The 105,836-nt window shown below is 40.1% G+C and overlaps 3 protein-coding genes across 18 annotated transcripts; 2 read left to right on the top strand and 1 right to left on the bottom strand.

The window, feature by feature from the left end:
• The first annotated feature begins 11,889 nt into the window (after positions 1-11,889).
• On the top strand, positions 11,890-20,242 carry HPF1 (histone PARylation factor 1). Its single transcript, XM_081926179.1, has 8 exons — positions 11,890-12,047; positions 12,819-12,978; positions 13,738-13,927; positions 15,387-15,485; positions 17,649-17,799; positions 19,044-19,131; positions 19,642-19,814; positions 19,999-20,242. The coding sequence occupies exons 1-8, from the start codon at positions 11,922-11,924 to the stop codon at positions 20,128-20,130; spliced, it is 1,119 nt and encodes a 372-aa protein (XP_081782305.1). The 5' UTR covers positions 11,890-11,921; the 3' UTR covers positions 20,131-20,242.
• Positions 20,243-21,583: 1,341 nt separating this feature from the next.
• CLCN3 (chloride voltage-gated channel 3) lies at positions 21,584-66,258 on the bottom strand. Of its 9 annotated transcripts, none has more exons than XM_081925997.1 (14): positions 66,120-66,258; positions 60,872-61,048; positions 43,092-43,252; positions 42,390-42,489; positions 40,222-40,409; positions 39,345-39,467; positions 38,423-38,629; positions 37,416-37,496; positions 35,852-36,397; positions 33,971-34,157; positions 32,428-32,826; positions 30,092-30,308; positions 26,805-26,880; positions 21,584-25,401 (listed from the first exon to the last, which is right to left on the bottom strand). In XM_081925997.1, exons 2-14 carry the CDS (start codon positions 61,029-61,031, stop codon positions 25,243-25,245), a joined length of 2,604 nt encoding a protein of 867 aa, XP_081782123.1. In that variant the 5' UTR covers positions 61,032-61,048; positions 66,120-66,258; the 3' UTR covers positions 21,584-25,242. The 9 variants fall into 9 exon arrangements, with proteins under 9 accessions (XP_081782123.1, XP_081782125.1, XP_081782124.1 ...); XM_081925999.1 differs by having other exon boundaries at positions 43,092-43,249; XM_081925998.1 differs by lacking the exon at positions 66,120-66,258 and adding an exon at positions 63,469-63,563.
• Positions 66,259-66,624: 366 nt separating this feature from the next.
• On the top strand, positions 66,625-105,530 carry NEK1 (NIMA related kinase 1). Of its 8 annotated transcripts, none has more exons than XM_081925920.1 (35): positions 66,625-66,643; positions 70,380-70,527; positions 70,609-70,705; positions 71,729-71,826; positions 71,999-72,082; positions 72,733-72,800; positions 72,878-72,964; positions 74,185-74,239; positions 75,095-75,295; positions 77,195-77,255; positions 77,973-78,127; positions 79,657-79,716; positions 79,967-80,026; positions 80,145-80,192; positions 80,297-80,371; positions 81,962-82,137; positions 82,220-82,348; positions 83,801-83,903; positions 86,738-86,821; positions 87,264-87,347; positions 88,245-88,322; positions 88,956-89,051; positions 90,707-90,859; positions 91,247-91,309; positions 91,402-91,633; positions 93,006-93,158; positions 94,844-95,011; positions 95,423-95,543; positions 95,660-95,757; positions 97,143-97,354; positions 98,113-98,267; positions 99,768-99,967; positions 101,108-101,241; positions 102,194-102,326; positions 104,204-105,530. In XM_081925920.1, exons 2-35 carry the CDS (start codon positions 70,411-70,413, stop codon positions 104,215-104,217), a joined length of 3,852 nt encoding a protein of 1,283 aa, XP_081782046.1. In that variant the 5' UTR covers positions 66,625-66,643; positions 70,380-70,410; the 3' UTR covers positions 104,218-105,530. The 8 variants fall into 8 exon arrangements, with proteins under 8 accessions (XP_081782046.1, XP_081782045.1, XP_081782044.1 ...); XM_081925919.1 differs by lacking the exon at positions 66,625-66,643 and adding an exon at positions 67,456-67,637; XM_081925918.1 differs by lacking the exon at positions 66,625-66,643 and adding an exon at positions 67,662-67,829.
• Positions 105,531-105,836: the final 306 nt, after the last annotated feature.

Raw genomic sequence — 105,836 nt, 5'->3', positions numbered from 1 at the left:
ATCCCTGACATCTCCAGGTAGGACTGGGAATGCCCACTGTCTGAAACCCTGGAGAGTCACAGAAACTGAGCTAGATCGGCCAATGGTCAGACTCCGTAGGAGGCAGCTTCCTGTGTCCTATATTGTGGTGGGGAGACTGTAAGACCATTAGGTTCAGAACCCCGCCAGCTGCCCTGGCAACTCTACAGGTTAAGAGCGTGTCCAGGTTGCCAGTCTGGCCCCCCAACTTGTAAAACCTGTTTGATCACAGGATGGAAGAAACAGGTGTGGACACAGTGGAAAGCATTGCCTCTCTCAAGCCACTTTCAGTTCTCTTAGAAATGCCTTATTAAATTTATACACTGTCCTCCTTCTGAAGATCACTGGGCAGTTTACAACATAAAAGCACAAAATGCATAACAATATAGAACAATAACCCCAGCCCAAGTCAGATCTCCCTGCTGACAAGCAAGATGGAAAGGAAAAGGTTAATGCACTCCCATTTGCCAAACAACAGACTTGGACTGCTGCCACCCTCAGCTGTGCTTATGCAACCATCAGACAACTAAATATACCACACCACAAATCAGATCTGGCCCATCCCTTTAATGTGCATTGTTGATTTTCTTATGCTGGACATGGTTATTGACTGGGTGGATTTAGAGAGCAAAAGTGCACCCTAGGTCTGTACAGATAAGTGTTTTTATAAGGATTTGATTTTATGACCTTTAGATCTTTTCAAGACCACTGATTTTTTATAGGACATCTGTCAATGGTTCAGACTTGTAAATTGCCAGCCACCTATAATGCCTGGCTAAAAGGATTCAGAGTGAAATCATATAGCCAGTTACCCGGGAGTAAGCCCCATTAAACTCAACAGGACTTATCTCTCAGAAGATAAAATGCTGTAATCCTATGCGTACTTGCTTTGGATTAAGATAAAAGGCTGTAATCCTATGCATACTTGCTTTGGATTAAGCTCCACTGAAGAGAGCGAAGTTTACTTGTGAGTAAATATGCATAGGCTTGTACCGCACTCATATGAGTCTGAAGATTTAGTCATGGTTCTTTTGTACTGTGTGTCAATGCCTTCTGCTACTGCTTATGCTGTTTTCCAAGAATTTCTCCAAGGGATTAAAGGTGGCTCTGAAAAATGAATAATTTAATTGCAAAGCAGCATTCTCTTTCTAGAACAGGGTTTTTATAGCTTTGGTCCTCCAGATTTTGTTGGACTGCAACACCCATCAATCAGAGCCAGCATAGCAATGGCTGGAGAACCACAGGTTAGCTATGCCTGCTCTAGAAGATAAAGTTCAAATTCATATAGAAAAATCAAGATTTAAAGAAACAATGAGCTCTGTTACTATAAATACTGATCCTAATTCTTCACTGTGGGTGATCAAACTTTATGCACGTCAACCATGCACGAGACCTATGTTCTGTTCCAGATCTTGTGCATCATGAACAATGTGCATCAATAAGCCATCTCTTTATTTCTTTACATTTATAATTTAACCAAAGGCTTCAGTAGGTAACGGAGCATTAGAAATTTATTGAAATGAAATAATAGTATTTTTAATCATGTACCTTGCCAGTTTGGCACTAAGCCCTCAAAGGCAGGCCAAGCTGGATTGCTATGTGAAAGCAGAGGGAGTGGCCTCAGTTAAGTGGGAATGCTGTATGCCTGGTAGATGTAGCTGTGTGCACTGAACAGGTGTTGATTACATCTGCTAGTATAACATCAGGGATAATGCACACAAAATGTTAGTACTGGTGTTATGGTTGCCAAGTCCTGCACTGGACACAGGACAGTTGTGAGTTTAAATAGCTGTGAAAAAAAGTTTCAAGCAAGTGCAGTTTCTCCTGCAATGGTCAGACAATCTTCTGTGCACTATAATGCACAAGAAAAATCCAAGAGAATAGAGACTTCATTACATTCTCTCACAACACTTGCTATAATTCATTGCTATACCAATTATTTCAATGCAACTGAGATCTTATTCTGGAATCAAAGGTCCTTTTCAGTGGAATGCTCATTAAAGCGCCACCAGCTCATTAACAAATATTGAATCATATAGAATCATAGAATCATAGAGTTGGAAGAGACCACAAGGGCCATCGAGTCCAACCCCCTGCCAAGCAGGAAACAACATAAATTGATTCCAGCAACTTGCTAATGTACTGTCAGAAATTCTTGTTTTTAAAGTCTGATATCCCCCTGTTATTTTATTTCGCAAAACGTGCAGGCCACTGAATATATATATATATATATATATATATATATATGCTTTCGTAGATTTTCACGGGTACAGGAATGCAGGTTTTGGTGTCCTCGGGTGTCTTCCCGTGTAAAAGTTGGGGTGTCTAGGCGACGTTTCGACGAGGTCTCACTCGTCATCTTCAGGCTGGTGCTTTCGGCTTCTTGTTACTGGAACAGAGCAGGATCTCAGTGTTTGAGTTCCTATAAATACTGTTGAGGGGGTGTGGTGTATAGCCTCCAATGTTCTGGGCAGAGAGGAAGTTCCCAGGCTAGTGTGCCTTTTCTTCTTTTGTTCCTTAATTACTTGAGGGATATCCTGAGTGATTTCTTGAGTGATATCCTGAGTACCACTTAGGTGGGTCATTAGGTGTGGATTAGTTGCTAAAGTCTTTGTGTCTTGACCTCTTGAACTTTGTGAAGAGTTTTTCTGAGAAGATGGCTGTACTGCACTTAGTTGTGCTCTGGCTTGGCTTCGTGTATAGGGGCGAGCTGTGGTTTTGTGGCTTGTGTCAGCCAGATCTGTGTAGGGATTGCAGGGGGGTGCAGCACCCAAACCCAGACCCTCTCCACAGATAAATTACAGATACCATCCAGTAGCCAAACCATGGAGGCACCTCCGGATGCTGCACCCCCCTGCAATCCCTACACAGATCTGGCTGACACAAGCCACAAAACCACAGCTCGCCCCTATACACGAAGCCAAGCCAGAGCACAACTAAGTGCAGTACAGCCATCTTCTCAGAAAAACTCTTCACAAAGTTCAAGAGGTCAAGACACAAAGACTTTAGCAACTAATCCACACCTAATGACCCACCTAAGTGGTACTCAGGATATCACTCAAGAAATCACTCAGGATATCCCTCAAGTAATTAAGGAACAAAAGAAGAAAAGGCACACTAGCCTGGGAACTTCCTCTCTGCCCAGAACATTGGAGGCTATACACCACACCCCCTCAACAGTATTTATAGGAACTCAAACACTGAGATCCTGCTCTGTTCCAGTAACAAGAAGCCGAAAGCACCAGCCTGAAGATGACGAGTGAGACCTCGTCGAAACGTCGCCTAGACACCCCAACTTTTACACGGGAAGACACCCGAGGACACCAAAACCTGCATATATATATATATATATATATATATATATATATATATATATATCAGTTAAGTGGTTTGCATAAATTAGCATAAAGTGTTTATCAAAGTTGTGATCAAGAAAGAAAACTGTTAGGCATCAATTCCTGGCCTGGGTGTAATCCAAAATCACAGCAAATATCAGCATCCCAGGCACTGCAAAACAGAACCGCAGTCCAATGTTTTGCAAAAATCAGCTCAATGTATTATCTGAACTTTTAAAAGAGAAAATAGGAAAAGGCTATTCAGCACATAGTTAAAATGTTATAAACTACACTGACTGTTGTTCTCTATTAAGCATCTATGAAACTTTGCCAGCCTCTTTTCTCACCAAAATATAGGTTGGTGATATTTGATGGCTTTTAGACCAAGCTGGCCCTAGTTCAAACTCCCATTCAGCTACAAAGCTTACTGGGTGACCATACTAGCTTTCAGTCTAACCTAGCACACAAGGCTATTGTGGGAATAAAATAGGGTGGGCTAGGTAACCCTCTGATTACTTTGGAAAGATGGTCTAAATGTTTAAATTAAAAAACATAGCAAACTACAGAACAAAATTACTATCCTGTGTGCACCAGTTTTGTCTCAATGATGTTTTAAAACAAATGACAAAGGTGCTGAACAAAAAGTCTGCAGTTCAGTGGCAGTTGCATGGGCTGCATCTTAAGCTTCCTGCAAACAAAGCATGGTTCCACCCCTTGCCTTTGGATGAAACAGCACTGAGAAAAGTTGCCTTATTTGCCAATATGCAAGCAGAGCATAGTGAAGGTGACCTGATGCAAAAATGGGCAAACTGACGGGAAAAATGAGAAAGAGGCAGATATCCTCATTCCTATCAATAAAGCATCCAAAATAAGCATATGTATGCAAATTTGTATAAGTGGCAGATTAAAACTTCTTGGAGAAGGCTTTGAATTAGCTTCACACATTTTTTTAAATAAAGCACATAGTGTACGCTGTCCATATTGCAACTGCCTCTGTTGATGGGAGCGTCACTTTGCTCGCTTTTCTTGGCTCCTCTAAAACTCCATACAGTACTGTTAAATACACAATGTCTGTTCCCTCATTATATAAGGGATGCAGGCAGCGGTTTTTTTTCCACTTTCCAATAAATCTAAAATCTGGTAACCTATTCATGTGTAGGATGGCAGATTTCTGATGCAGGATTAGCGAAACATTTAGGTCTAATGGAATGGTGGGATTAGCGAAAGAATGTCAAGCCTTTTGTGTGATGGTCTCTGCAGGCTCATATTAAAGATCAAGTCTCTGCTGACAGAAATATTAACGTGAAACCTGGCTTTAAACTAAATCACTACAGAAATATAAATTTTCCTATCAACTTCCCAGACCTGGTGCTTTCTTTTCAGACAACTATTTTCCAAGTAGCATGCCTATTTCAAGAGCAACAGGTAAAGCAATTGTATGATTTGTAACAACCAAGACTGGGTAGTAGTAGAGCATTACAGTTTATTTACTTCTCTTATTAAACCTTGGTGGGGAGAGATTGAGGTTAACAAACCATCCGCTAATATTAATGCTGCAGGCTGCAGCTGGATCTTAGTATATTAATGCTCTCCTGTGGCATATAATTGCTTTCATTACTTGTTAAAAATGCCTCTTTCGCATTTGTATCAACCGCCAGCACTAGGACTGAAAGCATTATTATTGCCACTCAAAATCTAGATTTTATCAGAATTGTATTCATTGCAAAATAAAAGAACTCCTGATGCTAGACTGACAATTGAAATAGATGCAAACAGAAGAAATCCAAACATTGTGGCTAGCACAATATCGCTGTCAACTGATGGCTGTTTGATTCAAATAGGAAAGTGAAATGGACAGCTGAAATCTGATCCTAGCCTAAAACCTACTGTTGTAAGCGAAATCCAAATTACTTCTGTTTGGGGACCCCACTGCTAACTCATTTCCTTTCTATGCCCACGTTCCTTTGCCATTGTGGCAAAGCCCACAATTGTGAATTCGTAAAATCATGACGATATGTTTGTTGAAAACAACTTTCCCCATATAGAGTTCAACATGTTAAGCATTGTGTACAAACCATATTTGTGCAACAATATTTATTTCTGCATTTATATTCTGCTATTCCTCCAAGTAGTTCAGGGTAGGGACAAAGAGAGAGAGAGGAGGCAAGGTAATCAGGCTAACGTTATCGCTGAGGGAGGATTTGAACCCGTGTCTCCTCTCAGTTTCTTATTTTTCCAATATTACCTTCAATTCTACATATATCCACAACAGTTTGCATTTTTTTATGAAGCCCACATGAGAATTTGTTAGCATATATGCATGTTCTCTTAATATACACATTTTTGTAAGCAATTTTGCCTAATGCACACATCGTTGCAAGCAATTCTCCGTAATATTACATTTCTGCATACTATTTTAAATAATACAATTTATGCATAGCAAAATTAAGAGAAATTGACATTTTGAAGGATAGCTGTTTTGGTTGCTGTATTCTTTCAGGAAGTGCAAATTATGTAAGCATTAAAATGCAACCCAAAAAAGTTTCTCTCTCATCCCTAGAAAACTATGAGCACCAAGCCATCTTTTCAGATTTCCCTACTGTCAGATGTACACTTTTGTGCTTACTTAGTTATTTGCTTAAAGCATATTTACCCCATTTTTAAGCTAAAATTCCTCCCAGAGCAGCTTACAAATATCAGTTGTAAGACAGTCCCTAGCCACACGAAAGGGTAAAAAGGATGCCAAAGACAGCTGGTCTCTCAGCAGTGATGGAATAACCCTGGTTCACTTCTCCATCTCTCTGCTAGATGGAATAGCTGCTGTCATTGGGTGAGAGTTTGTGGGAGCCGTGGGGCAGCTGATCTCTTGGAAAAATGAGGATATTTTAAATTCAATTGAGGATCTTAGCAGGAGGAAGCTCTCTTCATATATATGAGCTATTTCACCTCCAAAGCTCCTGATGTAATCGTGACAACATTCTAACCCCTAAAGCAAAGTCTGGGTGCGAGAAGGGAGAGAGAGCATGCTGTTAATAAGATTGCTATTTAGAAGAAAGCTTTTGTGACATTTTCTTTTTGGCCTCTTAACAAGGCTTCAGGAAAACCGGCAGTTTCTACAACCCAATGACCCACCGTCTAATGCCAACTGCTTCAGCAGAGAAGAGGGAAGACATTTTCGTCTCATCATAATTTCACCCCAGGATAGATGTCCTCAAATCAAATAATTCTGCATCACAAAGGAATCCAAGTAGTCCTTATCCTAAAAGTGCCTCTGAGTCATCGGAATGTGTTATTGCTCACACTGGGTGCCAGTTATCTGAGGTTTCCATGACAACTTTTTCAAGGCAGGGTTGACTTTAAATCCATCCAAAGTACAGTTCCTTTTAAGCGATAGGTGCACACTGTAGCTCAACTTTAAAACTGGTAATAGTATTGTTTGCTAATGCTACTAGATAATTATAGCATCTGTTGGAACTGTTCCTGTAGTTCAGGAAGGGCAACCTGCAACCTCTTCCTAATTTCATGTGGCAGCAAGGAGGAGGAAAAGGGTGGTGGGAGAGAGAGACTGAGACTCAGGACCTGCTGGCATCCAGTCCCTGGCAGATTATCTGAGGGACTATGGCCTTTGACATAAAATGTTCCTCACCCCTGTTGTAGTTTGAAGGGTCTGGGAGTCTCCACACACCCACCTATACACACATAGGTTTAGTTCTGGCCTAACAGGATGCAACAGTTTCTTGCTATGTGAATAAGGCTTAACAAAGCATACTCAAGGCCATACATTCCTCCCTCCCCTCTATTTGACACACCAGAAACTGAAGGTTTTCACTTTTGCTTTCAAACTAATCAGTTTCCCTGTTTGACCTATGGCTATTGAGAACAAGCCAGGATAAAACCTTGGTTTCAGAACCCGGTTTGCTCTCAAACCAGTAGCATGCTCCTCTATGTCACGTGCTCCTGCACATCACAGCAACACACTGCACACAACAAGCACTGAAGCACAGCACATGCAATCATGTGTGGGAGCGCACCACGAATATGCACAGGAGCATGTGCTGCTGCATATCTGTACACATTTGAACACATTGTTATCACTCACTGCTTATCTGCATACAGCATGATGCTGTGTGTGCCCACACACATGCCTGAGAGAAGAGCTGCCACAACTTCTCGTGATTTGCAGTCTCTGGTTTGGCTCACTTCCTCTAATGACTTGCTCCACATCTCTTTCGATATTTCTGCCACGTTCATTGATTGGTCTGCGATACCAGCACTGGGCTGCATTCTAGTCCCTCTCCCACAGCTTTATACTATTATTCAGCTCGTTCATGAATCAGTTCCTATTATGCTTCTCAGACAGATTTCACAATAAGGCTCAAAGACAATAAAAACACCCACTATAAAACATGCAAAAGTATCTCATATGTAAAAACAAGCTGTAGCCGCTCTCTCCAAACTAAGCACCGTTGTTTGCTTAGTTGTTTGCCCTTTCTGAGCTATTGGACAAATGACAGTAACAACAAACTAGAAATAATATGAAATGTGTGGCTGCACGGGAGCCGAGTTGTGAGTCCAGTATGCAAGACTATAGAATGTGTTTGCTGCTTACATGAAGAAGAAGAAGAGTTTGGATTTGATATCCCGCTTTATCACTACCTGAAGGAGTCTCAAAGCGGCTAACATTCTCCTTTCCCTTCCTCCCCCACAACAAACACTCTGTGAGGTGAGTAGGGCTGCGAGACTTCAGAGAAGTGTGACTAGCCCAAGGTCACCCAGCAGCTGCATGTGGAGGAGTAGAGACACGAACCCGGTTCTCCAGATAACGAGTCTACCGCTCTTAACCACTACACCACATGACATAGCTGTTGAGCGCTTTGGCTCACATTTTCCATGCTTTTTCTGTATGCATGAAGGTTTAAGCCTCTAAACTCTTCTCTTAAACAAGTGGTTTTCAACCAGTGTACCATGGCACCCTGGGGTGCCTTGAATGGTGGTCAGGGGAGCCACGGACAACACTGGCCTCTGTCCCTCTTTCCTTCCCTCCCTCCTCTGATGCCCCCTCACATTTCTGCCTCCCAAAGGATTCCACAGCTGTTTGTTGCAGCAGCCCTGGCTACAAGCTCCTCAGGCGAATGGTGCCTCTAGGGTTGGCCAGGGGGTGCTTCCCAAGCCCTAGTGGGGCAGTGTGAGGAGGCACCTCTCTTTGGGGCTAGTAGGGCAGCTCAGAGACTAGGGGTGGTGGCTGCAGCTGCTCAGAGGACTCCCAAGGAGACAGGACAGCAGAGGAGGGTGTTCAAAAAAGGGTAAGGGGCTGCCAGCACTGCAGGCAAGGGGTGACATAACTGGGCTGCTGAGACCCACAGGGGTGCCACAAAAAGAAGGTAGTTGGTCAAGGGATCCATGGACTCAAAAAGGTTGAAAACCTCTGTCTTAAACTTAAGGTCTTTTAATCCCTGAACCAGTGTAATGCGTGAATAGTTTTCTGACTGACCTATGAACTTTAAGACTTAAGAATCCTGTTGGCAGTTCATTGTTCTGTCAAGGGAGTAGTAGCTGCACATTAGCATAGGAGGGTTAATGCTCAAATGCGAGACTGTCACATGGGAGACTTCCCAGCAGGGGCAAAACTAGGCTTTATTTCATGTGGGTCAAAGAGTCAGTTTGGCACACAGACCCCACATACATTTGCAGACACAGGTTGGGAGCACCCCTCTGGAGGCAAAAAACCCAGCTAGTTGTCGTCGTCCCCCCACTGCTATGGCTCTGCTTTCCAGCTATGCTAGAAGTAATATGAGAAATATTTGCCAGTCGATAACATTCCACACAACTGCTACAGCAAACAACCTGTCTTCTTAAAGCCTCAGAAGTCCATATTACACACTAGGAGTTAATGCCTTGGAGGGTATTAGCCCACAATGTTTAAGCTACTTAACTCCTATTATCATTAATAGGAGTCATGCGGCTGATAATGTGCCTCATGCTAATTAAAAGCCTTATTCCTACACCCTGTCTCATCTGAGTTATTTGGTTTCACATGGATGATTCTTTATACAATTAACTATTTCTTAATGCTTCTCTCCACAGCGAAGTAAAAAAGGAGCCTATTCTTGAGGTCCACACCTTGGCACAGAGTCCCTGTTAATACCACAAGTCTGTATTGAGCTGTCCTGAATTTTAGTGCTGAATATGTATGAACCTTGATGATAAAATACTGATTCAGAAGACTTTAGATTTGACAGGAGAGGCTTTGGCTTAATTCAACAAGTTTTGGATTCCCCAACCCACATGCCTTAGGGTTGCTGCATAAAGAACCTAAAACACAGAAGTGTGAACCTTTCTCCAACCTCCTCCTCTCCATTAACAGCTTTCCCCCACAATAAATAATAATGTGAAGAATTTCCACTTTTCAAAAGGAAAAGGACTGCAAACATTTTCCTCTCAAGACAGTATAAGAACATAGCTTCTCATCCCTCACTAGTATTTCTTCTTCCTTCATCGACCCCTAACACACTGTCTACCTTGCAGAACTGCAGAGAAAAGTCCTGGGCAGAATGCCAAAATGACCGGGCAGCATAGCGGTGTGACTCAGCAAATGTATAGTATGCCTTTGCAGGTCTGTTGCAGCACTCTCCATTTACCAGCTTCCTGGAAACAGTTATTTTCCATAACAATAGCCTTTCTTGCTTTCATTTCATTTTGCTGGAATACAAGCACTGTACGGAATTAAATCAATGCTGTGAACATATATTGATGATTCTCTCTGCGTGTTTTGTATTAGGTATATATAAAAAAATCCTCTCTGCAAAATAGCAGTGGTAGCCACATGGAATGTAAATGTAAAAAATAAATGGCATTTGCTAAGTGGTAGCCACATGGAATGTAAATGTAAAAAATAAATGGCATTTGCTTGTTCTATAGATGCCCGGTGACCAGACAGATATTCATTAAAAAACAAAAGATGTGAGAATTACAACAGAGCACTTTTCAGGCCCTTATACAATGAAACAATGACTATATAAATGCATGAAATTCTCACCCCCACCTCAGTTTAGATTTGCGGTGTAATCCTACATGTCAACTCAGAAGTAAATCCTATTGAGTTCACTGGGCTGACTTACAGGAAAGCAGATGCAGGATTACAAATAAAACTGAACAGACATAAATGAGCTAAGTTTAATGCTTACATCTAACAGCACATCTTTAAGGTCATCACTATCTCAAACCACGGTGCAGTATCATCAATACTAGAGCCGCTGAGTTTGGTCAGCTTGTCTACATCAAGACGTTTCCCTACAATAATTACAATGCTTCCCTCTTGTGGCAAAGAGAAGTACTAGCACTATTTTAAGTACGTATAGATATTGATGAACACACAGGCAACAGCATAATCTTATCTACAGGGGGTAAAATGTGGACACCACACACTCCAAAATTCAGGGGAGTTAAACATATTTACTCCTAAACATAAACATATTTACTAGGGAAATAGCCTCCATTCTTTCAATCAAAGCATCAATTCTTCAGCGATCAGCCTTCTTGATGGTCCAGCTCTCACTTCCATACATCACTACTGGCTTTAACCATGGCTTTAACTATACGGACCTTTGTTGGCAAGGTGTATATATGTATACAAATATGTATAGCATATATTCAACACAAAAAACAGTGACAATTTGTTGTTGACAAAGAACAGCAGGACATATAAAGGGCCCCATTACCTCCAGTAACATCTTAAATAGTAGAGACATCACCTTGCCAACAAAGGTCGGACAGTGTTCTCGAAGCTACAACCATGAGTCTGAGCAAACTGCGGGAGGCAGTGGAAGACAGGAGGGCCTGGCGTGCTCTGGTCCATGGGGTCACGAAGACTCGGACACGACTAAACGACAATAATATGCCATATGGTAATTTATGGACCTAATAGGTATCTAAAGCCATTTGCCACCGTTGCTGTATCTAGGTTTTATTTTATTTGTTTTTTTATCTTATATTTTGGAAATGTACATCCAGGTGTGTTTTTTCTTTAATTTTTTGGGGGGTCTCCAAGAGAGTGGTGCCCTAAGCTATAGCTTGTTTAGCTTATACAGTACATAAATCCGGCACTGGCAGGACTGCACAATTAACAGTTCAACGGTTCTTCAGGGTGATTTGACACGTGCTAACACATGCTCTGAGATTCCAGCCCGGTCGTGCATTTCCTCTGAAGCAAGTCCCCTTCAGTTCAGGGCTGCTCACTCCCGAGTAAAAAGCAAGCGCCGAACTGCAGCCCCCGTTCCTCATTGCCGTATCCGAGAGTTGTCGGGGCTCGCGCGCCTCTAGCAAAAAACAAGCAATCCAACCCAAGCTCGCCTTGCGGCTGCTTATGCTGCAATGGACGTGTGTGTATACCAAAAAAAGAAAGAAAGAAATGCAGGAGCCACGCGGGGGGTGGGGACCCAAACCCCTCCAAAATGCAGGTGGATTTACACTTAGACGCGCGCAGCAAAGAATAAAAAAACAACCCCGGCGCGCGCGGCGCTTAAATTCGCCTCCCGCGCGCCCTTCGGCCGACCCAGAGGCCTTTGCGCGATGACGTCACGGGGCCGGGGCCTCGGGAAGCCTCACGGCGGCAAACGGCGGGATGTTGCGGCGTCGGGCGGCGAAATGACTGGAGGCGGGAAGAGGAGGCCCGGAGCGGCGGCTGCGCAGGAGCAGGTCAGTCGGCAGGCCCGATAGACGCGCACATTACGCAGGAGAACCGGGTGGCGGCGGTGGGGACCGGCCTCCTTTGTGCCGCCCGGCTGCTCTTCCAGGCGAGGCGGGGGGTGGTTTGGGCTCCGCGACGAGGAGCGCGTCTCCCTCCCTGAGGCGCCTCAGGAGGCGACGGGGGCGGGAGGTGTTGCCGGGCGCCCCCCTCAACGCCTTCCGCTGGGCCTGGCAGAGATGGGGTTGCCCCTAGAAGAGCCTCCTCCGAGCTCAGTGGGCGGCGCTGATCACACCCAAGGTCTCAGGTGCGGTCCCTGTATGGGACAGCTGCTTGTTCCTGCACTGCAGGGGGTTGGACTACATGATCCTCCTCAAGGTCCCTTCCAACTCCACAATTCTATGCATAGCTGTCAACGTTTCCCTTTCTTAAAAAGAAAATTTCCTTATTCCGAATAGGATTCCTCGCAAGAAATGGGAAAAGTTGACAGCTATGATTCTATGGGAGGTCAAAGCACCAAGCTCTGGATTCAAATCCCCTTCCTCTTAGGCCCCTTCCTTCCCAATCCTCCAGCGCGCTACTACTACTAATAATAATATTTATACCCTGCTCATCTGGCTGAGTTTCCCCAGCCACTCCGTGAAGCTCCCAACAAAATAATTAAAATATCAAATAGTTAAAATAAAACATCAAACATAAAAAACTTCCTAAAGCATGAGTGTGTGAGCTTGCTTCTTCCCAGGCTGTGGGATTAAAATTGATCTGCTGTCCACTGGTACTAGTGTGAAAAGGGGACGGTCAAGAAGAGGCGGTGCTCCGGTGAAGCTGATGTCCCCAGCCATGTACGCCAAGAGGTGGAAAGCTGCTATCGGCTCCAGATGCCTGAAGACTTCTATTGTTTCTGGAAGTTTTGTGAGGAGCTGGATCCTGACAAGCCATGTGGTGGGTTCCGGAAACCCGGTTTTTCCGTGTTGTTGTTTTTTTAAATATCATCTTTGGTGATAAGACGTTTTGGCAACAAAGGCAAAAAGAGAAGTTCTCACATTTCCTCTTTGCTTGGATTTAAAAGTCAAATCCAGTGCCCCAACTGCAGTGAACCTTTTTTTTTTTACCCTAGTCTACAAACTCTTTCCCCAGACATACACCTATGTAAAATGTCACACTTTCCCATGAACCTTCCAGTGTCGGTGCAGGTCATGGACATTGTTATTGTCCTCACTTTAGTGTTCTGATCCTAAAAGCATAAGATGGAACTGTTGATTTTAGTGGGACATTTCTGTGTTATTTGTTTAGGATTGGACTGTGATGAGAAGATATTATAGCAACCAACAGTTGTACACATAGGCAAAGCATTAAAAGTTTTTGTCTCCGCCTAGAGTTTGAGCTAGAAAGTCTTTATTCCTCTCCCTTCCCCTTCATTTTACTTATTTATTTATGAAACATTATTTAGGATTAGAAATGTGTACTGTGCATGCAGCTCTTCTCTAGGTAGATGGAACATCATTTTATTAACCTGAGAAGGGAGAAATGCACCTCAATTAGAGTTGCATTAATATGGGGCAAAGAAGAGCTTCTTTAAATAAAGTCATTTAAAAAGTTAAATAGGGCTTTTCTGGCTTAGATCTTTCTCCAGGAGCATAAAATAACATATTTTATGCTTTTGTGCTATTTTTAAAATGAATTTTTAAATACATTTCTTAGATGCACTTAAATCAAGCATTGGACTTCAGCTAGTTGGACCATATGACATTCTTGCTGGAAAACATAAAAAGACAAATAGATCAGCAGATGTGAACTTCAATCTTCACTGGAGGTTTTTTTATGATCCTCCTGAATTCCAGACTATCCTTACTGGAGACAGCAAAATGCAGTATCATATGGGATATTTTAGGTAAGTAATGTATCTACCTTGGAAAAAGATTTTACTTATTCTAGCACTTCTATTCCTGTCATTGCCTTAAAACATACATTAGGCACTGCTGATTATTACTTTCAAGTAGCTCTACCCAGAATAGGATATGAGGCCAAGGACCAATTCCAGCACAGTGTGTGGCCATTTTAATTATAATCTTTCACCCGTATGTGTCTACAGGTGGAAAAGTGATATCAGAATGTGTTGTCCATATAATTGGGCAGGGGAGGCAGTTCCCAATAAATATTGCATCTAGCAATATTGTCTGCATAGGCTGTTTCCATATACATACATTTTCTATGCAAAGTTTCACTGAATGTTTTCAGAAGCTCTCATGTCCATGCCAAATTTTGTAATCAGCTGTAGTCTCATGTTGGCATACAAAAGCATCCCATAGGACAAGAAAGGGAAGTCTTATAATTTCTTTATTTCCATCTGAGGAAACTGATTAGTTCAGTGAAGCGAGTTTTGTAGCCGGCATCTCGTAAAGTCTTTGTTTAATTCTAGTTTTTTAAAAAATTGTTATTCTATAGTCGATTACTTCTCGTTTCAGGGATTTTCGCGGTATTTTTTAATTGTTTTTTGTAGTCTCATGTTGGCATACAAAAATATCCCATAGGACAAGGAAGGGAAGTCTTTAATGTTTGATGTTTTATTGTGTTTTTAATATTCTGTTGGGAGCCACCCAGAGTGTCTGGGGAGGCCCAGGCAGATGGGCGGAGTAACAATAAATTATTATTATCTGCGAACTGTTTATATGGAACTTTGGGAACTTACTCATTCATAATAAAGAAATAAATTTATCCAGCAGGTGGCTCCATACATTAATTTAGGCAAATGAAAACCACCTGAGAAATCTTGCTTACTTGTTGATTAATTCTTATGGCAAGCATAGGCAGGAAGGCCATTTTCAACCTGTAAGTTTGAATTCTTGATTTACTGTTTAAATTGGATAAGTGTGTTTAACCCAATAAAAGTGTGTTTAGGGTCCCTAGGTGTAATCTATATACAGTTTAAATTCAGTATACAGATTTAAGGCTAGGATCCTAAACACACTTATTGGGGAGTAAGAACCATTGAACACAGTAGGATTTACAAGTATAGGGTTGCAGCATGAACATGCTAAAAAATATTGTCAATTTTTTGAAGTTTTAAAAAAATTCAGTACACTTTTAAAGCCTATTCTAATATGTTTCTGCCTTGACTGGGTCACAGCAGTCTAAAATCTTAAGTATAAGTTATGAAGAAATTAAATTTCCTACTCACAGAGTGAAAATTTGAGATGCTATTGAACAATCCTCAGAGAAACATAAGAACTCATGCTATCACTTTTATAAATACTATTTTTGGTTGGGAACAATCTGGATTCTCTTTGTAACACCACAGAGAATACTGATGTAATATGTTTAACTTCAGAACATTGTATGTGAATTTTTAGGGATATGCCGGATGAACTGCCTGTGTGGGTTGGTGAAAATGAAGCCAAGAAGGGCTGCACAATTTCTCAAGTTGGTGACAATGTCTTTGCTGCTGTAAAGTAAGATTTAATACTTTCAACTCCTGGATTAAAAGCAAACATGAATCTGGACCAAATTAGATGAGACAGGAGAGCAATTTCTATGTTTATGCTGGTTGTTTTTTAAAAACTGAAATGTAGTTGCAGGGCAAGTGCAAATTTGACTAGAGCAGTGTTTGTATATGTTCAGATATTTACCCACAAGCCATTTTCCAATAAAACTTGCACCACAGCTTTGTTTCGTCATGGAACGGAAAAGGTACCTATTTACTTGGATCCGTCTAAAGTGCCTCTTGCCCTCCTGAACAAATTATCCTGCATTTGCCACAAGACTAGTGTGGGGTGCAATATATCCTAGCTGCTGTATCTTAAGCTTTGGTATACCTACTTGTCCTCTGGAAGCTCCATTTCAGTTTTTGTAAAAAAATGGTGGGAGACCAATCATATGGCTTACCTAGTTTGGTTCATAGAATTTCTAATCTGGGCACTCCAATGACATTTAGTGTGCAATCCTACACATTCTTACCTAGGAAATGAGTCACAATTATACAATGAGGCTTACTTGTGACTAGATACAGTATCTTGTATCTGTTAGTTTCTTGCCATTTGCTCTTGTATAGCTGTGTGTTTCAGCTTTTGTGAACACTACACTTGATTTTTTTCTGATTATTGTAAGCTAGCAAAATTTCCTAAACACTTTAAAAAGCAAGAAGGTAATCACTTTCCTATCAAAGTTTTCTATATACCCTGTATATATTGATCATATTATGATTCTTAGCAGTCTAGGACAGGTGGTGGAGGGAAATAACATAGCCGTCATTTATAGCCAAGTTTCTGCTTCAACAGCAATATTGGAGGCTGCCTTTGAGTTATCATTTTCAAGTCATTACTCTTCGTAAACACCTTATGCATTTTCCAATTGTTAACTCAGAAATACTTTCAGCCATCCAGTTCAGCAGTTTTATTGAAAATTATGCATAATAAAGGGGTTGATTAATGTACTATGACCTGTTCAGTTTGCACATATTGAATGTGTTTTTCCTTTTTGACTAAAATAAAACGGAAGCAAAATTGTAAACTTAGTTTAAAAAGCCAGTAGCTAAATCAAGACTGAAATCAAGATTCCCCATGCAGCTGTTGTTTTTGTCTGTTTCTTGAGTTGAGACAACTTGCTTGTTGAAACTTCTACCTTGTGTGACAGTACAAAACAACACCTAGTCTACTGAATAATCCATATTCTGGCACATCGATTGAAAGGGCTGATTGTGGGACTATTTTGATGTGATCTTTGTACATTGATACTACTTTTAAAAGTGATGTGAGCATTTCCACATGAAGTAATTACGTGGTGGCTAGTAATCCATAAATACAGAGGTGCCCCGCAAGACGAACGCCTCGCAAGACGGAAAACCCGCTAGACGAAAGGGTTTTCCGTTTTGGAGGCGCTTCGCAAAACGAATTTCCCTATGGGCTTGCTTCGCAAGACGAAAAAGTCTTGCGAGTTCCTGCAGGTTTTTTTCCCTCCCTCCCCTTTTCCTAAGCCGCTAAGCCGCTTATCAGCTGATCCGCTGATAAACCGCTTAACAGCTGATCGCTAAAAGCCGCTAAACAGCTAATAGCGCTAATCCGCTGTCAATGGGCTTGCTTCGCAAGATGAAAAAACCGCAAGACGAAGAGCCTCACGGAACGGATTAATTTTGTCTTGCGAGGCACCACTGTACAGCTGTTTAATCAGTGAGCAAGACTTAATAAAATCCTTTGGGAGAGGTTGTAGTCTCACTTAATTGCTGCTTCCCCTTGGAGGCACTTGTGATCATTTCAAAAGCCTGTCTCTCAGCACCAAGCCTGACTCCAAAGTAGTCCTTTGGAATATTTACAGCTAAAGTTAGTTAAAAGTCAAAGTTAAACATTCATTCATTCATTTATTAATTACTATGTTTTGCTTTGCTGATTAAATCCATGCTAGATTCTTTGGAAGACTTAAGAAAACTTTCCATGCTTTTATCATTCTAGGGCAGGGCTGGGGAACCTGAGGCTCTCCAGATGTTGTTGGACTCCAACTCCCTTCATCCCTCATAATCAACCTAAGCTAATGGAGTCCCAATGACATGTCCCAGGTTCCTCATTCCTGTTACAAAGAAAAGCGGATGATGCATGTAACACGAAGTTTTCTTTTTGTTTCAGATTATTTTTGTACAAAAGGCTTAAGGAATTGACGGACAAAAAGAAAATCAGCATTCTGAAAGATATAGATGAAAAACTAACCAAAACAGCAAAAGAACTTGGTTACTTGCTTGAGCAAAAAACCATGAAGATGAAACAGAGAGACAAGAAAGTATGGCTTGATTTCTTTCTAGATTAATAAAGAACTCTAATGTATAGGCCCGTTCCTTTTTTTTCCTGCTCAAGGCCAGCTTGTATTAATTTTCTATAAGTTTACAAGGTAACTTATCCCAGGAAATAAATTCTCAATATTTTAATTACCTTTTTACTATGAGAAAATGTTGAGTTGCTTTACATATGCTTAAAGTTTGATCGTTGTTGAAAGGTATAAAATATGAAGCATTGCTTGGCTGTAGGTATTTTTAAAGTTTTAGGAGCCATAATAAATTATGTTCAGAGCACAGAAACATATTCTTAATGGCATCTGACAGCAATGCCTTTTATATAAATTACAGCATCAACACTCTCTTCATGGCAAAACATGAGATCACCACTAATAATAATTATTATTATTAATGTATACTTTAAAGATCCAAAGAACTTAAATAACAGAACAAGCAGAAACAATATGGTGGCCATAGAAGGAAGTATCTCAAGCTCAACCCAGAAACCAAACAAATCGGGAATGACATAGATTAAGACTTAATTCTAAAACATGGATTTAGAATAATATCAGATATGTTAACTGTAACTAAACTATGTTCACCAGCTATAGGCTATAGATGGAAAAGTGTTACCTTAAGCAGCCAGAATACCAGTTACTTGTGCAACAGTCTATGTTTTGCAATGACAGGTGCAAATTCTGTTCATATTGAACTATTAATTTTCAGAACATTTCTATCTTTAAAAATCTTAAATTTAATTTGGGAAAGACAGGAGCAAGTTATAAATTCCCCTTCCCCCCAGTTAATCAGGAAACAGCTGAACAGCCTCAAAGAGGGGATTCCTTGAGAAACAGCCAATTCAAAACATTGTAGGTGCCTTGTGGTGGTAACCTCCAATGGAACTGGCTTCTCTGTCTTTTCCCAATGGAATCACCACTTCAAGAGGAAGGAGGTGGAACACTGTTTTCAATGGATTGTCTTAGTGCTCCAGAAGATTACATGGATGAGCAGCAAGGAACACTGAGCAATGCTCTACGTATAGTCATTGCTGTCACACAAAAAGGTAGGGAGCTGTCTACTTGGTACAAAAGGTTTTAAAGGCTGGTTAATAATTCAGTTAAATGTAAATACTTCTAGAAAAATAGCAAGTCTTTGAATAGATGCAGAATTAATATTTTAATTCAGATGTGGTTCCATGTAGTTTGACAGGCCTAGGCTTAATTGTATTTGTTTCTTTCTCTTTTCAATACAGGTAGTAACCAAGACATTTCATGGAGCTGGTTTGGTTGTCCCCATAGATAAGAATGATGTTGGGTACAGAGAGCTTCCTGAAACAAATGGTAAATTAATTCTAGTGTTTCTGTTATTAGAAAAAGAAAATTGAATTTTGCTATTAGTAAGAGTGCATTTAGATACTGAAGTCTTGGGGGGAAAATGAATATTTATATGTTAGGTTGAATCCAGACTTTTGCTCCTAGTAGCAGGAGTATTCCCTGACTGTAATTCCACCCATGAGATGCTCCCACTTGAAGTAGGGAAAGGTCAATTTTGCTGGTTCTCCTCTCCTTGGGTGACCTTATAGAACAATGTGAGAGGTCATGACAAGGGCTGCAGGGAGGGGGAACTGGCAAAAATTTGCTTAACAACCCCTTTCACCAGTGGGAGTGTCAGAGTCTAATTCCATAGCTGTGGTGATCACTAATGAGCAACCTGTCTGCCATTACTGATAGCCTTATTGGGAAATCTCTGTTATTCTGAGGAATCCTAGTCAACATACAGCAAAACAGATAAAACTGAATGATAAAGGAAACTTGTTCCAATTTAGTTCTCATGTGAACTTTCCTCTGCAGCTAGTCTCAAAAGAATCTGTAAAGCCGTTGTAGATGCTCCCAATGATGACCAGAGACTGAAAGCCTTTGCCCCTATTCAGGAAATGCTAACTTTTGTTCAGTTTGCTAATGATGAATGTGACTATGGAATGGGATATGAACTGGGAATAGACCTCTTCTGCTATGGGTCACATGTAAGTAAAATAATTTTCTCTGCAGAAACTCATTCATTTTGTGAATGAACAGAAAGAACAAATGAGCTCAACCAAGCAGCTCGTGAAACTATACAGGAAACTGAGGAAATGTTTGATATGAAAAACAGTATGAGTGTGTAATATCAATTTAAGTGAGATAATGCGTTCTTTTAATCTTTTCTAGTATTTTCACAAGATTGTTGGCCAGTTGCTGCCTCTTGCTTACAACTTGCTGAAGAGGAATCTGTTTGCAGAAATCATTGAAGCTCATTTAGCTAATAGGAAAGAAGAGAACGTAGACCAGCTTGTAGCATGAAATAGTGTCATTAAGTGAAGTATTGAGTTGCCTTGTTTCGGGGTATTTTCTTGCTTTTTGGTACTGAACTGGTGTAGTTTCTATGTGAGATAAATAAACTTGTTTTGATAAAGATTAGCAGCTTATTGACCGGGGTGGGGATCCAAATTATATTTCCACTTTCATTTTGCACTCTGTGTTGCCATACACTGTAATATTATAAGATAATGGGTTGCAAACCATAAGGTGGCCTTCTAATGGCAGAAAAGCTGTTTTAAAAAATACAGTGGACTATGAGGAAAGTTCTGGGGTGGTGGGAGGTGAAAAACCTACTTTCCATGTTTCCTGAGCAGCTGAGTTTCTACTACCTTCACAGTTACTCCTACCCAATCTTCAGCAAGTGCAGGTGGGCATAGACCTGCCTTCTGAATAACTTGGTCAGAAGCTATATATGCAATACTAGGCTACTACAGAGGTGACAGCAAACATGCCGTAAAGGCGAGGGATCAATCAAGCCAGTCTTTCAGGAGGAAGAAAACTTACAACAAACCAGGAGTTAGAAATATGTTAAACTTGCTTGCTACAGACAACAAAACCAATTCTATACACAAAATTCCTGCATTTTCACATTTGATGATTTACTTAATATGGTTATCCTACTTTTTTAGACAATTACTATCTCGAAGCAGCTCTATTAAAAAAGAAACTCACTGCCATCAGACTTTGGAAAACACAGAGGAAGCAAAAAAGGTAGAGAGAAAAATTGCTCTTTAATGCCAGAACAAAGTTGGTGGTTCTTTTTTCTTTGGTCACTTTATTTACGTTTTACACTCTGCTCTCTTATCCCAAGTGGTTCACAAAATGTTAAATTTAAAATCAAGTCTCTGTTGAGGCCCAAATGAAGAAGCCGAGAAGCTTACACCTTCAAAATTTGGGGAAGCCAGGTGGAGGGAGAGATCCAATAACAAAACCTCTTCTTCAACAGATGGCAAATGCTACTAAAAGCCATTTTTGGAAGAGCAGCAAGTAAATAATTGTTTAGCATACCTTTCCAACAAACAAGTTACTGGTGGCAGATTGTGTTAACGTAACAATACTCTACTGAATTTCTGTGACATTGTGCTGACTTTGCTTTTGGTCACAGTCAAGGTTTTGCCTCATGGTTTTTGTTTTCACCTAAACCTTGTTTATGTGGAAGAAAATGGAGGACCGGAATCTAATACAAAAGGGTAGTTTACAATTGATTATTATAGAGCTAGATCAATCTGCAGTTTAGTTCTTCCACTTAAAAAACGGTGTTTGTGCTCTTTCTGCTCATTCACTAAGCAAATGCAAGAAAGGAAAAAGCTGTGTTTTAACATTCTTCCATTCTGGTATGTTTGACAGTACCTCCCAAATCTTCAGATAAAAGAAATGCATATGTACTTTGTATAGCCAATGATTAATTTAGTAATGAAAAAAGTCAAAACCAAAATGGTCATACAGAAAAATTTAATACATTTTTATAATGAAATCATCACAGTAATAGGTTTTTTATTTTACTGTAATGATATGCAACTATATCACACTAGTATAAATAAAAACATTAGGATTAATGTTTAATACAGGTCTAGGAAATATCACAGATTAACAAACTATGCATTCATGAACCAACTGAACTGCTATAAACAAAACAAAGATGGCGATACCCTCAAACACCACATCCTGTTCAACTTGAATAAGGCCCTGCAAATTTTTACATTAGTATATACCCTCTGCTTTTTTGCGCAATGCACAGGCACACTTAGTTCAGTTCCAGAGTCTCTTAATGCACCATGACAAACAAACTTGTCATGCGCTAGTGAGGAAAACTGAGCAGGTAAGAACAGCAAACAGTGCATTAGATCGGCACAGTATAGATGTGAAGGTCTTAACATTTAAGTAAGTGATCTGGGGCATGAATTAGTATCTTTTCACTTCATGCTGCAACAGCTAGTCTGAGGGCACTGAATTTATACCCAAAAAAACCTCGTGTTAAAGCAAGTAGCTATATGAAAGTTTCATACTGAACAGGACAGGAGGATTTCAAATTAAAGCATGTTACTTAGAGAAAGTGAGTTTATTTTAGATACACGTGATAAGAACCAGGGCAAAAGAGTTTTTACTTTTAAAGAAAGTGTTAGAAGCATCATAAGTAGTCTCCTGAACTTTGTCTATACATTAGACAAATTCTGTTCTGTTAACACTGATTTACACAATAAAAGGCTCCAAGGGAACAAGTGTTCCAGTTTAATACCCAGGCAAGTAAATAAAGAAGGTCTCATTACTATCAATTTTAAAAAACAATAGCTTGGACCCAAAGTTTCCCCTTCTCTGACGGGGCTCCCATCAAAGGCTGGGAATCTTTGGATTCAGCCCAATGTACTGTGCCAAAAAGTATAGCTTTGGCAAAGGTTCAGCTCAGAGTTCAAAGCAAAGCTTCAAAGAATTACTAAATCACATTGGCCAATTAGGCACTGCAAGGAAATATTAATCTATAGATTTAAAAAGCTACGCCTAAACAATTATTAGTATTTGGACCACTTAGCAAAGCACTTGTTTACAGTTCTTAGTTGCATTCCTACCGACTTCACCAAATTTACTCTGGTATTCCTTTGGAACATGTTTTCCTCAGATACTCTAGTGTCAAATGATTTGCAAATAAAAAAGAGCTTACTCAGGCAACAGGCCTGAGATATACAAACACACCTGGTGTTACACAAACATATATGCAGTATGTAGGGCACCTGGTTCTTTTTATGAAAAGATGCTTCCCTGGCTACCTTACACACACCTGTGAATTTCAGTGTTTCCAAATGGGCTTATCAAGTGAGGTAGGGGATTACTGGGCAAAGTCAGGCGCTACACTGTGCAAACAGTTTCATGTTCACCCATAATGCTTGAAAAGCCAATGTAAATGCCCTCGCAATCAGGAGATGTGATGCTCTGGAATGTTCACCTGCCAGTCACATCTCTAACTGTCCCATTTATGTTTCAGTTTTTTTATGGTCAAAACCCTCAAAGTAACACCTCCCAGACTTTGGCCTGATTCACACATGATAAACCAAAGTTTGGCTTAACTAGACTGTGCTCCCAGAGCAGCTCACAGCCTGCAGCCTCTTTGATCCTTTCCCAGTCCTTTTTGCTGCTGTGAGCTAAGCCAAATTTTGGCTAAACATCTTGTGCAACTGGGACTCATGGTTAAGCTCTCTTCTCACTGACCATGAGCTGCTCCCAAGGCCAACATACTAAGCCAAACATTGACTTGGCTCACTGAAGCAGCAAAAAGGACCAGGGAGAAAGAGGATGTTGTGCGAACCAGGCTACTGTGGTAGTGATGTTTTGTGTAGAATACAGTGTAGACATTCCAGATACAAAGGATTGTATCTTATTGGTGTCCCGCTGCTGAAAGAAGGCTCTTTGATCCAGCGGGTGCTTCCATCAACAGAACAGAGATTGGGGCAAACTTCAGTGATTTCCCTTTCCTCCTACAACCTGCCTCCAGTCGGCTCTGGAGGACAGAAGACCATTAGAACAATGTGGAGAGTGGTGCAGGGGGCTGCAAGATAATGGCCAAGTCATCAAAGATCGCTTTGATCCCCCTTCCACTCAGGCAAGACTCTGCTGTATCCAAGAGCTTTTTCTCAATTGAGGGACACCAAGCGGATACAACCCAGAAATTGAGACAAAAAATGTTCCAGTAAATTATATCTATTGTGGATAGGATTTAAACCCGACATAGTTGCAGTAGGAATCAATTGTTACTTGAAAAACTGAATTATCACTTCAGCAGTTATGTTCTAAAGCTATTGAAAATCAAAATCAAAACGATAACAGGTTTATAATTAAAATAATTGTTTTTAAATCCTGCATTATTTACAAATGTTGGGTCCATTATTTCTGCTTTGTTTAAAAACAAACAGTAATTTAAGATTATGGCCATCAATCAAGTGGCAGACTGCATTATAAAGAAATATTAAACACTTCCCCCATTGATAAGCTTTTGCCTAACCCATCTTTGCACATGGAGGTTTCTGAATTACTGTATAAAAAATACATTATAAAGGTAAAATTAACTGTGTCACTGTTAACTAATTTTATTTAGTATATTTTAATTCATAAAAATATAAATAAAATAATGCTCAAATATCAGTGTATATCTAGTGCAAAATATGATTACATTTTTGTAGGAACAGGGAACAAAAAGTGATGGGTTGTAATTCTGAGGCAGGGGAAGAAATCTCCAGTGTTTGAGCATGCAGTTGTTACCAGACACATTTATATAGAATTGTTCTTAATAGAGTAGCAGTATTTTCCTTACACTGCACAACATTGGTATATACCTTAGTGTTTTTAATACAAAAAAATTGCATAAGCCCAGGTCATGTTATCATCTTGCAACAACATTCTTTTTGAGACAGGTTTTGGCTGTTTAAGCTGCAGCTCAAAAGCTACAGGATTTCAAACATGCTTCATACAAGTTATTTTACCTGCTCAATCTGCTTCTGTTGCAGTAGATCAAAACTGCCATAATAATTTCATGATATACAATCTCTTAAGTTTAAATGGCACAAGAAATACTTCCTTCTTGTGAACAAACTCAGCAGGTCACAGTACATCTCAATATGAGAAACTACCATTTCAGAAGGGCACATCAATTGTAAAGAGGCTCTGTTAGGGCTCAGGAGAGAGAAATAAAAGCTCTTTTGGAATGTAAAGAGGTGATATAAATAACTATGCACTTAATGAGTTAACACAACAATTGTCTGTGGTAAAAAGGGCAAAATCTTCCAGTATTCAAAAGATGGCTCAATTCAAAATGATCCCTCCAGAAACAGGGACTAGTAATCAGTTTCTTCAATGCTAAAGCAGCAGGGTACAGAATGGAGCCTTCCATCTTCTGACACAACTTTGTTACTGCACTATCATGGCTGATCTAGCAACTTAGAACGCATCCAGTGCAAGATTGCAGAACTTCGCTCCTACCCTCTTTGTTACTGTGAGGACCATCCTTTTTCCAACTCTGCGCTTTTTCCTAAATCAACTCCTGAATTCCAGCGGCATGCTTCCCCAAAAATCCAGCTTTCCTCCTGCATTGCAAAACAATGCCTCATGCTAAAGTGTTGTGCTATTCAACAAATGAACCTCCTCTTCACTTTCCTCTCTCTCCTCTGTTACTGAATTCAGTTGAACATTATTGATGCGGGGTCTTGGTTTGCCGTCTGGGCCATATGACGGAGGATATCTTTTTTTGTTATGATGCCAAGGAGGCGCCTGGAAAGAGACACATAGAAGATGGCTAATTAAATACACGAGCCAGAAGAAATAGCCAAGCTAATTTTATAGCCAAATCCTTTTTGTTGACAGGAACAGAGTGCAGTAAAGCCTGATTTTCTTATTCCAAGAAACACATTTTGTTGCCATCAAGCAACCATCATTTTCTTTAAAACAACAGCAGTACTAAGATACTAAAGAGGGTGGTCACTAAACTGTAACCCGTTTTCAACTTCCAAGTAAAGAAAAGCCAAGCCTGTGCCCGCTAATAGTTATTTTTTTGTTGCTGATTATTATATGCCAACAAAAAAGTAACAAAGGAGGACAAAGAAAAAACAAACGTGTGAATAAGTGATACTGATCCCATTACCAAAAGAAATTATGGTTGAATATAGCTGGACTCAAAATTGCTTGACAGTTCAATTTTGAGGCTCTGTCCAGCATAACCTATTGGTTTGGGTGTCTTCATAAGAGCACTTGCACATATGTTTGAAGAAGAGATGATCACAGATTAATTTATTTCAGGTTCAAATTGAAAAAAAAAAAGAAGAAAACATTTAGACCCCCTTTTTTCTTATTAGAAACAGTGCTCTTATGATCCAGGTTTTACTACTTATATACCAAGGAGTGAAGCTGTCCTTAAAAGGTTTATCACAGGAGAGGCAGAAAAAAAGAATGAGCTTCTAACCTTGTCATTCTGGTTAGTAGTTTTTTGCTGTAACTTTTTTTTTTTAAATAGGATGCATGAAACACTTGTGAAGTATTAGAATAAAATGCAAGTTCAATTAGCATGTAAGCAGCCAAACTTGGAATACAGGTTTTAATAGCAACTACTGCAGAGCAGCAACTAGAATCTAAATAGCACAAAATACAGCAAGAAGGACAAATGACAAATTCTATCACTGCTGATGTTAATCAGGAAATAAAGTGCCTTCTAGTAGTCGCTCCACAAAGTGACTGCAACTGGGCAGGAAATAGTTCTAATGCTGAAATATGTCCTAGTTCAGATGTCAAAGACTACAATGAAGTTTGCAGGCTGATTGGCAGCTCTTGTTAAAAATGAAACCCCCATGCTTATTTTACACAGGTCAACAAAACTTGTCAGAAAACAGATGTACCCTGGAACCTTTGGGAATTGCAGAATTTTTATCATTGAAATCGCTAATCCACTTTCTTGCATAACGTTCACTTTTAATTAACAGTGAATGTTGAGCTCATGTCTTCATTTAGCATATTTTCCCACAAACAGATTTTGCTCACATTTCAAATTCATAAGGCCTATATACTTGTTTATGGAGGTTTGTTGTTGTTCAGCTGTTATAAGAGAACACTGAACAATTCACAAGTTTCATGCTTCCTGATGTCTAAAGTGTCTAATGAGGAGATCTGATATATCTAATCACCAAGGGTTCGACGTGCTGCTTTAGTTGCTCGAGATGCTCTAATATGTTCTTCTTTGTGATGATCCCCAAGACAATCCTGAAACAGATCATGTTATGCTAATAACTGTGTGTGAAATCAAACAAAAGAGCTCCAGTCATAATGAAAGAAGTTTAGGGGGGAAAGTAAAACGAAAACATGGACTGCAGAAATGCTAATAATGGGAAGGTTAACTGAAAAAGGGTTTGAAGGCCACTGCATCTTCTCTCAATGCATATTAAACTTAAGATATAGACACATGTTGCGCACTGACATCTAGATGTTTTACCATTATTACAACCAATCTTTCCACATTTCCTGCCATTACAAATATGAAATGCAAGAACAAGCTTAACTTTTACTCCTACAGATGCACATTTTACCTTCTTAAAAACATCTGATGGTCAAAATATTAAGCCTGCCTCTGTCTCTATTTTAATCACATTAACAGTCCTTAAGGCAGGCACCTAAATGCTACTCCATACTCCCTATCCCTGAATTCTGCATCTAGAATAAATTAGATCAATATGTTCACATATACTTAGTTTGGGTCTGTTTGTTTAAGCATGAATGGTAGAATGAAAACAGGCAAGAAGGGGAAGACGGGATAAATGTCTTATAAGAATAAAACCAGGGAGTAGCTGAAAACAGCAGATGGACAAGATGTTAAACAGGATGCCAAAAACCCACATTCTGACTCCTCATAGTCCTACTTAGTTTCTTTCCATTACTTTAGATTTCATCTTTACATTTTTCTTACAGGCCATCAGAACTGGAAGCTTTTTAAAAATAATATTAATAATAATAATAAGATTCTTAGCATGCCACACACTGGACCAATACTAAATTCTGCACATGTACAACAATTCCCTGGAATATACACAGCCACGATAAAAAGCAACAGAACAATTAAGATACAAGTGGTATCACCAAAATGCAAAACAAAAACCCCAGAGCTATTCTTTTCCAAACCGCAAATAATTTTAGAGAAACATCCTAGCAAGCTGCTTTTCAAGGTCATGAAAATTAACAAATCTTTTGTAAACCAGCTTCTTAAAAATTAAAGGGTCATATCGTAGTAGACCAACTGAAATCAATGGACTTGCTTAATGGGCCCAATCTGAATATGACTAACACTGGCTATCATCTAAAATGCTTAGAATTGTGTTGGGGGTATTAAAACTGTTTTACTGTTCCAGCTGCTGTGACCTCTTTCCTAGGAAAGGAGATCGAAATTTCCAGTCTGCATACACGTTTCCTTGCCTGATGCAGTCACATGCAGCAAATATACAAGTCTGCTTAGTGATCTGAATGATTTGGGGGTCTGCCCCAAACTGACAAGTGGAATGAGATCTGGCCACTGTTAAAATTATCAAACGCAAAGTAACATTAACAAGCTGAAGCAAGAAAACAAATACGGACATTACACAGCTGCAGATTAAGCGCAAGTAACTTTTTGCTATCGTGTTCACTTAATAATTCATTAAGAAATATAATAGAGCAATTTCTACATAGTTAATAATCGCATTGGAAAATGAGGTACTTCCAGTTGTAGCAGCATATTTTGCTACACTTCTACAGAGGGGGCTTCAGGCCTCATCAATGGTTTTAAGTGTTATAAAAACATTTTCTAGGAATGCTATAGTGTACTCAACCCCATACATACATAGCAGTTTAGCTTTCAGGATGCAATCCTACTTACCTGGGTGTAAGTCTCACTTAGCCTAAGGAGACTTACTTTTGAGCATAGTGTTGTTAGTTTAATTTGGGCTGAAGGCAAGTATAAATACTCTCCCCTTAAACTCTATTTAAGGCAGCAAATTTAAGTAGTTTATTGCAAGATCACATAGTGATGTCCAGTCTCTGGAGTCGAATATACATTAATAATCTAAAAATATCAGGCGGTATCCAGCATTGGTCATATTCTGGGTAACCTCATTGCCACTGATTTTAATGAGCTTCTCCAAAATATGGATATCACTCATGATGTATATAGTTTTAAAGTGGAAATTGTTAGTTATTTACAGCTTATTAGCATGTGCTTTGCATGCAAAAAGATCAAATTCTATACTCAGCATCTCCATATAGAACTGGGAGAGGGCAATGTCTGAAATCCTGGAGAGCCACAATATTGCAAAATAAACCACACTGAGTTATATCATTAGTCTGATTCAGTATAAGGCCGCTTCCTAGTCATGCACTTGGCATAAGTAATGTCGTATCAGAGGGAAGACATGTAAATACAACAGAATGGCACCTGTGCTGTAAGCAAGGATTTTCTGTTTCAGAGTGTTGGGAGGTTCATGGAAGCTGATGTGCAAAGTTTCATAACCCTCCAGCACTGATCTCATGCTGCTCACTTGAGTAGGCCACTCCCATTAGCAGTTCCATGTGAAAAGTTACATGTGAACCAGCTCTGAGACCCAGTAGTTTCATGGATCATTCTGAGAAGGCAAGTATGATTAGGCTATGAGATCTAGTCTTATGATATAAAGCAGAAAGGGGGGAATGAGCTCATCATGGGGCTTCAGCTGTTGGGGGCAGACTCATGTTGCTTGCAATATGCAGCCCCCTGCTCATTTGTTTGAAGGGTATACAATCAATTGAAAAGGAGGGAAATCACAACAAGAAGAGTTGCAGAACTAGTGGCAATGTAGCTTTCATTAGCATAACTTAACTGCACAGAGACAATGCAAACTATGATAAAGTTACTAGGGCCATTTTGTGACATGAGGGCTCTTGCAAAATGCAAGAGGGGAGGAGGCACCACCTCCTGGAAAAAACACAAATATGCTGAAGAACTGGGAGTAGTGTTCAGCGTTGTCTTAACTGGAGGCAGAAGTATATACATCCATTCCATATTATGGTTTTAGAAAAAAGCAATATGGAAGCATTCCCATATCTTAAGAACAAAATATAACCCCCCAAAATCATGAATTTCTGTATGTCCCTCTTCTCATGGTAAACCAGTGAGAACAAGAAACCTTCTAGTGTTATGAATTATCCTCAGATGATTCTCAGGACTTATTTTGGGCTGCTAGGAGAAGATAGTGGGAAATTTGCAAATGGCTGTGTTTGCTTTGAAAAAATAAAATAAAATTAGGAGAAAATAACTTATAATTCAACACCCTGCTATGCGGTTGCCTCATGTTTAATACTTGAACAAGTGTTAGGGTGTTAAGACTTCTGAAGGAGCAACAGAACAAAGATAGAAAAATAAGTAATCCCAAACCTTTGTGATACAAATAGCAGTTCCCATCATTGGACTCACCCATTGTGTGTTACAAGGCACTGCCTCAGGCCCAGTTTGCGGAAAATATCAACCACTATCTCCATTGGTGTGTGATCCGTCACAGTAAAAGGGCTCATATCAAGAATGCTTCTCAGCTTCAAAGGTCGAGGGCTTTCTGCTGGAAGTGATGGGGTATGCTGGGCAAAACAGACTCTGGAACTGCCAACAATGCCTTCTTGCTTCTTCCTGGCACTTTCTTTAATCGGGACAATAGAAGACAAATATGTGAAGGAGAATGAATTATTCCCTATGTCTAAAACAGTGGAAACTATATCTAAAAAGAAAAAGAAAGGACTATACATAGTGGTGTTCCTCACGCCCCACCCAACCTAACTACAAAAGATTATTTTCTCTTTTAGTAATCCACGTCATGTTAATTTAATTCAATAATCCTAAATAAGAATAAAGATATTTAATCCTACAAATTGTTCAATTCAGGAAACACACTGTAGCATTTCAAAACACTAAAAAATGATAGAAGGGGGGGGGGTGCAATGTTTCGTTATTAAAATATTTTTAACCTGCCTTTTGACTAAAAGTATCCAAAGCAGCTACCACTAGAAACACTTGAGCACAGTTCAAAGTTGTACCAAATTTTAAAGTTAGCAGGACAGTAATCCTTAATGCAGAAAAAAGAAAGGAAGCTAATTGGGGCAAGCACAAAAGCCTTCCAGAAGAGGGTTGTCTTAGTCCAGAATCTAGAAGGAAGTACAGACAACTCGCAATTTGTGCAAGGGTGAGAAGCCAAGGATTGTGTGTAAAGCTGAAATCGCATATAGCCAGAACAACCCCTGTGCAACCATCCCCACCTTTCTGAAACCAGTGTGCAAAGTGGCGCTTGTGCCCCAGGCAAGGTGGAGAGCTTAAAAGCTCTTTCCATGGTGGGAAAACCTGGAAAACTGTCTACAAGTTGCAAGTCAACAGTAGTGAGCTCCACAGCTTCTGTGCCACAGCACAGCCCATTACTCTTCAGTCAGTGGGGGGTATACAAGGAAAATCATAGAACACAAGTAGGTTCAAAAGAGAGTAATCAGTCCTTGAACTATCTTGGGCCCAGACATTTCAGAATTTAAAAGGTCAAAACTTTAAATTAGTCTTGGGAATAAAGAGGAAGCAAAGTTATATGTGTCCTGCACCACTCAACACTTTAGCATCTGCATTTTGAACCAGCTTCTGTTTCCTAGAAGTGTGGGTGTGTATTCATTCTTGATTTATTCTCCAAACAAACAAGGGGGGGGGGAGGGAAATCCAGCACACACATAGTAATGTTAGAGATAAGAAACAGTGCACAGGTCAAAGTCAAGTGACATGAGAAATGTGGTGGTTCATGTGGCCATAAATTAGTCCAAAATGTTATTTATAACCTTAAAGGTTTAAAATCAGAGTGTAGCTTATCTACATATATTGAGTGTATTAGAGGTCCAATCTAGATGTAACTAAGGCATGAATAATCATGGCTAGGCCTATGTAAACTCCTGGGTACTGCTTCACCTGAATATCCAGGGGTAACAGCAGATGCAGGAGTTCCTCCAAGCTGCAAGCCTGAGTCTTCAAGTTATCCTATCCTTACACTGGATATACTCCTAATCAACAGTGCTTTCATCTTGCCCGGATTAAGTTTCAACTTGTCTGCTCACATTCACTGAAGCATTTCAATGTTTAAATCCACAAAAGTAATGCAAGCAATGCTGCTTCTCCACACAACTATACTGCAAAATTATATTCTTGGTCTTCAAAACTGCCCCCGAGCCATATCTGTGTGACAATCTCTTTGATGGTGGAGTGGGGACACAAAGACATTCATTTTCAATCACAAAGATTCATGTAGCACACCCCTGTTGCAAGAATTAAGTTGTGCATGTCATAAACGTCTAGATATCTAGACTTAAAAGTGGCAGTCTGTAGTAATAAGGTACAAAATAAAATTCACTTGAATATTACTAAGTAATTAATGCTGTGGCATAATTTTGTATCAAATCAGTTCTGGAATTTTATGCCTTTCAAATCTCGGTATGGCAAAAGCTGCAGTAGGTATTTCATTTGGTCTGATTCCCAGTCTCACTGCTCCCAAAGCTACTATGCAGTGCTAGAGCTTCCATATTTGGCTACATGGGACTGTTAAGAAGAAGAGACAGTTCACTGTAGGGTTCTCTTCGTGTGAAAATGGAGAGCCTGGTGCTTCTCTTCAAGGATTACGCCATTTCCACCTCCAAATTCATGTAACCCTCCGATTTCTCCTATGACTGCTCTTGAGCTAATGCTTTCTGGGGGGTATAGGGGAGGACAACACACTCAGAATACAAAAATTCAATTACCTATTGCAATAGTCAAATCTCTCCTTAGAGCAAATCCCACTAGCCTCTGGGACTCTTTGGACATTATAACAGGAAAACCGTTATAGCTGGTTTCATTGATCATATTTTCTATATCATCCACTGTCATATTATCTTGTGTCAACACTGCCAGGGGTGCATCGTTTCTTCGAGGTCTCATGACATCAGCTGCCAATGTTGTGTGGGTAAATTCTTCCTTGGCATCCAAGAAAGGATATCCATTCAGACGAATGTGTGCTTCATAGATACCTTCCCTGCCAAAAGCGTCTCCTACCCACTTGCTTGTCATTACTGCAGCCATGAGGGGCACAATGTATTCTAGCCCACCTGTCAACTCAAATACAATAACCACTAGAGATACAGTCATCCTTGTCACACCACCTGAAAGGGGGGAAAAAGAAAGTTATTGATCAGTATGTCCTTGTGGAATAATGTATCAATGTGGTGTTCCCTGGCCACCTAGATAACATCAGGTGCCCGCCAGGTATTAAGTCAATCACCACAAGACTTCAACATGGAATTAGCAGCACATAAGTTTGAATGTATATTAATGCTACACAAAAATAATAATAATAATAAAATTCACCCAAAGGTATAGTTATCTTAAAGAAGGGGAAATGACAGACTGGGTTTATGATAAAAAAATAATTTAATCCCCAAACTGCAAACTAACATTAGCTGGGAGTAAGTCCCATTGAGCACAACTACTCTTACTTCTGAGAAGATGTGCCCAGAATTTCACTATATTTAAGTTTCAAGATTTAATAATGTGCTTATGTGGTACTGATAATTTCAACAAACAATTTAAATAATAATAATATGCAATCAGATGGTTTACAAAATCAAATTGGAATACAAAAAATGCTGACTTAGCACTGGGAAGGAAAATCGAAACTGACTGATCCTCCTTGTCCACAGCTTCCTCCACCAGAAGGAAGACTTCCGTTACTAGTTTAACATTTTTCCAAAGATGAACTGACTAAAGCCTGTCTGATCATTTACTCAAAATTTAATCTGCCAAAACCAGAAGTGGCAGCACCAGTTGCCAGGAGTCATCTGGTAGTATAGCCAATTTGCAACTCTAAGTTTGTATTCTTAAGGGGCTTTATTATCTTCCACATCATGATTCCCAATGCACAAATGGCTAAATCTATGTTCATATATCAAAGTCAGGGCTGGGAAGCAGCACAAGGATGTTTGTGAATAAGTATTTCAAGGATTACCATACTTTTAATCAATACCAATTCCAATTCACATTCAAACTTTTAGAGATGAGGGCTGGTTTTTAAAAAGTTGTGATTAAATACAGCATTGCATGCCCATAAAATGGGCTTATGGAAACATAGTCATTGTGGTTTTAATTACTGTATCTTTTCAGTACTGTACATGTTTCCAGTTCAAAGCAACATGCTCTTCAAACCCTGGGCATGTCCATTTGTTCTGCTTTATCCCTTTATAACTTGCCTATTTAAGCAGTCGAAAAAGGGACTAATCCCTTTCATTTACTGTGTTCTGATTTAGTTACCTAAGCATGCAGCAGCACCAACCATAGCATAGAGGCCGGGGGTTATACAGTCTGCTCCAACTTCACACCACTCCTTGAAGATAAACCAGTCATGGTGATAATATGCAAGTTGCTCCACAGCGATTCCCACGATTCTCCCAGCTATTGCGCCAATGGCCATACTAGGTATGAACAAACCTGATGGCACCTAAGAGAAAGAGAAAGCCAAGGAAGACTATGACCTTGTAAAGGAAATGTTTCCGCCTTTTAAGCACAGGAATAGGGAACCTATTGCTTATCAGATCTGGACAGCAACAGGTTCCCGATCACTGTTACAGTACATAGACCACCGGGTTGTGTGAAAGATTCCAGAGCCAGAAGCTCCCACAAAGTTTGGATTCAGCTGCCTCTTTCCTCCTCAATAATAATAATAAATTTTATTTATACCCCGCCCTCCCCAGCCAAGGCCGGGCTCAGGGCGGCTAACAAGCAATAATAAAAACAAGTTGAATGAATACAATTTAAAAACAAGATTAAGATACATTAAAACATTATTATGATGGGATGGGAAGTTTACTGAAGAAGTGTGAAAGCCTCCATCTTCCCCACCCTCCATCTTCTAAGCTAACTAAGGCTCTACTGATGTCTGGGAATAATCACTAAACTGTTGAGGTTTCAGGGTAGATACAACATGAGGTGCAGCTGATCCAAGGGCAGTACATTTGGAATGCCATTTTCCGGAAGCAGAACCCAATAGATACAATACAGCTCTATGTAGCCATGCAGACACCTTTAGCAGACTGTAGCATCATCGTTAGCTCTTGGTGGGAAACACTGTCAAAATCCACTTCCTTAATTACACAGATTCTCTTCCCATCCCCTACATGGGGGCAGTCAGTGCTCCAGTATGTTAACCTCCTCCTCACCCCCTGCCCCAGTTCCTCTTTTCACTGCAGTATATCAGAGCCAGTGCATTACTGAAGCATACTTTCCCACGGAGGCTACCACAGCTGGCAACAATCTTTCTACTGAATAGCCAATTGTTTCAAAGACAAAAAAACCCCATGCATTCGAAATATTCTTAAAGTCATATCTAACATTACATCAAGTCTGCACTGCTTGTTATTTCTTCAAGTTCCTAGAAACCAGCACACACATCTAAATCTGGTTTCCTTCTAGATGATGCAGCCTACAATCCAAAATAGTACATGAACCCTATAGCATACTGTAATTTGACTTTAGCGCAATGCTTGTCCATGCATCTAACTAGGCCTTCCAAAACCTGGAATATACTGTATTTAGTTTTAATCTTATTAGCCAATGAACGAACTAATGCAAACATGGAAGATATGTGCAATGTCTTCTGAACATCAACAACCATTCTTGCTGGAGTTCAACATTTATAAGCAATAAAGAACTTAGCTTCTGAAAATAGGCCTTTCATCCCACACAATTGTGCAAGAGAACACATCAGTGTTTGTCCTCCTTATTTGGAATCTCCAATTTCAAATTTCAACATGTTTGTATTCCTCACTGAACAAGATATCATTTGTCCTTCATACTAAATTAAACTTTGCTGCCTATCTTACTAAAAGGCACATGCAATACATTAAGATAGGCTTTCTCAATAATGTACCAGCTAAGAATAGGGGGGAATGCAATAGAAACCCAATCTTTAATGAAACTTTATTTATATAGTGCTCTTTTCTTCTAATTTGTATCTAACTATATATATATATTAACAGCACAATCCTATGCTTGTCTACTCAGAAGTAAATCCTATTGAGTTCAGTGGGGACTAACTGTCAGGTGTGTATAGGATTGGAGTGTAAGAAAGAGAGAGCTTTGAACATGAAAACAAAAAGGGCAAGGGCCAGAGAAATATTGCTTGTTATATCTTACCTTGATACCGAAGGTGAAGACTGTCATTATAATCTTAAATATAAGGGCTAAACACAGCTGCCATATAGCTGAATACACTCCTGTGCCTGCTGGACGATCAGGAATATCATCTACTATTTTACTGACATTCATGTCATTTCTGTAATCACAAAGGGAGGAAGATTCCAAGGGGCCACAGTCTGTGAAGAGTTCTTTAATAAGCTCACTGGTGTTGACTCTGGTGTATGGATTTGGAAAAGCAATGACAGCGGTTATTGCTGCTACAATAATGACCTCCAGAACTGGGTATTTTCCAAATTTTGTTGATTTGCGTCGACGGCACCAAGCGATGTTTGCACGGATGAAAAATGCTCCCCACAGCCCACCAAATACCCCCAGAAGAATGAATGGCAACAGTTCAAACAGGTACCATGGAGTATGGTATTCAACATAGAAAAGAACTAGGCGACTGTTACCAAAAGGATTGATTGATCTCAACACAAATGCAGCCACCAAAGCAGCAAAAAAAGATCTCCATAAAGTTTTCAGTGGAAAATAATAACTGACCTACAAGAGACAAAAAGAGAATAAATAATACAAATGGATCTATTGTGCAAATCTGCTCATTTCACTAAGCTTATAACAGGTAAGGGAAACTGTGTATTATCAACACCAGCAGCTAATGCTGAATGCTACTTTGTGCTTTGTAATAATACAGACATCACTTCAAGCATTGAGAGAAATGACTGACATTAAAATATTTTAAACTAGAGCAATGTTTTGGAAGTCAGGATAATGGGTTAGTCATGCACAGATTCTGCACCAATTTCTGCAGACAAATATGGCAGATACAGGATAAGCCTGACCTGAAGCAGTTTCACTATTGCTTAACTGTATGGCAAGCCCAAGAACTGTCCACAAAGCAGCCCATATTACCAAAGTTACAGAAAACAGCTTAGTGGTGTCACAGTAAAGATATTGCAAGCTAAGGTGCATGAAAAACCACATAACTGCTACATCATGAGCTGGATTCTGTCAACCCATGCATGTCTGCACCACTTCGACGCATCTGGAATGCGCTATCAAGTTCACACCAAGCACTGCCAGCAATGAGTAGAGCTTCAGTGAAGACAGGAAGAATGGAAACATTACATGCAGAGAATTTCTGAGGAGCTTCTGGCTGTTTAGGAATAACAGCAATAAATAGCTACTTGCCTAGTACTCTTTGACAAGTAGAATTTGGCTCAGGTGACTAGGCAAAGGAAATTTTATAAATCAGAAAGGTTATTCTTTCTTTTTGTGGAAATGCCATAAATGGCGAACATCAGGTTTAGGCAGTGAATCTAATAGTATCTTTTGTTGGCTAGTAGTAACTTCTGGTCACCTTATTTGCAAGGGTTGTACTACAAAGTTAAATTTATCTCTATTTACCACCAAATAGCCCTGCAATGAGTACACACTGAGTGAAACTGTGCTAAGCTTAAACCTGCATTGTTATGTACGTAGAGAGACTAAGTTTGAGTGGGTCATGTAAGATTACAGTAATAACGGAATACACTTTTTTTTCAGAGATTTTTATACATACTTCTTCTAGGCTGAAAAGGACTCCACCAATGGGGGCACCAAAGGCTACTGATACGCCCGCTGCTGAAGCAGCTGATAATACCTGTAAAAAGGATTACATAGCTTTAGACTGTTTGAAATAAAATCTCAAATGTAAATAGTTCACTGTTATGACTTATCCACAAACACTGGGCATATATAAACACCATAGCAGCAAAAACCATATTTCATAACTGATTGGGATCATGTGGCTTCTTCTTAACTTAAGATTGGGGGGTGTTGCTTTCTCTAAGCTAGTCACAACTGGCCATGTGTTCAAAAGCCACTTTCCCCAAGACCAATTCTAGAATTCAGAGAATATAATTTAGGAAGAGCTCTATTATCTGACCAAATGTGTTTTTAAGAATGTGCTCCCGAGGAAGGGAAGACTGTGGCACTGGAATCCGAGAGCCTGATCTTATGCACTCACATAGTTATGATATATATGTGCCAAAAAATGTGGCATACTTGTCAAATTGTGTTCCAATTTTTTTTTGGGGGGGGGATCTATTTAAGGCCCCTTGCTGCACACTTTTGCAAGAGCAAATTTATACCAGCAGCACTGAAGGCACAGGTTGCTGAACCCTCTTTGCATCAATGAAAGGCCCTTGTGCCACATGCAGGCCTTTCCTTAGAACCAGATTACACCATTGGGATGAGGCAGCCATTGGGACCCAATCCTATGCTCTTGCCACTGCAGAACAGCAGACAGCACTGGGCCCTGGGGTTCATACTGCCAATTTATTACAAATATGAGAGCAGCGCAAAATTATACATGAGGTAAGACCCTGAACAATTTCAAAACATCAGTATTTCTAGAATTAACCTCATTTTTCTCTGTAGCTTACTACTTTATTCAATTAAGAAAAACAGCAATTATTTTAGCCGCAATTATTTAACTGCAATAGGATTAATAAACATGTTTATTCACTACTTCCTTTTCATAAGAATGAATTATTATAAATGTATAATTTTATAAGAAAGACACACCTCCCTTTTTTTTGCTTCATTTGTGCTATACTTCGGAAAGAGGTAGGAAAAGATATTTCCACAGCAACAGGCAACATGTACTAGAGGACCCTCTTTTCCTAAACTCAAACCTGAGGCTACAGCCAAGACTAAAGTGATTGTTTTTATCATCAAGGTCCACTTGCCCAGGTATCCTCTAATGATGAAGCCACTCAATATAGTTTTGATCTAGAATAGAAAAGAAATAGACATTAAAATAATAATTTAGGCTTTTCATGAAAATTTTGAACACATATCTCAGAAAACATAACTTGTTCAAAACTTAAATTACACAGCTGCTGGAACAAAAATAACCACTCTAAATTCTCAAATCCATTTTTTTTAAAAGTCTTTTAAAAGACTGAAATATATTAGTCTGTGATCCTGCACAACTACCACAAATACACAGGTATTTATATATTCAGATGCTTATATTATATTAAACTTTCTGCATGGAATTTATTCACTCAAAATATAATTAAGTGTGCAAGTTTGACAAAATAAAATTAATTTCCACAGCTCTTTTAACTTCTTTTCTATATATAGTCCTAGATTTATTTCCCCCCTGTTTTGGCTGTTTCACTTTGTGCTATCACCTGTATCAGCTATATAACCTAATATAAATGTTATAGGTGGCATAGGCAAAATATTAGCTGTCATAAGTGGTCATCGTATTTCTTCCACTCTGTTTCAGATCTATCTCCAACATCCAAAAGGAACTCCCAGGGGTCATAGAACTGCAGCCTTAAATACACAAATTAAGTCCTGAACCACAATCAGAGTCCCAATACTTTATTTTGTACATTATTATTTATAAACATGTAGTAAGTTCTATGTGACAGCATTCCTCTCTTTACCAGCTTTCCTTAAACACTTTTAAGGATAATTGTAATGGAAAGCCTACCTCTGGAATCCCAGAGCCACATGCATAAGGTGCAAACACCTTCACCAAAGAAACGGCTAGGAAAGCAAAGCTCAAGGCCCAGAAAATATACATGATGTAGTTCATAATGTAGGAGCCTGGGCCCTGAAAGAAAGCAAACAGAACAGTTAACAAATTTGAGTTAGCTACCACATAGTAACTTAATTTGCAGTGAGTTTTGACACAAAATGTATTTTCTTTTTAAGCCAAGCAACTACTGTACAGCAAACAGGATAGGGTGAGGTGGTCATTGGCTATAGTACAAGCCTACATGTCAGCACTCTTCTCCCATAATGCCAACAAGTGATTAAAGCAGAGGTGGAGAACCTGTGCCCCCCCCACCCCAAACTTGCTGGGCTGCAGCTCTCATCATTCGTGGTCCTGGCTGGCTGGTCCTGGTGGAAGTTGTCACAGGTTCCCGCCCCCTGCATTATGGGCTCACCCTGAAGCTCAAGGTCTTTTTCAAACACATATAATAGATTGTGCAAAAAAAGAGCATCAGCAGCAGTTAAATGGCAGCCAAACATTTAGGATATTTTCATACTGTCAGGAGTTTCTGCACCTACAGCTTTCACTAAGTCAGTTTTGTAATTTCATCGAAATATTCTCATGCATACATGTTTCGGACTGCTGAATTTCTGAAAAATGTCAAAAACCCCCCACTCCCACTCTCCATACCCATCAGCATACGCACAAGGCATTGAAATGTTCTCTGGACATAGGATGCTCCTTAATCTTCAGTTATATGTTAAATTATTACCATTTCTGTTTTTGCATAAAATACCATCTGCCGGCATTCACAGACAGGTTAAGTCAGTGAACAAAGGACAGTGAAGAAAAGTTGAGGAGCTATACTTGCCTCTGCTTGACCAATTATTAGTTCTGCCCATGTTTTCCATAGAGGACATTTGTCTCGCTCTTCAAATGTTGTTTCATTTGAGGCCCAGCAACACTGTTCATGGTTGAACCACAGGGCACTAAGACAAATGCCTTCCTTTAAATCAGTCATCCAGTCTGCAGCAATATCTATCAACCCAGCCAATGCACCTATTTCAGTAAGAGAGATAGCAGAGAAGTTTCAGAGCGCATAAGTAGACAAAATCACCATCAATTCACGCAGGATGTAATAAAAACTCAATGTGTTCAAAAACAGCCCTAGCTGAGATTACTCTTCTTCAAAATGTAGAAGATTAATGTTAACAAAATCAATCACTTCACCCGGAATGCCAACATAACATAAATGGTGTCATTAATTTTGAAATGTCCCATAGAGTTTTACATTACTGACTTGGGGATATTTTTTCTTCACACTTTTCAAGATTAAATCTGTAGGGTGAAGTCACTGATAACCTGATCTTGACAAGATAGGCATGCACAGCCCTCAGGAGCTCATCTTGAAATGCTTAACAGTGTCTAGGGAGTTGGATATTAATCACATTTCTTCTTTAATAATAATAAATAATAATGTGTATCTGAAGAAGTGTGCATGCACACGAAAGCTCATACCAAGAACTGACTTAGTTGGTCTTTAAGGTGCTACTGGAAGGAATTTTTTTTGTTTTAATAAATAATAAGAATGTTATTTCTACCCCACCCATCTGGCTGAGTTTCCCCAGCCACTCCGGGCAGCTTACAACTTATCTAAAAACATAATAAAAACATCAATCCTTAAAAACTTCTCTAAACAGGGCTGCCTTCAGTTGTATTATACATAGCTGTCAATGTTTCCCAATTTTTAAGGGAAATTCCCTTATGCTGAATAGGATTCCTTGCAAGAAAAGGGAAAAGTTGACAGCCATGGTCTTATAAAAGTCAGATGGTTGTTTATTTCCTTGACATCTGATTGGAGAGCGTTCCACAGGGTGGGCACGACTACTGAGAAGGCCCTCTGCCTGGTTCCGTGTAACTTCACTTCTCACAGTGAGGGAACCAGCAGAAGACCCTAGGAGGAGGACCTCAGTAGCTGGACTGACAGATGGGGGTGGACACTCCTTTGGGTATACTAGGCAGAGGACGCTTAGGGCTTTAGAGGTCAGCACCAACACTTTGAATTGTGCTCGGAAATGTACTGGGAGCCAGTGAAGATCCTTTAGGACCAGTGTTATATGGTCCTGGCGGCTACTCCCAGTCACCAGTTTAGGTGCTGCATTTGGATTAGCTGCAGTTTCCTAAAGAAATCTGAGTGGTTTGGAGCCCTGCAGAGTTTTACAACTGCTTTGTAAGCAGCACTTAAAAGTAGTTTCCCCATTTTGACATCACAGAAAACTGTGGTTTAAGAAACCAGGACATCTCCTCTGAAGCTCAACATATGGAAAGGGAAAGGATGGGAGGGGGAGGGGACTCAAGCTCATTGCTTGCTCATACTCCAACAATCCATATTTTGTTGGATTGGGAGTGTTGCATAAGGACCAGGCCATAATCTAAAGAGGATGTTTCTCAAAAGCTTTAATAAAACATTCTTTACTCAGTCTTTTAGTTCGAAAAAAATAAAACTTTATAACCAGCTTGACTTGTTTTGTACAAGGAAGGAAAATTTCCTTGTTTCCTGCATGTATGCTAATATTTAACTTGGCAGGGCAACCAAAGAACACCAAGATCTTCAAATGTTTCATACTCTATAATACTCCAATATTTGATGTTGCACTCAGGAAGTCAATGGACATTCAGCAGAAGAAAAAGAATACAGGATGCAGGTCAAAATCATTCATCTAGGTGAAGTGAGAAGAGACACAAAATGGTCTGGAGTCTTGGGTTAGAAGAGTGACATATCCATGATTTACTGCACGCCTTACTGCACTGATCATAGCTTTCACCTTTATTGTTGCCTCCCATAGTGTAGATTGCCAATATTATAAGTGATCAGAGGTGAGGGTTGCACTCCTGTACCCACTGTCTGCAAGTTAGCCCCCGCTGAACTAAATATAGACTTATGTCTGAGTATACATACATATATGATTGCACTGTAAATATCACAAATTTCACCAGGGGTTCTACAAAAACTAGACAGCTCCTTCAAGTTGTCCCTACCTGATGCTAATCCAGTTAGTGTCACAACTAGCCATCCTGACCATGCATCATACAAACTCTTTGTCATCTCCCAGGCCGATTCTTTCTTCTTGCTATTGATCTGTAGAAACAAAATATTACCTGGTATATTACAAATCTTTATTCGATTAACAAATTATACGACAAGTTTGTGTTCTGCTGCTGAGCTAAGGCCCAGTTCTCAATTGTGTGGGACAGGATCCTGAACCTTGTCATGTTCTAATGCCAATTATAAAATGCTTTTTCAAGTTGTCAATCTGTCACCAGCTGTCAGATGTTGGAGAAGTCAAACCCTTTGGCTACCAATGATGTCCTTAGACCTTTTGCTCCAAGGCTGAGGCCATTCACTCCCTAAGCAAAATTCTACCTTTCCTGTTCATCCCCCCCCCCACTGTTCCTACTGTGTTGTCCCCCGCCCCCAGCAACAGCTGGATATAGAGGGAGGCAAGGGTTCCTACTTCTTATGCTCAGAAGAACACTCAAGAGAATAGAAATTTTTAAAAAATGATCCAGCAATGAATCATTCCAGTGTCAGTTACTACTGTGACTCAAAATCCAATTTGCACCAACACACTACAGATGACACCTCTCCTATACATTTATATAAATAACCATTAACCTGATCAAACAGTATGTAAAAGCAACGTTGTTGTTGTTTAAAAAGCAGTGCCCTAGAGTTTTTACCCGTCTGTGTCTTTCTCTGTCCTTGCACTTCTCTCGCACCCAATCAATGGTGTGGAAGTCATCGTATGTTCCAACCCCAGGAATGGGCTCATCCAAGAGGTCCAGTAAATGTGTAGTACTGTTAATGCTTCCTCCATTTGTCATTGTATAATGAGTTCCTGCTGTGGAAAGAGAATTATTTATTTTAGTTTCTGTACAAGAAGATAACTATCTATTTAACTTATGGCTGCCGACATTCTAAACTTAAATCAAATAAAATTCTTATTATATCATAGTCTGGATCTGAGATGATACAGCACACTGCTCATCAGGAAAAATCCTGTGGGCTCATCCACGATTCAATGGCTGTATCAAGAGCATCTCAAACTTATGTATCTACAACATACCTCTTTCAACTGTCTATATAAGGCTTACTCTACTACTACTATTACTATTTCTTAAATTTCTATACTGCCCTTTATCCAAAGATCACAGGGCAGTTGACAATATAAAAACATAAAAAGGCCTAGGCCTTTCAACTGTTAAATATAATATCTGTATCTACAGTGCATGAACTGCCTTTTTTCACTGCTACAGAAAATGGGTTTCTACACTAGCTCCATCTGTGCACATCTCCACTCCATATGCCTCCCCAATGTCCCTATATTTGGCAGCAATGCAGGTAAGAAAGCATTTACCATGTCACCTGTGGTGAATGTATGCCTCTAGGAACCCATACACACACCCAATTCCCAGTTAAGCTTCTTTTTGGTAGAAGAAAGCATGCAAGGCACAAACCCCTGCTATGTTCTCACACCTGGGAAAATACCTCAAAGCTAACTTCCTGCACTTATTCTTTCTCCCTCCTGGACTTACAAAAAGAATGTAGTTGCTACTAGTGTTGGGTCACTATACAAGCTTTACCAAATACTGCCCATTATAGTTCCTTCCATGTCTTCTGGAAGCATGGGGCAGGAATGAAGAAGAGCCCTGGTAGTCAGAATAGGGAGGAATCAGGAAAACACATGTCTGTGTTCATATTACTAATTTCTACTGTTGTAAAGATTTGCCATGCCAAATTAACCCACAGTATGAATCTAACATGAGACAAGCTCTGCCTCGGCCACATCACCATAGTTTCAATGTTCAGCAACTAGATATCATCTAGATTAAATGGGTCTATTTTCTGCATGGTTGTCTGGAAAAACCTGAACTCCAGATTCATTCTCAAGCAGACTGAGATGCCGAGTCCCCACTCACTTAACAGAACACCTTCACAACTTACTGAGGAGACAACAAGGAGAACTTCCAGGAATACTGCAACAAGGATTGAACACTTAAAGTGCATGTTTGCTAGCCTCTTAGTATGCTGGAAATAATGGGAAATATAGTTCCCATCTCCCTGGCCACTGCCACACATGCTTGACCCATACCCTTCTATAAAGTGTGTTGTGGTGGTGAGGGTTGGTATGAACACTGTGGCAGGAACTGGAGGCAAATTACTTATTCATTTCACATCAGCAATAACTCTGGAGAGTCAGGTGTCTGATCCCAAATACAGTGATACCTCGAGTTACAAACGTCTCAGGTTACAAATGCTTCAGGTTACAAACTCCACTAACCTGGAAGAGTTACCTGGAGTTGAGAACTTTGCCCCAGGATGAGAACGGAAATTGTGTGCCCGCAGTGCAGCGGCAGCAAGAGGCCCCATTAGCGAAAGCATTCCTCTAGTTAAGAACAGTTTCAGGTTAAGAACGGACCTCCAGAACGAATTAAGTTGTAACTAGAGCTATCACTGTGGATTTGTAGTGCCTAAAATTTGGTCTCTGAAGCCCCATTTCAGAGTTCACCTCAACCCTGACTGACAGCTGTAATCAATCTGTAAATGATATCACAAGGTCAAAAGAAATGGCTGTAAACACCTCAAAATATATGTTTTAAATAAACAGAATGGGTGTACAAATTTTCAGAAAAACATATTCATGTAGACTAAAAACACTAATCATTATGATCAGGCTGCAAATGGCAGAATTGTAACCCTGTAACAAGCAGTGTTTTCTTTGAACAAATGAGATCTATAAACAGATTTAGACATCTGTTGCAAGAGAGACTTGGATAGCTGGTCAAAATTGAAACTTTCATTGTTAGGTCGAATAGCTGCTATTAAGATGAATGTATTGCCAAAAATGTTGTTTTTGTTTCAGACATTGCAGATTGTAGATAAAACGGAGTGCTTCCGGAAGTGGCAGAAAGATATCTCCAAATTTGTCTGGCAGGGCAAAAAGCCCAGAATTAAGTTTAAGATACTAACGGACGCAAAAGAAAGAGGGGGCTTTGCCCTGCCAGACTTAAAGTTGTACTATGAAGCCGCAGCTTTCTGCTGGCTAAAAGACTGGCTACTTCTGGAGGACACTGACGTGCTGGATTTGGAAGGTTTTAACAATGCATTTGGATGGCATGCATATTTATGGTATGATAAGGTTAAGATTAACAAGGTCTTTAAGAACCATATTGTCAGAAAAGCAATATTTAATGTCTGGACAAGATACAAAGACTTATTAGAGAACAAAACACCGAGGTGGCTGTCACCTTTGGAGGCTAAGGCCCGAAAAAGACCCAATATGGAGGCCAATTGGCCAAAATATTGGGAAATACTAGAAAGGGATGGAGACAATTGGAAACTGCAGAGTTTAGAGAAAATGAAAGACAAAGTGCGAGACTGGTTACACTATGCTCAGATTAAAGAAGTGTTTAAGATTGATAAAAAGTTAGGATTCCAAGTGGAGAAATCGAAACTGGAAACAGAACTGTTAGAACCTAAGACTAAGGTACTTTCAAAAATGTATAACTTGCTGCTGAAATGGAACACACAAGACGAATTGGTTAAATCGGCCATGATAAAGTGGGCCCAGGATATTGGGCACAACATTATGTTTGAGGACTGGGAAAGGTTATGGACCACCGGGCTGAACTTCACAGCATGTAATGCTCTGAAGGAAAATGTAATGAAAATGATATACAGATGGTACATGACCCCAGTGAAATTGGCTAAAATATACCATTCGTCTGATAACAAATGTTGGAAATGTAAGGAAAATGAAGGAACATTCTTTCACCTCTGGTGGACCTGCCCTAAAGTGAAGGCCTTCTGGGAAATGATATATAATGAGTTAAAAAAGGTATTTAAGTATACCTTCACCAAGAAACCAGAGGCCTTCCTTCTGGGCATGGTCGGCCAGACCGTGTTAAAGAAGGACAGAACATTTTTTATGTATGCTACAACGGCGGCAAGGATACTTATTGCTAAGAGCTGGAAAACCCAAGATCTACCCACACTGGAAGAATGGCAGATGCAGCTGATGGACTATATGCAACTAGCTGAGATGACTGGCAGAATCCGCGACCTGGGAGAGGAGAGAGTTGAAGAAGACTGGAAGAAATTTAAGATTTATTTACAAAAGTATTGTAATTTGGTTGAATCCTAACAAGGAAGCCAGAGCAGAAATAACTGTCTACCATTAAATTATAATTTTTTTATTTGAGTTTAACCTAAATACTGCACTTAAGATTATAAACAAGATGATAATTTGCTTGGAAAAATTCGTTTTTAATGATGAAAGTGGAAGCGGGAGACGTGAGGGAGTCCACAATAGAATGAAAGGATGTTATTAAACCTATTCTGTTTGTTAAATATGTATCTGTAAAAAATCTTAATAAAATTTTTTATAAAAAAAAAAATAGACATCTGTTGCAGTGTCTCAACAGTACTGCATTAAATATGTCCCAGCTATGGCACAGGCACCAATCTTTTCCTGCCACGCATCTCAGTTACTCTGATCTAATGTTCTTACTCTGAGGCAAGTCTCTTCTTCGGTGAAATAATGAGTAACTAATCCAAATATCACATGGAGGAAGTATTTCTCTTTAACAGGTAAATCCTGATTGCTGCTTTCCAGCCAAATGGGATGACTAAGAGCTGCAACAATACAAAATTGCAGCTACTATAAAGCACAAGTCTGGATTCAAAATAATAAATTTCTGAAATACAATTTCTCTTTCCCCCTTACGTTTCAGAATTTTAGCACAAGTGGCATCCACATTTGCAGCACAACTGTAAGTTCTAGAAATATGAATAATTAGGAAAATGTCCATTTAAAAATATTGCTCATGTTTGCAGTTGTTTTAAAACCCAAAGGCAAATGGGTCAATCAGCTTCCACAAACCCCCTCAATTCTATGCACAAACTTATAAGCAGATTATTTTTACTATACTCAAAAAAGATATCAGGGGGATTGAAAAAAGGTTGTCTTATCTCACAATTTGTTTTGGGTTTTTTGTAGTATCACTTATGTAAATATTTCCTCCTATTTCCCTGCATACTCTCCAAGTCCACCCCTCTCCCCCCAAAACCATCCCACACAAATAACTGCCTTCCATTCACCACTATGCTATTAGCAATTCAGTATAGCTTGAGGAATGTTGTGAAAATGTCCTTGGGTCATGGCTACACTATGAAAGTAGGTCACGCTGCAAGTATATTAACTAACAAGTTTCAAGTAACACTTTTTAAAACAGGAGTGAAGAGATATAGTTCAACACCTTCAAAACACTGGGTTATTTCTGTTTTTGACCAACCACAGCTTGCTGTTGTTGTTTTGTCCAAACTGAGCAAGATGTGGGCAATATTTATATGGTTGTTTCAAACAAGCCAACTTAAAACAATGGTTTATAAACCTACCTTGTTTCAACAGGCCATTGTTAAGAATAAACTCAGCTTATAGTTTGGGTGAAATAAACAATGGAAGCGGACTCGCAACAAGGAGAAAGAGAAGTGAAATGGCCAGGAGGCTCGCCTTCATAAGTAATGACAAAGCGCATGCAAGGTTTCATACTTCAAGTGGTGCCCTAAAAGTTAAATAAACCCCCAAGTAATTGCCAGTGTTATAGTCTTTCTAGTTAGGGCAGGTAGAAGCCCAGCTGCTGACGAACAATCAGGAGCCTTAATTTTTGTACCCAAATGCTCCTTGGCAAACCCGCTGTCAATGCTGATCAGCTGATGGGCAGTGACAGCAAGTCTGTTGGAATTAGCTATGCTACAAAAGTCCCCATCAGGATCTCTCTCTAGTGTGCCTACCACTGCTAAAAGCAGGGCCTGAAGTCAGCACCAATTAGCAGACTGGGTTAGTTAAATAAAAAGCTGAGTTGCTGCAGCACATGGATAAATTTTCTGGTGGGATCCCAAAAGAGTAGACCAGCCTAGTAGGGAAGACTGAACAATGTTGAAATGTGACATGCACCCACTTGTAGGGAAAAACTCATCCATTCCTTCTCAAAGGCCAATTAATGGTGGAATTAGAAGTATTGTCTACACTAGATAAATGGAGTATCACTAGAGTACACTAGATACTGGAATAGCAAATAATAATATTAAAATCCACTATTGTAAGCCTGAAAATGTTATAGCTTATTTTTAAAATGCTTATTGAGCTATTAACAATATTTTTTACCTAATATTTACCTAATATTTTTTACCTGATGAGGTCTATGAATATGCCGGCAAGTTGAAACGTGGTGAAAACTCTGGTTTTAATACAGGAATATCATACCTTTCTTTTCAATTTTGGTAAAAACTACAGGTGCATCCTCCTTGACAAGCCTGAATTAAAGTATGCTTTCATTGTTTTGTTGAGTTCTGAGTGTCAGGGCAAAAGATATTAAGATAATTCTGCCCCACTAAAGTATATGGTAGCAAGCATTGGCAAAATAATGTAGTGCATGGGCAATTTAAATTTTGAAGCCAAATTTCACCAGCACTATAATGTTAGCAGAGGGAGACATGTAATGGATGCTAAGATACTGTTAAGTTGTGGGCGAACATAGCAGACGACACAGTGATTCTTCAAACAGCTCTTCTTTATTCAGATGTCAGAACAGAACTAAACTGAGGAGCTCAGTCAGCCTGCTTATATAGAGCTCCAGAACAATGTAACTGTTGCCATTTTCTAAAACTATCCAATCACAGAACGTCACTTTTCAATCCTTCATTTGCATACAAAACTATCCAATCACTGGACGTCACTTTTCGATCCTTCATTTGCATAACTATCTACAGTATCCCCCTGCTGGCCCAGGGTGAGAACTTCAGTACATAACAGATACTTATTCATTTTGTTATGGAAAATGGTAGTGTGGTGTGCTGACTAGACAAGGATTTACCATCCTTTGAGGGATAATTCACACATTTGGAAATGTGGGAAAAATGTGGACACCACCCACCTCATCTCACAATGACACAGCATGCAACTGTCAAACCATAAAAAATTATTTCTTTCAATGTTCAAAAATATGATGTTCTGCAGTTACTGTTTTGTAAACTACTCGTAGATTTTAAAAAATAATAATAAAGCACTATATAAATTTAGTTAAATAAAAATAAAACAAACATAGGATTTAGCCCAAATGATGTGCACGTTTTTGCTATAATACTGTGAAATGCAACTGAATCTGCTGTATGCAGCTATCTGAACAGGTTGAAGTGCAGTGTACAATTTGGGTATGAATGGAAGCACATGTATAATAGAGAACTTCCCATTATATTATAATATTATCTTAAGGTTAACAGAACCTAATATTTTAATACAGGGTAATTCACTGATTTATTTTTAAGAAATTCTGCTAGTTAAGGCACTTCCTAGCTCATGTTTATTTTCATTTTGGTTATAGCCTGCCCTAAACCTTTTGATTTGCAGGTTGCTATTATTTATACATTCAAAACTATTAGTGTGACAAATAATATTTTAAAAATAATAAAAAGAAAACCATCTAGATCAGTTTTAAAGCAACTAGGTCACAACCACATTTGGAACAGCTTTTCTAGAACATGTGTTGCATACATAACCAAATCAGCACATAATCTCAGCCTCTAGCATAAGATGACACTACCAAAACATTTATAAATCCAAATAACTGAGAATGCAGAAGATATATTTCCATTTACCCTATGAACAACCCAATGCTTCTATGCAATCAAACTGCATAAGCAGTTTTCATTAAGAATTCTCCCCCTGATTTTGTTTTGTTCTTCGACTGTAGAAGCAATGGGGATGTAATTCGATTTTAAAGTAACTGTAGAATGTCAGTAGAATAGGATAGAATGGATTCTGACATATAGTACTGTGGCAAGAGAAAAACAGTACAAAGGCAAACTAAAGGAACCTGAGATCATGCATTCAATGCATCATTTATATTTAATAACTGAAGATTGCCATTCATGTCTACCAACTGTTAAGATGAAACTTGTACAAGCCATTATTTTAGACTCAGAGAAGGTGGTGCAGAAAACCCTGGCACTGCTAGTGTCCCCAAAAAGCAAAGGACAGTCTTCCCTATGATTAAGCATGCCAGTACAAGAGAGACCAAAGAACAGTATTAGAAGAGCATACAGCTCCTTACAAACCATAATTATTCTTTCCCATATTCTTTGGGCAGTCAGCAGTTCACTGAATTTGGCTTTTAAACACTATTCATTATACAGTTTAATGAAGAAACAGATTCAGGTATACCTTTTAGTCTATTGCTGCAAATACTCAGAGTCTTGAAGTACCACAATGTCCTTTGTTCATTTTAATTAGAGAAATCCTTTAACATCAACTAAATACACTTTCACATCAGGTAAGTCAATAACCACTACAGGGAGACAGTTAGCTTCAACCATTAGCATTTGCTCCTTAGTATGGATGTACCAACAGGTCATTGGTATAATGTTTGGAATATACGACGAATGTCTAGCAACTAATGCAAGACTGTAACCTGCAAGAACTGGTAGCTCCATTAGCTTTGTAAAGGCTAATCATGCCTGCTGAAAATATATTGCAAAACCAACATAATCTAGCCTTGACTTATAAGAATCATTGGGATCAACAAAAGAAGCAATTTAAAGAGCACAAAAGAATTTTGTGTAACATAGATGTTAATCTCCAGATATAAGTGCAATACTGGGTATACAGTAACAGATCCAGGTGCATCCAAAGAAAAGGCCTTCCCACCCTTCCAGCTGAGGAACCGGATTTCTCTCCACCCATAAGCACTTTATACAGACATGAGTTTTATGACACTGCTTTTAATTTCTTATGCCACCTGCAAAAGCTGAAATACAAGACATTTCCTGGTTCTTTTCCAAAGACACTTATTTGAATAGATATATATATTATAACTTGCTTTGAAGGGCCATTTTTATAACTTCCCATTTCTTATTTTAATATCCATGTGACATTCACATGAACAACCTATTTAAGAAGTTGCTCAATAAAGGTATAATTTTGCCAGTTGTGTTAGGCTTTAATTTGAACCTTTGCAGGAAAGCTAATGAAGTGACTTATTTTTAATAGACATGGAATAACCAGTATAACCAGGAATAAAAGTATTCTTATTTTGAAAAGCCTACACAAATGTTTAGAAAGCTGATGAGAGTTTTAATCCATTTTCAGTCTATTATTATTTTAAGTTTTCCAGAGTCTTAAATTATTGTTGTCAATATTATTGCTTTGTCTTTTTTGGTGAACCGCTTTGAGTTTTTTTACAATCAAGCCGTTTATAAATTTTAAGAAATACATAAGGAATAAACAAAGCTTCATTGAATTTTTCACTTCAAATTTGTGACAAAATTGCTGAATATAGTTAAGATTACTATAAAAAAAAAAAACTTGAACTGGAGCTTCCTGGATGCCTTCTTTTCTTACTAACACTCCCTAAAATGCCACCTGCCACGTTTACACTCCCTAAGAAGATCAGTTTCCTTAAAGCCTGTGTAAAGTTGCATACATGTTGTGCCAATCAGAGCCTTCTATAAGAAAAATGTGCTCAGTAGAGAAACACAGAGGACCTGACTGTGAGTGAATCATAAGATGGAATTTCTGACTTCAGATTTATGTTCTACTCACTTAAGGCAGGCTGCTTCTGTGCCTCACTGCAAAATTAATACACCTCAACAATCTGAAAGCTGTCCTCTTTATACATGTTGAATGCACCAGATCAGCACTTTGGGCACCTCAAAACCCCTTTGCCAAAAAAACAATCACGAAGCCCCATTCTATGCATATTACTCAGAAGTAAGTTTCACTGGGGGAAGGACCATAGCCAAGTGGTACAGCATCTGCTTTGCATGCAGAAGGTCCCAGGTTCAATCCCTGGCATCTCCTGGTAGGGTTGGGATAGAATCTTGTCTGAAATCTTGGACAGCAACTACCAGCCAGTAATAATAATAATAATGAGCTAGATGGACAAATTATCTTCCTGTGCTCTCATTATGTTCAATGGCACTTATTCCCAAGGAAGTGAGCAAAGACTATAAGCTTAGTTTCAAAGAACATTTTTTGAAAATGGCCCATATCAGTGTGTATATATAAAATTGTACAAGAGTACTTATTGAAATAATTATTTAAAAACCTCATCAATTCAACATTTGGCAACCTATCCCAAGCCCAAACAAGCTTCTATGGCACACAACCACAATATGATTAATTTATCACAGAAGTAACATAGTTGAAGACCAGCTCCAAGACTTAATTGTACAAAGCGACAGACATCTTAGCTTCTGATATTTCAAGAAAAAACCTTAGAGAGGATTATGTACAAAGTGGCGCATGTTGAAGTAGTTACAACAATGCTGACTGGACAAACCCTTGCCTTGCTTACTTTTCTTCAGTAATGAAATCTAGTGCACAAAGACGAATTTGCCACAAATGCATTAAAATGTACTTTATGGAGATAAAGCTATTTCTTAAAATGTATTTTTATTAAAGATTTCCTGGTTTACAAAAGTATGTGCAATGTCTCTTTTTTCAAGTTACATTTTCTACAGATCAGTTTCATTTGTCGAGACATTAGTGTTACATTAGGAAGAAAAGGGGGTAAAGAGGTGGAGGGGGCCATGGTGAGTGGGGGTGGAGTCGGGTGGCAATGTTTCTATTTACTTAATGTATGTGTGGGGTTTTGTGTCAGCATCGCTTGTGTGGGTTCTCTTTACTATTCGCCTGTGTTCCTTTGGTGGTGAGAGAGGTTGGGGTTGGCCTAGGGTGTGGTTGGTTGTTTGTGATTGGCTGTGGTGAGCTTTGTTTTCATGCGTGAGTGGGGTGGGTGGGTGTTTTTGAATCAGGTTAGCCATATTGATTCGTAAGCTGTTGGTGGATTTTTGTCGTTGTCTTGTTGGATTGTGTATGTGATAAAAGGGAGCCATACCGGGGTGAAGGCGTCTTCTTCCATTTGTCCCCATGTCAGTTTCAGTTTATTGGTTAGTTTTCCTAATAAGGCTGTTTCCCATACTATTTGGTACCATTGCTCCATGCTTACTCCTGACAGGTCTGATAAAGCTGCCATTTGTGAGTAGCCTAACCTCAAGCTCCCAAAACCCAATATCTGAAACAAAAAACATACTGACAACATTCTATTTTTAGTTCTGTGACGTACTTAGTGAGGCTCGAATGAAAATTATCTAGCTCAGTATATATAAATACAACTTCAGGACAAACTCAACTTTCAAGTAATAAGCAATATTAAAAATTAACAATAGATTCTTAGCTGTAACAGTATTTACACTGTATGCTTTAGTACACTTAGTGTCTTCATTACAAAACATAACTCTGATTTAAATTACGTTCAGACAGCAGCCCCCTGCATACATCCAGTTCTAGAATTCACTGATAAATGGGAGAGGAAGCAGTATGACAAAACAGAAACACAAACTTGTCTTCCGTTTTGCACAATACTTCCTTATAAATGTCTCCTTTAGTGTGTGTCTCCCATACTAATTCTACAAAATGCACGTCTGCCATTTGGACTAGTGGTGGTGAAAAGCATAGTTCCTGGATAATTTTCATTATGCTGGGGGTACTGATTTAGCACAGTCAATACCCCAAAACATCATGAAAACAGGCTATACCCCTAAAATGCCTGAAAGCACCTGCAATTTCTCTGAACATGTACACATCTGCATGAAAAAATAATGGACAGCCTGTAATTGTGATACTCTTCCCTTAAAGGTATATGATTTCCTGTGAATTGAAATGTAACAAATACAGCTATTATATTTTTAGATTAAAATGGCTGTTTTGAGTCATGCAGTAAATTCACTGCACCAAGCTTGCAGAATGCCATGAAGGAGTTAACTATAGGAGCACGCACAGAAACTTCAAAGCCTAGTACAAACAGCATTCTCCTTTAAGTTCTCTCAAGAGAAGAAACAGCTTCCTTAATTAATTCTTGTCAGTCAAGCTATGAGCAGCCATTACTACAGAGCTTATTTCACGACTTACATAAAAGAGAAAGGTTGGGTTTTGCGCTCTTTAAGAAGAATGCCAGATAGCGAAGATGGAGTCACCAGCCAATGTGATCTGAAGCAGAACTAATCCGTCAATTTTTTTAAAAATGCTGCCAAAGGGCCAGTACTGCCTGTTTCCCCCCAGTGTGAAACATATTGGGGGGGCTTGACAAATCAGTGCAGCATTTAATAAGCAATTAATAACTCATCTCTAGATCTGAAAGCAACCTGCCACACACACACACGAGAAGGCATACAAGAAACTGAATCACAACATGAATCTGATATACCTCTTTTATGCAACTCTCTCAGTGGAATGCCGTCTCCTCCCCCATCGTACGGTAAATAAGGATCAGAAGATACTTCCATGAGTGAAATAGATAGAGGGCTTCTAAGATCAGAACGACCGAGTCATTTCTTATAGAACAGCAGCAGGCTGGGAAGCTGCCATATTCGATCAGGATTTGGACTGTGTGCTGGCTTGTTGCAGCAACTCTGTTCTTCCACAATCGATGATGTCATCAAAGGGAAATTATTGCAGCCTGGTTGCTACTGGCTACAATCTAGGAGTGCTTAAAGGTGGAACGGCAGACTTAATCTAAAAAGCCTGCTATTTCTGAAGGTGACTACACTTGAAGTAAAACAGAATGAACTGGTTTAGGAGAATATAAACTAAACCCAGCTGCCCAAGCTAACACTAATGTAAAAATAGCAGCACTGAAAAGGCAGCCATGTTTGCCCTTGTGCTTTTTTATATACAAACCAAATACTTAAATCTAATTCCTCAAAAAAGAACAAAGTGGGGTGGGGGAGAGAAGACTTATCTTACTCAATTCAGTGTCTTTTATTTTAAATACACAGATCCATAACTAATATGACCAGTAATAAGAGCACAAATCATACGAGTAGCTTATAAACAGGAACATTTTATCATACCCAAAAAGGAGGGAGGGAAGTGTCTCTCAAATTACAGAGACAGATTTAATGCAGTTTAGCCTTTCTCGCGTCATTACATTCACTTCAACAACAGAAATGTTATTAAAAGCCGATGTCGTTGGCACACTTAGAAATCCAATTCAAGCCCGTGAGATTTACTTCAAAGTAACTATATGCAGAACCAAGCTGCCTATTATCTTCCCATTTGTATCTCATTCAACATGGATTGCCATTTGGTTCGTGGACGTCCCAATACACTGAGTTAGCAAACTGCCACTGTTCTAAAATAAAACAATCATATTGAAACACATAATGTAAGGATTCCTGGAGATTTAAGAATAAATTTGAATGCTGTTTAAAGTCTACTCTTCATCAGAAAGGCTGTATATAATACATGGTAACTGATTTTAGTGAAAATTTTGATTCTCTGGATATAGAGGTTTGACGCTAATTTTTTGTCCAGAAATAAATACCGACACATTCTGACTTGTGAACATGAAAACAAATGTTAATCTGCTCTGGGCAAATGCTAATACTTGTCCTGTTCTAGCTTCTGAAGCACAATTTTGCCCCAACACCCACAAATTGGTATAAAAGGTAAAGGGACCCCTGACCATTAGGTCGAGTCATGACTGACTCTGGAGTTGCGAGGCTCATCTCGCTTTATTGGCCGAGGGAGCCGGCGTACAGCTTCCGGGTCATGTGGCCAGCATGACTAAGCCGCTTCTGACAAACCAGAGCAGCACACAGAAACACTGTTTACCTTCCCGTCGGAGTGGTACCTATTTATCTACTTGCACTTTAACATGCTTTCGAACTGCTAGGTTGGCAGGAGCAGGGACTGAGCAACAGGATTTGAACTGCCGACCTTCTGATCGGCAAGTCCTAGGCTCTATGGTTTAACCCACAGTGCCACCCGAGTCCTTTACAAACTGGTATACTTTCACCTTAAAAAAATATAATATTTTGAAAAAACATGCAGGCCATATGATGATTTGGTTGCAGATGATATCACTTATTGTAGTTGTGGATGCCACTTTTTGTAGATATAGTCCAGTAGATAGTGTTGGGGAAGAATCAGTGGTCATGATGTATGTTGACACCAATCACATGGGGAAGTATGTATGTACAATCCTAAAGCAAATTTTAGGTTGCAAGATACAAGGTTGAAAGCTAAAATTTTCAAATTAGCTTTCTCTGAAATCTGCCTGTTTCACACACAGGGTCAGTTAGACAAGTGCCGCTGACAAGTGAATGGATGAAACAAGGACATTGGGAGATGGGATTTTGATTTGTTAGGCCAGAGCTTTCCAAACTGTGTGTTGTGCCACATTAGTGTGTAGGTGTGTCGCGCAAATGCTTCCTGCGCTCCTCTAGGGGCTGGAAAGGGGTTGGTTTAACCTCCAGTCTGCTAGTAAAACTGAATTACTGTGTCACAAAATGACGCATGTCTAAAAATTGTGTCATCAACATGAAAAATTTGAAAAGCTTTTTATGAAGAATACAACATGGTTACAGGGGTGTGGGGCATAACGTAACATGGCTGTTGTGGGGAGCATGGATTAACACAAAATTAGCCAAGGATGTAAATGTGTTAACTGTTATTGGCAACTTCAGAAACATAGCACTGAAACCTCCCGTCAATATAAGTAAATATTTATTTTATTTACATACTGCTCTTCATTTTTAAAAAAATATCAAAGTGATTTTTACACAATGGAACATTAAAACACAATGAAAACAACAAATACATTTATTACCTACCAATCTATCAAGTACAACTATGATCTACTTATAAGCACAGAGGAAACCAAACAGCAGAAGAGGAAACAAATCACACGACCAATAATACTTTTTTTTAAAAAAACCACACACACTTGGCTGAAAATTTTACAGAGCACCAAAAGCCAGGAAAAATAGGCCACCTGTTGCATCTCCATGGAATTACATAGATGAAGTGCTACAATGGAGGAGATCCTATTAATTATCTCATGTAAAAGACACTGTTCTTCCTGTAGCTCTGGTACTGACAAAAGAGCATTCCCTGCCACATTTGTTTTCTTAATTCAATATATGGTACTCCTAAACATTGACACAAGTTTTTAATTTCTCTGAGTTCAAAACAACAACACCACATATCTATGCATGATTGCAACAGTTTATTGTTGAACAATATAAAACTAGAATGCTGAAAAATAGAGACCATTGGGGAACCAGAAGTCTCCTTAGCAGCAAGTACTTCTTCCCCGCAGGTAAGCACCCATGCCCAGCATAATGATTCCCTTTCCAAACATGGCAGGGAACTCAGAGGAGAAAGGGATGTTTGTACTAAATGAGAGAAATCAACTCTGCACCCCTTCCCATTTTTCTGGCATGCCCCCAAAATAGAATAAAAGAGTTGGCATATCTCACTTTGCACAGGAGATATCCCAGAAGTGAGAGCAAGACAAACAGCAGACACGTACACACAGGCCCAGCATCAAATTTCCACCACAAAAGCAAGGGATCTGAGATCTGAAATACAGTGGTACCTCAGTTTTTGAACAGCTTAGTTCCCAAACAACTCAGAACCTGAATGCTGCAAACCCGGAAGTAGGTGTTCCAGTTTTCGAACTTTGCCTCGGAAGCCGAATGTGCTCCTGAGCTTCCGTTTTCACTGTTACGCAGCTCATTTGAGTCCCCCGCATAGTAATTAGGGCTTTTTTCATCCCATGTTACCCTTGAAAGGCAATTTTAAGTCCCCCCCCATCATAATAAAGGCTTTTTTCATCCCGTTTGTATCTTTGAGCAGCTAATTTAAGTTGTTGCCCCCCACGAATTGTAATTAAAGCCTTCCATTTCTGATTGCAGTGTTCCGAGGTGATATTTGGTGCTTTTGTTTTTGATATTTTTTTGCATTTTTGTTTGTGTGGCTCTTGCATTTTTGTGACTGTGGCCTGTTTTTCATTTTATGATTGATTGATTGATTGATTGAGTCTGCTGAAATGGATAAAAGCCCCCCATCCAAACAATGACTATTATCAGTGCAAGTAAGAAAAAAAATAATTTAATTTTTATCATCTACAATACTGTCTTATTTATTTTATAGTATAGAACATTGATTATTGTTTTCATTTTATGGATCAGTGGTCTTCTTGGATAGTAAAATTCATGTTAAATTGCTGTTTTAGTGGTTGTTTTTGAAAGTCTGGAACATATTAATCTGTTTTGCATTACTTTCTATGGGAAAGTGCGCCTTGGTTTTGGAACGTTTTGGTTTTGGAATAGACTTCCGAAACCGATTAAGTTTGAGAACCAAGGTACCACTGTACTGCTTCTCTTCCTAGTTAGTACATATGAGGAAGCTGGCTCTATTCCTCTCGGTACAGAGAACAGAGATTGGCAGAAGGACAGTAAGGATATGACAAGGCTAGATGAAGACCTGATGTGTTAGGGAAAGCATTTATGAAGAGTGATTTTGATGGACAGGTAAGCCAATGAACAGTGTGAAAAATAGTATTATGTATCAGGAAAACTAGTACATCAAAACAGTGGCCTTTTTGACTGTCCATTCTAGGAGTGGGGAGGAAAGAGAGGCCTGATACTTACTGGAAAGTTTCGTAAGCTACTGCACTGCAACCTAATATATACTTAACACAGGAAAGATCCCCTTTCAAGTGTCTATTACTTAAATCAGGGATTGCCAATGCAGTGCCCGCTGGCACACATTTGCCCAGAGAAGGTTTCCCTGGTGCTTGTAGGGTCTCCTCCTACTGAAATTAAGACTTGAAAGAATCATGTCATTGTAGTCAACAGAATAGGTTGTGATGCAGTGTGTGCAGTGCCCACAACAAGCCCAAGTAGGTTGTTGACCCCTGACTTAAATTACAACTGAAATTACCAGTGTGTGCAGTTGTGAAGCAGCTGTTAAGAGTATCAAACTTTGTTATTAATAGTTACAGTTCTATTCCAGAGATTCAAGTCAACTATAACATTTTAAAAGTGTGGCACATATATGATGATCATAATCTTCAGGGGCATGATACTCCTTCACAAGTTTGGAAAGGTATTTACTAAGGGCTCAGATTTCTGCAACTCGTTCCTTCACTATATGAATGTTCGTGCCTTATTTGCTTAAACTAATTCATCTAAAGCTATTGTTCTTTGACAAGCCCTGACCAATGTTCCATTATGTTCCTTGTTGATATTTCTAGGAATAAAAACAATTTACCACAAACACAATGTCCTTCAACAAATCAACACATTGTATCTTTCCCTTTAAAGCTTTTCTTACTAAAGCTTAACAAGAACAGATTTGCACATTTTCTTCCTGCAATTTATGGACAGCCAATTTAGTCACAGCAAGTCTCAGTATTCATCCGTTATTGTTCCCATCTGATTTTGTTCCCAAATAGCCTCAAGAAGCATCTGTGCTTCTTGAATCATGGAGTAATGTTAGTCATTAAGTTATGCCAACCACATTTAACGAAACTGTAAAAAAATTAAAACATGTTAGCTTTGAAAAGCTAATAATACAGGCAGCCCCATTTACACGTGTTCAATATGTACATGACCATGTATCGCACCAAACTCAGAAACATCATAAAGTCATCACTGAAACATCACAAAAAGGGTGAAATGGTGTGTTTGCAGGCTTTTTCAATGGGTTTCAATTATATCCAATTTCACCGACGCATGAGATGCCTCAGAACGTAACCCACACATAAACGGGGGGCTGTCTGTACTGTTCATAACGACAGTATTTCTTCAAATGAAGAAATATATCAGAAAGTCTTAAAATAGTATGTGGAGTGCTAAAACTAATCTAATGAGAAAGTCATTTTACAGTTCACAACATTCTGCAAGAAGATACTATACTATATTAAAGTCTAATTCAGGTATTGCAAAACCACTGTTTTGTTGTTAGGGTTGTGCCTTTGGCTCATGTGCACTGTTCATCCCTGCACCATTCATCCTCCACCACCTCCTTGCTACTTACAGTTAAATTTTATCCTGCTCTTCCTATTGTTGCTATGTCCGAACTGGGCAAACTATAGTTACCATACCACACAAATCCAGTTGAAACCCTGGGGCAAGATTCAGCACAGCACAAGCAGGCATCAGTTTGAGCAATGGGGCCTCTCCTCCTCACCTGCAGCCCCCACCCCTAAAGATGCCCTAGCAGACCCTCCTGAGCAGATCTGAGGGGGGAAAGAGGAATGGAGGGGAAGAAGAGAAACCAGAAGTCTGATTGCGTAAAGAATTCTACAGTGCGAGCAGGCAGACATCAATGAACGTTGTCCACGGCTTCCAATTGCAGTTTGGAGGCAAGCTATGGTTTGCAGTACAACAGGAAGCAAGGATGGGAACTGAAGTGAATGAGCCCAAGGTAAGGCCTCAAATGCCAAACTAGTTTGGTTATGACAACTGAACTGAGACATGAATTTTTGTTTTTATGCTCAGAACACCAAAAACATGTTGCAATGCCACACCACGAGGATCCTAAAAGCCCAATCTACCAGCATGTAAGTACAATGAGTTAAAAAGAAATGCCAGTGGTTTACTGACTTACCAATACATGCATCACCATCTAACAAATTGTCATCTTCAGAGGTCTGGAAGTCCATAATGACACCGGCTCCATCTAGAAGTTCTTCATCACTGCTTGCACTAGTTATGCTGTTGTAGCTATTTCGGTAGTAACCTCTATGGAACAACTGCTCAGACTCCATTTAGCTGCTTTAATTACCTGAAGAATAAGAAATTCAAAGTTACAAAGCATTGCCCAAGTACACCATTCACATTAAAGTGAAGAATATGAAGATTTTTCTTGAAGTATTAGGAAAATTCATTATAGCTCAATGAAGGTGCAACTACCATAAATATAATTCAAAAGCAGCAGCAACTACCCATGTAATAACACTCATGGTTTGTGTTTAATTCTGAAAACATGCATGCTTTTGAAGCCAACCTACAATCTCTATAATAGTACCATAATATTTATTTTTCATTATGAAAACATTATGCTTATGTTACCTCCTTTCTGAGATATGAACATAAGCAGACATTAGTTAGATAGGATAATGTGACTTCAAAACTGAAGCATTTATTGCTAGACAAAGGGAATAAGAAAGGACAACTACCTCATGCAGTCAGTAGCTCAAAAAGCAACCCTACAGCTTCCTATAAAGGCAATTATAAAAAGTGGGTAGCATATGACCAAGTCACACTCATAATAGACCCATCAAAATCAATGAACTTAAGTTTGTCAAGCCCATTTATTTCAATGGGTCTGCTCCACATATAACTTAGTTGGCTACAATCTGTAGTTCCTTTTGTGGAATGGGATGGGTGGAAAGCATAGAAGAAATTAAGTGTGAGAAGAGCATGTGGGAAAAGAGGTAAAAGTGTGAATGAAAGGCAGTCTTTCTAATAACCCTGGAACATCCATTCTGTACCTCAGGTGATTATACAAATTCACCTTTTCTCAGCACTGCATCTGTATACCTACGACAGGCTGCTTATCTTAATGATACATTGTACTATCTACTTCAATTAGACATAATGACTAGGACACCAAACTTGTACTAGCAGAAAACAATTCTTACAGGTGTCTTGGGGTTCTGCTCCAGAGGGCCCTTCAATCTGGAGGAAGAAGTTGAAAGTTTGATGTGTGTGTGGAAAATACTGCATATGAAGCTGTGGATCACTTCTAGTTTACAGTATAATTGTCTATATGCAAAACTTTTTTTAAAAAAAGCCAGTTTATAAAAAGCAGACTGTTAACGGTTAGCCTACGATAAACATGTAGGTTTCCTCATGGTGATCCAAAATTTATTCATTCAGAACTATTATTTATTAATCATCTGATTTATATTCCAACCTTCCTCCCATACGTAAAGGGAACCCTGACCATTAGGTCCAGTCGTGGCCGACTCTGGGGCTGCGGCGCTCATCTCACTTTATTGGCCGAGGGAGCCGGCGTACAGCTTCCGGGTCATGTGGCCAGCATGACTAAGCCGCTTCTGGCAAACCAGAGCAGTGCACGGAAACGCCGTTTACCTTCCCGCCGGAGCAGTACCTATTTATCTACTTGCACTTTGACGTGCTCCCAGGATTGCAGACAGAACATGCTAAAACTTTTTAAATCTAAAAACAGTTCAAAAACTTCATTTTGACCAGTGATCAAGGCGTCTATGAACGGTGTCTTTCTGTCATCAAATGTCCGAGTAAATAGGAATGTTCTTAAATTTCTCTTGAAGGTAAACGATGAGGGAGACAGATATACCTCACTCACAAAGGAGAGCATTTCCCAGAAAAGGCTCTGTCATGGATCAATACCAACCAGGCAGCCCCACATGGTGGCATGACCAACAAGTCTTCATCAAGATAGGGTACAAGAAGCTTGATACTAAGGAAGGTGCTCTTTTCAGTACTTGGGTCTCAATACTGAGCCATTTAGGCGCTGTGGGTTAAAGCCTCAGTGCCTAGGGCTTGCCGATCGAAAGGTCGGCGGTTCGAATCCCTGCGGCGGGGTGCGCTCCCGTTGCTCGGTCCCAGCGCCTGCCAACCTAGCAGTTCGAAAGCACCTCCGGGTGCAAGTAGATAAATAGGTACCGCTTACCAGCGGGAAGGTAAACGGCGTTTCCGTGTGCGGCTCTGGCTCGCCAGAGCAGCGATGTCACGCTGGCCACGTGACCCGGAAGTGTCTTCGGACAGCGCTGGCCCCTGGCCTCTTAAGTGAGATGGGCGCACAACCCCAGAGTCTGTCAAGACTGGCCCGTACGGGCAGGGGTACCTTTACCTTTACCTTTAACTTAGGTTACACAAGCACAGAATTTCAATGTTAGTAAAGGGTACGTACAAGCCATGTTTAATCAAGTTCATATAATAAAAATGAATAAAACTGCACAACTAATGTAGAGGTGAACACAAGCCACAAAAAGCACAAATGCAATGATTTGATATCTCAGTGACAATTTTATATGTGCTGATATAGTTCTACTTAAGCCAAAGATCCACTTCTAAATAAAGTGCAAGACCAAGGCAGGATAGTGAGTGTTTTAACTTCTACAGCCATATAGTTAACAATTTAGGTAATACTTCAGACTGCTTTATGAAATCAAGAAAACTTTAGGTATTATATTATCACAGAAATGATTGTTTTACCTGCAAAACCGGGGTTTTTTGCTGAAAATATACCAAATCCAATGCCCGTGTTTTATGGTGCCTTCATTCACTATTCTTTGGTCTTGAAATTAAACTTTCAGTCTTCTTACATAGAATCACAACTCGTGCTCTGAAGTCATATGACTTTTAAGAACTATGGAACCATTATGAAAATTGTTGTATCTTTGGCACGCCTAACAGTGGAACTACGGGAATGCACCACTGATGCAGGATAGATGGAAGGATTCACAGCAGACGGACAGGAGGGAATCCTCTCTCTGTGGCCATTTCTCTACCCGCCTATTTTATTTTTGCAGATATTCTCTTGAACAGCAAAGCAATGTGCAATTATTTTTACCCCAACGAAAATTGAATTTGGGCCCCACTGGGGGCAGTGGAAGCAAGGAAGAAAAGAATGGCATGTGGAAGACAAAAGAGGTTCAAGACTATCTAAATGCCTTTATTCCTGCCTGGTTCCCTCCTTATAGTTGATCCACTTATAGGAACTGCCATCCAGAGATCCTGAAGGTCTTATACATGGGGATATGGAAAAACTCAAATTGCAATACTCCAACATTTTCATTAGAGCAGCTGTCATCTTTGTCATCATTATTTCGAAAACTAAAATCTACTGCATGCTTTTTCCTAAGATTTATGGATCGGAGCACTGGTTCCCAAACTTTTTTGGGCCACTGCCTACTTGGTTCCATAAATTCATCCCCAGTGCTCCCTACCCGACACTATAAAAGCATTATTCAGAACAGTGGCTTGCACAACCTGCAAAGGTAAACAGTAATGGAACTCTCATCCAGAATATTCACCTTGCCTAGCTTCCAGACCTGGGGACGAACTACCCACAAGTCTTGTCAAGATTCAGTTTCAACTAATTAGCTTTAATCCAGCCCACCACGTGTTCAAGCACCAGGTTAGGACCTGTTCAGCCACACCCAACACAGATGTCATAGAAAAATAAAGTTGGGTGTTATTCACACATTGGTGGCACCTTGCTCCAAACCCCTAATGACGACTCCAAATTAGTATTAATAACCTTCAAATTAGACTACTGTAATATGCTGTAAGTTTGAAACAAACTGCTACTACAAGCAAAATGCTGCTGCCATAATACTGACTGGAACATGGAAATCAGACCATATTTCACCCATTTTGTTTGATATACATTGGTTGCCAGTTATTTCTGGGAGCACTTCAACAGGTTGAAGCCTTAAGCGGTTTGGGACCTAGGCACTTAGAGGACTGCCTTCTAAGTGCTCCATTGTAGCATCTGAGGTATCACTCTCGATCCATTGGTGATACGAGACCTGCAGGCAGCAACAAAGGCAGTCAATAAATCCAGAGTGGTGCCTTCAGTTCCCAAACTGGTAGAACAGGAAGAGTGGAGATCAACAGAATATAATGAGGAAAAACATCTGAAATGGGTGGGTGGGACAAGGCGATGGATAGATTTAAAAGGAAGGACAAAATGTTTGTGGTGGTCACAGAAAGGGAAGCTCATGAAAGGCTCTTAATATCATATAGAGCAACAAATGAAGAGGTGCCCCATCTCTCCCCTCTGCAGAGAGGGAGATGTTCTTGTATCACATAGAGCTTTTGTACAGGCAGATACTTCATTTATTCCAAAACTCAGCAAGGACATTAAGTTTTCTGCAGAGAAGAATTGAGAGAAGATCTATTTGTTCTTTGTCAACTTGTGTTGCAAGTCCATTTGGGATACATGAAGCTTAGCTTCCAATAAAAATATTTTAGGTAAACAAAAGCTCATTAAGTGGGTGAAACTTTCTCCAACCTGACATTGACTAGATGTTATAGACTACAACAGTCGTCTGCCCTGAGTTACAGTCCAAAACATTTAAATGGCAGCAGGTTAGGGGGGAGGGGATCCAGCTGCCTTTGCGAGACTTAGGATGAAACTTGTGAGAACTTCAGGCCTATGCAAGTGTATTTTTCTACCCGCCAACAAGTTAATGACAGCCATTGCTGAGGAGTACAAATCAGTGCATACCAGTAATTGCCACATATTAATGTTGCAATACAAGCTGCCAAACATCAAGGCCACAGATTTGCTACTTCCGAGTAGGCATGTACACAAACCCGTCGCAGAACCAACTTAGCTTACAGTTGCCTATGCAACTTTGGTGATTCCAGAAGGGCACAGGACTTCTTTGCTCAGAAGGAAACCCCACTTAGGGGGCCATGCAGCTGGAGGGCAGCACCACTGGGCCAACTTGAGGGGAAAGCCTTCCCTTTGGCAAGAGGCAGATTCCATCAATGGAAACGAGGGGGGGGGCGACCGCAGGAAGGCGGCCTGGCCATTCTCCCCGCCCCATGGATACCCTCGGGCCGATGGCAACGGCAGGATGCGGCATGACGCTTCCTTTTCCCGGCCAGCGGAGAGGAGAGGAGCCTTCCAGAGGCGAGAGGTACCCAAGGGCTCACCCCCTCCGCGCAGACGCCTCACCCTCTCGCCCCGGGATCACCTGCCACGTTCTAGCAGGCGCCCCTCCGCCTCGCCTCACGCCACAACCACCTTCCTGCAGCTGAGGGAGCGCGTGAGGCAAGAACCGCGTCCCGCATCGCCCGCCCCGCTCCCCCGACCACCTCAGCTCCCTCGCCTCAGCCGCATCCTGCCCTACCTGGCCGTGTGGCGCCGCCTGGTGATCCCGCCAGAAGGGCTCACACATCCTCCCTCCGTCGGGCCGGACGGAGAGACTCGGCCGCCTCCCGCCCAACTAACGCGGGGGGTGGGGCTTGACGCGCAGCCCACGCCTCGAGGTCACGCCTCAGCCAGCCAATCAGCGTCCGGAAATCGGCGCTCGGCTCAGCGGAACCCCGCCCTTCGCCGGCGATAGGAGGGGGAAGGAGATAAGTGTCTCCGCGGCCGCGCAGGCGCAGCCGCAGGACCGTCAGACGCCCTGTGCCGGGGACGCTTTAACCGGGCGGTGTTAAAGGCAGGTGGGCTCGGGCTCCGCGCGTGCGCGCTGTGTGCAATATTGTTAGCGCTGCTCGCTGGTGTTCGCAACGTCCGCAGGAACAGAGCTCTGGGTTTACGTAGCGCTCGGCTGAACGGGACTTTTAGCCGCCTTAAGTCCGCCTGAAGTTTTGCCAAGTGACAGGACTGAGCAATTAGCAAAGCTGTTCTTCCCCGCGGCATTTTGAGGTTTCAATCTTAACAGCCCCGTTGCATGAGATGTGGTGCTTGTAAGGGTTTGGGACCTTTTAATTCTGTGTGGTACGAACGGTAATCATGTAAGTTTCTATATCTATAAACTATATATATAGATATAGATAGATATATATATACACACACAAAAAAAAACCACTATGCAACTAAAATACGGAAAATATATAATACTTCTTGCCCGCTTTAAGGTGCAGTTCAGATTACCCACTAATGCAACAGTGCTGCTCTTGTCTACTCAGAAGTAAGCCCTGCTAAGTTCACAATGAGCCTTACTGCTAAATAACTGTGCATATATTATGTAGGATTGCAGCCTTACTGTACGGTTCCTGAAATGTAAATCTTAACAAGAGTTATGTGGACATTTCTCGCAATAAGACATTTTGGCAGCACACACTATCAAGCAATCACTTCAGCAATGCCATGTAAAAAAGGGGGGGGATAGGAAAAGAGTTAAGATTCAAAATAAGCATGTGTCCAGGCAGCAAACGTGTTTAGTGCAGTTACCCAAACATAAATAAACGAGGTGGCAATGCAGCTGGGAGACGATGAAGGAAGATACTTGCATAGATAGATAAGTGGAAAATGCTTTGGCAGGTACCGTGTTCCACCATCCTCCATCTCTCTCTACGGATGCTCGGACGTTAAGCGGGCCGGGAAAACATTAATTATACGCAATAATAGGCAGGAGCAGCCGCATGCATTGAGGGGCCTCCCGCTGCTCACCCTCAACCCCCGCCTCCTACCCCATCCGCGGCTTTCACTTGGTACTTGGGTCACGTGACCTCCCCTCGCCGCGTTACCAGGGTGAAGCTGTAAGCAGGCGCTGACGGAGCTCCCTCTGTGGTGCATCCGAACCTTCAGGGCCCCTGCTTCGCCCAATGGCAGGGCGGGGGTTTGATGTCGCCGTCCTATAGCAACGCGAAAGGGGTGGGAGCGGAGCTCGGGTTCGGTTGGAGCTGCTGGAAAAAGGGTGAGGTGGGCTCGGGGTTCGGCAGAGAGGTGGCGGGGCTGGAGAGGGAAGAAGCCTGAGGGGAGGGGGGACTAGCGCTTTGCTGGCGGAAGGAGGGGCGCAAATGTTCCTTTCCCAGCTCGCTTTGCAGCAGCAGCAGCGGTGCCTGGCTGCTTCTCGTCCCTGTTTCCCCGCGCTTGGGGCTCCTGCTTAGTAAGTTGCCTTGTTCTGCCCTGTTTGTTTGTCGTCGCCGACGCTGTTGCTGCAGCGATGGGTGTGTCGGGGGCCGCAGTGGGGAGGCTTCCTCCTCGAGGGCCCCTGGGTGTAGGAAGGTAAGCCCCTTCCCTCCTGGGACGCTGCGCCGCAGAGGTTCATGGAACAGGCTCCAGTGTTAAAATGCGGGGTAATTACCCCGGAGTAACTCCCTCGGCCTGAAAGTCAGTTAACGGAGGTGAATATTATTATTTTTTGTTAAGTCACTCCACTCCACCCACGGGGAGTGTGAGGTGAGAGGAGCTTCTCCCTTCCCACCCGGTAGCATCCTTATCGAGAACAGTTGAGATACTGGGTATTGTCACGTCTAATACAGAAAACTAATACTGTAGAGCTTTACACGTGAGGCGCTTTTTACAGGCGTTTCAGAGAAGTGAATCAAAATTGGTTGAAAACAAGGCGCCTTACATTGTACCGAGTAAGTTCTAATTCATTACAGCGTAGGCGAGCTTGTAGTTAACAATTCTGATAACTTTGAAAGGCCCAAACTCCATATTTTCTAAAATTCGGCAAAACTGGTTTTACAAAGCGGTAGATCAAAATATTACTAAAACAGCAAAAGTGGTGTATGTGCTATACTAATCATATTAATGGTTGTCGCATTGGGCTGCAATTCTGTGCAACTTATCTGGGGAATACAGGACATAGGAAGCTGCCTTATATCAAGTCTGATCATTGGTCCATCTCTAGCTCAATGTTGTCTGTGCAGATTGATAGCTGCTCTCTGCTTGTTCAGATTGCATGTCTCCCAGCCTTACGCGGAGACGCTGGGGATTGAACCCCAGGAGTTGGAGTCAAAAAGCATCTAGAACATAGGAAGCTGCATTGTATCAAATTGGACTGTTGTGCCATCTAGATCAGTTTTGTCAACACTGACTGGCAGAGGCTTTCCGGGGTTTAAGGCAGCAGTCTTTACCATCCCTACTTGGAGACACCAGTAAATGTACGTGAGACATGTTACTGCAAAGCATGCGCTCTCTACCACTGCAGATCATGGGTTCCTCACCCCCAGATGAATGGAATTCTGTAGGGTCAAAAACACAATGTTGCATTGTACCTCAGAACTAATTAGTAAGCAGTGCTGGTATTTCAAACTTGAAAAAATATGCCCCCTACGGCCATAGTAGCCAGTGACTGGGCAGCCATGTTGTGGACCAGCAGTAATTTCCTAGCAGTCTTCAAGGGTAAGGTAGGCCCCATGTATAATGTACCGCATCAGTCTAATGTATTACAGTATATCAGTCTAATGTAGAGGTTATCAAGGCATATAGAACGGCAGCCAAGACTTTTATCACTCAATATGGCATGCCAACTTTATATTAATCACACTGACCTCATCCCCAAAGTCATGTGGTGGCATTAATCAGCAATTTCTTATATGTGTTTAAAATAGCATTAGCAGCTTGAATCTTGTGGATTCCCAAAGAATAATTCCTCTAGTGTAGAGCAGAACTCTTCCTATACCATCTTCTGGTACTTGACTAGTCAGATAGTTTCAGAAGCATTCCAACTTCCATCCTAGCAAAGCACTCCAGAAAGATACAATTGATGATGATGAAGAAGAGGAATTTGGATCTGATATCCTGCTTTATCACTACCCAAAGGAGTCTCAAAGCGGCTAACATTCTCCTTTCCCTTCCTCCCCCACAACAAACACTCTGTGAGGTGAGTGAGGCTGAGAGACTTCAGAGAAGTGTGACTAGCCAAGGTCACCCAGCAGCTGCATGTGGAGGAGCAGGGAAGCGAACCCGGTTCCCCAGATTACGAGTCTACCCCTCTTAACCACTACACCATACTGGCTGATGAGAGTGCCACAAGAATACCCCTTATCTATATCCTAATGACTGTTATTTTCAGGAGCAGCAACAAAGTTTGAAAATGCATCCAAGTGGTTAGCTTAAGCTCTGCTACCAAACTAGCAAACTCAGTTCGGGTTATCATTTTAAGGCTGCAGTCTTAAATAAGTTTACTTGGAAGTGGTCCCATGGAACTTAGTGGGTCTCATTCCCAAATAAGTATTTAATCCTGATTTGGGAATAAGCTTCACTTTAACCCAGTGGAACCTACTTTCAGGTAAGAGTGCATTGTGTCAGACTATATAACAAGGTAAGTGTTACTTTTCATAAATGCAGCAGTTCTCCTTTTCTAATTTGTGCTTTGAGGTTTACTTGCATCTTCTTGGTATATAGTCTGTGACAGCTTTTTAATCAGGTAAGATATAAATATTTCTGTGTTCCTTTGAAAAGCATTTTCCATAGTAATAGCCATGGGATAGAGACAGTGGATGCAAACTACTGTACGGCGTATCTGAAGCAGAAATAATTGCATTCACAGGCTTAGAGACCTTATAATGAAAGGGAATGTTGAAACATTGATGGCATCTAAAAAGACAAGTGATTTGGAAACTGGTTTGTGATGCATAAATTGATCTGGCAGATACAAAAAGAGCAACTTGGTTATTCCATTAAAAAGCTCACTTTTTCTCCCTAGCCCATACATAAGGATGCCTTAGAAAACTACCATGGACAAATATATTAAGGTGCAAAAGATTGGTGAAGGATCTTTTGGAAAAGCAATTCTGGTTAAAGCAAAGGAAAACGGCAAACAATATGTTATTAAGGAGATCAATATATCCAAGGTGAGTCTCTTGAGTTTTATTTCCTTTCATTACATCTTTCTTTATATTTATGTTTTCACAAACAATGCTTTTCTTTTAAAGATGTCGAATAAAGAGAGAGAAGAATCAAGGAGAGAAGTTGCAGTGTTGGCAAACATGAAACATCCAAATATTGTGCTATACAGAGAATCATTTGAAGGTTAGGATTAAAAATAACTTGGCATCTAAAATAAAAAGCTGAACTGGATTGAAGTGCCTGAATTGGGGTTTGTGTGTTGCCTTTCAACGTCCAGTTTCCTGTTTAGTATTTCTTGTTGCATGCTGCAGTTCTGTGTGTGCTTACTTAAAAGAGGGGATGGAGAAGAATTTCATTAGACCCACATTATTAAGCAAACTGACCTAATTTCCATCTCCCAGACTAATATGCAGATCAGAACACAATTATCTTTTGAATATCACACTTCTCTGAACCTTCCCATAGTGTTCTCAGCTCAGAAAAAATAACCAAAATATGTGTGCTTTTTAAAAAAAATACTCATTTTATAGTGAAGTATGTTTAGAAATGCATTTCGGATAAGATACATATCTAAATACAAAATTTTGCATGAATTTTCTTTCTTTAAAAATCAGACTAATGTGGAAGTGTGATTATGATAATGGTGATATTTTATCTGATTGGGTTGCCTCAGCTCCTCTGGGCAGCTTACAGCATATCTAAAAACCATAGTAAAACATTAAACCTTAAAAAGCTTCTCTATATATGGCTGCCTTCAGATGTTGTCTAAAGGTTATATAATTACCTTGATATCTGAGGGGAGGGCATTCCACAGGATGGGTGCCACTGCTGAGAAGGCCCTGTGCCTGGTTCCCTGTAGCTTGACTTCTCACAGTGGGGGAAATGCCAGAAGGCCCTCAGTGCTGAATCGCAGTGTCTGGGATGAATGATGGATGGAATGGACTTACATAAATGAACACATATGAAATTGGCATGGGCCAGAAATAGCATGATCTGACATATCAATTTAAAAGTTAGTCAAATTGATCAGTAGGACCTCCTAATAAATATGGTTGGATTGGGCAGCAAGTCTACCATTTTTCATGTCTCCTGTATGAGTTGGAAAATACACAGTAATGGAAGCTAAACAAATTAAGGGACTGGCCAGTGTGATGCATTGTGAAGTGTAAATTAACACTTCTCTGTGTGTATTTATTTATTTTACAGAAGGTGGCTGTCTTTACATAGTGATGGACTATTGTGAAGGAGGAGACCTGTTTAAAAAAATTAATACACAGAAAGGTGTCTTGTTTTCAGAAGACCAGGTAAGAGGATTTGAGATTTATACTGCTTGATAACTGTAGATGTTCTAACTCTGATAGACACCCACTATGTCCACAATAATGGCTGGCATTGGTGCCAACCAAAAAATATGTGGTTGCGATTCTGACTTTTACTTTGCCTCTGAAATGTGATGTCAATTCTAACTTCTTTTAGATCATGGATTGGTTTGTACAGATCTGCTTAGCACTGAAACATGTGCATGACAGAAAAATTTTGCATCGAGACATAAAGTCACAAGTAAGTTCACTGAAACTTTTTTTAATTGAATGTCAATATTCTAATAACTAGGCTTTAGCCTACTTTCTTCGAAACACTGATGAGAGAACAAACCTATGTCAGGACTTTCCAGGAAGAACAAGGGTTTGTGCACTTTCAGGCCAAGGCTTACTTCAGATGTAATGCTAAAAGTATGGTTCAGCGTTATATGAGCACCAACAAGGTAGCCCCTTCCTCTCCTCCACTTTGTGTACAAGAGAAGAATGAAGTCTTCACTTTTGATTTGTAATCAACCTTGAGTTTCCTGTTATGTCTGAACCTGAGATACGTTTATTCTAAATATGGTTAGTTTAGACAAACCAAGAGGGAATGCACACATTCCCATATTTCCAGTCTAAGCTTACATCTTGGTTTAGAGTGCATGCGATTAGCTTTCAGGTTACATATTACAATTATGTTCGTGAGCTTTAGCAAACAGATTTGTCAAAAATTGTTTGGAAATACTCTTAGTTACCAGTCAGTTGTTAATAACAACTGACTAAGAAATGTTAATATGCATCCAGCTAAAAGTGGTTTCTTATAATGATTGGCAAATTCGGTATAAGTTACTTTCTTCTCTACTGAATTTAACTTCGTGTTAGTGTACTGTATTTTTCTTGTTTCTACTCCAGAATATATTTTTAACCAAAGATGGAACAATACAGTTGGGGGACTTTGGAATAGCTCGAGTTCTTAATAGGTAATACTGAAATACGTTTTGCGCAATTCACACAGTACTATAAAACATAATCTAATTCATTATATTTTTATTTTTAGTACAGTGGAACTTGCTCGAACTTGCATAGGAACGCCATATTACTTGTCACCAGAAATCTGTGAGAATAAGCCTTACAACAATAAAAGGTAGTATTTAGCTGTAGGCTTAACTTATTTCAGTTGTATGTAGATGCCATTGTCTTTTACCTCAATGCAATTTATTCAACTGACTTCATCATACTGCTTTGTGAAAATACAGAAGCCAACCCACTTTTATCCAGCCTCAGCATTGGTTATCATTTTGGGGCACTTGCATAACTCAGAGCAGTGCAGAGTATCTATTCCATGTAGGGAATGTGCTGGTGAAGCAGATTGCTGTGGTCAGCAGTATTTCATTCTCCACTAGCTGGTGAGCAGAGGGTTCAGTCCTGCTGGGTGCTGATTTGCCAACACATTCCTTGCAGAGAACACTGGCAAAGCAGACTCCCATCCCCACTGGTCAACACTGACAGGTGCGCAATGATGACATCAGGTTACTGATAGGCGGGTGGTCCCACCCCCCTGTCAGAATTGACTCATGGGGTTAGGGAGAGATAAAGGATTGGCCTGCTGGGCCAAAAATATCCCTTACCCATTATCGCTTCCTTCTGGCTGTTAAGAGTAATAGCTATCCTAGGCCAGACTGATATGCTTTGATCCCAAGGGCAGTCCAAGATGTGAACCAGAAGTGGGAAATCTAAATGTCTTCCATATAACAAAAATAATATAATAATTTGACAATTTGGTATCCTTTGGTCATAAATGACAGTTTGCTCATTTATGGAAGTGCGTACCCAATTACACTTCCATAAACGACCTACCTTAACTTTGCACCTGGCCCAGAGAAAAGGGGAAATGATGGATGAGAAAGTCATCTTTTCTAAGGAACCAGCAGAACAAAAAGCTATAAGCAGGCTGATATGGTCCACATTGTTGCTTAGATGGTGCATGTTGCACAAGTGAACAGAATTTCAGCCATTGCAATTTACATTACCGTAGAAACGTGGATAACCATTTGGATGGCAGAAGTTGCCCCAGCTGAAATGTACATATGTATATAGGCATAGCTGAACTTAATAAGGTGACCGAAGGTAATACAAGCCAACCCAAGTTTCAAGGACAAGCTAGACCAGGCATAGGCAAACTCGGCCCTCCAGATGTTTTTGGCTTACAACTCCCGTGATCCCTAGCTAACAGGACCAGGGGTCAGGGATGATGGAAATTGTAGTCTCAAAACATCTGGAGGGCCGAATTTGCCTATGCCTGAGCTAGACTATTGATCATCTAGGGGTCTGTGCAAACTAATGTTCTGTGTCTTGTTTCTTTAGTGACATATGGGCTCTTGGTTGTGTTCTCTATGAAATGTGCACACTGAAACATGCAGTAAGTCAACATTTCTAAATACTTTATAAGCGAAACTCTTTTTTCCAATGCCCAGAAAATGCAATATTTTTATTTTAGGTATTTTGACATCAAAATCACTTGTGTTCTGCTGATTGTATACTTTTTGTAGTTACATGGAGGGGTTGGTAGGAGAGAATTGAACTACAGTAATAGATAATTGCATGCCCATGATAAGATTTAAAGTAACAGCATGTGACACAAGTCAAAGCCCCAAATACAGCTGTTAGCTGGCTTGGATAATGTACCACATTGTTGATGGGATTTTTAAAATGGAGGGAATTTCAATCCCCCAAACTTCAGCCTTAGAGCAATTACAGTAAGCCCGCAACTTGCACACATTTAACCTGTATGCATTCAGCTTTACGTGTGTGGCAAATTTTAAAAAAATAAATAAATGGAAAGAGGGTGGGATTCTGGGAAAAATGACTTTGGCAATCACACCCACCATTGAACCCAATGGGTTTTGACCAGTGCTTTTTTCTGGGGAGACGCAGGGGTACACATACCCCTAAACATTTTGTGAATCTTAAGTTTGGCCTCATTGAGGGGCAGTATTTCAATATGAGTAGGAAAATGAGAGCACTCCTAAACATTTTTAAAGAAAAAAGAACTGGTTGTAATTTTGGCTTTAAGATAAGAGGGTAGTGGGAAAACAATATGGAAAATCTTTATGGATAAAATGCAAGACTAAAAGCAAATTGATAATATTTTCTAGAGCACCGAAAATGCATATTAAAGTAATTTTGATTTTTGTAGCATTAAGAAATTCAGTTGTCTTGTTTTGCTGTGGCATTAGTACTGTCTAATACATACAAATTGCGCTTATCTCTGCAGTTTGAAGCTGGAAATATGAAAAATCTGGTACTCAAGATAATTTCCGGGTCATTTCCTCCTGTTTCTGTGCATTATTCCCATGACCTCCGGAGTCTGATTTCACAGTTATTTAAAAGAAATCCTAGGGATAGGCCATCAGTCAACTCCATATTGGAGAAAATTTTTATAGCTAAGCGTATTGAAAAATTTCTAACACCCCAGGTATGTACTTGGACCTATTGTTGTATTGTTACAAATGATCTACTGTGCAATAAGTTTAAGAAGCCCAACATAAACATGCTGCTTCTGTTAATTAAGAAATATTTCGGTTATGTGCAATATATCTATGTATCTTAGCAAATTAGGTACTATTGTGTTTTTATGATTATCTTTCTATAGAATAAGAACACCGAAATGCCACTCTACAGCAGTGTGTGTGTGTGTGTGTGTGTGTGTGTGTGTGTATGTAGATATAGATATATACACACACACACACACATATACATATATATATATATACACACACACACACACACACACACACAAACACACACACACACACACACACACACACACATACATTAAGTAACACACCATTTCAAATTCAAACTTTAATTATTTAAGATAAAAAAGGTAAAGGGACCCCTGACCATTAGGTCCAATCGTGGCCGACTCTGGGGTTGCGGCGCTCATCTCGCTTTATTAGCCGAGGGAGCCAGCGTACAGCTTCTGGGTCATGTGGCCAGCATGACTAAGCCGCTTCTGGTGAACCAGAGCAGCGCACGGAAACGCCGTTTACCTTCCTGCCGGAGCAGTACCTATTTATCTACTTGCACTTTGATGTGCTTTCGAACTGCTAGGTTGGCAGGAGCAGGGACCAAGCAACGGGCGCTTACCCTGTTGTGGGGATTCAAACTACTGACCTTCTGATTGGCAAGTCCTAAGCTCTGTGGTTTAACCCACAGCGCCACCCGCGTCCCTAATTATTTAACATACTTATACATAAATAAAGTAGTTTACTTATACAGGGAGGGATGGGGAACGTCAGGCCCCGGGGTCAAATTCACACCTCTCTATCATGCCCTTGGGACTTTGCCCAGGCCATCTTCCCACTGCAGTCACACCCTCATGGGTCCTGCTCTGTGTCTAGTGATTTTTTATCTTGCTGGAATGTATCCATTAACATTGAGTTATCCCTTGCTTGCCTGAAGAGTCGTGTGTGTCTGGTCACACCCTTTTTCCACATCCACCTCTGGAAGGTTGCCCATGAGAGAATGTTCTCCAGCCCTGACATAAAAGAGGGTCTCAACATTTTAGATAAGACTTTGAGATTAGAATCATAGTCATATGTGTAAGTAACTTGAATAGAGCGTGCTGAAGCATACTTGAACAATATTTTTCGATAATACTTAAATACCTTTCTAATTAGGTACATTTTTAAAAGCATAAAATATCTTAAGTCAAAGCTTAACGGGGTCCCCTCCTCAAGCCACATGGAGAGCTTCCATGGAGGGTTCAGACATGCACCTTGTGACTGCATGACCTTTCTTGGCTCATTGAAATGTTGTATGCTGGTTGTATGTTCATGGCCATTTATGTGATGAAATGTTATAAAGATTGCAATCTGTATCCAACATGTAATAACTCAACACGTATGTACTTTGTCTTTGGGACAAGGTGAATGAGCTTTATACATTTCTTCTTAAGAACTTCCTATGATTTGAGTTCAGGTTCATAACTAGTAAACAGTTTTTGAAAAAGGTATGAACATCCAAGTTAGGGTACAGCTATCTATATATACTCTTCTACAGTGGTACCTCTGGTTCCAAACTTAATTCATTCTGGAGGTCCGTTCTTAACCTGAAACAGTTCTTAACCTGAGGTACCACTTTAGCTAATGGGCCTCCCAGTGGCCTGCGGTTTCTGTTCTCATCCTGAGGTAAATTTCTTAACCCGAGGTACTACTTCCAGGTTAGCGGAGTCTGTAACCCAAAGTGTTTGTAACCTGAGGTACCACTGTTTTTTTGGAACAAATGTTTATGGAAACAGTTATTCAATTTATTGGTCATTCAGTAACTGTTAGACTCTGTGTTACTCTCTAACGTAAAATTATTCTTTTAGCTTATTGCAGAAGAATTTAGCCATAAAGTATTTCAGAAGTTTGGACCTCATGCTGGACCAGGTAATATATGAAAAAAAATCCTCTTAGGTGCATTTTAGTTGATTCCAATACATCATTGACCTGATGAGTATCAGGTGACGGTAGCAAATGCAGAATATTCATGATGTTTAGAGCCCTTAATTTAGAATTTATTTTTATTAATCCAAGATAGCCTATGCATAAGGAAAGGAATCTTCATCTAGAAACTTGGTTTTGAAATGAGTTTTCACAGATCAGCTTTTGTGCACAATAGCAGCACAGCATTAAAAGGAAATTTCTCAAGTTATAAAAATTGCTTATTGTTAACTTACATTACAAGTAATTAGTTTGAAACAACACAATATTGCTTTAAAGTCAGTTCCAAATATGTAGCTTATAGCCAGAGCATTTTGAGTTAAGATAATAAACTATTCCTTTTGCCAGGTATGTAGATGAAGGTTGCTTTTGGCACATGGTAGGTGGGGAACAGGTAGACTTGAAAGCCAAGAATATAACAGGTTACCAATCTTTGTCATAAGTAAGTAAGGAATAACAGTTGTGTCCTCTTTTCAAATAAGCATTCAACCAGTTCTGTCTTCTATGGAGTGTGTTGTACCTAAGCCAAATAATATCAGCATGTCTAACTCTGGATGGGAAGAGAATTATTTTTGAATATTCCTTAGTCTTAGGACAGATTCCTAAAGAAACCCAGTGTTGTGTAAAGTAGTTCTTTTTGTGTGTGTGTTCTCTCTTGAATAGCAAAGAGACCAGCTCAAGGTCAGAACTTGGCCTCTGCTGCACCAGCTCAAAAAATCACAAAACCTGCTGCTAAATATGGAGTGCCTTTAATGCTTAAGAAGTCTGGGGATGCAGCTAAAAAGCCCTATGAGAAGCCTTCAATTAAATGCCGACAGGTGAGAGAAAATATTCAGCGATGAAACAAAAGTATATCTTTTTGATGAGGGAGGTGGAGAAAGTGTATGTTATATGTTGGGACTTTGGTGTTTGTGTTTTTTAAACCTTAACTGCATTTTGTTTGTGTCAACTTGTCACGGGCATAGTTTCAGCGACCGATAGATTCCCTTGCGGGAGTGGAAACACGGTATGTAACTAGTCTTTGCAATTGCACTGTGATGCGCATTCAAGTGCAAGGCATCCAATGTGGCATCTGTTGCCTTTCCACCCACTTTCCAGTATAGATTGGCTGTGAATAGTTTTGGACCTGCTCACATATCGCTGCATGCAATCATATCTGCATTAAGGCCCATAACACAACTGGAAGGTGTTATGGCGTGTTTTGGTTCCACCCAGTGTAAAAAGTGTACAAAGACCATATAATAAAATAACAGCAAGTAAACTCTTTCAGTAAACATTCCTGAAAAGAAAACCTGAAATGCTATATCAACAAGCAAGCTTCATAAACTCAGTGGAATCAAAGTGTTGATTTGGTATTTCAAAGTATAAAGTGGCACAGCCTAGTGGGTCTTCATGAGTAAGTTATGATGTTATACTGGCCCTGTTGGTACATGCACCATCTTAAATATTTAGGATCTCATTTGCTTTTTATTTGAACAGATTTGTTTTATTTGACTTTTTAAATTTGTGTCATCCACTGTTGACTTCGTCTTTTTCTTTATTGTTTACAATATGAGATGCAGCAAAACTTCCCATCAAGGATTGGCTAGGGATCCAATGGATCCTAAGCCCAGCCTTCCCAAAAGCCCTGTTTTAGGGCTTCCAGCCAATTTCTACCACCAGGAATCCACTCTGTTGACTGCATCAAGTAATCTATGAGCATACCCCCCAAAAAAATTTTTAGTGTCACTCTACTTGGGAAGTCTGTAAAATATTTTCCTTATATGTCTATGCTAAAACAGTGATAGCTTTTGGCAACTTTGAAATGATCCACGCATGATGTGAAACCAACTGGCTTTTACTTGGCATTAAAAATAGCATGCAGTCTCCCATGCGTAAGTTAGTTGGTACGATGTGGCAGGGGAGGAGGAATAGAGATGCGCTTTATTTATGTTTTGTTTTCTATTAACAAAATAACTCTGAAAACAGCAAAATACTTGTATCAGTACTGCTGTCTTTGGCACACTGTTGGACAATCAGAAAAATGAATGGATGAAAAATGGTGTTCATTTTTGTCTGTACAGCTGAGAATACATTAAGGCTTCAGTACTTGATGCATTTACTAGGGAGTCAATGGCATAGAAATCAAATCAAGTCCTAAGTGTAGTTTCCCAACAATAAGATCCACTGACCAAAGTGTGATTTTTATTTCTCAGTGCACATGGAGAGGCCAAAACTGTAAGATTAATAGCAAGTTTGCAAAGTTAACTTAGTTTATTCCTGCGTTATTGATTCTCCATGCTCAGTTACCTTCTGCAGCACATGGTACATGCATTCCTTCTAATTTGTAGTTTCACTTTTTATTTAGGCCCCTCCACCTCCAGTGAAGAAAGGGAAACCAGTAGAAGAAAGGAGGAAAATGTTTGAGGTATAAAGACATGGAAACTAAGGAAACTAAGCAAAATACTTTTAAACACAAAACAAAACCTTCAAACCTTTCCTCCTTATTTCCTTCCACTAGATATCCTCTAACCTTATTTATATATATCTCTATCTGTGTGTGTATATATTAGATATTAAAACCTCTAGAATATGACTCTTACTATGAAGTCCTAACCATCCTGACCTAATTCTCAGGAAATAATGGCTCAGGGTTTGAATCTGTATTTATTTTCCAGGAAGCTGCTAAAAAGAAAAGACACGACATTTATGAGAAGGACAAAAGACAGCGTGAACAGGTAAATTAAAGAGAGTCACTATTTTTGTTCTGTTTTTAATGGAATGCAGGAATATGTCTCATATGTTACCATAGCAGTTGGTTGGCGTAATACGTTATCATTTCAAAACATCCTACAGATCAGTTTCCTCAAGGCTGAGCAGATGAGAAGACTTGAGAAGGAAAGGGTAAAATGCTTTTGACTTTCCACTTCTACCTCTAAAGTTTCATCTTCAGAGCATTCATCAATTTTTGGAGTCCCGTTTTCTCACACACATGTCCTCTTTTCCAGATGGAAAGAATAAACAGAGCCAGGGAGCAAGGATGGAGGAATGTGCTCAGTGCAGGTGGAAGTGGTGAAATCAAGGTTGGTAGCTGCTGTTAAATGTATATGCGGACACCCCTGTTCTTACTTATTTCTAACCTTATCAATAATCTGTAGGTGCTTGTCAAGCTCTTACCAGACCCTTTAGTCCAGAAGAGGGGAATGTTTTTCAGACTGAGGCAGCGTTCCTCTCTGGGCAATCTTCCAGAGGCTGCACACCAGTGGTCAGCAGGACCAGAGGCAAAAATGGCAGAGCAGCAGGTGTTGTTGGCATCCATCTGTCTCAAGAGACAGTGGAGTGCACCTCTGGGGGCAAAGTCCAACTGCCGTGTTAGCAACACCAAAGTGATCTCCCCAGGGCACAAGCCTGGGCAGTTTATGGAGGTTCTGGGCTGCCCAGATGACAAGGCCTTCCTCTTGGCCTCACTGAGGCGGTCCAAAAGAAAGCAGAGCAATACGTTTAGCGCCAGCTTGGAGTTGCCAGAAGGAGGCATACAAGGCACCATCCAACAATCTTGGGGACTCCACTCCAGATTTGTGTAGGGTTACACCTTGTGTAGGCTACTCCTTAGCCTTTTCTTCTCCCAAAAATATCCCACAAGGTTTAGCCAAGGTTTAGGGTCAGAGTTTTCCTTCTTCTAGATGAGCTACTTTGCCAGGTTGACAAGTCCCATTTGCCCCTCGATTCCCTCTACAGCATGTGCAGAAACTGCCTTCTTGAACAATGGACCCAGTATTGTTACCTTTGTACAGTTGGTTCCATTCTAGCCATGTGAAATATTCTGTCTCTCTCTCTCTCTCTCTCTCTCCCTCTCTCTCTCTCTCTCTCTCTCTCACACACACACACACACAACACACACCTCTCTTCCATCTAAGCAGGCAAGAAGCATTTTCACAGTCCAAGAACACACTGCAGCCACAAATGCTTCAAATATTCTCATGGCAAACGTTATTGAGGGCATAGTGCAAAGCTGGGGGTGTGGCTTGAGGAGAGTCCTGAGGGCTGGATAGGGCATTCTGGAGGGATACGTTTTTTTGTTGGTGCAAAATAGCATAAGATACAATGGACACCCCCCCAAAAAAAAAAACCACAAATTTGCAGGTGTTTGTTTAAGTTGTAATTTTCAACTAGGTCCAATTCAAAACTATGCAAGGATGAAGACTGTACATTTTTTCATGTTACAGTGAATTTATTTGTGAGGGTTTCTATAACCATTGCAGAAGATGCAATACTATGAATGCACAATGTTGATCAGAATGTGCTGTGAGATGAATGCATGTGTAGATCTTATACTCTGGTCAAAAGAGAGACACTTAACAGTGCTGTAGATGGCACTCTTCGTCAAAGAACATTTAACATTTCTATTTTTTAAAAGAAGCCACAAGGTGGATAGGAATAAATACACGAGTGTGTATGGGTCTCCATTGCTGATAGTAATCAGATAATTGTCAGAAATTACTGAAAGCCACTTTGTATCGCCAACTAGCCAGATATTGTAATACAGAAGTCACTTTTATGTTTAGAGGTTCTTAATTACAGTATCTAAATCTGACTTTTATTACCTTAAGGAGAGGAGGTGCTGCCAGTTCTCATTGGAATCATAACATGAGAGCTTATTCTTAAATTCCTAGGCCCCGTTTTTTGGAGGCGGAGGAGCTATTGTGCCTTTACCTGTGCCTGGTCGAGGACAATATGAACACTATCATGCTATTTTTGATCAGATGCAGCAACAAAAGGAAAATATTAAAGTAACAGAGGGAAGAGATGCTGAATTGAGAGAGAAACATGGTCCAGAACCTATTGAAAGGTATGTCTGCCTTCGTTAAAAAGGAAAGAACATGTCATTCTAGATGAAAGTAATGAAAATTGCTATGCATATCTATCTACAGAGGACCACCTGGAATTCATGCAGGAGTTCCTAATGGGCCTGCAGTTCATCATCATTCACCTGATGCTGATGCAATTAGGAAAAGAATGAAAAGATTGGAGGAGGTGTCTAGACAAGCCAATGCAAACAGGTTGGACTGATGATGTGTGGATCTGTCCTGTGTGTGTAGGTTTCTGTCACTGTCTGTTTAGTTTAATAACTAACACTAGAGTGTGAGTGACAGTCATAGATACACCATAATCATCTGCCCACCTCTCTAGAGGAGAGTTGTTATATGATATTACTAATTTCTTTAGGAACCAAAATGCTTACCTATTTAATATAATAAGTTAACAAGCTTGCACAAGTATATTGTGCAAGCAATATAACAATTGCAAGGGAGGGTACAAGTAAAAAAAAGTGCCTAATTATCCTCAATTTATATTTCCTAGATTATATAATCCAGAGCAGTAAACTTCAACTTTTTTCAGATTACGCAGCTTTAACCCAAACATTAGGGGATTCATTTCACAGTGTTTTACCCATATATTTGTGTGGTGGTAATGTGAGCCACACTAGGGCAAGGCCCAGTAGTTGAAGTCCAATTACCCAGTGGATAGCAACAAAATTGTTGTATCTGGCTATTGTCCAAGAGGATATGTTTGCATTTACTTCACACATCATGGGTTGCCCCTTTTTAAGGCCTCTGGAGTTGCTTGCCTATATGACAGGCAACAGAAACTGGCAGGATGAGGCTTGAAGAACATGGATTTAAGATTTTTTTTTACACCTCTGCTGCAATACCGCTGTTGTCTTTTATAATTGTAATTTCTCTTCCAGCGCTTATGATACAAATAGTATATTATGGAGAATACATTTCAGCCTTAAACAAAAATAGACCTTGTTTTAAGCCATCAGGATTGCTTCTTGTTTTAATTTGTCTTCCAAAGCAATTCCAAGAGGGTAGAAAAACCTTCCCAACCTCGTTGTCACCAGTCGTTTTTGATTGCAACTCCCCTCATCCATGGCTATCAACCATGTCAGCTGAGACTTGTGGGAGTTGGGAATCTAAAACCTTCAGAGGGCACCAGGTTGGGGAAGGCTGGGGTAGACATTTGTGTGCTTTCATTGCAATCTAAAAACTCTCAAACAAATGAAAATTGCAGGAAGGATGTTTTTTCCTTGAGGATCTAGGTTGGAAAACCTGATGTCCTCTAGATGTTGGACTCCAACTCCCATTGCGCCCAGCCAGAATGGCCCAATGGTCAGGGATGTTAGAAGGCTGAAAGCCTGGCTAAAGAGCATCCATGACCGTCAGCTCTAGGACCTTGCCCAAGAAAGAAAATTACACTTGACCCATGCTGGACAGTGGTTAGCAGAATATATTTCTAAATGTACTTGACTGTCGCGTGCTAGCCACCTGTTGTATTAAGTGCTTATCTTGGATCAATAAAGTGCTGAATGATGTCGCTGCATTTATTTGAAGTCTGCTGAAATCTTAAATTCAGTGTATTTTTCCTACTAGTTCCAGTTCCTCATCATGGTGTGTGTGTGTGTATATATATATTTCAAGTAAATCAAACTCGTAAAATGTTTTACTCAGGCAAAAAGGATGGGTAGCTGCAGAAAGAGCTAAGCAAGTTGAGGAATTCTGGCAACGGAAGAGAGAAGCCATGCAAAACAAAGCTCGTGCTGAAGGACATATGGTATGAAATTTTACTTTCCTACTGTATCAACATTTGAATTCTATTTTTTTAACAGTTAACTTTGACATGAACTTGTAAAATCTATTAATCTCTGCAGCAGGACAGTAGTAATTCTTAAACTTTAGGATTGTGTTAGAAGTAATCCACAAAAATTAGATTCTGCATCTTTCCAGTAGTTGACTCACTTCCTATATGTATACTGAATCTTATTTTTTATTCAGGCTGGTGTTATGAGACAGTAGTTTGCAAATCATGCAATCCAAAGAAGTATCTTTAAGTTAACAGAAGAGTTTGCGCAATGAAATTTCTCACTCATCCTGATTAAGGCTGCAGTCCTAACTATGTCTGCTCAGAAGCAAGTCCCATTGAGTTCAGTAGAACTTGCAGTTAGGAAAAATAAGGCTAGGATTGTATCTGAAAAGTTTTTTCCTGGTGTTGCACCAGTATTTAAGGGTGTCTTGCCAGGTAGTGTGGAGAGCTGTTCTCAGGAGGAGAAACCCTTGCAGCGTATATAGACTTTGGTATGCAGCTTTTTGGGGTGACCAAGGTACTATCTTAGACCTTGGTTCAAAGTTCAGCTATGCAGCACATGCTCTTTTAGCCACTTTTAACCTATTGTTCAACTGAAGCTTTGTATGTGAAAAATTCCTTGACGTGCTTCAGGTTTAATGGAAAATCATGGCTATGAGTAAGCCATGCTGACCCTCAGGCTCATGTGCTTTCCCTCTCTTCCTTTTTCATGTGCAAGAAGAGAGCAGAAGCAAACAAGCCACCGTTCCCAAAGTATAGGCATTACAGGAAGCCCTGGTTTGTTCAAAATTGTGGCCAGAAATCTTCCAATTAGCTTCTAACATGCAAAGGAGAGCAGGATGGGAGAGTTGACAAGACCAGAACCTACTGTGACTTGTTTAAGCACCGGGAAAGCATAACTTCCTACTATATATATAAACTGAGCTGGGACATGGGTGGCACTGCACTGAGCCTCTTGGGCATGCTGATCAGAAGGTCGGCAGTTTGAATACCTTACCATAAACTGAGCCATTGTTGTATTTTCCTTCTGGTTCATGCCATGCATAACCACTGTGCTCAAGTATTCATGTTACTTTGGGCATGGGGAAAACAACAACAAAACCTGAATTAAAAATGCTTTCAGTTTCTCACTGCAAATCTGTTGCCAACTTTGGGGGTTTGGCACTCAGATACGAAAATCAAGTTGAAATCATCATTATAAAAAGTCTCCCCAAGGCATTATAAATCCAAAGGTAGCCTGAGATCTGTGTTGATTGATATTATGGTGGTGGCTTCTGTGGTCCACACCCATTCCATGTCACAGACACATGTCTTCATGCTTTAGAGCATTTACTGGCAGATATTTTCTCTGCTCATGACAAAAAGTGTCTACACCATAAAATGAGAACATTCCTGATAATCACTGCAGGTCAAAGAGTGAGGTGTGGCTAGATAGAGGAATATTGGTGTAGAAAGAAGAATTTAATGATCCTTTTCATATTTTGCATACACTTAAAGTTTCCCATTGCTTTTTTAAAAAAACAAAAACTACCGTTAGCATATGAGTTACAGTGTCTAGGAGGTGGCAGTGATCTGTACATGCACAAAACCCCATTTCCCAAATAGGAGGAGCAACTGCCGTGGCATGGCAAATTGCCACCTGAATTTCCATTACTTTTCCTGTTCGCCTTCCTTCAATCTCTGATAGTGAAATCTGTGTCATGTTTTTCATGCTGGAATGAACCACCCATCTATTTTTGAAAGGGTAGCTCCATCTAAAAAGCCCATAACTTACATTAGGACAAGTTCACACCCTTTTCTTCTTGGTCCTCTAGAGTAATAGGTAATTTTAGTGAGGTTTTAAGGTGCTGCTATCAGTAAATTAATATGAGAGAAATGTGAGCACTCTGACAACTTGGAAACTTTTATGCACTACAGCCAATATCATCTATGCATGCATTTGTACCAGTCAATACAGTACAGTATTGCCTGCATGCAATTATGAGCCAGTTTGAAAACAGCATCCCATTCGAATGGAGAACAGCTGTGCAGAAACAGATATGAAAAGCCCACACTTTAGAAACAGTGAGAGTTTGTTATATTCTACACTTTAATTAGGTGTAAGGGGGGAAATGTTGCTGCTTAGTCTTCCCACCATGTGGATGAACTACTTGACTTCCTGTCTTAGTACTCAGGGAGTGTGGCTCAGAGCTTGTTCTGGAATCAAGCAGACTTTACTTTACAGATATCACCTCTGTGATTATTACCCCTGTGTAGTATTGGTAAGAATTTGACTGACTAAACAAATTATTGCCTTTCCAAAATTACCCAAGTGCACCATATTAAATCAATAGCAACAAATTTCAATACTTTATCACCTATAATATGCCACTCGGGCAGCGATATGCATTTATGTCACCACAATCACTTGAATATTTTTGGAAGGTTTCTGAGGGGGGTTTAACCAAAAGCATTCATGTTAAACCATGTTGCAACAAAGCTTTGTTTTCATTTAAACAAAGTGTTGACACTTGACTCAATATACAGCAATTTTACACTAATAATTCATTGTGGCAGTGAAGTTCCAACAATGCATGCCAAAGTTCTAAACTGAACAGATGTTACAGTCTTAAAGGCACAGTCTAAAATATGAGATACAAAGGAACAATAAAAGTGAAGCTTGGGTAATTAAATGACGCAGAGTGTATTTTTGCTTTATCTTAGCCATTCATTGAGGGAAAAAATAGTAGATGTTGATAAATATAAGGTTAGATAATGTGGTGGCCCCAACCGTTCTTGAATTTAATACATTAAATGGTGAACAGGGCACCCTGCAAAACCTGACAGCTCTCTATGGAGGCAGGCCCATTTCTTCAAGAGGAAGGAAAGCCAGAAACAAGGAGGAAGAGGTATGCTTCCTGCATGTTTTCTGCCTTCATTGCACATATAGAACCCTTTCCTGCCTCATTTTTTCTGCATGGGTTGTCATGTATAATCAGAGGAAAGGGCCCCTCCTTGGCATTCTAATTAGTTTCAACTTGCAACTCCTAGAGTTGTCCCATAGATGAATTAACATACCTGTCACATAAGTTAGTCACCAGAAGTGAATCATTCCTATTCCCTTAAAACAGAATTTGCCCTCATTGTCTTTTAATGGCTCTCCTCCACAACTCCTAGGCCACCAGTGATGGGTCCACTGAAATCACTTAGAAATATAGTGTTGCTACTCTTCTATAAGAGAGTTGTTCCATTAATTCCCCACTTTGTGAAATGGACATACCATACATTGTTTAAGTTATGTATTGCTGCAACTTTTCTCTGACGCTTTTTTAAAATTTTATGTTCCTTCAGGAATACTTGGCAAGACTAAGGCAAATTAGACTTCAAAACTTCAATGAACGCCAGCAAATTAAAGCTAAACTTCGTGGAGAAAAGGCAAGGATTCTAACCATGAAGGCATTTTATTATTGCTCTGTTCACCTTGTTTTCTGCTTTGTTAGATGAAACTGAATTGTTTATTCTTAGCTTGTCAAGTAGAGCTCCACTGATTGTGATGTCGAGGTGGCAATCTTCTTGATGTCCAGCTCTTCAAGGAAAGGCTTTATGCCTCCATGGCTGCATGCAAAGCATTTGCTTTACTCAGCTACGGCCCTTATCAGTGAGCCAAGTATTCAAATGCTCATGTGGCTGCTTGGAAATTTGAGACGGAGTGCTAAGAGTTGATGCAACATGTGGCCAGGCTACTAAAGATTGGCTCTTTTTGATACTGCAGCACTCAGTCCATATGGCTCCCCACTGGTTATAGTTGTCTCGTGGCAAGTTTTTAAATGAATACCATATTGCAGGGCATCTTGTAATTCCACCCTAAGATTCTTGCTTCTCATTTCGTTTCAGTTATGAAAATGGAAAATGACTCTCTCTCCCCCCCCCCCACAAAAAAAGGAAAAAGACTCCATACTTGCAAATGCATAGAATATAAATGATTATATTAGACTTCAGAACTGGGAGTTGTGGAGACTCTGATATGACTAATTTTAATTTACTGGAATATTTGCGAGCATTTTTGGAAAGTGTCCCAAAGTTCCTGTTAGGTCACATTTCCCTGAGTTTAAGTTATTAGGAATTTCCAAAGGAAATCCTCTCAAAATTGTATGCATTATCATGCTTCCAAATCCTGTCAAGACTATGAAACTATAATATATAGCCTCAAGAGCTCCGTGCATGAAATTTAATGAAACTTATGAGATTAAAAAAATCATTGGTATAGTTTGCAGTGTTCTCTTCTGTTACTAGTCTGCTAAGTATATAAATTTGAGAATAACTGTTTTACAGAATGAAGCTTGTGGTTCTCCTGTACATGAAATAGATGAAGAAGCAGAGCTAAGGCGTAAGAAAATTGAAGCGCTGAAGGTAATGGTGAAAGAGTAGAGGAGAACTTGCTGCGTTGATTAAAAACAAAACGGTGGGTGAAAACAACAGCCAATAGAGCTGTTTTGTGCACTGTTCTGCACATGCTAGCATTAAGAGCTTGCTGAGTGCCACAATGGATGGCAAGTTCCATCACATTTTGAGAAATGTTTTCATGGAAGATGAACGCAGGAATAATTATGGTGTAGGGCCAGGAAGTGAAGTGAGATGGGGAACAGTACAGGGACCACCGGTGCTGACCACATTGGTGCATATGGCCCTTGCCATGCCTGCTGCACCTCATCAGTTGCGATTGGGGACCTTCAGGAGCATGTTCAATATTCCTTGCCTGGTGCTGCTGTAGCTCCTCCTCGTCTTTCTGTGCCTCTCCAGCTACTGTCTTGTAGCGCTGTACGAAGCTGCAACCATGATGGAAGCTATCACGTTGATCCTGAAATGTGTTTTCTGTAAAGTCTGGAAGTTATTGAGCAAAAGTGTATATGGGGCTTTCTAATGTAGATTTCAAGAAGAGCTGTGTAAGTAATTGCTGGTGCAACATATTGTACATGCAATGGCCTTTAGAACGCAGAGTGCCCCTTGCTGAAAAGTTGCTCTCTTTTTTGATCACATTGCAAGGCACAAGCAAATGCCCGGGCTGCAGTCCTGAGAGAACAGCTAGAACGGAAGAGAAAAGAAGCATACGAAAGGGAGAGGAAAGCTTGGGAAGAACATGTAAGAAAGATCAATTTTGACACTTCCTCTCTGCTGCTGCAATTTACACTTAGAAGCTTAGATTAGTATTGTTTAATTTCTTCTTGTATCTCCAGAGGTCTTGGAAGTAAGTGTTGACAGCCTAATGTCTTTTGCATACTAATTTTCATTCATTTTTTTAGCATTAGTGTGCTCTTAACCTTTACTGATGGGATCTAGGGCCTAGAACAGGCATAGGCAAACTCAGCCCTCCAGATGTTTTGGGACTACAACTCCAATCATCCCTAGCTAACAGGACCAGTCGTCAGGGATGATGGGAGTTGTAGTCCCAAACCATCTGGAGGGCCAAGTTTCCTATGCCTGGCCTAGAACATATCTAAACAATCTTGCTTGGGTAGAGACAGTAGTAGATTCTGTTGGATTATAACACATACTTCAGACCAGGAGCACTTTAATGATGCCACAGTGTGCATGGATTTCTTCTTGTAGTAGACTGGCATGTTTATCTTCCCATGTAGTACTGAGGAAAGCACATGAATGTGGATAAGAAATAGAGGATCATCACCATTGCCCACATAAACATTTTAAAGAGCCCCCAAACTGCTTCCGCCTCCCCAGTTGCACAACACCAAAAATATACAAATAGCACTACATCACTTCTGGAGTGATTGGGGATGTTCTAGGAACTCTAAAAACATTACATATTTCATAAAAGTTAAGTATCCTTTTTGTGTTTAATGACTCTGTGCTATGCTGCATGTGGAGATGCAACAAGTTGCCAGAGAGCAAAGAACACTCACCACTAGCAACCCAAACCACTGCTCTAATCTAATAATAGTAGATCCAGGGAGTTCATATCTGACTGTCATGTCCATGGAATAGGGCCAATTTTTAAAAATCTAAATAGTTGAATGATCATGTCTTAATTAAAGAAGAAATCAAGTGATAGAATTTGGTCAGTTAATCAGTCTGAAGCTGCTCATTTATATTTTTCTGTGATAGCTGGCTGGGAAGGAATGAAACTGTTCTACCCTTTTCTATTTAGTTGTTACAAAATGGTAGCTTTTGATTTTAGAGGCTGTCTTGCATAGGAGAGTCAAAATCTCAGAGGAAAGTTAAAACTACAAGGGGATGTTTTTCATCTGGTTGTGCCCTGGAGGCTCAAAAGTTCAGCCTAGGAGCCTGATTCATTCAGACGAAATAGAAACTTAATCAGGAGTCTACTCTCTTTATGATTAGCCAAAAGGTAAGGAAGGGGAATGAATATATTGTACAGAAGTGAAGCTAGAAAATAGGGTGGTTAGTTGTGAGGTCAGGAACTTGGAGAGTTGCAAGACAGAAAACGGTCTAGAATATTTTGAGTGCTGAGTGGTAGAGGGCATAGCTGGACACTGCAGCAGACAAAAGCCAGGAAAATACCACAAAGTGACCCATTAGCTAAACAGAGGGATGCAAATTAATAAGCATTGGTGTGGTATGGGAAACAGTCTAGACTACGTATAGCAGGATTCATTTATCTCTGTTTATATCCACTTGGTGGCAGTGGTGATAAAGGAAGAGTTGGCTGGTTTGCTTGCCTCCCTTCCCTCTCACCATGCAGCCTACAGGCTGTGCTGTTACCCTATCACTTCATCATTGCCATGTGAAATGTAGCACATTTTACCTTATACCCACAGCTGGTAGCCAAAGGGATAAAGAACCCCATGGGAGCTGCAGAATTAAGTCCCACACATGGCAAGCAAGAAGGTGGAGGCTCCCCTACCAGGCTGATGAAGCCCATTTCACCACAGATCATCTCCATGACATCCGCTTTGAAGGAAGTGGGCGCGGTAAGTCGTCTATTTCAAAGCAGTAACCACATGTATGTCCATTCAGTGTGCAAGTGTCAGGAAGAGAATATGATTCCCAGTGCTCCTCTCAAGAATGAAAATTGTCTGCGCACACACAAAACCACTACCGTATTGTGTTCTACATGCTTTTTAAACACACAAATTGATTTGTGTGAAAAATTGGCATGAAAATTGGCCTTCTCGTAAATTAACATTGCCATTGTAGAAATTCTGCCTGCAAAGAATACGTCAACCCTAGCATGCTGAAACATTCACTGCACAGCTGTTAATGGCAAGCATTGTTTTCCCCGCTGTTCTTTCTTGTACTAATTACTGTATTTGACACAGTCTTTCATGTTGTTTTGTTGCATGTTTTGGATTTTAAAGGATGAAAATGCGTCGGTCATCCAGGAAGCCTCAGTAGAAGCAAAACCTGATGTTGCTTTTCAAGTAAGTTAAATTACTTCAGCTTTACTTTGTACTTCATTTTTTTAGGGATTTTGCTTTTTATGTAATGGGTTGTTTTTTCTTTCCTGCTTCAGAACAAGCGAAACATACTCCGAAGACTGAATGAAAACCTTAAAGCACAGGTTGATATAAAAGAGGAAAATGAACCTAAAGACGTCTGTGAGGTGGCTCCGCCTGATGAGAAGAACCAGCATCAAGAAGAAAATCATCCGGTTCCACCTGATCGTAAGAAATGGGAGGCTGGCGCTCAACTTGTGGTTCCTCTAGCACAATTAACAATGGAAGCATCTTTCACTGGTACAGAGGGTAAGTTGATTTGTTTAAGTTTGTTAACCAAATCAAGTGAATTGCAAAGATTGCACTTACTAGGTAATACCATCCTACTTAAGTTAGTCTTGAACTTGCTTCCTCAAAGATTTGTAAGTTGCAAACTGTTCAGCCACATATCTTGAATAGACCCAATCTTTCTCCTAAGTCTGCTCTCCATTCACAAGTCCTTTTCTCTCACTTCCTTCCTCCCTCACCCTAATTATGTCACAAATTGTTAGCAGCTGTGTGTTCCCCAACTGGCAGTGAACAAGGTGCCGACCTTTTGCAGTGTTTCACGTCCAGCGGTTAGCAACTTGAAACTGAATTATATATTACCACCCATTTTGTGGACTACATGGTTTCTGTGATATTTCTGTGCACTGGAATTCCCAGCTCACTTATAAACCTTGGGTTGTATCCAACATAGCAAACTTCCTCATTCACCATGGAACTTCCCCTTCCTCTTCTCTCCCCTTCTCTAGCCTCCTGTGCGTCCTCAAAATTGGCTCCAGTGCTTTTGAGGGTGTGGGAGAAGTGGCAGGGGAGCAATAGATAACAACCCTTTGGATTCCTGTGCCATAAGCTTTGGCATTCCATTCGGAATGTTCCTTCTTCTCCAGTTATATTGCGTCTTCTATCTTTATTTTGGAAATTGTATCCAAAGAGCCTTCCAGAGGTTCCCTTACTGTGAGAAAGAAGTGAGGTTGCAGGGAACCAGGCAGAGGGCCTTCTCGGTAGTGGCGCCGGCCCTGTGCAACTCCCTCCCATCCGATGTCAAAGAAATAAACTATCTGACTTTTAGAAGACATCTGAAGGTAGTCCTGTATAGGGAAGTTTTTAATGTTTGATGTTTTATCGTGTTTTTAATATTCTGTTGGGAGCCACCCAGAGTGGCTGGGGAAACTCAGTCAGATGGCTGGGGTATAAATAATAAATTATTAAAATAATAATAAATACCGGTAATGATGATCTAGATTTTGGAGGAGTGACAAACAGCCTACCACCCCACTCATAAAGAGAGTTTTTTTACTTAGTGGAGAGAGAGAGAGAGTTGTTACCTTAAAAAAATTCTGTTCTCCAATTCATTGCTCTTTGCTGTAGAATTCTCAGCCAAATCTTGATCTAATTTCATTGTATTTAATCTAAACTAATTGCACTGAATCAGAATGTTTTGTTTTAATAAACATTTGTATTGGCTTGCATCTCTGTATCGTAGAAGCATTTGCAGCCCATTTTGTTCTCTTTATACCCTTCAAGAATAAATTATGTTCTTTACTGACAGATCTTTCATTGTCTTTCATTGAAAATAAGGGGGGAGGAAGCCCTTCCTAAAGCTTTTTATGTCAACGTGTTAAATATTTCCCTACAGCACAGACATTAGGAGAGGTTATTAAGCTAGACGCTGCTGAACCCCAACGAAAAGTCTGGGGCAAGAGCCCAACCGATTCAGTGTTGAAGATACTTGGAGAGGCTGAGTTACAACTTCAGACTGATCTGCTAGATGACCTAAGTATTACCAACGGTAAGGAGAAGCTGAAGCTACGTTAAGTTTTAAAAAACTTGTATCAGGCTTATATTTTGCCCTGAATCTTTCATGAGTGGTGGTTTAGGATAGACCTTTGGACTACTAATTTCCATTTATCCTTGATTTAATAACAGAGTAAAGCTTCCATTCTGAATAAAACCTGTTCTTGTTCTCTTCAACACCAAGCAGTAGCAATTCAAATCCAGGCACCTCTTGCACTGTCAATCATTGTCTAGAATCTGTTTTCTCTCTTCTACCTACAGTGACACATTAAATTGGACTTTAATACATGGAGTGAAATTACAGGGAACCAAAACAGGCATAGTAAAAAGGAAATAATTTTATTATGATGAAAAATCACCATTCGATAGGTTGATAACAATTTTAAGGGCACACTTTCATTTGTTGAAGTGTTTTCAGTATTTAATACAGACTTGATGCCATTTTAAAACATGTACAGTGGTGCCTTGCAAGACGAAATTAATCCGTTCCGTGAGGCTCTTCATATAGCGGTTTTTTCGTCTTGCGAAGCAAGCCCATAGGGAAATTCGTTTTGCGAAGCGCCTCCAAAACGGAAAACCCTTTCGTCTAGCAGGTTTTCCGTCTTGCGAGGCGTTCGTCTTGCGGGGCACCACTGTATTTCTTAAAAACTGTTCCCTTTAATATTCCTTAGTGTAAAAGACTGGAACTTAATGGTCTCATACAATTAAAAAAATGCATACAATTTCCAGCTGTTTACGTAAGACTAAAAACAATTCACTTTCGGACCCATTTGAATGTTGCAATAAACCACAGTTTGTCTTAAATTGGGGTGGCTAACCCCTTGTTTGGTGGCCTTCAAGCAACTTTTTCTTCTCATCCAAGACCCTACTGAACTCATCAGTAGCATATATATATATATATATATATATATATATATATATTTGCTTTCGTAGATTTTATATATATATATATATATATATATATATAATTTTTTTAAAAGTAGGCATAGCACTAGAGGTGGAAGTTTAAATCCAGCACCCTGATGGGGAATGCAATCACTCAATAGACAATGATCAGCTAGAGGGGGCAATAACTCTTCTCAACTGATCTGCATGTGTGTCTTATGTGTGTTCACACGTTGAGGTGGCTACACCTATTGCTGGCATGCAGCCCCAGGAGGGCTGGCAATGGGTGAATGCAAAAGCTTAACCACACCAATCATGATTAAACCATGCTTTAAGAACATGTGTTCCCCCTGTCACAGGGAGGAGCTTAAACAAGCCAACGCAGAACATGGTTTCCTTTGTTTCAAACAAACCACAAGCCAGAAATAAACCAATGTTTGCTCTTGGTCTGTTTCTGGCTTACCACTCATTATTTGTTTGATACAAAACCATGGGGCCATGGTCAGAAGGCACAACAAGTTGTCGGAACTACAGTTTGTGTGATCCATGAGCAATAGAGGAGAAGCCGCCCAAGTCGTCACACAGCAAGGAGGAAACATGTTCATTATTAAACTATTACTTAAGACAAACTCTGACTTAAGACATGTTAACGAGGCTACTGTAAGGATGTAAGTCTATTTTCTTCCTTTAGTAAAGAAACCTGCATTTATTAAATTTGGACAGCTTACCTTTTTACCACACATCTGTGCTGCAACAAGGTGTATATTTAAGTGGCAATTTATTACTTTGCTATAGAAGTTTCAAAGGAAGCATTAACAGTGAGAGACAACAGTGAAATGAAAGCAGAAACTCATGCCAGAGAGGAATCATCGACTGAAGTGGAAAATACTGAAAAGACGACACAAGAAAGCTCTCAACCATCTGAATCTACCCAGTTGACAGCCAGGCCTGATCTGATAAACGGTATAACTTCCCAGTTCCAAATTTATTCACATACCCACACCCCTGTTTTTAGTAAGGAGCAGAGAAATGCTGTTAATGGAAGTTTAATAATTAATAAATTAGGGCAATACAATGTCAAAAATAATTTATGCAAAGGTAACACGCTGAAGAGTTCTAATAAAATTCCAAAGTTCTCTTTAAATCTGGCCTCTGCTTATAGCTGCTCGTCAACTGTGCATCTTAGCACGGACGGCTTATGAGAGTTAAATAATTGTTTCAGTGCCTTCCCATAGGACATATGTGTTTATGCATAACAATTATAAATAGCTTTTGCGCCTCCTGCTAAATTTTAATATCCCTTAGGAATTGTGATGCAAGTAAATGCCTTTAGCACAAGTACCGCTTCTTTCATTTGTGAACTTGTTTCCACAGAGCCTGAAGACTTGGAATCAGAATTGTTAGAAGAAACCAAAGAAGATAAATGCAAAGCAAATATATTCCCTGTCATTGCTGATGTGTGGGTTAAAGAAAGAGCAGAAGCAAAGGAAGTTGTGTAAGTCACCTTCCCTTCATGTTTCCACTGGTATGAAGTTTGATTTTTGAGAGTTTAATGCAGAAATATATTGTGTGTGTGTGTTTATATTTCCTGGCTTTGGTCATCTTTCACAGGTCAGAAGATCCTACTGATAGTAGCCAATATGACAACGAAGATCTTCCAGAGGATGGGCTACTAAAAAAAATGCCTCTCCATGATGAAGCATCCGTAGGTCAGCAGTCATATTATTTATACTTCTTATAATCTAAAATGGAATTCGAGGTTTTGGGGTATTCTGTATGTCTTTTGCCAACGTGAATTGGAATACTTAGGTTGCAGTTCTGTGTCCCACAAAGCCCTGCTGCTTCTGAGCAGACATGTAAGATTGAAGTGTAACCAGAGAGTTAAACTTAACATGTCTTGTTCTTCTGGTCTGTAGGGAGTATAGTAGACAGGAGAGGGTTAACTTCCCTTCAAGAGGAAAGCCCAGGCCAAATAGCAGCAGCAGCAGCAACAACAAAATGTATGTATTTCCTGGATAGGAGGAATCTTCCAGTTACAGGACAACTTTTCAGTGTAGAAATTTCTTATGGGGAAAAAACCCATAAGCAGATAATCACATTTATCAACAAAAGAACAATAGTGAAGAAGAAAAAATATGGAGGGAAAAGAAGTTCCAAAAGTTGTGGAAAGAACTACAATTCCAGGGGAAAGTTCAGCTAGAGGGCCATGCACTAGAGGGACCTTTCAAGCCACTCATGGATTCATGAGAATTATTATTTATTTAAACTGTAGCTATCTATAGAAGCGCTTTGCTCTTGCCCTCAGAAATAGTTCCTTGACCCCTGAGGACTTAGGGAAAGAGTCAGTTAACTAAATGGAAGCAATCTGCTGCTCCTATTCTGATGGCTTCAAAAAAGAACCCTGTCGCTTCTGCCCAGAAGGCTTGCTAAAAGTTCTTGTCAGACCTATATTTGCTCTAGAAGAACCCTGGGCTCTTGAGTTATGAACTGTCTTTCAATAGACTAATGAACAGAAGGGTCTATTCATTCAGTCTCTCTCGTACGCATTTTCTCAAGCATACAGATACTATAATGAGTATTTTCAAAAACCTGGTGAGGAATGGTGACTCTTAACACTGAAGGGAAACCCTTTTACTTGGAAGGAACTGGCAGAGGGGAAGGGAAGGAGGGAGCCTGGAAACTGCCATCTGTCCCCATTTTGTCTTTACATAAAGGCTAGGCCTCAGCAATGTCATCTGGTACTTGTCACAATCCAACCCTCTGCCTCTAACACACTAGCCACACTAACAGATAACAAATTGGAGAGGCCGTTTATGGGTAGGGGAAAGCTATAGCACCCTTACCTATGTAGTCATTTTGCTCTTAAAAGCTTGAACTCTTCCATCCACAACCCACTTTGAGGGATTTTGGGGCAGTCCCACAATTAATTAGTAATTTTCAAGGTAAGGTAATGCAAGGTGCAGCATCGGCCTACAGCATATCTTATTTCTGCAGTAAATTATTGAACTGCACCTAACACTTTTTTTAAACGAAGCTTTCTGGAATGTTAACCTGTACATCTATTTGTAAAATGGCATGTTCTCTCTCGCTCCAGATACCCATGATTCCACGCAATCTGAACCCTTTTTTCAGAAAGTGGTACAGCATCAAGCAAGATTAACAGCTTTTCCTGTTCTGTCGGCACAGTCTTCCCTTGATGATTCCCTTCCAACAAGGTCACGCTCTGTATCGCCAGAAAAAACAAAAGGCAAAAACTCATTGTTGATAGGGCTTTCTACTGGTCTCTTTGATGCAAACAACCCAAAGGTAAGCATTAAAAAAAACAAAACAAAAAACACCTTAAATGTTGCACATGGGTGTATTTGCTGCATGGGTATATAATGCTTACGGAATTGTTGCATTTTATAGACTACAAAAGGATTATATACTTGCAGCCGTGCAACTGTTCTTTGTAATACTAGAAATGCACAAAAAAAATTATAAGTGCTACTTGGGAGATTATTTTTTTATTATAATTGGGGGCAATCTCCTGAAGACGTACCTGATACTAGTACAGTCATACCTCGAGTTGAAGTTGCTTCCGGTTGAGTGCTTTCGGGTTGCGCTCCGCGGTGACCCGGAAGTAACGGAATGCATTACTTCCAGGTTTCACCGCTCGCGCATGAGCAGACAGTCAAAATGACGTCACGCGCATGCGCAGAAGTGACGAATCGCGACACACGCAGACGTGGATTGTGTTCACTTCAGGATGCGAACAGGGCTCTGGAACGGATCCCATTCGTATCCAGAGGTACCACTGTATACTATTGTAATATATATATATATAGCAACGTATATTTTTTTGGAAAGTAATAAAGGAGAATTCATAATCTTAGCATGAAAACTGTTCTTGATTCTTCATTCTCCCATTTCCCCCCACTCTGGAAGAAAACAAACAGGAGCTGCTTGTTACTATCATAACTATGCTAATATAAATTTACAAGTTATTTTTGTTATTATGGTCACACGTTCACATTCTTGCTGGTTGGTCTGGTCTGCTCGTTTAATGCAGTATTCCTTTTTAGCTGCTGAGAACCTGTTCGCTCCCAGATCTTTCCAAGCTATATAGAACACTAGTTGATGTTCCCAGTGTTGCTGATGTGCAAAATCAACAGAGTCTTGAAATAGATGACATGGAGGATGAGCCCATCAAAGGAGAACAATCTGATTCTGAAGACATGTGAGCAAAAAAAAAAAAACCTCTCAAAAACTGAAAAAGTATCTCCACAAAGCATTAACTTAAAAGCTTTTTGTTAAAAAAAATCTTTTAAAAATCTAGTACAGCTACACTAAAATAACTGGCTATGTGGTAATATCTTGGTGGCTTTCATCAAGGGAATAAAATTAAACCAATGCTATGCAGTGAAAAGCAATGAAAACAAAGACTTGAAAATGTGATGCAGAGTTTTATCTTCTGTTTACAATAGGCTAAGTACTGACTGTACCTATTACCAAATCACTACTTCTTTTGCTGATGCTGTCCTTCACAGAATGCTTAAAATGTTCGAGCTGTTGAGTGTGGAAGAGCTAGTCACAGAATTGTGATGTTCAGTGCATCTGCTGCTGAGGGAAATTGAATGCCCTTGGCTAGGGAAAGACACTCTCTGGGCCCATTGAAAGTGGGGAGAGAGCAGAGAAAGGACGAGATTTTATCAATATGTGCTTTTTAAAAAAGACTCTACTGAAACATTCCCTATCTTCTCTTGGCAGTCTTTTCAGTTGCCCAGCTGCTCATATAGTCCTTGGTTTTTAAAGTGGTTCCTATGTATTCAAAGCATGCATCTTGCTATATCTTTAAGATTGTTTTTCTACTGTAGCTAATGGTTTCATAAACATGAGTGATTTTATTTGGGAGGAGAGAATTTTTCTGCATACTGAATTGGTTAGCTAAACAAGCATATAGTAAGCATTTATTGAAAGTGGTAGAAGCAATTAGAATTTTCATGCTTTGGCCACTCAGCATCCTAACCACAGATCCACTCTAAAAACAGGCAGTGGTCCACAAACCCTTCTTACCAATAGTGCCATTTTCCTCATCACTCTCTTTCAAGGCCTTACCTGATGTGATGTGTTTGGCAGTGGGGGAAAAAGCCATATTTGGGTTTCAATTCCCCTTCCCTGGTATCTTGAGACACTTCGATGGCTTAAATATTCACAGCTTAAATATGGTACAGCACAGAGCTTCTTTTTCTAGACCTGATATTTCTTCATTCCCCATCATGACAGGCTAAAAATCAAGTTAAAAGCTGAATGCTTCATCTACTGTCTTTAAGCAATATAACCTCACAAAGAAAGTTGGAAGGCAAAGGTTCAATGGCATAAATGGCATTTAGTTACTTACACACACCAAAAATAAATCATATTCATTTCAATACATTTAAGGGCTAATTCATATGTTACCTTTAGCAGCGTAACTGCTGTTTACTCTAGACTCTTATGCTGTGGTGGCAATTTATAAATATTTTCTATGCTTTGTTACTTTGCATTGTACTTTCCATAAGGATATTACCCATACAACATGGCAGCAATCTATAGAGGAGAGTTTTTGCTGCTGCATCCACCAAGTAAGAGGTAGTTCATGGCTCAGCCCTTCACAAAAAAAAAAACCCAAACCCTAACCCTGTTTAAGACCTACTTCTCCTGGAATGAAGTAATGGTATGCAAACATTTTGCGTTGCAGTATGTTTGGGGAGGCAGATCCAGATTTGCAGGAGCTTCAGGCTTCAATGGAGCAATTACTTAGAGAGGAGCCCAGCGATGAATTCAGTGAAGAGGAAGAAGCAACGTTAAAAGCTGAATGCCTAGCAAATGGTACAGAAGGGGATGAGGTTGACAACAATATCAGCAGCGAAAGTGTGCTTAATGAAGAATGGCATTCAGGTATATCTTCATTCCAGTTGAATGGTTTGTTCTTACAGAATCATAACTCTAAACGGTTTTGGTCCGTGTGTGTCTCAAACTTGGAGATAAACTCACTGATGACCCTGACTTGCTTCAAATCATTTCTACAACTTGGAAAGGCAAACTCCTAAAATAAGTTATAGAAATGATACACGTATTGTTGGCGGTGTATCTGTTAAGTTAGTCCTCCTGTTTTATCAGTCTAATAAGTTAGATACAAGGTCTGTTCAGCATTAACTGAACAAATATCTAATTTGAGACAGCACTACTGTTAGCATAGTTAACTGCAAAATGTACATTCAAAACAGCAAAACGTATATTGTACTGCCATGCAGATTGCAGTACATGAAGCACATTACTATGCTAGATCAAACCAAAGATCTGTGTAGTTCAGCCCTACATCTACAGGGCCTACAGACTCCCCAGTGTCCCTCAAAATTGTGTCTCCCAAGTTTGTACACATGCAATGCATTAATCTACAGAGAGGGGGTGCCTTTGTACAATTCCCTCCTGAATAACAAGAAGACAGGATCGCTGCTTTTGTGCAAAGTATATGAGAATGCACAGCTTTTATAGGTTCTTTCTTAAATATTCTATGTATGTGGTGAATGTGATAAGTCTTTCTGAAGTTTTATTCATTCTATAATTTTGCCTCATTCGGCCTTCCAGAGAAAGTATGCTCATAGTAAGTACTGAAACTTCTCTGGATGGGGCGAAGGAAGTGTTCAACCACTAATGGAATGTTCCCTAGCTTTGTTCATGTGGGGTAGATATACATTGGTCTGATTAGGAAATCAAAGTTGATGACATTTTTTAGCGCAGCTGGCCACCAGGGATGGGAAGTGGTTCTGCCCCACTGCAGCACCCGTCCATCAAGCACTGTGAAGCCCTCAAGCTCCCCTGCCACCCAGAACCCCAACTCCCTACACACAGCAGCCACTGTGCCGCAATACAGACCCCCATGCCACCCTAAGACCCCCACCAATGTCCTACAGAGCCCCCCATACACCCAGTGCAGACCACCCCCACCCCTGACTAGCTGTGCTACTGTGTTGATGCAAAGAATTACTACAAAACAGGTGGAACATTAAAATGCTTCCCTGTGTTTCTATTGCGTAGACAACAGTGATGGTGATAATGCCAGTGAATGTGAAGAGTATGACAGCGTGTTCAGTCACTTGGAAGAGCTGAGATATAACCTGGAGCAAGAAATAGGCTTTGAGAAATTCATAGAGGTTTATGACAAAATAAAGGTTTGTGGGATATTTTACACAAAAGAATGTGAAGGAAAATTGTCGTTATTAATTACAGTCCATTGTTGCAAGGTGTGAACTTAAATTAATCTGGTTATGTGTCAGTTAGTTGTAGGGCATATGGGGTGTTAGAGGCGGCTGTATGAAGTAGCTTGTTCACCTTCGTTCTCCACTTTGCATTGAGCTCTCACCTCTGGCTTCTAGAAGCTATTTGCATGAGACAGTGGCCACACTTCGGGAACGGCAGCTTCAGCGGGCTGGCTAAACCAGGGGAAAGTAGCCGGTGAGTCTCAAAGCCTTGGTGCGTTAGGGTCTTCCTCTGCACGCAAAGACGAGCTCTAGCAGACTGAAAAGACGAGAGCTATAGTGGGGTCCAGTGGTCAAGAAGACAGTTTTTGCATGTGCCATAGAAGGAAGTGAGGGACAGATGGGGCTTGTCAACCTGGGAAGGTAGGCCGTCTAGAAGAAAACTCTGATCCTATGCCTCTGTTGCCTTATGGAATATCTTCAGGACAAGAAAAGCCTAAGGAATAAACCCTACACAGATCCAGAGTGCAGTCCCAAAAACGGTTGGATGGCACTTCGTACGCCTCCTTCTGGCAGTTCCAGCAGCCAAGCTAATGCCAAATGTATTGCTCTGCATTCCTGTGAACCACAACAGTGAGGCTGAGAGGGGGGTCTTGTCTGGGCAGCCCAGGACCACCATACACACTGCCCAAGCCTGTACCCCAGAGAGGTCATTTTGGTGCTGCTAACGCAGCAGTTTGACTTCATCCCCAGAGGCACACTCCATTGTCTCTTGAGACAGCGGGTGCCAACAATTAGTTGTCATATTTTGGCTTCCAGAGATGATTACACCAAGTAAAAAAGAAGCAGAAGTGGCATTTCTTTCTGGGTTATTTTGAATTTTTTCAGCATTTCAGAAAGTACATTTATGTTCCTTTTCTCTTAGGCTATACATGAAGATGAAGATGAGAACATTGATATTTGCTCAACAATCGTTCATAATATTTTAGGAAATGAACACAAATACCTATATGCCAAAATTCTTCATTTAGTAATGGCAGATGGTGCTTATCAGGAAGGTAAATCAGCTGTTTACTGTATTCATTCAGTGCAGTACATTTTATGCCACCTGTTCCATAGATTCCTGTTTTGTTTGTTGCTGTTGAAATTGCTAATTCTAATATACACTGGGAAGTTACACAAGGCTCCCCACTCACAAATGTTGTTTTTAAGTATAATTATTGATGTGCCCACACATTTTCCTCAGTTTTTAACATCTACTGCCAGACTTGTATTGTAAAACCAATAGAATATATACATTTACAGTTTGTGTACATTACCAGCTTCAAGGACAGAACAAATTCTTAGGAGATATTGCCAACAAATTCACAATTGTCCTAAGAACGGCCATACTTCTGTAAACTACCCTTTTTTTGTTGAAATCTGACTATTTCATGTAATAAAGATTATAAAATGAATGGCTGCTTATAAATGTAGCTGTACACTGGTTCAGTGCAGACTTAACTATGAATGAAGGGTCAGAAATGTTAAAAAAATGGACAGGGAAGGGTATCATGGAGCCAACCACGCTGCACTTTTACATCTGCATGCTGTTAATGCTAACCAGGATTTGTACTCCTCGTACTAATTTCAAACTACTTTAAATCACGGTTATGTTAACAGTAGCAGATGTAACACTGGACTGTGGTTAACTTCAAAAGAGAGATGGAGTAAGGAATTTGCAGGAGGGAATAAAGTGTCTGAGCCTGCCACTTACAAGTCTCCTAGCTATGATCACATTTATTTGATTAATTTTTGCATTTATACCACCTTTCTGCCAAGGCACTCAACAATTTTAAAACACTAAAATAATATAAAATGTAAAGACGGCCTTCAGGGGAGCGGGGAACACAGTCCAACTAGAGCAGATCCTGATGTTTTCTGTGCCTGTCTCCCTCATACTTTCCTTTTCCACACAGGGCAGGTGGTTTCATGGGGCATCGTGGGGAGCAGTCTGACTGGGGTAGACCCTCGTGTCGTCTTTGCCTCCTTCACTCTCCTTCCTTCTCACAGGGCAAATGGCATCTGTTCATCCTGGGGGTGGTAGAGGATGCTTTATCTACTCCACACCATTATCACTAATATTTTCCGTATTTTTCGCTCTATAAGACACACTTGACCATAAGATATACCTAGTTTTAGAGGAGGGAAACAAGAAAAAAAAATTCTGAATCTGCGCAGCGCCTCTTCAGCAAAGCGATAGGAGAAATGGAAGGGGCTCTGTTTCTCCTCCCGCTTCACTGAAGGGGCACTGCGCAGCTCTCCCTCTCTGTGCGGTGCCTCTACAGCAAAGTGAAGTCAGAACAGCAGGAGGGATCACTGTGCAGCGAAAGCAGCGATCCCTCTTGCTGTTCTGAGATAGCCACACCAAGCCTCTTCAGGGCAGGGGGAGCGTTCCTCCCGTTGCTCTAAAAAGGCTTCACGCAGCTGTCCCAGAAGTCAGAACAGCAAGAGGGATCGCTGCACAGCGATCCCTCTTGCTGTTCTGGCTTCATCGATAGCTGCGCAGCCTGCATTCGCTCCATAAGACGCACAGACATTTCCCCTTACTTTTTAGGAGGGAAAAGGTGCGTCTTACAGAGCGAAAAATACGGTACTTTCTTTTCCCATATGCAGAGTTTGAAATCTTTGCAGCTTTAACTTTAGAAAAACACATCAGTCATGGTAGCTTATAAGGTTAAACTGAGCAGCCTTCAAGTAAAATGCACAAATGGGAGGTGGAGTTTGTTGAATATGCAGTATTCAAACATCACTGTCAGTCATCTTTACTCTTGGTGAATTTTCTGGCCTGCATTTTTTTTTCTTAGCTTGAATATGAGGTCTTTTAGAAGTAGATGTGTTTGGTAAACTGTTTTCCTCACTATAATAAACATTTTAACTTTTTCTTTGTTTGCAGACAATGATGAGTAAAACGCCCTGGTGACATTCTCAGCTGCATGTAGGTGTGTGGATTTTGTTGAGTAGAATAATGAGACACAATGAAAAAATAATATTTTAATGGGGCAGGCTTATAATCTTGTTGATTGCACGGAGACGGAAAAAACATGACACTTCACTGAAAGGCTGTTTATAGATTTCTTTTGACGTTCCTTCAACAGATAACTGAAAAGGCTACATTTCATTTAAAATGAGTAGCAGAGAATAGAAAGGCTGACTCAGAAACAATTTAGTGTTTGAGAGATTATCATGTATGAATAAGCCTATGTTGTATTAGGCGATACTGTTTGTTTAAATCTAAGCTGTTAAAAAGTACAGTTCAAACCACGACCTTTTAAAGCTCATGCCCACCATTTGGGGGGGGGGTCCTGTTTGGTACTGATGAAATTTTCAGAGACTTCACTTTCTGTTCAAGAGTTTATAATTTCTCTGTAATGGCCCCTTGGGTCTTAAACACACATAATATGAAAGTGAGCCTCATTGAAAACAATGATGCATTCTATATGAAGTGGTTTAAGATCAGGGTATTGAGTACTTCACCTAATGTGTTTGTGGGTGAGTATATGTGTGTGTGTGTATATAGAGGGGGGATGGATACTCTTTGGAAATATCAGTATTTTTATCAGGGTCAGTTTATTATTTCCCCCCAATCAAAGCAAATAGTGTGTCATTTTTTAAGACTCCCTTTTATTTCTGTCAAGTGGCCTAAGGAGCAAGTTTGGAGCTGGAGGGAGATTCTGCAGTTTTCTCCTATAAATAAAAGCAGCTCCAATATGATGGGGTTTTTTTCCTCTGTAGTACTATGTACTGGACTATGCCTGCTACTCATTTTTGGTCTGTAATTAGGACCATCCTAGCAGTGGCTGAGATGAAAGTTGCTACAAATGTTTTGCTGGTGGTGTTTTGCAAACAAGCTATGTATCTTGCATCCGGATCTTCCAGAGGAAACAAGTTAAATTTTACTTGATGTGTTTGTTCTCTTTCCCTTCTTTCCTCCCTCCCTCTCTCCCATGGAGGAAGGGGCACTTTATGGGGGAGAAAACAAATTCCTGTGAGATGATGACTTAAAATATTTTTAGTGTGCAACAGGTAATATCAGCGAGTGAGCTGAATCAGCTGTAATGCTTAACAGCTAGTTTTTCTGTTGAAAAAGTAGCTCTATGTCCCCTGGGTGCAATGCCAGGCGGAATGTATGTATGTAAACTCACCGTGATTCTAACACTACATTTAAAAGTTGTTTTATTTCTAACCACATTAAATAAATGCTTGACCTTTTTGTATGATTATGTGGATTTCTCTTTTGATTTCTTTCTTGAGGAAAAACGGAACAAAATAAAAATACTATTTATATTTTGTTATACTCCTAGACTGCGTTTGAAAATTCGGCCCTATATTTGTGACTGCGTTTAGATGTACCCTTTTTAAATCCTATTCTCTATCCTTCTAGTGGTCAGTGATAGCCATAGAATATCTATTATTTATAGTCTACCTTTTTATCTCAAAGACACAGGGGAAGCAGTGGTATTATATAGAAATACAATACTCCGGTGTCTTTTCCTTTGCATGTAAAATAAAGGCCGCAGACTAAGAAT

This window comes from Podarcis melisellensis, assembly GCF_964234715.1.
Source record: "Podarcis melisellensis genome assembly, chromosome: 9".
NCBI lineage: Eukaryota > Metazoa > Chordata > Lepidosauria > Squamata > Lacertidae > Podarcis > Podarcis melisellensis.
Note: the sequence above shows the minus strand (reverse complement) of the source record. Positions and strands in the feature narration are given on the sequence as shown.

What these genes read in the sequence shown, in the direction of transcription:
- HPF1 (XM_081926179.1), top strand. Translation starts at nt 11,922, where the DNA reads ATGACGTCACGGGGCCGGGGCCTCGGGAAGCCTCACGGCGGCAAACGG. An exon ending in GGATCCTGACAAGCCATGTG is followed by an intron (nt 12,979 to 13,737) that starts GTGGGTTCCGGA and finishes TACATTTCTTAG; the next exon opens with ATGCACTTAAATCAAGCATT. An exon ending in TGAAACAGAGAGACAAGAAA is followed by an intron (nt 17,800 to 19,043) that starts GTATGGCTTGAT and finishes TTTTCAATACAG; the next exon opens with GTAGTAACCAAGACATTTCA.
- CLCN3 (XM_081925997.1), bottom strand. Translation starts at nt 61,031, where the DNA reads ATGGAGTCTGAGCAGTTGTTCCATAGAGGTTACTACCGAAATAGCTAC. An exon ending in ATGAAGCAAAAAAAAGGGAG is followed by an intron (nt 37,497 to 38,422) that starts GTGTGTCTTTCT and finishes TCCTTTTTACAG; the next exon opens with GTATTATCAGCTGCTTCAGC. An exon ending in AGATTTGACTATTGCAATAG is followed by an intron (nt 30,309 to 32,427) that starts GTAATTGAATTT and finishes TCCCGATTAAAG; the next exon opens with AAAGTGCCAGGAAGAAGCAA.
- NEK1 (XM_081925920.1), top strand. Translation starts at nt 70,411, where the DNA reads ATGGACAAATATATTAAGGTGCAAAAGATTGGTGAAGGATCTTTTGGA. An exon ending in ACAAAAGACAGCGTGAACAG is followed by an intron (nt 80,027 to 80,144) that starts GTAAATTAAAGA and finishes AACATCCTACAG; the next exon opens with ATCAGTTTCCTCAAGGCTGA. An exon ending in TGACCTAAGTATTACCAACG is followed by an intron (nt 93,159 to 94,843) that starts GTAAGGAGAAGC and finishes ACTTTGCTATAG; the next exon opens with AAGTTTCAAAGGAAGCATTA.